This window comes from Zootoca vivipara, chromosome 5, assembly GCF_963506605.1.
Source record: "Zootoca vivipara chromosome 5, rZooViv1.1, whole genome shotgun sequence".
NCBI lineage: Eukaryota > Metazoa > Chordata > Lepidosauria > Squamata > Lacertidae > Zootoca > Zootoca vivipara.
This window is the reverse complement of record NC_083280.1, coordinates 97,408,531-97,541,002: the sequence shown is the minus strand read 5'-3', so window position 1 is coordinate 97,541,002 and position 132,472 is coordinate 97,408,531. Positions and strand designations below refer to the sequence as shown.

General features: G+C 44.6%; 3 protein-coding genes across 9 annotated transcripts in view; all 3 read left to right on the top strand.

Annotated features, from left to right (window-relative positions):
- SAMM50 (SAMM50 sorting and assembly machinery component) overlaps nucleotides 1-14,222 on the top strand; it is a 20,594-nt gene extending 6,372 nt beyond the window's left edge. For all 3 annotated transcript variants that reach the window (XM_035138241.2, XM_060275188.1, XM_035138240.2), the window contains exons 5-15: nucleotides 573-679; nucleotides 1,781-1,911; nucleotides 4,066-4,153; nucleotides 4,861-4,989; nucleotides 7,250-7,321; nucleotides 7,565-7,651; nucleotides 9,021-9,091; nucleotides 9,465-9,532; nucleotides 10,885-11,031; nucleotides 11,268-11,409; nucleotides 13,960-14,222. In XM_035138241.2, the coding sequence (XP_034994132.1) occupies nucleotides 573-679; nucleotides 1,781-1,911; nucleotides 4,066-4,153; nucleotides 4,861-4,989; nucleotides 7,250-7,321; nucleotides 7,565-7,651; nucleotides 9,021-9,091; nucleotides 9,465-9,532; nucleotides 10,885-11,031; nucleotides 11,268-11,409; nucleotides 13,960-14,005 (1,088 nt within the window). In that variant the 3' untranslated portion in view covers nucleotides 14,006-14,222. The remainder of the gene's footprint in view (nucleotides 1-572; nucleotides 680-1,780; nucleotides 1,912-4,065; nucleotides 4,154-4,860; nucleotides 4,990-7,249; nucleotides 7,322-7,564; nucleotides 7,652-9,020; nucleotides 9,092-9,464; nucleotides 9,533-10,884; nucleotides 11,032-11,267; nucleotides 11,410-13,959) is intronic.
- Nucleotides 14,223-17,170: 2,948 nt separating this feature from the next.
- On the top strand, nucleotides 17,171-63,136 carry PARVB (parvin beta). 3 transcript variants are annotated; one of them, XM_035137882.2, is made up of 13 exons: nucleotides 17,171-17,597; nucleotides 38,753-38,842; nucleotides 41,927-41,997; nucleotides 44,215-44,317; nucleotides 45,716-45,856; nucleotides 46,969-47,084; nucleotides 49,634-49,692; nucleotides 51,254-51,273; nucleotides 51,867-51,928; nucleotides 53,228-53,296; nucleotides 54,865-54,966; nucleotides 58,757-58,829; nucleotides 61,119-63,136. In XM_035137882.2, the coding sequence occupies exons 1-13, from the start codon at nucleotides 17,483-17,485 to the stop codon at nucleotides 61,193-61,195; spliced, it is 1,098 nt and encodes a 365-aa protein (XP_034993773.1). In that variant the 5' UTR covers nucleotides 17,171-17,482; the 3' UTR covers nucleotides 61,196-63,136. The 3 variants fall into 3 exon arrangements, with proteins under 3 accessions (XP_034993773.1, XP_060131170.1, XP_034993774.1); XM_060275187.1 differs by lacking the exon at nucleotides 17,171-17,597 and adding an exon at nucleotides 17,715-17,998; XM_035137883.2 differs by lacking the exon at nucleotides 17,171-17,597 and adding an exon at nucleotides 30,421-31,203.
- Nucleotides 63,137-81,795: 18,659 nt separating this feature from the next.
- On the top strand, nucleotides 81,796-112,647 carry PARVG (parvin gamma). 3 transcript variants are annotated; one of them, XM_035138574.2, is made up of 14 exons: nucleotides 81,796-82,259; nucleotides 82,543-82,586; nucleotides 87,047-87,171; nucleotides 88,104-88,168; nucleotides 91,087-91,189; nucleotides 93,728-93,868; nucleotides 95,994-96,109; nucleotides 99,829-99,884; nucleotides 100,845-100,867; nucleotides 102,395-102,456; nucleotides 103,699-103,767; nucleotides 105,505-105,606; nucleotides 107,494-107,566; nucleotides 107,809-112,647. In XM_035138574.2, exons 3-14 carry the CDS (start codon nucleotides 87,096-87,098, stop codon nucleotides 107,886-107,888), a joined length of 966 nt encoding a protein of 321 aa, XP_034994465.1. In that variant the 5' UTR covers nucleotides 81,796-82,259; nucleotides 82,543-82,586; nucleotides 87,047-87,095; the 3' UTR covers nucleotides 107,889-112,647. The 3 variants fall into 3 exon arrangements, with proteins under 3 accessions (XP_034994465.1, XP_034994464.1, XP_034994466.1); XM_035138573.2 differs by having other exon boundaries at nucleotides 82,540-82,586; XM_035138575.2 differs by lacking the exon at nucleotides 87,047-87,171 and having other exon boundaries at nucleotides 81,797-82,259; nucleotides 82,540-82,586.
- Nucleotides 112,648-132,472: the final 19,825 nt, after the last annotated feature.

Genomic DNA, 132,472 nt, shown 5'->3' with positions numbered 1-132,472 from the left:
CAACACTATTTGTACATTACGAAAACGATCAGAGATCCCCCCCCCAGGCTTTCCCAGCTGTTTTGTATTGCTTTAGTTTTGTTTTCAATGTATCAGCTAGTTTGTTTGTTTTTAACTGTTCTGTTGCTGTTTTTTATTATTATACATCACCTTGGGATGACTGTGTAGAGGGTGATTAATAAATTAATTATGATAATAAAAATAAAGGAAATGTTGTAAGAGGCTAGAGGGAAGTATGGTAAGGCACACAGATATCTCTGCTCCTGTCCTGATCTGTGAGGTTTGTGCTTAAATCTTCAATTCCACTGTTAAGTGTTCATAGTTTGAACCAAACAACGTTTAGTATTATAGAAAGACAAATGCATGGGATGAATCTATTTGGGGTATTAGCTTCTGTGAAGGTTTTTTTCTGAGTGGTGTACTTAACTGTGAGAACTTAATTTAGATATTACATATGTTATTTAAAGTGTTTTAGGAAGCTATTTAAGAAACAGTGTATTTTAATAATTACAAATGTCAAACTGGATTTAAAACAATGTTTTCTTTACTAATGTGTCTGTCTGTGTATTTAGGAGATGATGCCCTTCCAAATGGTTTAGATGTAACATTTGAAGTAACAGAACTGAGAAGATTAACTGGAAGTTATAATACTATGGTTGGCAATAATGAAGGGAGCATGGTATGACCTGCTTAACAACCTCCTGCAATCTAAGTTGTGGTGATATGATATATGCTAGTTTATCATAAGTGATCCAAATTAATTTTGGTAAAACAGACTCCCCTTTCCAATCATAAATACATTTATTTGGAATGAGAGTTCCATTAAAATAAATGAGATGTGTATGTGTTCATTTTTTCCTGCTTATTCTACAGTTGTCCTAAAAATCTCTGATCTCTTGACTATTGTGTAGAAATATGCTTAAATAATTGCAATATTTTATTCCAAGATGAAAACACCATTTTTTTCAGTTGAGTGCTTACTATTTTATAATCTCATCTTGTTGTGAGATTCAATGAAGGGAGGTTTCAGTTGAAATCAGAAGCTTGTAGTCAGGAAATTTACACGTTTACAAAAACTGATGCTTCTGCAAATTTAGAACATGATTGACAGCTCTGTGTGAAAATTACAAAAAATGCTTTAGGGTTCCAATTTGAGAAACTTGCAATGATTTATGTGTTTTCTCATCTTTCATACATCTGACAGCAATATGAGCACTGGTACTTTACCTATGGTGTATAATATATTTTTCTGGGTTTTTATGGAGAAGCTAGAGATAATGAAAAAAGGGATATTTTAACTACTTGAAAACTGCAAAGTTTCCATGAAGGTTTGGGGAAATATGGATTAGTAAGTCTAATATTAACTGGGTTTTAAAATTCATGCTTTTTAAAATGTCAGAAATAGCAATGGGCTGTTAGTCACAGCTTCTGCAAGGGAGCTGGCCGAAGGTGAGTTCCTCCCCACCCCCAGCTTCTCTCCATTGCAGCTCTGTAGGCTGTGCTTTCTGTGACTGTGGTACTATTTCACTTTCCATGCCCCCAAATGGCTTCTGGGACATTGAGGGGGATGGATAGACCAAGATGGCACTTGGAATCTGCTCAGTGCCAGAGCCCAGGTGGGGTATCATAGTGATAAAAAAACATTTAAAGGGGGGCACAGACCAGGTATCCTTTGCCACCGGAAACATTTGTGTGCAGCAAAAAACTACAGAAAAAAGTTAAGTGCACAAGTGTCTTGACAAAGTTGTACATCCTTCAGTGCTTATTTTGGCTCTTGCAGGTACTCGGACTCAAACTCCCGAATATATTTGGACGTGCCGAGAAGGTGACATTTCAGTTCTCCTATGGCACAAAGGAAACGTCATATGGCCTCTCTTTCTTCAAACCACAGCCTGGTCACTTCGAAAGAAAGTAAGATACTTTCAGAATGTAGTAATGTTTCGTTCCTATGTACATCAATTTAGAAAAACCCTAGATCACTCAAAAACCCTAGACCATTTATTGAAAATGTATTGTAAGTGGTGTGCAACAAAGGAAAATAAAATCACCAGTATACCCCCTCCCATTTTTTTAAAAAAATATGAACTGCTTAAGGTAAAGGTAAAGGACTCCTGACATTTAAGTCCAATCGCAGACGACTCTGGGGTTGCGGCGCTCATCTTGCTTTACTGGCCGAGGGAGCCAACGTTTGTCTGTAGACAGTTTTTCCGGATCATGTGGCCAGCATGACTAAGCCGCTTCTGGCGAAACCAGAGCAGCGCACAGAAATGCCGTTTACCTTCCTACCTATTTATCTACTTACACTTTGATGTGCTTTTGAACTGCTAGGTTGGCTGGAGCTGGGACTGAGCAACGGGAGCTCACCCCGTCGCGGGCATTCGAACCGCCAACCTTCTGATCGGCAAGCCCTAGGCTCTGTGGTTTAGACCACAGTGCCACCCACATCCCTCTGCTGAAGATAGTGACCCCAATACTCAATGCATTCACTCTCATTTGCAGTTGGTCACACTGAGAGTGGTTGATAACAGCTTTCACTGTTATGACTTTTAGCAAATATTATAAGGCAAGTGTCAACAGATAGGGCCATACCCAGTGCTTCAGCTCTGCTTGTACAGTGGACTTAGTGTGAACAACAGAGCTTCTTCTCCTGTCTTCTCCACCCACTCAGCCCTGTGTACCCTAACTCTGGAGACTTGGGGGATCTGGAACAAATGTTGGGGTATGCGTGTTGTGGCTGGAGAGGAAACAGAAGTTCCACATTGGATACAACCCAATGTCTTGCACTTCGAGAATCTATGCTTCCTTAGTTCCAACAAAAAAGGTCTTAAGGCAGTTTACATGGTAGAATTTACTCCTCTAAGTTTTCATTCTCTCCTATGCTTTTCTTTGAATGGGACATTTCTTGACTGCTGTACCTTACCAGGCAGATGGACATCAGACGTTGCTGGTTCTCTGACCTCCCAGCTGCCATTGCTGTTGAAGTCATGTATAAAGTCCTTCTTCTCCCTTCTATCTGCTACTGTTGCCTTGCCACGCTTTCAGCAGCCGGGAAAACTCCCCTCTAGCGATGTGTTCCTGGGCACCGGGCCTCAGTAGAACATGTTAATGCCCAAATTGGATATGGCTTTTTGGAGTTATTCCCATGGGTAGAAAGTCAGTTTCACAACTTTATTATTATCATTATTAAAAATATCCAGCTTTCGGAGATTTTTTTGAGCAAACATTTTGGGTGACACATAACTATATTATTTTACATATTTTTTTACAGGGCAGGTGATTCCTCACACCATGTGTGCAAAGTATTACATTGGAACTAATTCTGCATTGATTCGGTTATATTTCTATGTTTTTCCAACACTGGTGAACTTTGGAGAAAGTGAGCAAGATACCTTGCTGTTTAGCTTCTATCTCTTGTTTCAGCTAATGCTAAGTCAAATACAGTATCATTCGGCCAATAACGCAAGATGAGCGCCGCATCCCCAGAGTCGGTCACAACTGGACCTAATGGTCAGGGGTCCCTTTATTATGAGAATTATCTTTCATTTTCTGTAACCAACTTATTAATTGGTTTTTAAGCTATTAAAGGATTTTGTACAGTAATATTGTAAGCAATTCTTCTGTGGTTTAGCTATTTAGATCTAACTTAAGGGCTCCAGTTCTAGCTTGAGGGCATAGCTGATGCTAGTCTCCTGTCCTGCTAGTGGTGAACCACCATTCTGCTAGTATTTCATCTCTGCCTTCCTGGCTCATTTAGTAAGAGACAGAGCGTGTCTGTGAGGCATATGGTGAAATAGGATTGTTGACCTTATAGCACAGAAGGTTAGTTTGGAGGTCCAGGAACTGGAACCACGAGTGCAATCTTAACATATTTCCTTCAGTAGTAAGGATTTTACAATGACGAATGTGGCAGAGCCATACAGCCTTGTCCTGCTTGCCAAGTAAAGGGTTCTTTTTATCCGCTGTAGCTAAAGTTAAGCAGTGCCATAGGTGTGATCTTATGAAACACTTGTTCTTCAGCTCCTTTCTTGGTTGTAGTAATCCTAAATCTCAATGTTCTGTTTCTAGCTTTTCTCTCAATCTGTATAAAGTAACTGGACAATTTCCTTGGAGTTCTCTTCGTGAAACTGATAGAGGAATATCAACAGAATTCAATGTAGGTAAAATAGCACCACTTGTTTATGGTTTGGCTGGAGAGAGAGAAATCCACAAATCTGGTTATCTGCAGTGACAGCGCCTCTCTGTCTGGCAGCTGCCCCTCACTCACACCAAGTTTTCGCTCTCAAGTTTTTTGAAGATTGCAGAGAACTCAGGAGGAGGAAAAATAACCTTTCCTTTCTCTCTCATGTTCTTGCTTCTTCTTCTTCATTGCTAAAATTGGGGTGGGGAGCAGAAGGCAATAGAGGCAGCATTTTCCAAATGAAGCAGATGCAGCCGCTGATACTTTTCCTGCTCTGTTGTCGCTCCAGTGCTGCTTCCTGGAACTGGCAAATCCTTGCATGGATTTCAACATCCCAGCATCTCCTTTCTGTGAGAATTCACTGAGTTAGCTGGTGCCTGCTGCTTGCCTCGGCTCTAGTCCAGCGGAGAGCCTAGCAACTCCCTTGAAAGGAGCTAACAGCCCATCACCTTCCGCACAAAAAGTCAGCTCACCCAGCTAGCACCTGCCCTCAAGAGAGACTCAGGTGAACCTGGGAGGAGACTTGTCAAAACAAAGAACCTTAGCAGTCTGAATTGGCTATTCTCAGACTGACTGCAGTGCCAGTAAACCCAGTGCTCCTGCTGATAAAGATGAACGTGAAAGATGCTGAAAATATGGAAATGTTTTCTCGTTCATAATTAAATAAATGGTTTCTTTTCCAGTTCCCCATATGGAAGACCAACCACACGCTAAAATGGGAGGGTGTCTGGAGGGAGCTCGGCTGTCTTGCAAGAACAGCATCATTTTCTGTCCGAGAAGAAAGTGGACATTCACTCAAGTCGTCTGTGTCTGTAAGTTTTTGCTGTTTGGAATATGAATTTTTGAAGTATGACAAATGCTGACGAACAGTACCACATTAATTAAGCCAAATGCAGTAGTGCTGAAATAATGGCTCATTATGACACCCATTGTCCATTCTTGCCCAAGAGCAATAGAGATTCAAGTCTACTAAGCTCTATAAGGATATGAGGAAAGCTGATTTTTGTACTGAATGATATACCGTGTTTCCCCCTTTTTAAGACACCGTCTTATAACTTTTTTTACTCAAAAAAACAGACGGTGTCTTATTTTCAGGGGATGCCTTGTACCTTAAGGCCTCCTCGGAAGGGCCAGGCCACTGGCTCGGGGTGCTGCTGGGCGCTCTGCGCGGCACCGAGGTGGCAGGCTGCTGGCTCGGCGCTCTGCCCAGCGCTGCTGGGCGCTCCAGGCGCTCGGCGCTGCAGACTGGCGGTTCCGGCGGCGGGGGGCAGGCCTCGGGCAGCTCTCCCCCCAAAAGAAGAGGCCAGGCGCTGCAAGGCGCTCCGAGCGCTTGGCGCTTCGGAGCGCTCCGCTATGCAGCCGCCGCTTCCGACGGCGGGGGGCAGGCCTCGGGCAGCTCTCCCCCCCAAAGAAGAGGCCAGGCGCTGCAGGGCGCTCCGAGCGCTCGGCGCTTCGGAGTGCTCCGCTCTGCAGCCGCCGGTTCCGGCGGCGGGGCGGCAGGCCTCGGGCAGCTCCTCCCCCCAAAAAAAGAAGAGGCCAGGCGCTGCAGGGCGCTCCGAGCACTCGGCGCTTCGGAGCGCTCTGCTCTGCAGCCGCTGGTTCCGGCGGCGGGGCGGCAGGCCTCGGGCAGCTCCTCCCCCCCCCCAAAAGAAGAGGCCAGGCGCTGCAGGGCGCTCCGAGCGCTCGGCGCTTCGGAGCGCTCCGCTCTGCAGCCGCCGGTTACAGCGGCGGGGCGGCAGGCCTCATGCAGCTCCCCCCCCCCCGCAAAAGAAGAAGCCAGGTGCTGCAGGGCGCTCCGAGCGCTCGCTGCTTCGGAGCGCTCCGCTCTGCAGCCGCCGGTTCCGGTGGCGGGGCAGCAGGCCTCGGGCAGCCCAAAAAAAAGAAAAGAAGAGGCCAGGTGCTGCAGGGCGCTCCATGCGTTCACTGCAGCAACAGCAGCCGGTTCCAGGCCCCTTTGGCTGGCTGGGGCGCTCGGCGGTCTCGCATGGAGGTATGTCTTATTTTCGGGGGGTGTCTTAGATTTCACTAATGCTAAAAAATGCTGCCATGGCTTACTTTCTGACTACGTCTTAAAAAAGGGGAAACACGGTATATATACAGTATATATATTTCAGATTTCAGCATCTTTATCCATTTATTCATTTATATATACTTTTATATTTATAATTATCTACTTTCATTATTGTTATAAGGTTTCACAACATACCTAACATTTTCAGTTCCTTGTAAGGGTACATTTCCCAACATGAAGACAGACACAACTTTCTAAATAGCAGTTGGTTTTTCACATGCAATGGGAACCTGGCTTTGCTGTATGTCTTGCATAGTTACCAGTAATAGCTGAGGTGGCAGTTGTATATTTATTCACGATAAGAGCTGCAAGGTTCAATTGATCTAACTGATTAATCAATCAATCAATCAGAATGTTTACTTGACTAAAAATATGCCATTGCTAATTAGTCAGGTAATTAAAGATGGGGAGCATCATCTTAAGGGAGGTTTCGCTCCATTCTCTCACATGGGAGAGAACTGAATATTGTAAGAGTTGTCTTTTCTTCCACATATCAGTAACGCCCCTCTCTCTTTACTTGCTGAGACAGCTAACGTTGCAGTGGCTGGTAGTATTGCTGTGATCCAGCAAACTGCAGGTGGAAGAACAGATATCTCCTTTGCAGTTTCACATGTATATTCACACACAGTTGCTTGTGCACAGTCAGATAACTGGCAGTTGTCACAAGGAATGTAGCCACTCTTGAGTAAGGAATTGGATCTTGGCCATAGTTTACACATAATGTAGTAGCTTCATGTTGAAATGCTCAGTGTATGCTTAGTCTACAAAACTACTCAATAAAATTCAGAATTGAGGATGAAACAAGAATAGTTTTATTGCTAGATAAATTTGATTATGCAGTATCACAACGTGTTAAGAGTTTAGTAGAATGTTTGCCCAAACGAGTAGTGGTGAATAATTTTTTCCTCCATCTCTAATAAGATTCTATGCAATTCAGGAAAAAAAGAATGTCACAGCTCACTGTTCCTATCTTATAATATTTCATATGTGTTTGTTTATAGCACGCTATGGTAATTGATTCTCGTAACTCTACAATCTTGCCGAGACGAGGTGCTTTGCTGAAAATAAACCAGGTATTATCAGGTTCTAGAAAATAGCTGTGGGTGGGTGTTTTATAGTTGCCATATGTATGCAAAATATGGCACTGTTGGTTGAAGTCCTGTATACTTCAGCTCCCTGCATGATTGAGCTGGCCTTCAAATCAGTATTTGGTTTCATATATAGTACCAGCAAAATATTAAAACAACAAGTGGTTTGTGTGGAAATGTGTTTTTGTATTTATATCTCTGTCTTCAAAAGAGTCTCTGGTATTTTAGGAGTTGGCTGGCTATACCGGTGGTGATGTGAGTTTTCTGAAAGAGGACTTTGAACTTCAGTTTAATAAGAAGCTCTTGTGGGATTCAGTAAGTACTTGGTGCAGTTGGGAGTAAACAATTCATATCATAGTACCTTTAAAAAAACCCCAAATAAAATAAAAGTATCTTTTTTAAAGTTACAAATTGTTTTCAGTGCAGCATTTAGCAGTTCAGCTTGGAATCAGTTCAGCTTGCATATTAGAATATATGTGTGCATTTTTCTAACGGGGAAAATGTGGGTGTGATGATTGTCATGTAAGTTTCGAGACTTGGGGGAGTTTCAGAAGCAGTTAGTGTTGTGGTGGGGAGGTTTCTGGTTCTAAGAAGCCAGTTTGAATGTGTGTGTGTGTGAGAGAGAGAGAGAGAGAGAGAGAAGAGAGAGAGAATGACATAACCCTTTGATCAACTTTAGGCAACTCTTGGCTCCTGACCATAATTTGTAGTAGATAAGTGCAATCTAGAGAAATCCATCTATTTGTGCCCTTTTGATTTTTTAAAAGTGCAATACTCTAGCCTTTCTTTTAAAAGGCTTCACAATATGAAAGTGGCTCGAGTTGGAGCTGGGTTCTGTGGAGCCATGCTGTCATTTAGACCGCCCCGGACAGCCTCTCAGTTTGTTCTGAATGTATTGAAACTTATTTTCCACTGGAAATGCTAATACTGTATGAAAAAGGGGCAACATAACAAAAACTATTATTCTGGAAGTAATTGATGTTGCCTCAGAAAGTATCAGTACAGTACTCAGTACAGAAATGTATATGTGTCTATAGTAAGAGTGTGTGTGTGTGTGTGTGTGTGTGTGTGTGTATTTAAAAGTTTGTTATATAATAAATACATCACACACTGTTCATATTAAATAAATCTTACTACCAAATCTTTTTGCACACATGTATATAATTCTATGCACATAATCAATAATCAATTCTGACAATATGTTCTTATCACATGGAAATGCTGTTATTTGTCAGTATCCTTTTTTTTTAAAAAAAACACAAATTAAATCAATGTGAGCCATTTTACTCCTAACATTTCCCCCTTTTCTTTTCCATACTGCAGTTGAACCAACTCTGTGGGTTTATTTCCAAACTTTTAGCTAGCTATTTTTTAACAGTAGGTGGTAGATTGTTCTTCCATGTTGGGGCTACTAACATGCAGGCAGCAGCTATTAAGTTCCATACCAATTCTTTGTTTTATTTAGTCATCTAAATAACAAAATGGAACTGCTAAAGGGTCCAAAATTACAACATAATGGGTTATTAGTGTGATTAATCTAGTTACTACTTTTAGGGTTTCATTACTAATGAGCGAGACTCCCAAACATGCCTCATACCTGCATTTGAGGAATCCACATCTCCAACATTTATCTGTCCATCTGTCATATATTTTACTCCAACTATGACTGCCTGTCTCTTTAAAGGTTTTATCAGCTTCTCTTTGGGGTGGAATGTTGGTTCCTATTGGAGACAAACCATCAAGTATTGCTGATAGGTAAGTCATTTCACTTGCTTTCCTCTGGGTTTGCCTATTATCTGTCTGGCATATCATATAAATTGAAATGATGCATCTCTTGCATCAAGAAATTGATTTTAATGGTACTTATTTGCATGGCTTCCAAACCAAGCTACCTGGCAGTTTGCTTTAATGGCAACATTTCCTGCATCTCAGAAAAGTTTAGCAAAGTTTAGCCAAACTAGGTGCGACAGTGGCACCTCTGTATGCTTAGACAGGAATATGCCCTGATCCTATTGAAAGGGTGGATCTGGAGGTGAGGAGGTGATGAAGTACAGCTCCTTCTGCCTGCTGTAACACAGCCTTGTCGCCTGCCACTTCACATGTAGTAATGGTTCTCTTTTCCTTATAGATTTTATCTTGGCGGACCAACAAGTGTGCGTGGATTCAGTATGTACAGCATTGGACCACAGAGTGAAGGTTTGAGACATTTTTAGTAGGCTGCATCATTGTCAATACTTTTACCAGGACCCAGATAATGGGCTGAGAATACCTGATGATGATGATAGGTGGTTGGTCTACCTGATTAGACGGTTTGAGCATATTACACTGATCCTGGCCCGACTCCACTGGCTGCCAGTTAGTTTCCAGGCCCACTTCAGAGTGCTGGTTTTGACCCATAAAACCAGGGGTCCCCAGACTTACCGCGTGGCGGGCCGGAGGGCAGGGGAGTGCGCGCCCGTGCGCATGCGCACACGCACACGGTCGGAAAAAAATCGTCGAAAATCGCTTGTGCGCATGCGTATGGGCCTCCCCCGACCCGGAAGTGCATCGGACATGACCTCTTCTGGGTCGGGAGAGGCCCATACGCATGCGCACAAAGGATTTTCGGCGATTTTTTGCCGATTTTGAAGATCGTAGCCGCGCTGCGTGCCATAAGAGCGGGCGGCGGCAGCGGGCGGCGGGGGTTGTCGCGGGCCGGATTGGGAGGCCAATTGGGCCGCATCCGGCCCGGGGGCCGTAGTTTGGGGCCCCCTGCATAAAACCTTAAGCAGCTCAGGACCGCAAGACTTCAAGGGCTGCCTCTCTCCACTTGAACCCTGCAATCATCACCTGAGGCCCTTCTTCATGTGCCTCCTCTGTGAGAGGTCCGGAGGGTAGCAACATGGGAATGGGCCTTTTCTGCGGTGGCTCCCCATTTGTGGAATGCTCTCCCTAAGGAGGATCACCTGGCACCTTCATTACATGTCTTTAGGTGCCAGGCAAAAACATTCCTCTTCAACCAGACCTTGGGCTGTTTAATATTCTATGGCAGAGGTTCCCAAACTTATCTGACCTACCACCCCCTTTTCAGAAAAAAAACTACTCAGCGCCCCCTGGAAATCTACCTTCTTTAAGTGAACAAACAGAAAGATGCATTGACAAAATTGCGTTCTTTATGTATCTGTATTTCTACCTATGTCCTACAACATAGTAAAGAAAGATGTTGTTGTAATTAAGCAGGCAAGCTTCCTACCTAGGCCTGGGTGAAGCTGAAAAGGGTTCACCCAAGCCCTGGAAATCCCTACGCTTCCAGCTTGATCCCCAGATCCAGGGGAGGCGTTGTTGCCATCCCACAATATTGTTCTGAAAGTTGTTCTGTGATCAGTTGCCCGTAGGCGGGACCTTCAATAAAGTTTTACAGTGTGTAGTGCTTCTATGGACAATTATGGCATAAAAGTTGATTTAGCCTAAAGTGACGGAGGATACCTCTTTCTGAATTTTAAACCGAATAGTGTTCTTGGGATTGTTGATGTAGCGAATATTTTGTGCTATGTTACTCTTCTTTCTAGGGGATTACCTGGGAGGTGAAGCTTACTGGGCTGGAGGTCTGCATTTGTACACTCCTCTCCCTTTTCGGCCGGGCCGGGGAGGATTCGGAGATCTATTCAGAACACACTTCTTTCTCAATGCTGGCAACCTCTGCAATCTTAATTATGGTAAGAAGCAAATACAGTGGAGCGCCCCCCCCCCTTTTAAGGCATTTTAACTCTGCAAAATACTGGTTTCTGCTGGAAACTCTACACAGTCTGTACCTAGTAGGACTGAATTACGTTTTTGAAATGGAGTGTTTTAAAATAGTTTACTGCCTTGTACCTGGAGCAGAACTTGGGCTACTGCCCATGAAAACATTTGGTTATTGTCTCATTCCCACTGGCTTCCTTTCCATTCCCAGGTGAAGGTCCTAAGGCTCATCTTCGTAAACTAGCAGAGTGCATCCGGTGGTCTTACGGTGCTGGAATAGTTCTCAGACTTGGAAACATTGCTCGATTAGAACTCAATTATTGTATCCCAATGGGAGTACAAAGTGGGGACAGGTACGTTTGGTTATTCTAAATTACCTTTCCACCTAATATATATATATATATGTTAAAAAATATAAATAAGCTATTTTACAGCTTCAAAACTGTAAAATCCACTATATGATCCTCTCTAATTGTGTACCAACATAAAAGAGCTGATAGCATATCCTCTGTTCAAGGCCCAGTCACCTGCAAAAGTATAAGATGAAAAAAAAATTAAAGAGCTAAAAAAAACCCTAGTGAGTCTCTCCCCCCCCCCCGCCAAGTCATCTAAAACTAGGCAGTTTTGTTGCTCAATTACTTCCCTGGAGAGAATGTCACAGAAAAAGTCTTTCTCCTTAAACTTTCTGCAGAATCAGGATTCAGAACATGACTTCATCTACTTATCATAAAGAGGGTACACAGACTGATACGGGGAAAACAGCCATGAAAGGCTTTATAGGTGCATTAGAAAGAGCACTTTGAGTCACACTCATACTAACATCCAGTACAGCTGAGCAACAGTTGGTTTGGTCTTCTTCCTGTACCCTCTCTCAACCTGGTTGTATGCTAATGATGTTAGGGACAGTCTCATGGAACACACTGTTGCCGTTTAGTCGTGTCCGACTCTTCGTGACACTCCTATCTTCCACTGCCTCCCGCAGTTTGGTCAAACTCATGTTCGTAGCTTCGAGAACACTGTCCAACCATCTCGTCCTCTGTCGTCCCCTTCTCCTAGTGCCCTCAATCTTTCCCAACATCAGGGTCTTTCCCAGGGAGTCTTCTCTTCTCATGAGGTGGCCAAAGTATTGGAGCCTCAGCTTCACGATCTGTCCTTCCAGGGAGCACTCGGGGCTGATTTCCTTCAGAATGGATAGGTTTGATCTTCTTGCACACTAGAGTAACTTAATTTACAAGAGAACCAAGACATGAAAGAGCTTCATGTTCCTTGTTCTCTAAGAAGGGGTGCAGTTAATATATGAGATGTACACCCTTGTGCAAATTAATTGAAACAAACGATGTAGTTTATTGTACAAAACTCACATATACATGTACAAAACTCACATTAGTAATGGATATGACCTCTGCTATTTTTAAGCAGCATTTGAACACGGTTTGCCATGGAGTCTACTAGTTTTGAACAGTCACTGTTGATTTTCGGATCCCTTGAATCAGCGCCTGAATGAGCTTCTCCATAGTCGGAGAGTCTACAGCATGGAGGCGTCTTTTGCCTATAGCCCACAAATTCTCAATGGGATTTATGTCCGGGAAATTCCCTGGCCAATCAAATACCTGCATTTGCTGCTCTGTCATGAATTTCTTCACCACTTTTGATGTGTGACAGGGGGCTAGGCAATATCCCAGCCCCGTCAGGATACCTCTTTTCCAGCTCTGGAATAACTCTTTTTCGTAGAACCTCAATATCAGGCATAGGCAACCTCGGCCCGCCAGATGTTTTGGGACTACAGTTCCCATCATCCCTCACCACTGGTCCTGTTAGCTAGGGATCATGGGAGTTGTAGTCCCAAAACATCTGGAGGGCCGAGGTTGCCTATGCCTGCTCAATATATTGTGGCATGTGCATCATTCCTTCTATTGGCTGCAGGCTTCCAACACCATAATGATCAACTGACTTTTGGTGTTTGTTTTGAGTACAGGATTACAAGTAAGATAGAAAACATGATAAAAAAAATTCCTTCAGTAGCACCTTAAAGACCGACTAAGTTTTTATTTTGGTATGAGCTTTCGTGTGCATGCACACTTCTTCAGATACACATGAAACAGAAGAGTCAGACCCTTATGTATATGCAGAGGGTGGGGGTGATGGGAATGGGTGATGGGCTGATGGGAGTGGTAAACCTGTAGATATACATAAGGGTCTGGTGGATTCTGTTTCAGTGTATCTGACAAAGTGCGCATGCACACGAAAGCTCATACCAAAATAAAAACTTAGTTGGTCTTTAAGGTGCTACTGAAAGATTTTTTTTATTTTGTTTCGACTTAGACCAACACGGCTACCTACCTGTAAATAGAAAACATGCTTTATTTCAATTAATTTGCACACGGGTGTAACTGATTAAAAAGCTCTCTTGGCCATAGCTACCACCTGGGAATCCAGGAGAATTTGTAGACAGCAAATTTCTTCTCAGAAAGTGTGCATTTTTTTTATCAAGGACGCACAGTTTCGTTGGATTCAGCTTCCAAGTTGAAGCACAGTTTCAGAAACAGAACTACCAATGTGAATTTAGGTGAAAACAAAAAAATCCAATCTGGTCTCATCAGCATATTTTAGTAGGCTCCTATCTAATTGTCAAGCTTAATGGAGAAGAAAACTTCAGCATGCGCATATGCATGTTTGTTCAGAAGCAAATTAAATTGTTTTAAGTGGGGCTTACTCACAGGTAAGTGTGCATGGGATCACAGCTGAAATCTATGATCTTTAATGAGTGACATAAAGCCAGGAAGTGAGACAAATATTATGCTAAAGGTCAGCAAAATGTAAAGCATTATCTCAAGCTAAAATTGCATTTAAAATGCTTATTACAGTACATTGCATATCATACTAATTATTTTTTGTTTTTCCAGAATATGTGATGGAGTTCAGTTTGGAGCTGGAATAAGATTCTTGTAATGTCGCAGTCATTTCATAATAGCACTGGGCCAAAATGAGCTCCTGAGTTCAAGAGTGGCACAAAGATGTTCCAGAGGATTTTACCGAAATATAATTATGTATGAAGGGTTTACTTCAATAGAGAAACTTGCTTTGAAAAGTCCCATAATTTATGGTGTGATGCATTCTTGATTTCTTCAAAAGAAAAAGATTAAAATCTGGACTTGGAAAACAGCAACCTGTAACTCAGTTTGAGGTCTCACTTTTGCCAAGGGAGACACAAATAAAACTTGCATTTGGTATAGCTGAAGGTGTTAGGGCAGGCCAGTTAACTCGTCCTTTGAGAAGAATGAGTGGAGGAGCCACATCTCTGCTGTGCATGTGCCAGGAGGGGCATAATGTACAGGTAGTATTACTGTACTTGGGTTTGCATCTGTGATCCTACCTGGAAAAAAGCTCCATTGAAACATTGAATATGTTGATATGTTTAGATTTAAGGAGTAAAGAGGAAAGAACAACATTATCCAGGAATGTTATAAAGCAGGGGTCAGCAAACTTTTTCAGCAGGGGGCCGGTCCACTGTCCCTCAGACCTTGTGGAGGGCCGGACTATATTTTTTTTTTAAAAAAAATGAACGAATTCCTATGCCCCACAAATAACCCAGAGATGCATTTTAAATAAAAGGACACACTCTACTCATGTAAAAACACCAGGCAGGCCCCACAAATAACCCAGAGATGCATTTTAAATAAAAGGACACACTCTACTCATGTAAAAACATGCTGATTCCCGACCGTCTGCAGGCCGGATTTAGAAAGCAATTGGGCCGCATCCGGCCCCCGGGCCTTAGTTTGGGAGTCCCTGTTATAAAGAGATAAAAATCCAAAATCTAAAGAGTGCAATGATTATATCGAACTGAAAAAAAATAAGGAAATTGTGGTGTGGCGGAGGGAAGTCGGGTGTGGTGGTGGGAAGGGATTGGGGGGCAGGAAGGATTTATGTTTGTGTCAATTAACAGTGTATTTTTGTGTGCTTTTGTATGGGCGGGGTGTACGTTTCTTTTCCTCTTTCTTTTTGTATTAAAAAACCCCTCAAAAATTAAAAAAGGGAAAACAAGAAAGTGAGGGTTAGGGTTGGCTCACACATGCATCTAATATCACATGATGCCACACAGTTGAATGTATGAATGGGCTCTATCAAAAAGCACGGTGTCTGAGGCAGCATGAAAAGTTCTGCCCATGGTTATTTTTTTTTTGGACTGCTATTCACAAATGTGAAGAAAATGCTGGAGGCTGTTTTGAGGTACAAGTTAAACATGTTTGGGGTTTGGTATCCATATTGAAAGGGCTTGCTTTGCAGATGTGCGAGCAGAGACGGTTTTTCAGGGCGTATCAAAACATTTCTTGAGGGAAAGGCAACTGTTTAGATGACTAACGGAGCTTCTTCCTGTTCTGCTATTTTAGATCCCGACTTTGCTGCTCAGCAGTCCCTCTTCCATTAAAGAGGAACTAAATGCTTGGTGTCTCACTCATCTTCACTTGACACAAGCCCTACACTTTCTACGGTGTGGGTGACTTGCAAAGAAAAGCAACAGCTAAGCCCAGCCAGGGCTGCTCTTCCCCATGACCACTGCTTTCAATTACAGGAGCGCCTTTGACTCTAAAGGCAGGGAAAGCTCCTCAGTGCATCGTGTCTCATCTTTATTCAATCGCAAATGCGCTCTTAAGCTTTTAATTATACCATCCAGTTATATAGTAAGAACATGCTGGATTTGCCTTATGATCCATCTAGTCCAACATCCTGGTCTCACAGGATTTGTATTCATCCAATAATGACACACAGTATGCGCATTCTTTAATTTTAGAAATAATTGTATAATTCCAGTTTATTAATTTCAGTTTACTGTGACTTTTCTTCTGTTCATCACCGTCATTTATTTTCTGTTAAGATGATCCTGAGGCCTGGGCAGTGTGTCCCATTCAAACAGCCCAGAATGGCTAACCCATGGTACTAGCAGTGATGGCGACTGGGAAGGAGAATCTTCTAAGCTTGATCAGGAAGGAAGCCGTGCAAGGAAGGCAATACGCAGGTTTCCTCTTTGCAAGGTGGCCACTGGTATTGGAGTCACAAGCAGGATACTTGGCATTAGGAGGTGGAGAGAAATGCATTGCTCGCCACTGATGATGTAACAGCTGCTGTCTGATAGGTGCCCACTGGCGCACATGCAACTGCGTTCCACACAAAACACTAAATCACATTTCCCCTACCAGCTTGGGAATGAGCCTCATTTTCCTAGCAATAAGACTCTGGCGATATCCCACTCACTTCCTTGTCGTAAGAAATTTGGATATCTACATTTGTTGCATTCTAACGGATGAGCTAGAAAGCCCCCCCAAACTGAGAAGATATTTTCCTTGTTCTGTTCACTTTAGCTACAGCTTTGGCAAAGGCAAGAAGCACTATGTTGATAAGCATGCAGCTTCGTGACGATCATAGAGTTGGAAGGGAACCCAAGGGTCATCTAGTCCAACCCCCTCCAATGCAGGAACCACCACTAACCCTGGCCCAGATAAGAGACCAGACAACCTTAGAAGACATCTGAAGGCAGCCCTGAATAGGGAATTTTAAAAAAATGTTTTATTGTGTTTTTATATTTGTTGGAAGCCGCCCAGAGTGCCTGGGGCATCCCAGTCCGCTTGGGGAGGGGGTGACGACGACGACAACAACAACAACAACAACAGTATGTCCCTATTTTCACCGGCGAAATCCTGCTTGCCTCCTTAATAGTTTTGCCACTGCGGAAGAAGAATTAAACATGTGCGTGCAAGGACAGTCCAGCATTACTTTTGTACGGCACTCGCTCAGTCTCTGAACTCTTCCCCCTTCTTCTCATGGCAGAATGGCACTCGGCACATGCCCAGAAGAACCACCGACCTGGGTTCACTTTTCTTTTCTTTTTAAAGGAGGCGGTGGCCCTTCTCGAGCAAGACACTCCCCCCCCCCCAGGTTATTCTTTGTTAAGGCGCTTGTTTCCCCTCGAAGCAAAGCCGCCGTGGCCGCGCCTTTGCTCCAGGCTATTGAGCCGAAGGTGCCCGCGAAAGCGCAGCCTCCTTTCGGCTCGCCCCCTCCTGCAGCCGGACCCGCCCCCTCGGCCTCCCACGCCATCGGCGGGCGCTGCGCGGAGCGGCCGGCGAGCGGCTCTCTGGGCGCAGACCCCGAGTCCGTCCCGAGCGGGGATGCGCCCTGGCGCGCGCGCGCCCTGCCTCCCGTCACGTTGCGCTTCGCCGCGCCGGTGCGCCCCAGCCAGGGCGGGCTGCGTGTCTCTCGGCTGCCGGCGCCGCTGCGGGCCTCTCGGCGACCCCCCCCCCCCTCCGCGGCTCGCCCCGTCGCAGCCAGCAGGTCGCCCCCGGGGCGCTTCCCGCCCGCCAGGAGCCCACGGGCAGGAAAGCCTCGCGCCCGCCTCGCGCCCGCCTCGCCGCCTCCGTCCCGGGCGCGCCCATGTCCTCGACGCCGCTGCGCTCGCCCCCCCTGCGGCCGCACAGGATGAAGAAGGACGAGTCCTTCCTGGGCAAGCTCGGCGGGACGCTGGCCAGGAAGAAGAAAGCCCGAGAGGGTGAGCGGGGCGCCGGGGAGAGGAGGGCGCGCGGCGGAGGGGGCAGAGCCGGGAGGGCCCGGGGGACAAGGAGGAGGAAGACGAGGCGGGTTTCCGTGTGGGGTGGCCGGGGGACTCGCGCCGCCCTCCCTCGTGGCTGCCCTAGAGGAATCCTCTCCTCCTCCAGCAAGCGGGCAGATAGGATCGCAGCTCGGAATGCAAAGCTCCTGGCCCACCCCGCCTCCGCTTTCTGATTATTTCCAGTTGTCTGGGAACTTTCCTCGCGGCGCTGCTCGGTTTCTCGTGGAGGTCGAATCCTGGGACAGTGAAGCGGGAAGAAGGGGGCCGAGGAGAAGTTTCCCAGGACTTGTAAGATGAGCGAGGCTTCCGTGTGGGTGATGCGCTGGCTAGAATTGCGCCAGGTGACTGTGCCAGCTAGCGCAACGGGCTACACTTTGGGAGAGCAGCTCAGATCTCACTTCCACTGCGAACGGGGAGATCTCTTTGTAAACCCCTGTCTCTTCTTGCCTCAGCTCAATTGCCCCTCTGCAGTTTGGGAATAATGATGCCGTTCTACCACACACGGTTGTTGTAAAGGTGATCAAGAAATGATATCTTTGGTGATTTGCGAGGAGTGAGACAGGTCCCATGTCTTGGATAGCTGCACTGCAGGCAGAAATGGCAGGGGAAGCTTTTCCTGCCATGCTATTATAGAATCGTAGAGTTGGAAGGGACCCCCTAGGGTCATCTAGTCCAACCCCCTGCAATGCCGGAATCTCAACACGTGGTCGCCCGCCCAATGAAAAACTTTTTTTTAATTGTTGCTGCTAAAGGCACAGATGGAAGCACATTGGGGAAAAGGAATGTGGCAACTTGGTGCTTCAAATATAGGTCATGATTAGTGTAGAGAGACAACTTAGGCCTATGCAAGAGGTTAGCAGACACACACATATGGTGTGAGGGCCTGGAATAAAAAGGGGGGAGGGTTCCTACCCTCTCTTTAGAGAGAAGGGAAGCATTGAACAAGCCATTCTTTGAAATCCTTACATAAGTATATTAGAATCCTTTGACTAATTTCACATTGTAGCCGAGACATATTTAAATGGGTGTATTTCTTAACCACCCCAGCAACAAATCGGAACAAGAGCAAAAGGAATAAAGATGAATTTAAAAAACAAAAACAAATCGGAACAAGGGCTCAATAAACAGCAAATGTGATTTAACCTCTGCACAAACTTTGTGCAAACAAATGGGGATGGATGCTCGACAAACCGCTTGTCTGAAGGAGTCCTTGCTGGAGGAGGATGTGGCGTTGCACAACTACAGCTCTCCTCACTGAGAGGCCACAGATTTCCTATCCCTGAGATAAATTTCTTTGCATCTTACTACCACCTGACAAGGGGGTTTAAGCGCAGGTGGAAAAGTTTCTTGTCAAAAAGATACCCTTGAGCTAAACCCAACTCCACAAAATTGCTCTACTCTGTCTTGAAATGTGCTTCCCTGCACACCAAAAACTGGATGCTAATTCACCATTGTATAGGCTAGTGGTATTTTCTGTTCCCCCGCTCCAGGTTATTTATATGCAACATTTTTCACAAGTAAATCTGGTCTCCAAGCAGTTCATGTGGAATGGGGGGGGTGGCTTATGTCTCCAAATCCTATTCATGTTTATGTGGAAGTTCAGTGTGAAGAAACAGGGGGCATTGGGTGTCTTTTGGGGCACATTCATACGGGGCAATTGTGATGCCAACAGATCTGATAAGTGTCTTGCAGACAGAAGGTCGCAGGTTCAGTCCTTGGTGTAGACTACTGGGATAGATTCCTGCCTGAAACCCTGGAGGACTCCTCTTGGTCAGTGGGTAGACCGTCCTGAGTTAGAAGGAGCAACTTACTTTGTTGGAAGCTGCCCAGAGTGGCTGAGGCAACCCATTCAGATAGGTAGGGAACAAAATATTAATAAATTTCCAAGTCATAAGTTGAGTTTGTTGTTGTGAAAGTTACGCAGGGTTTAGAAAAAATGTTGCAATGAACTCATGAGAACTAAGCTGCAGTCAACTGGCAGGAAATCCAGCAATCACTTCCTTCAGTTGTGTCTGTTTTGATTTCTAAGCTGATCAAAAATGTTCTTGGCTTTGATGTATAAAAGATTGGGGAAATGTTACCAGCATTCTTGTGAATGGCTATTAAAACAACTCATTTCAAATGAACTTAACAGTGGAGCACTTGGGTCCTATTTAAATGTAATGCCTTGTAAGAAAACTCATCTGTTTCCTGGATTTCCTTGCCTACACCTGCAGTGTTGGCGTGCCAGCCAGCGTGTGCCAGGGGAGCATGGCACCAGCATGTGACCTTTGCAAGTAGAACAGTTGAACTTTAAGCATGGAACCAGTTTCGTGGCATGCACCAAAGGCTGCCCAAGATGGCATCTGAATTAGGATATTTACTTGGAAAAATTCTGCAGAATTTCCAGGGACTTGTTTAAGATTGCAGCTTGACGGCATAGCTGCCAAGTTTTCCCTTTTCTCGCGAGGAAGCCTATTCAGCATAAGGGAAAATCCCTGTAAAAAAGGGATAACTTGGCAGCTATGCTTGACGGAGCCTGACCTTAAACATGTTCTCTTGGAAATTAAGTCCCACCGAGTACAGGTGGACTTACTCCATTGTAAGCATGCTGAGAACTGTAGTTTTCATTGCCTCGTTAGGATAGTTCTTAATTTCAAGAAGATAAATACAAGCGCATAGCTTCCAAATGTGGATCAAAGGAAGTTGCTTCCCTTCCCCCTCCCTTTCCTGCCGGACTTCCTAGCTTGCCACATTTCCTTTCATTATTAACATTTTAAAATGCAAAGGTTTGCAGCTGTTTTCTCTAGATCATCTGTTCCCAAGCTGTAAAATGATGTGCATGGAGCTGGGGCTTAATTTGATCCAGTGCTTGCCAGCCAAGGTTATCGGCCATTAATCTGTTGCTCAGTTTCCCATACAGACCAATGCTGGTGAGTCAGTTTGGCCTTTGTGCCCTTTCTGATGCCATTGGCCAAGGGTCAGCAAACTTTTTCAGCAGGGGGCCAGTCCACTGTCCCTCAGACCTTGTGGGGAGGCTGGACTATATTTTGAAGGGGAAAAAATGAATGAATTCCTATGCCCCACAAATAACCCAGAGATGCATTTTAAATAAAAGCACACATTCAACTCATATAAAAACACGCTGGTTCCCGGACCGTCGGCGGGCCAGATTTAGAAGGCGATTGGGCTGGATTCGGCCCCCGAGCCTTAGTTTGCCTACCCATGTGCCTAGGCCATAGAATGGTTCCAGCTGTGGCGCTGTGGGTTAAACCACAGAGTCTAGGGCTTGCTGATCAGAAGGTCAGCGGTTCGAATCCCTGCAACGGGGTGAGCTCCCGTTGCTCGGTCCCGGCTCCTGCCAACCTAGCAGTTCAAAAGCACGTCAAAGTGCAAGTAGATAAATAGGAACCGCTACAGCGGGAAGGTAAACGGCATTTCTGTGCACTGCTCTGGTTCGCCAGAAGCAGCTTTGTCATGCTGGCCACATGACCCGGATACTGTCTACGGACAAACGCCGGCTCCCTTGGCCTATAGAGCGAGATGAGCGCCGCAACCCCAGAGTCGGACATGACTGGACCTGATGGTCAGGGTATGAATGCAGTGGGCCTCATACACAGTTGCAGAGGAATTTTGGGTCCTCAGTGGGAAGACGGCAAATTGACCAGAGCAGTCAATTGCGTGTGGATGCACACAAGATTCTTTAACGTTTGTTTCTCATGACCTCCTGACTCAGGCTTGCGGGATCTACTTTGTGTTTCATTTGATCCACCAGTAAGAGCCAGGTGTGGAAGATAAACACTCCGAATTAAAGAGCTGGGTGTGTTTGAGCAGCTGCTGAGCAGAGGGCTTTGCTTTTAGTGCCAGGATGGAGCTGGGTCCACAGTCCTTCTGCCCACAAATCAGTTCCTTGACTTTTCTTTGTTTCAGCTGATTAATTTCCACTTGGGATTCATTTTCTTGTTGCCATTGTCAAACAATTGGAAGCCAGAAATATTTGCCTATTTACTATACGGAGATCCCGATCTATGGCCTGCCCACTCTTGCACAAACTGTTCTCCCATATATTACTCTGGTGTCTATGCACATGCTTTTAAAATTATTGTGCCATGACCATCCCAGTATCGGTGGAACTCCTTTGCCCGCCCCCTCTTGTCTTCATAGAAGATCTTCCCTGATCTTTCCCTTCCAGAGAGACCCAAGGCAGGCAATTCACACTTTACGTTGCCTACCTTAAATGTGTCAGCCAGACCTCTTGCTTGTAGAGTAAAGGTTTGTGTGAAACAGTCTAATTTGAAAGCTGAATGGAGCAACAGGTGAATGTTGCATTGTTTATGTGAAGGTCCTTCTTCGGTTGTAAAAGTTTGCCTTGTAACCAAGCACGCACAATCCATAATGCTGGATCCTGCTTCCTGTGAATTTATTGCTGCACTCAGCAACCACCAAATGCGTTGGATTCTGCTGAGTTTGGCTGTTGTTTTGCCAGGTTGTGTTATGAGCAAAGCTTTTTGGCTGGAGGAATCTTCTCCGCTGAATTGAGGCCACTTTTTAATTAGCTAGGAACAAAGTGGGCTGCCTTAGTAAGCGGCACTGTGCTTTTTTCCCTCTTTTCTTTTGATAGAAGTAGCTTTACCAACGAGGCTGAATTTGAGTTTAGGCCAGGGGTCAGCAAACTTTTTCAGCAGGGGGCCGGTCCACTCTCTTTCAGACCATGTGGTGGGCCGGACTATATTTTGAAAAAAATATATGAACGAATTCCTATGCCCTACAAATAACCCAGAGATGCATTTTAAATAAAAGGACACATTCTACGCATGTAAAAACACCAGGCAGGCCCCACAAATAACCCAGAGATGCATTTTAAATAAAATGGCATATTCTACTCATGTAAAAACATGCTTATTCCTGGGCCGTCCGCGGGCCGGATTTAGAAGGCAATTGGGCGGCATCCGGCCCCCGGGCCTTAGTTTGGGGACCCCTGGTTTAGGCTGTTGAAGTTGTTAAGCGGGCATTGTAGCACTTGGATGCTGCTGCTGTTGCTACATTTCTATCCCACCTTTCTTCCAAGGAGCTCAAGGGGACGCCCATAGCTTATGTTCTCTTCATTTTATCTTCACAACAGCCTGTGAGATAGGATAGAGTGATGGAGACAATGTCTGGTGCGATGTCACCCATTGGACTTCATGGCTGAGTGGGGAGTTGAGTCCTGGTCTCTCAGGTCCTGGTTCAGCACTAACCGCTATACCTGAGATTGAGAACTGTGGGGTCAAATGAAAACCAATAACAACCCCCCCCCCCGCCTCCCAGAAACACTTTTAAAAGGCCATAAAAGGTCTGGTTAGAAAGAAACATTTTTGCCCGGTGCAGCAAGATCAAGGACCAGCGATGTTGGGAGTTGTACTCCAACAGCTTCTGGAGGGCCACAGCTTCCACATCTCTGATGCCAAGTAAAAAGTGCTTTTGAATATGCAGAGTCCCTGCGACATTGCCCCCCCCCACCTGACATGGCACAGCCTGACGTGGCACAGCAGAGGCCACGTTTGACCAGACCTGATGAGAGATACCTGGCCATGGAGAAATGGCATGTAGAGAGTTTACAAAGGGGGTTGTTTTTAATGAGTATTGATGAACCATGGACAGTATTTAGTTTGAAATACATCACTGAGGCACCTTCCATTTACAGACTTAGCAAAATTGCTTGAGCTTCTCAGCATTGCAAGCTTTTGTGTATGCATAGCAGATAGAATGCTAGACTTGGACCGGGAGACCTTGATTCAGATCCTTGATTAATAAGGAAATGTATATGGTGACCTTGGGCCATTACCAAATTTCTACCATATTTACCTCGTTGGCTGCTGTGGGGATAAATTGGAATAACCCGGGATATTACCCGGGATAATCCCCAACCATTAATGACAAAATTAGCAGGGGTAGTTTAAGCTGTATATCGAGAGTTTCTTTCCATTGGACACAAATATGTGCTTTATTTTAAGGGTGTGTGTGTGTGTGTGTATGAGAAAGGAAGCATTTTGTCTCTGGTTTCACTGAGATAATTTTCTCCCTTTCTTTTTCTTTTAACCACATAGCGGAAAATTCCACAGAAGTTCCTTGGCTATAAAACACACACACACACACACACACACACACACACACACACACACACAATATGTTAAACTTTCACTATACTAAAGTATGTATGCTGTGGGAGAAGGCTAATACAGTAGTTAAAATGCATCTTGAAATTTCATTGTCCTCTATCTTAATGCAACATTGGGGATTGGGGTTAGAAAGGTTCAAATGTGGGTTCAAATGTGGGCACGCAGTTAGGAGAAAGTAGGGAAAAGGGAATTGGGGTGCTTGCTTCTGCTCATTTTGCAAGTTACAATTTGAAGAGTTAAACTATGAAACCCAAAGCATAGAAATAGACTTTCAGAAGCTCAGAGAGAAACTTTCAGAAGCTGGCTTGGGCAGAGTCTTTCTGTGGCTTCCCCTGGTTATAGTAGAATAGTGGAGAATTACCGGTAGTAAATACAGTGGTACCTCGATTTATGAACACAATTGGTTCCGGAAGTCTGTTCATAAACTGAAGCGTTCATAAACTGAAGCGAACTTTCCCATTGAAAGTAATGGAAAATGAATTAATCCGTTCCAGATAGGTCCGCGGCGTTCATAAACCGAAAATTCGTAAACCGAGGTGTTCGTAAACCGAGGTTCCACTGTATTCCGCAGAGACTGAACCTGGGAGCTATCCTGACTGGCAGGGGAAGAGGAGTGCGGGGGAGTGCATCGCCCCTGGCAGAGCGATCCCGGTGGGGTGCCATCGCAGCTGAACGACGTGCCACACCCCCAGGACACGCGCCACGCCCCTGCGGGCGGCGCACCATGCCCCTGGGATACACGCCAGCCCAAGCCCCGCCTTCTCTCCGGCCCCCGGTGCCGGAGCATGAAGCTCTGCCACTGGTTATCCTATGTCACATTGCTAAAAACCCAATTCAGTAGAATTGGAGGAAGCCATTGTAATGCATGTTTACTCATAATTAAGTCTCATTGTGTTCAGTGGGGCTTCTTCCCAGGAAGTGTGTTTAGGGCTGCACCCATCAAGTGATGGTTTGCTCCACATCAGGGTAAAGGTAAAGGGACCCCTGACCATTAGGTCCAGTCGTGACCGACTCTGGGGTTGCAGCGCTCATCTCGCATTATTGGCCGAGGGAGCCGGCATACAGCTTCCAGGTCATGTGGCCAGCATGACAAAGCCGCTTCTGGCAAACCAGAGCAGCACATGGAAACGCTGTTTACCTTCCCGCTGTAGCGGTTCCTATTTATCTACTTGCATTTTGAGGTGCTTTCGAACTGCTAGGTTGGCAGGAACTGGGACCGAGCAACGGGAGCTCACCCCGTCCCGGGGATTCGAACCGCCGACCTTCTGATCAGCAAGCCACCCGCGTCCCCCACATCAGGATAGGGAGCTTTTACACCCCCTCAAGCGTAGGGAAAGGGGAATTGGGATGCTGTGAGCTCAAGGCTTGCTTCTGCTCATTTGTTTCTGAGTTGTGTGTACTTCTTCCTGGCTCTTCTGTTGGGATACAACTTTCACCCTTTTGCTAAGCCCTCAACTTCATCATCTGTTCACTTTGTCTGGAAATAATGTCTAAGCTTCACTGGGAAGACAGTTGCTGTTCTGCCTGAAATCATTTTCAAACTGCTCTGCTGCATTTGGAGAATGTACTGCAGTGATAATTTGCTTGAAAACTCTCCTGCCAGGAAAGGAACTTGGAAAGGGTAAGAAAGTAACAGGAGGTGTGTGTGTGTGTGTGTGTGTGTGTGTGTGTGTGTGTGTGTGTGTCTCCAGAACTGTGAAAGAAGATTGTACAGCTCTCTTATTTTATCCCAGGCTCTGTGAGGCATATTTTCTATATAAGTCCATTAAATTCCTAATAATGCCATTCAGGGATCTTGAGGAAAGAGTGCCAAAATTGAATAGCCTGGTCTACTAACTAGGGGAGCCTGTGCTTTACTGGTCTTTCCCTGGTCTTAGCTGTAAAGCTGTGCCTTCCCAGGTACCTACCATAGCATAGCAAAGCCCATGGCACAATGCCATTGCTTTCTTTTCCAGCTGCTGTATCCTGGTGAGCATCTGTGGTGGCCAAACCATGGTTCAGCAAGGCTGTTGGATTTGGACCTAATGCCAAGGCATTGCTAGAAAACAAGCCATGGCTCATAAGCCAACAGCAAACCATGGCTTAACATATGTGCAAGCCAGGCCATTATTGCCTAACTTGCCAGGCCTAGCTGGTTGCAGCTTGCTGGGAACAAATGCACATAAACAGGAGAAGGGTGGAGCATGTTGTTTTATCATCTTCTGCCTAGCCTTCCTGCACAGTCACTTCTGTTCCCCAAACTGTGCCTATCCTTCAAATTCTTAACAATTACCCAAGAGCTTGCAAATAATCCATTGCAGTTGGACTTCTGCAAACTGAAGCAGGGGTGGAATCAAGCTTTTGTCCTTTCTCCCTGACCTCGGATTGACCATCTTTTTCAGCAGTGAGTTCTGTGGTCTTGTAATGATTGATTTCTCCTCCTCCCTTTTTGCTTGGGAAGACTTTTAAGCCGTTGCAATGTAGATTAGGTGTTCCTTTGCATCACATCTAGACAAAGATGTTCCGTTGGAAACATGAGGCTTTTCCAGGTTGAATGGGAACTCTTCAGTTCTTTTCTGTTGCTGATATGCTGCTTGATGCTGGGTCGGCTGCTGTTGCTGAACTGGGGAACTTGATCAAAACAGCTTATTCATAAGAGCCACTAGCTATAATCCTTGGGGAGAACTAATCCTAACATATGCCCAGCTTGTTGGGAATATAAAGGAATTGGGAGCTGAGGTTGCTTATTGCATTCCAGATACAGAGTTAATTTGATAAAACCGGGCTGAATGTTCTTTGGGTTGTTGGCTGGTGTCATGGAGGAGCAGTTTGCTCATCATTAAAGGCACACCCACACCCTGGTGTGTTTTGGAGGTTAAAAGGGGAAAATGAAAGTGGGCAAAGTGATATGATCACTTTGTGGATTTTTGATTTGTGGTACAGTAGTTTGTTCACAAATGGAATTCAACTCTTCATACTTCAGTCACGAGCCAATGGATTTATAAGTCTGAACGATGATAATTGTTACCACCAACGTCCGTGGCAGTTTACAGAGTGACACCGCCAAATGAAAGGGCTCTGCCCTGAGGAGCTTACAAACCAGTAGATTTTGCCTGAGGGTTAGGCAAAGGGGGAAATAAAGCAGCACAGGTAATAAGGGATGGATATGAGAAAGTGCTGTTGTATCAATCTAAGCCTTATTTCAGGTGGTGGATAGGGATTAAGATGGTCATGCCAAGGGCCTCATGGGAAAAGAGGGGTTTGAAGAAGGGGGGGGGACATGCTACTGCCAGAATGGTGCCCTCCAGCTACTGTTGGACTCCAACTCTCAGCCATTGCAGGCAACATGGCCAGCAATGTTAGGATAACAATGTGTCAACATTTGGAGGGCACCAGGCTGAGTGCCATGATGTAGCCGTTCCTCCCCCCCCCCCCCGCAGATATTTATTAAAGTTTTCACAATCCAATAAAAATAGTTTCTAGAACAAATAGAATAAAAAAAGAAATAGAGGAGAGATAGAACAAGAAAAGAAAGGAGGAGGAGAAAGGAACAGAGAAATAAGAAACATAAAAATAACACCAGTAATAATAGTAATCATCATGCGAAAGGCTGGACTGGATGAATCCCAAGCCGGAAATAAGATTGCCGGAAGGAATATCAACAACCTCAGATATGCAGATGACACAATCTTGATGGCAGAAAGTGAGGAGGAATTAAAGAACCTTTTAATGAGGGTGAAAGAGGAGAGCGCAAAATATGGTCTGAAGCTCAACATCAAAAAAACCAAGATCATGGCCACTGGTCCCATCACCTCCTGGCAAATAGAAGGGGAAGAAATGGAGGCAATGAGAGATTTTATTTTCCTGGGCTCCTTGATCACTGCAGATGGTGACAGCAGTCACGAAATTAAAAGATGCCTGCTTCTTGGGAGAAAAGCAATGACAAACCTAGACAGCATCTTAAAAAGCAGAGACATCACCTTGCCGACAAAGGTCCGTATAGTTAAAGCTATGATGTATGGAAGTGAGAGCTGGACCATAAAGAAGGCTGATCACCGAAGAATGGATGCTTTTGAATTATGGTGGTGGAGGAGATTCTTGAGAGTCCCATGGACTGCAAGAAGATCAAACCTATCCATTCTGAAGGAAATCAGCCCTGAGTGCTCACTGGAAGGACAGATCCTGAAGCTGAGGCTCCAATACTTTGGCCACCTCATGAGAAGAGAAGACTCCCTGGAAAAGACCCTGATGTTGGGAACGATTGAGGGCACTAGGAGGATGAGATGGTGACAGAGGATGAGATGGTTGGACAGTGTTCTCAAAGCTCTGAACATGAGTTTGACCAAACTGCGGGAGGCAGTGCAAGACAGGAGTGCCTGGCGTGCTCTGGTCCATGGGGTCACGAAGAGTCAGACACAACTAAACGACTAAACAATAATAGTAATAATCATAATAAAACACAAAATTATATGTATATAGCCCTCTGTCATCGTTATGCCTTGACCTTCAATCCACATACAAATAAGTGAGTCTTCCCAGTGGATGTAGCTCTTCCTGGAGAGAGTAGCGGTTCTTGGAGGAAGCTCCATATCATTCACTCCAGGATCTCAAAGCGCTTTGGAAACAATGGCCAGCCAATTTGGACAGACAAAAAGGTACAAAGAAGCACAGAAACTGCACTGGCTGTCGCTCATGTACCCAAATTGCAAAGTCTCTCCAGGATGGAGGTGGGACCTGTTTCCATTCTACAAATGGAGAAAAAATGGGGCAAAGGTTGTCAGTCGATTGGATTTACTGTTTGTAAAAATCTCAATCCTTCTGGTTACCTGCAAGGAGTAAAAATCTCCAGGTGACCAGAGTGGGAAGCTTTTGAAACGGGAGATGAGCTGGTCATGTCTGCCAGAAATGACTGACACATGCCAGCAGGTGGGCTGGAAGAGAACCCAACAGAGGGCTGGTTAGTTTGAGGGACCTCTTTGCAAGACTGTCTTTGACACGGCCAGGAAGGTCCAAGAGGGCTGCCACTATCCTTTATGCTCTCCTAAAAGCCGGGCAGTGAACCATTGTGGCTTCACTTAGGCGGAAGATACTGTGTCTTCTGTCCCATAATTAGCTGCTCTATTCAACATCATCATGACAGCTGCTGTTTTCCAATACTGTGAGGTTCAGACCTTGGATCAGAAATAACTGCAGCTAAAATTAAATAGCAGTTATCATCCGGCTTCTTTTTCCAAGCAGCCAGACTACTGATTGCCATTAAGAAGAAACTCGATTGTTAGGATTTAGAAAGTGGCTGCAGCGAACTTCAAGGTGCTGCTGGCTATGAACTTAGGGGTTTTTTGTCTGCTGTAGACAGGGAAATTGCAACTCGTTTATCCAAGAGTATTTTGTAAGGTGTGATTAAAAAGGGGGAAGGGGTTAAAAGCAAATTTTAAACATAGAATGGTAGCGTTGGAAGGGACCCTGAGCATCAGCTAGTCCAACCCCCTGCAATGCAGGAATAGGCAGCCATCCCATCTGGGGATTGAACCTGCAACCTTGGGGTTATCAGCAGCACACTGTAGCCAACTGAGCTGTCCAGTCTCTTCACATGCTCTCATATTAACGATGCCTGAGGGGTAATTCCTATGTAGCCGTCCCTGTGGATTCTTGCTGAGCTGTTATGTTAACATAGAGAGGAAGGAACCATAACTATTGCCCCATGACTGTCATTCCTTTATCCATCTGTTATTGGAGCCTGGTGAGGTGGTGATGGCAAACAATTTTATTATCTATTCATTTTTAAAATAAAAAATATTGCCCTTCAATGGAAATATTTCCAGGGCAGCGTACAATGTTAAAACTATTTAAAATTGATCTCCAAGAGACAATTGCTGGTGTCATCAACATGTCAACCTCCAGATGTTGTTGGACTCCAAGTCCTATGACTTCAGACCATGGACCAGGCTGGCCGGGGCGGAGGGAAGGAGCCGGCTCAGTTCCTAAGGGGTCCCACAAAATTCTGTGTGACAGAATAAGTAGGCTGTAAACTTGAACTTGGTCTAGAGCAGGGGTCCCCAGACTACGGCCTGTGGGCCAGATGCGGCCCAATTGGCCTCCCAATCCGGCCCGCGACGACCCCCGCCGCCCGCTGCCGCCGCCCGCTCTTACGGCGCGCAGCGCGGCAGCGCAGTTCCAGATCGGGGGAAATCGCCGAAAATTGTTTGTGCGCATGCATATGGGCCTCTCCCGACCCAGAAGAGGTCATTTCTGGTGCACTTCCGGGTCAGGGGAGGCCCAAACGCATGCGCACAAACGATTTTCAGTGATTTTTCCGACCTGGAAGCGCGCCACCGCTCCAGTAAGTGTGTGTGCGCATGTGCACGGGCGCACACTCCCCCGCCCTCCGGCCCGCCGCGCGATTGGTGCGGCGGGCACCGGCCCACAGCCGGGTAAGTCTGGGGAGCCCTGGTCTAGAGGGTGCTGAACCTCCTCCTTCCACTGGGGAACACCTGGGGCAGAGAGTAGGTTGGTGCCCTTGAGTGGTGTAATAGTTAGAGGGATGGACTAGAACCTGGCAGACCAGGGTTCAAATCCCCACATGGCCCCAAACCCTAAAATGTATACTTTTTATTTTTGTTTTTAGTCTTTGTATATCGTATTGGTTTATTGCTTTGGCCGATGGCTGACACAAATAAAGATTCATTCATTCATTCCCCACCTTGGGGGCCACCGTCCCTCAGCCTAACCTACCTCACAGGGTTGTTGCCGGGATTGAAGGAGAAGGGGTGGACTTTGTACACCACCTTGAGCTCCTCGGAGAAAAAAAGTGAGAGATAAATGCAGTGAATGAATCAATGAATAAAAAGTTGGTTTCTCCTACAGCAAATGGTTGAAATCTCAGTGCATGTGGGTGGGGTGTAAAGGGGTTGCTGTGTCTGGGGAATGGAGGGACTCTTGTAGTAAAGGCACACCCTCCTCTCAGTTTTTTGTGCCCGGAAATCCCACGGAGGTGAAAGTGTGATGTGGGGCAGTTGCAGAGGCGCTCCTGCACCCCAGAGGTCTTTGCAATGCTCAGAGCCAGGCTCTCCACATGACTTACCAGGCGGGCTCACAAACCGGCAGCAAGAGGAGAAGGGCCTCCTTCCTCTGTTCAGGCTCGGAGCAAGTGGCGGAGGATTTGGCTGTGGCGCTGGCAGCCTGTTGAGTTTCTCTCTGCCATGCCATGTGCTTTTTCCACCCCTCACAACGGCTGCTGCCCAACCGTCTCCTCCCATGTCACTGCGACCAAATTAACCCAGGGCTTGCAGGTCAGTTCCTGTGTCCATCTGCCTCCCTCCCTTTTAAATAGTTGGGACTGTCCAAGGCTGGTCTGGAAGCAATACGTAGCCTTGCATCCCAAGGGGCTGGAATGGCAGGCCTGCTTTGTAAAAAACGCAAGAAAACGGGAGGTAGGAAAATGTGTGACTCTCCACTAACACCCCCCCCCCAAAAAAAACCTTTAAGAACTACCTGCATGGAAGAGGACTATTTCCTGGCGGTGAGCTTAGGTTTTCCGTCCCAGAGCAAGTGGTAATGTGATGAGGTTTGGGAGTTTTCTTCACTTGCCAAGCTTAGTGTTTAGTTCAGAAATAGAGCACAGCTCAGCAGTCTTGGCAAGTGGGATTTAAAAATAAAAAATAAAATTAAGGACAGGGCATATTCTTTCTCTTTCTCTCTCCCCCCCCACACCTGCCAGCTCTTTGTTGAATTGCAGAATGGGGAGGATTATTGTGCACGATTTATTTTTAGTTCCACATTTTAGTTCCTCTGCCAGCTTCAGAGTCCATGGGGGTGTTTGGGAAATGCAGGACAGGATCTGTCCCAGAGATCACAAATAATTGAAGGGAAAGAGAAACCAGGACCATTGGTTTCAACAACAGAAAATGAGCTTGCTGAGAACGGCTGTATCAAAATGTGCTGTATTATGAGCCTGGGAGCATGCTTTGCGGTGGCGCGGTGGCGCTAGGTTGGCTCTGTCTGCACAACAACAACACTTCAGGTTAACTAGAGTTGTGTGTGCGAGTCTGTCCAAGTGCAGAGATATCACTGGTGTTGGACCAGTTTAAATATGAAACACGCATCGTCATGGTGTGATGATCACGTTTGCAGCAGTTGTCCCCCCCCAATAATATTTATTGATTTTCTAACATCACAAATTACAAAAATTCACAAAAAAAAGGAATTAAAACATGAAAAAGAAAAACACATCAGTTCTAACATTTTAATTAACATTGTAGACTTCCTCGATTCCCCTGGCACTGGGTCTGTTTTTAACTCCAAATTTAGCAATTTTCATTTATTATCTTAAATCATTTAACACATTTTTCATTATCTCACAACTATTTCTATTCTTAAAAGCATCGACTATCTTCCACCCATAATTTATCTTAATCCAAATCTAAATTTATTTTCCCATCCTACTATCCTCTCTTTCTCCCCTTAGCCTCAAATTTATACCCAATTTTTTCCATACATTCAAATATTATTTCTTTTATCATAATAACATTTAAACACTTAAATCTAATTCAGCCCCCCCCCCCTGGACTCCCCTGGATGAATCAGCCAGTTCCATAGGTCGTTCCAGTTTTGGGCCATCTTGATCAGTCAGAAAATAACATCCATTGTTACTCCTCACCCCATTCCTACTCTTTCACCACCTATCCACCACTCTCCCTTCTTCGTCCCCTGCTGCCTCCCCAATTTCCTAGCTGTTGCACAATACCATGCAACTACATTTCCACTTTCCAGCCATGTCTCAATTTTGATACCCCTTAACAGGGTGGATAAAAATCAATGATTTTTTAAAAAAATATATTAAAAAATCGGATTTTTTTTATTTAAATCGATTTTTTTGATTTAAATCGGATTTTTTTAAATAAAATGCTTTTTGAGGAAAATATATTTCCATCCAAAGGTTATTCCATCATGAAATAAAGTTGAGAATTAATTGAGTTGAGAAAAAGACCTTAATCCTATTGTTCTACAAACCTATGAATACAGAAACAACCCCTTTACTGGTTCCATGCCAGGATGCAGTTTTACTGACCAGTGCCATAAAATCATAGTTAGTTGGCGATTTTGCTTCTGTTCCTTTAGCAAAAATATGCTGTAGAAACAAGGAGCTTCATTTCATTCAGAACCCCCAATTGCAAACTTCATCTGGCAAGCCATTTCAAGGTTCAGTGGATTTTTAAAGGCCCACATGCAAAGTGCAGGATTGGCTTTGTGGTCTGTGCCTCATTCTTGAGGAATCCAGATATGCTTCATATCCTGCCATAATTTGGAATGAGCTCACATTTGAGTAGGAAACCTGCTGTTAAATCATTGTACGCTTATCCCCTGGAGCCCAAACGTTGCGTGTCTGTTATAAGAATTATAATTCTCATCCATTCAGCATGTGGGCCAATGGAGGTGTTCCATTATTGTTGGAGATGTTCTCTGCTCCCGAGTAACCCAACAGCAGGAAAAAGAGGGTGCATTTGCTCACTGACCCCCTCCAGTGTCCAGAATTTGGGAGAGGAAGGTTAGAGCTGAGTGGATGTTTGAACATAGAAACGGAAACACACAATTGTAGACTTGGAAGAGACTCCCGAGGGTCATTTAGTTCAACACACTGCAATGCACCAATCTCAACATCCAATTTGAAACCATACCTTTGTAAATGTGCTGGCAGTTTTATTGCTGCACCACTCAGAGGAGTAGGTAGTTCTTTACTTTTAAAATTTTAAAGCAACGAGCTTGCCGGACTCATACCTGGCTGTGTGCCTCATTATATGGGCCAACTAAAGTCTCTCTTGTTTCCCCATTTAAATCTCCTTATTCAGCTTGTGCTATTTAGGGCAGCAAATAATGCCTTTGGTGTGAAGTACAAATCACTGTGAGCACTTGACAGCTAATGTTCTCTCTCCCCTTCCCACTCTGCCGAGGATCCTAGGAGACTTTTGCCTTCTTCACTCAGAGTTAGAAAGCGTGGAGGTTACGGGTGCAACAACCGAATGTCTGGGCACACTTTTTATAACAAGAATACAAAGCTTAAAATGAAAGAACTTAAGCCAAAACCTTATGTTCATTTTTCACACAGTCTGGTCCTTCCCCAGCCCACCCCCCCCCTAATATTCTTAAGAGGGACTCTTCTCCAGTCTTCAGAGAGTAGCTGGAAGTGTGGAGGCAGAAAAAGGTCCTCCTTTCCTTCCCCTCTGCAGTTTTAATCTGAAAACTGTGCCCAGAGCTCAGAAACGTCTTGCGCTAATGAAATTCCCTGTCGCAAAATGCGCCTAGAACAGTGATGGGCAACCTTTTGAGCTTGGAGTGTCAAACTTCGCCAAAAAAACGAGCATAACTTGGGTGGTGTGTCACTTCGAGAAAAGAACCATAATTTCGCGATATTCATAGTTTAAATAACAAAAATGTATAATTGTAATATATAACTGTTTTTAATAAACCCAAAACTAATTATTTAACCAAACCAAAAAACCCTTATTTATGTCAGGAGTATGGGCAGGAGTCAGGCTCTGGGGGCTGTAGTGCTTTGCAGGACTGGGGCCTGCCTCAGCTTGTGCTGGAGAAGCAAGGCGTGGCCACACAGGTGAAGACCTCAGCTTGTGCTGGAGAGGCAAGGATTAGTCACCCAGGTGAGGCCACTTGAGATCTCACTGCACCTGGTGGCAGGAGCTGGGAGGGATAAAAGCCCAGCATTTCCCTTCAGCTCTTTGCCACAGCAACGCTTTCCCTGCCTGGTTGCATCTGGCCTCTTGATCCTTGCTCCGTGGACCCTTGCCTTGCCGATGCCTTGATTCTTGCTCCGTGGACCCTTGCCTTGCTGACATCTTGATCCTTGCTCCTTGGACCCTTGCCTTGCCGACGCATTGATTCTTGCTCCGTGGACCCTTGCCTTGCCGACGCCTGAATCCTCGACCCTTGGACCTTCGCCTTGCTCCTTGTTCCTTGAGCCTTCGCCTTGCTCCTTGTTCCTTGGACCCTTGCCGACGCCTGGATCCTCGACCCTTGGACCCTTGCTTTGCCTTCGCCTTGCTCCTCGACCCTTGGACCTTCGCCTTGCTTCTTGTTCCTTGAGCTTTCGCCTTGCTTCTTGCTCCTTGGACCTTCGTCTCTGCCTTGCTCCTTGACCCTGCGACTGCCTGCTACTGGACCCTCAGCCCTGCACCTGTTCCTGCTTCTGCACCTCCATCTTGCCTCTGGTCCTGACGCCTGCCAACCGGACCGTGACAATTTATCACAAAGTGCCCAGAGTTGTTGAGCTTTTTGGGGAGAGATGCTGACCAAAGTTTTGGAGGTTTTTTTGGGGTGTGTGTGCAAAAGCTGCTTTGCTTTTTTGGGGGGGTGCCCAAAAGCTGCTGCGCTTTTTTGGGGGGGGGGAGAGAACAGAAATAAATGAAAAATAATACATTCGCTGGAACTAACACGCAGCACCGGCATAATCTGCCAAAGTGCCAAAAAAACCCAAAACAGAACGGGTTAAAAAACGAACGCTGTTACACCCAATCATAGTCTCCCAAACGCCAGAAAAAAACAGCACAGAAAGGGTTAAAAAACCAATCTCTGGCTACCAGCAACAACAACAACAAAAAGGATCTGGAGAACAAATGGAGGGGGGAAACAATGGGCCGATGGGGCGCGTGCCAGCAGTGAGGGCTCTGCGTGTCACGTCTGACACACGCGGCATAGGTTCGCCATCACTGGCCTAGAACAATGGGAGTTTTGAACACTGTCTTCACTTCAGCCTGAAGGTCTATAGAACTTGTAAGCATTTTTTAAGTATGGAAAGTGGGGTTTTCATAATCGCTCTCACTCTGCCCTTCTGCTAAATATCTTTCTTTTAAAAGGCACTTTCAGGTGAGCATGTGGAACAGTCCACCCACTGCACTGATCCAGAATGCATGAGAAAGAATGGCTTGTTTGAAGGGGCTGCCATGCTGAAAAATCAACCTGCAGGTGGAAAGCAGGCCTCCCAGGGAGAAGGAGGTGATTTGTGACGTGGGACACTTTAAAATTACCCAGCTCCTTATCACCTCCTGCACACAGATCTCATGCAGATGTATAAGATACAATAGAAACAGTTAAAAGTAACATAGAAAACTGAGCAATTTCCCTACTTCCATGTGTTTTGAGGTGTATAGTTCTGTGGCAAATGATATTGTACACTATACACACAGATATATATATATACACACCCTTACTCCCTGGTGAGACTCAAGGTGGCTTACCGATGAAAACAAAATAAAAAAATTCCTTCAGTAGCACCTTAAAGACCAACTAAGTTTTTATTTTGGTATGAGCTTTCGTGTGCATGCACACTTCTTCAGATACACTGAAATAGGAGTCCCCAGGCGCTTATGTAGAGAAGGGGTGGGGATGGGGTGGGGTGGGGGTATCACTCAGAAGGGTGGTGGAAGTGGGTGATTGACTGACTGATAGCTGTTGATGACCGAAAACGACTGCAAATGGTTTTGCATGAAAAAGCAAGGTTGGAGATGGCTGAAGATCGCTTTATCATGTATAATGAGATAAGAATCCAATGTCTCTGTTCAAACCAGGTCCCTCCATGGTTTTGAGCTTGGTGATAAGTTGTAATTCAGCAACTTCTCTTTCCAGTCTATTTCTGAAATTCTTTTGTAGTAAGACAGCTACTTTGAGATCTTGTATAGAATGTCCTGGGAGATTGAAATAGACTGGAAAGAGAAGTTGCTGAATTGCAGTCGTTTTCGGTCATCAACAGCTATCAGTCAATCACCCACTTCCACCACCCTTCTGAGTGATCCCCCCTCCCCATCCCCACCCCTCCCCACCCCTTCTCTACATAAGCGCCTGGGGACTCCTATTTCAGTGTATCTGAAGAAGTGTGCATGCACACGAAAGCTCATACCAAAATAAATACTTAGTTGTTCTTTAAGGTGCTACTGAAGGAATTTTTTTATTTTACTTCGACCCAGACCAACACGGCTACCTACCTGTAACCAATAAAAACAAGAACTGCTCAAAACATAGCAAAAACACACTTTCTTGTATGTTTTAATTGCCTTACTACAGAACTAGATGTGATGACACCAGGGTGGATTTGATTTAAATCAAACTGATTTAAATCACGATTTAAATCACTAGTCAGTAAGGCTTGATTTAAATCATAGTTTTCTACATAAAGACTAATTCTTGCTGTTATAACTTCAATATGCAAGTAGATGAAGATTTTTAGAATAACAACTTTTCATATTAGTTTTTTATCCCCAGTTTAATAGGTTAATCATTCATATTTGGACAACTTTACTGTTGTACTTAGGAAGGAGAAAAATAATCATTACCTTAATAATAACAATTTAAATAGATTTATTCAACTGAAACAATAACATTACAGCACATGTTATTTGCTTAAACAAACATCCATGTTTGTTAACTAATTTGGCTAAACAAAAACAATATATATATTTTAAGAAACTTAGACTGTCAGCCCAGCCTACACATGAAAAACTTAAATACTGTCCACTCCAAACAATCAGAAAAATACTGTTTCTATTCTATTCACTGAACTTCTTGAAACTTAGCACTGAAGGGGTTGATTCTGTATTCATAGGTTTGTAGAACAATAGGATTAAGGTCTTTTTCTCAACTCTGTTCATGTTATAACATTTTTGCTGTGAAGAAGAGGCATGTGATCTCTGTTGAGTCAAATTCAGTTTTGAGAACTGCAAAAGTAAACCATGCGTCTGTGATAATATCTTGTAGGCAGAGAAACTGCCCAATAATCTTACAAAAACCTCTGGAAGAGCATGACATTGTGAATGGATTAATGGAATTTATTTACCCCAAAAATTAAACATATACAACATTATTCTACATAATTAAAAAACTAATCTTTATTTCATGGTGGAATAACCTTTGGATGGTAATATATTTTCCTCAAAAAGCATTTTATTTTAAAAAATCCGATTTAAATAAAAAAAATCGATTAAAATCAAAAAAATCATTGATTTTTATCTACCCTGGATGACACATAGTTGTCACTAACAATGGCAAACTACTTTTATTGGTTTGTTTGTACCCTGCCCAGGGGTGCCAACTTGAATAGAATATTGTGGGGACCAAGGTAAGCTCTGCCCTGCATCACATGATGCAGTGCACACACTATCAAATATTTTATTGTGGGGGCCAAAGCCCCCATGGCCCTTAGGAAGTGGCTCCTGTGAGCCCACCCATCTGTAATAATTGCAAGTGGCTATGAAACCATGTGCTGTGATGTCCTCAAGTTTTTCCCTATCTTAGTTCCAGGTGGAATCTAGATACATATAAAAATATTTTTTTTAAAAAAAGCATTTTAAAAAAATACATTTTCCATAAGGCTCACCATTGCCATCTAGTGTCTCATTGTATATTGCAGTTAAAACACACTTAAAATGTTTTATTTGCAGCTGTACAACTGAGTCTTATGTGGTAGGTAAGTCAACTTGGTGTTTACTAAAGAACTGCTAAATTGCACGTACTCGTCACCTCGCTCAAAAGGAGCTTCATTTGCCCTGACTACCTTGTGTGTTGTGACATCATCTCTCCAGTGCGTCATCTGATGGCTCCGGGTCATGTGAGGGGGAATAGTCTCTGGCTGTGTACACACCAGACACTTAAAGCACATTCCCAGCACCCCCAAATCCCATGAATTGTAGTTTGTTAAGGATACTGGGAATGGCAGCTCTGTGTGTGTGGGGGGGGGGTACACTACAGTTCCCAGGGTTCTTTGCAGGTGGGGGGATGTGCTTTAAATGCCTTGTGTTTACACAGCCACAAAAGAGAGAGTGTGTGTGTTTGTGTGAGCAGGGGAGCTATTCACTAAAGCAATTGCATTCCAGTGCAAAAATGAACTCAAGGAATGTTTGGCTCTACTCTGGATAAAAGTGAAGCAAATGGACAAACTGTGCATTTACTAATGTCTGTTGGGTTTCCCCTTTTTTCCAGTGACTGACCTGCAAGAAGAGGGTAAAAATGCCATCAATGCGCCGATGTCCCCTGCTGTCCCGGATCTGCACCCGGAAGATACTTTACTCGGTACAGTATAAAAATGCTACTTGTGGATTAAGAGATCTAAACAAAAGAGCTTCAGTTACTGTGAGGGGGAGAACAGAGGGATCAGGGGCTTGACATCATCCATCTGGAAGAGTCCCAGTGAAGGGCTGGAGTTTTGTGGTGCAGCCTCCCTGTCTTTTCCATCATCTGGGGTGGAGTCCCAGCATGCAGTTATTTCCCTCATTTTAAAATTCAGCACTGCATGGCAGTGAGAAAGCACTGCATTTCCACAATCAACATTCTTGACTGGGACGGGAGTGCTAGCATTGCAACCAGGAAAGCTAATGTAATGTCTGAACGCTGCCTGAGAATCAGGGGCCCTGACAATACCATGGAGTGACGGGAACAGGAGGAGAGAGAAAAACTATTGTCTGGGGAGGTCACTTCCTGGTTCACGCTGGAGAAACTCTTTTTAAATGTTTCCCAAAAGGAGCAGAGTGACGCCGATGGAGAAATCCAGGATTTCAATCTGGCTGGGATTGGGCAACTGTGTGCTCATCCCACTCGCTCTCAAAACACTACCGTAGTAGTGGCAAAAGAGCAACACGCCTTTTCTTTGCACCCCGGTTCCTATTTAATGTAAAGCGATTTAAAAAATAAAAGCGCGTAGCACTGCCTGCTAATGCAAACTCCAAACCAAATGCAAACGGGGCAGTTACTGCAGAAGAGTTGACTTACGACACCCCTGCAGTGTTGTGCCCCCTGAGTGTGTTACACCTCTGCATTGTTATTCATGACTCTTATCTCCCATTTTTGGGGAGAAGCATCTACAACCACCCTTTCAGTTTAAGTTTTCCCTGGCCCAGCTGAACAGTCCATCACTATTGTGAATTGTGATAAGTTAGGTTGCTTCTTTTGCATGCTGGATGTTGTACTGTTGTTTTGTTGCGCATTAACTTGGTGTTAATTTAATTAGTGTGGTGGCATATGCAGTAAGCACTTTACATAGATAGATAAATCAATAAATGCTGCATGGTTAGTTGGCACACCTCTGTTGCAGGCTGGAGGGCTGTGCCAAGAGACAGTCGCTTTCAGCCCTAAGATGCAGTTCAGTGTTGTTGTTTTTTTCAGGTGAGAGATGGGGTTTCTTATATTGCCTCCCAGGCCAGACCAAATACAGTAACCAGTTGCTTGACATAGCCTTGTGCTCCAGTGACTTACAGACTGATTGCACTTTTAAATGTTCAGAAAAAGTGCACATGACATTCCAAGATAGAGTAGGAAATCTTGTCTCTGGTGCGAACTCCCTGTCCCCCAGATAACACACGCATGTCAGGAAAACACTGCAACATTTTGCTGCAGGGCCCACTCATATACAGTCATACCTTGGGTTACGAACGCTGTGGGTTGCGCGTTTTCAGGTTGCGGACTGCGCTGAACCCGGAAATACCAGAACGGGTTACTTCCGGGTTTCGGCTCTCGTGCATGTGCAGAAGCGCGAAATGATGTCACACGCAGAAGTGCTGAATCGCATCACGTGTGTGCTCAGATGCGGCGCTTCAGGCTGCGAACGCTGCAGGTTGCAAATGTGCCTCCTGCACGGATCACGTTCGCAACCCAAGGTAGGACTGTAACTCTGAATAGATTCAGCAGCGTAAGGATATCAACCAAATGAGTCTGCTAGAACAATGCCTTGTGCCCTCTTCTTTTTTAAAAAAGAAAGAGATACGCATTTATGGACCTCTCTGGGAAGCATATTCTATGATACAGCAAATATTTCTTGCTCATCCCCACAGACCGTTGCAAAACATGGATAAGTATACATTTAATTAACATAAGAACAGAGTTAAAATACACACCCGGGAATTACACTTACTTTGAGTTTAATCAAATTAATGAGTCACCTTTATAGTCCACTGCCATTTGATTCAAAGTACTTGCTCGGATTTCCTGGCAAGAAAAAGAAAACACATTTTAGCAAAAGCAAGGCTTAAGCGTTGAAGGAAGCCTTCCTTGTGCGAACCCCACCCAGGTTTGGGAATGGTATGTGCCCCTTGGCTTCTGCATTTTGCTATATCTGCACTGCAGAGTGGGGAAGGGGAGGCCCCTTGGCACCCTGTTTCAGCATCCAGCTGCAGCCCTCAATCCTCAGCCATGGGGCAACACCAGGCTTATTGTGTGACAGCCTCTGAATTGGAGCCACTGTGTCCAGGGGTATGTTTATTAGCCATGGTATTGAGAGGGTGCCTTCAGGCAGATTTACTCTCACCCTTTTTTCTTTTTCTTTTTCGTCTCCTCCTCCTCCTCCTCCTCCTTTCTTCTTTTGCCTCTTCTTCTTTTTTAAAAAAGAAACAAAAATCTTAGTAACCCACTCCACAAGACTTTTGTGAGGACAACCAAATACAGTGGTACTGTGGTTCTCGAACTTAACCTGTCCTGGGAGTCCGTTCGACTCCCGAAATGGTTCAAAAACCAAGGCATGGCTTCCGATTGGCTGCAGGAGCTTCCTGCACTCAAGCGGAAGCTGTGTCGGATGTTCGGCTTCCGAAAAATGTTTGCAAACCGGAACACTCACTTCCAGGTTGGCAGCATTCGGGAGCCAATTTGTTCAGCAGCTAAGCCGCTCGGGAACCAAGGTTTGACTGTACAGAAAATAAAACATGCTTTGTGAGTTTATTATAGGACTCCCAAGTCCACTGACACGGTAAGTTTTCCATTGGAGCAGAGTGGCAGTCCTCACTCTCTGCCATCTTAAGACAACAAAGGAAAGGCTGGATGATGAAAAAGGGAACTGATCACCCACTTGCCACTCTGAGGAGCTGTGCCTTGAGGACTAGAAGGGTCAGGTCACTGTGTTGCAGGCCGTGTGATCGAAAGGCCTGTTCACAAAAGGGTGTGGCCAGTTTAACTTTGAGGAAACTAGCCCTGTGTGATCTCGCACCCTTAGCCATGCCACGTCCCCCGTGATGGCTTGATCCTGCTTCTAACTTTGTACCATGACTGGGTTCTTCCGCTCATGAATCAGGCCGCATCTGGCTTTTGAGAACTCGTCTCCAAGGCAGTGTGCTTGTCTGTGTGTGTGTCCCCTGATGGCTCTAACTCTGCGCTTCTCTTCCAAACTGGCAGAGGAGAATGAAGAACGCACCATGATTGATCCCAACTCAAAGGAGGAAGCCAAATTTAAAGAACTCATCAAGGTAAGGGCTTCATTGATTAGTAGCTTTGCCTTTCTTTGCTGCAAGAACACACACACTTTTCCAAATTGGAGTGGGAAACTGGCTGGATTTGCAGCTGCTGCTGCCTGCCTGGAGGTGGTAGAAAGGACGGTACCCTTTCCGATTCAATGCAGGCTGGGAAATCACATTTTTAATGTGTCCCCCCCCCCCCATTACAAAACAAAACTGCACAGGCAGGAAAGTCACAGCATTTCTGTGAATCATTCTCTGTGACTTTGGTTCCACAGAAGGAGTCACCATCAAGTTGGAGATAAAAGTGTGTCCTGAGTAATAATAATAATAATAATAATTTATTATTTATACCCCGCCCATCTGGCTGGGTTTCCCCAGCCACTCTGGGCGGCTTCCAACAGAAAAATAAAACACAATAATCTATTAAACATTAAAAGCTGCCTTCAGATGTCTTCTAAAAGTCTGGTAGTTGTTTTCCTTTTTGACATCTGTTGGGAGGGCGTTCCACAGGGCAGGCGCCACCACCGAGAAGGCCCTCTGCCTAGTTCCCTGCAACTTGGCTTCTCGCAACGAGGGAACCGCCAGAAGGCCCTCGGTGCTGGACCTCAGTGTCCGGGCAGAATGATGGAAGTGGAGACACTCCTTCAGGTATACTGGACCGAGGCCATTTAGGGCTTTAAAGGTCAGCACCAACACTTTGAATTGTGCTCGGAAACGTACTGGAGTAATGAAGCTATTGATATCTGGTGGTGACCTCTTCTAAAGCAAAGTCCCAGAAAATGCAGCTTAAGTCTTGTCACCCGAGGAAGCATGTGGGTGGTAGATTCAGAGCTGCAGGCACTGTGCGTGTTTGGAAATGATTAAAACATTAACTGTCATAGCTTTGGGCAAGACCAACTGTAGAATCAAGTGCAGAACAGAAAGAGAATTATCTTCTTACTGGGCTAAAGGAAGATCTCCCTGGGGTTATCAGTCATAGCTGACTTGCAAGTTTCCCCATAACTTGGAAGGTAGCTCAGATGGAATAATATGATCATTTTTAATTAAATAGCTTAGACTAGTTTGAACGATCTGGTGGCAGTCAATGGAATGCATCTTGAATTAAGTTCTGTAGTGCACAATGGCTTTGCAAATCGTTTTGGATCTTCCAATGTATGTTGGTTTTAAAATTATGCACACCCCCGTAATTTACAGAACTTCAGGACTGGAAAATCACCTTGCCTGAAAAATCTTCTCTCTTTGCAGAGCCATAACTTAGCCACACATAAGCTTTCTTTTGTTTACATCTGTTAATCCACAAGTAGCATTTATATACTGTACCGAGTAAAGTAAATTCCCAGTTTGTCCATTTGCTTGGCTGATACTGATATTTTTAGTTGGTTCTCTAGGGTATAGGTCAGGGATGAGGAACTAGATCTAGTTGGTGAGCCAGATTGCTATCTCCCCACCTTTTGTGGGCTAAGTTCTGACTGGTGGGTGGAGCTAACCTGTCAATCAATTGATGTCACAGTCGAAACAAAATAAAAAAAAATTCCTTCCAGCAGCACCTTAGAGACCAACTAAGTTTGTCATAGGTATGAGCTTTCGTGTGCATGCACACTTCTTCAGATACACTGAAGCAGACACTTATATATAGTCAGATGGTGGGGGGGGGAGGTATTACTCAGAAGGGTGGAGGGAGTGGGTGATTGACAGACTCATAGCTGTTGATGACCGTTAACGACTGCAAATGGTCTACAGGAAAAAGTGGCAGTCCTCACTCTCTGCCATTCTGAGTAATACCTCCCCCCCCCATCTGACTATGTATAAGCGCCTGAGGACTTCTGCTTCAGTGTATCTGAAGAAGTGTGCATGCACACGAAAGCTCATACCAATGACAAACTTAGTTGATCTCTAAGGTGCTTCTGGAAGGATTTTTTTTTATTTTGTTTCGACTACGTCAGACCAACATGGCTACCTACATGTAACTTGATGTCACAGTGACATCAGACAATCCTTATTTGCCTGCATGGGGCTTACAAGTGTTTTGCAAAGTGCTATTTTTGTGAGATGCAGCTGAAGAATTTAAATCTAATACAGGAAAGCTGGCACCATAATAGATTTCTTAGTTTCCCAGAAAAGTCTGCTTGACTTGAGGTTTTCTCACCCCAACCCCTTAAAAGGATAGAAACTAAATAATGTATTAGGACCAACCAAGTAATCTATACTTTTTCTTTATTGTCCCAGGTTTTAATTGACTGGATAAATGATGTCCTGGTTGAAGAAAGAATCATTGTCAAGCAGCTTGAGGAGGATGTCTATGACGGGCAGGTGCTACAGAAGCTCTTGGGTGAGCTGCTGCTGCTGTAGACAGGGGGCAGTGGACAGAGTGCTGGAGCTGGACCGAGGGGAATCTGGGTTTGAATCACCACTCAGCCATGTTGGTCGCTGAGGAAAAGCAGGCTTTGCTAAAACAAAAGGGCTGTGTTTTGGACTTCAGACTAATGAAAAGGAGGCAACCGTACACTTTTGCTTCCATTTTTGATTGACCGTAGTTCACTATTACAGTATATCCATAGTTTCAACTGGTCAATCTTCAGTATGTTTTCTGAGATAAGCCAGTTGTGCAAACCATGGTTTGAGGTTAACCATGGTTTGTCAAACCGAACCAAGATTTGGCAAGCTTTGATTAATCAAAAAGTGGAAGCACAAGACTCTAAATTTAGTCTCTCCTTGTGGCCATGCCAGGTGAGGAGAGAGATGGTTCTCATAATGCTAAACTGTGGCTTAGCGTTATGTCCAAAGTGGCCCAGTGAGTATCGCTTTAGATCCAGTCAAGTCATTGTCTGCGCTTGCACAGTCAACCATGAACATAGCCCATTTCCTCTCTTTGCATTAGCTAGCAGGGAAACAAGACAGGAAGTTGCAGTTAACTATTCCTTGGTTAATGTCTTTGAATCAAGCCAGTGCATGAAGCCACAGTTTACGATTCTTGGCTTCTTTGAAAGCCTTTAACCATCATTCCCAGTTTACACATAATGGGAAGCTTGACTCTCATGAAAGGGGTGAGCAAAGGGGGCTTCCAGGTGCAGATCCTGGTTTATGAAGCCAGGATTTGAGTGGTGTGAGCCAGATGAATGAGACCGCCTTAGTTTTGGGTCTGTGGTAGCCTGACCCCTGAGGTCCATGATTGATTACTGTAATATGCTTTATGTGGCGCTGCCCTTGTATCTGGTCAGGAAGCTTAACCGTTGGGCAGGAGCCCAAACCCCTTAAGAACTGTCTGATCCCTTGCGCTCCACCCTGATCACTGAGATCCTCTGGTGGGTCACTCCTGGTGGTTCCCCCCATCCCTGGGGTTTAGTTGGCCTCCGCTGGCGGCCAACCCTTTAGTATTGCAGGCCCTGCCCTGTGGAACTCCCTAGCACTGGGCATTTGGCAGAAGCTACCCCTCCCTTCTTTCAGACATGTTTTGGAAACCATCTTTGTTTATAGACAGGCCTTTGAATAATTTTTCTCTTTTTAACCAATCAGATTTTAGTGGATACTTTTGCTGATTTTATTCTTATTGAAATGTAAGTGTGGCTTATAACCACCTTAAAATATAAATAAATTTCAATTTTAAAAAGCTGGTGGGTTTGTATCTGGCCAAGTGAGGAACTGGCTGCAGGGGGGGGGGTCCATGTTCCCCATCCCTTTTGCACTACCTGAAGAATCTCGTTTCTGCTTGTCTGTTTTCCCAACCCAGAGAAACTAGCTGGCCGTAAGCTGAACGTGGCCGAAGTGACGCAGTCAGAAATAGGCCAGAAACAAAAGCTGCAGACTGTCCTGGAAGCTGTCCACGATTTACTGCGACCCCATGGCTGGGCTATCAAGTGGAATGTTGACTGTAAGAAGCTTGTCTGGGTTGGGTTCGTTGTGGGGCAGAGTTGCTCCACTGCCAGGCCCCTTTTGTTTGCATTCAGAGAGCAAGACCAGGGAAGATCTTTGCTTGAGACCCTGGAGAGCTGCTGCCAGTCAAAGTAGACAGTACTGGGCAGGTAGACGCACATCTGCGTAAGGCAGGCTGGTGTGTTCACAGAATTCCCCCCTGCCCTGGCATTGGGCAGGTTAGCAAAGGCAAAACAGTATTCTGCAACTCGTGTCAATGATGCAAAATGGCTTGATTTGTGCCATTTAGTTCATTTTGCATGATTTCTGCCACTCGTGGGGAGGAGCAAGTTGCCATACAGGACCCTGAGGCCCCACACACTGACCACTCAAAGCTCTTATTGAGACACCATTCTGAGGTCAGTTTTCATCTGCTGTTCCCCGTATGTTCCAGCATATTTTTGTACCCCTGACTACGAACTTGCTTTTTTCAATTCCTCGAGTGGTTTAGCAGTCAGTCCCTCTTGAGAATTGTAGCTCGGAGAGGGGAATAGGCACCCTTGAAAAACTACAGGTCCCATAACTCTTCGGGGGAAGCCATGAATGTTTAAAGTGGTCCCATGGCGCTTTCAGTATATGGTTTGAATATGACCTGAGAGAGACCTGGTGATGCAGGCAAAAGGAATCGGGGAAGAATAAAGATCATAGAATCATAGAATCATAGAGTTGGAAGAGACCACAAGGGCCATCCAGTCCAACCCCCTGCCAAGCAGGAAACACCATCAAAGCATTCTTGACATATGCCTGTCAAGCCTCTGCTTAAAGACCTCCAAAGAAGGAGACTCCACCACACTCCTTGGTAGCAAATTCCACTGCCGAACAGCTCTTACTGTCGATGCCCCCAGCTAACTTGCAGTTGCCATTGGTGTGGGGGGGGGTTAGAGTGGAAAAGATGTGCAGCTCTGAAGAAGAGGCTCTGCAGAAGACTTAGCGGAGAGGCAAGGTACTTGGGGCCCCCTGGAGGCAGAGGATCAACCCCAGATCACCGATCCAAAACTTACCCGGAAAATGTTTTTCCTTAACTGCCTTTTAAAATTTGCGTGTCTCAATATATCTGTGTTTCCCTTCAAGCGATCCACGGCAAGAACCTGGTGTCCATTCTCCACCTGCTGGTAGCTCTGGCGATGCATTTCAGGGCTCCCATCCGACTTCCTGAACATGTTTCTGTGCAAGTGGTTGTTGTAAGGGTAAGGGCATGCTGAATCCTTATGTATGTATTTCCTACAAATGTTATCCTGTTTTCTGAAAGTTGGTTACACTTTAAAGTGCTCTCTCTCACACACATACCACCTCAGATGTCTGGACTCCATAGCCGAATAACAGTACTCGGGGGTGGGATCAAGCTGCAGAACTGGCCTAGACCTAATTTGGGAGGTTTGCAAATAATAACGTCTAGAAAGCTGATGAACGTTTTAATCAGGTTTTACTCTGTTGCTGTTTTAACTTTTGTGAAAGTCTTAAATGGTTCTTAATTCTTATTGATAATTTTATTGCTATATCTTTTTTGCAAATTGCTTTGAGGCGTTGGGGTTTGTTTTAAGAGTCAAGCGATAATCAGTCAGTGAAATAATAATACAATAAACAATTGCTCTGAGAAGAAATGGGGAAGCGTAGGCAGTCGTGGTTTAGCTTTATTGGCCACATGTTCTCCTGCCATCAGATTAGGAGTGGCTAACCTGTGGCCTTCTAGACAGTTATAGAATCATAGAGTTGAAAGGGATCCAGAGGGTCATCTAGTCCAACCCCCTCCAGTGCAGGAATCTTGACACATGACAGTCTCCCATCCAATTTGAAACCATACCAGACCCAGCTTCGTTTCACAAATGTGCTAGCCGTTTTATTGCTGTACCACTAGGAGGGTGTTGGGCTCCAACTGCCAGATGCCACATTCAGTGTGGCTCAGAGTTCAGGGATAATGGGAGTTGTAGTCCAGCAACTCCTAGCACTCCCCATTAAAACCACCCCTGCCTTAGGCATACCTGAGATTTGCTGGTCTGTCTGTTCTGGCACATGGAGCCAGATGTCAGGGCATTAGGGCACTTTTCAAGGGTCAACAAGTCACATAGAACAGGTATTCATAGTTTCCTCTCTAGTTGGAATCATTTTAAATATAAATAATTACTTGATTTAATTGTTAACAAATTGCTGTCAGTTCTAACTGCTTGTTTCTATACATTCCGGGGCTTGTAATTTGGCTGCCAGCCTTTTTTTAAGAGATACCTCTTTACAAGATTGACTTATGAAATGTGTTGTCCCAGTGGAAATATTGTACACACAACCCACTCCCAGCTGGGGAAAGGGATCTGATCCCTTAGATCAGGCACCCCCAAACTCGGCCCTCCAGATGTTTTGGGACTATGATTCCCATCATCCCTGACCATTGGTCCTGTTAGCTAGGGATGATGGGAGTTGTAGTCCCAAAAACATCTGGAGGGCCGAGTTTGGGGGTGCCTGCCTTAGATACAGAGGGCTTTTTGGATTCCAGAAATCTGGGAGCAAAGTGGCTCTTCTGATTCTGCAGGAATCAAGGAAGAGAAAAGCAAGGGTTGGGTTGCCCCTAAATCATCGCTGCATGGAAGCACTCCTGTTTTTCTTGCCTGTGGCTGTTAAGAGCTGCATACATTTCATAATTGAGGAAGGTCTGTGCTATGTTTGGATTTTTTTTAACTTCTGTATTGGTAACAGCTGTAGCTGTAATATGCTAAACAAACCGTTTGCCGACGGTGGTTGTTTTCTGTGACTTGATGTTACTTCTTAGGGGTTGTGGGAGAAGAAAACAATTTGCCATAAACGGCACCGGTCGATAGATTGATGGTGTAACTTTGCAAAGTCCCCAAGGGTGCAGGGCAATTTCCTCGCATCTATAAACCCTCCACAGAATGTGAGAGATTAATACATCTCCCTGGCTTCAGAGGCCTGTCTTTCATTTAAAGCTGTGGTCACTTGGGAGTGGGGCGAAATTGTTTTGCTGAAGGCAAAGGAGAGTGCGGCTGCCTTCTGGCCTTTGGATTTTCAAAGATGCCTCTGCTTGATTATCTCCATTTGTTGGAGGAGGGAAAAAGAAGAGACTCCTGTCAGGAGAAACAACATACGGTAGTTTAAACAGGGCGTCAATCTCCTTGTTGCTTTTGAAAGTACAGTATTTAAGAAAGGCACCCCTAGGTGGCACAACTTTTAGGTTAAGTGGGGATTTCAGAGCCTGCATGAATGCTTTCTCTTGCTCAAGAGAAGCAAAAGAACACATATTTTAGAATGCTTTTGTATGGTCATTCGCCATGGGCCAATACAGATTCTGACAGAGAAGAAGAGCTTACAAAGGACTTTGCCTTCAATTGGAACACTACTTTTATCTTTTTCTTTCTCCTCTGGAATCATCAGCTAATAATTAGGGCTGTCATCTTGTTAAGGAACTCCTGTTTGTTTTAACCAACTGTTTGTTTCAGTTGTATGTAGTCACTTTGAAGAAAAAAGGGTGTGTTTTTTTTTAAAAAAGATAATGCATGTCTGCGGTGTGCCTCTTCCGCTTGTGAGAGAAGACGGCCTTTTCAGAGACGGGTGACTGCCACCCATAGCTTTCATTTCTACTTTAAATTAAAAAATAACGGGCACTGAGGTGCTGTTAATTGCTTTTACATGACCGACGCCTGATTTTGTGATGGGGGCAAGCAGCCTTTTCAGTCACAATTTAGGCAGAATTTAGTGTTGTGCCACAAACATTCTCCTTTCTGTCTTCCAGAAGCGGGAAGGTCTTCTCCAGACAGCCCAGGTCACAGAAGAACTCACCACCACCACCGAGTAAGCCCTTCTCCTACCCTTCGCTCATGGGGAGTGCTCAGAAAGTTCTCGCCTGGGATCATCTGGGACAGCCATTGTGCCCACTAAATAGTTATCTGGACCTTTGTAGACCTTTGTAGTAGGTAAAGGTAAAGGGACCCCTGACCATTAGGTCCAGTCGTGACCGACTCTGGGGTTGCGCGCTCATCTCGCATTATTGGCCGAGGGAGCCGGCGTATAGCTTCCAGGTCATGTGGCCAGCATGACAAAGCCGCTTCTGGCAAACCAGAGCAGCACACGGAAACGCCGTTTACCTTCCCGCTATAGCGGTTCCTATTTATCTACTTGCATTTTGACGTGCTTTTGAACTGCTAGGTTGGCAGGAGCTGGGACCAAGCAACGGGAGCTCACCCCGTCACAGGGATTTGAACCGCCGACCTTCTGATCAGCAAGCCCTAGGCTCAGTGGTTTAACCCACAGCGCCACCTGGGTCCCTATTGTAGTATGTACTCCAGTGGTTTTCTGCCTTGAAGGAACTCGTGCGTGCTGCAGACGTTTCTGCGGACATATTCTAGGGTCTTCCCTTGGTTCAGGTGGGGCATCAGACAGACCTGTTGGGCCTCTGTTGCCTTCTATGAACGGAAAATAAAAGCTAAGATACATCTAGTGGCCCTCCTGCTGATCTACGTTGCGTCATAGTGGTGGGCAACCTGTCTCGGGACTGGGGGCACTTGCCCAGAATTATATATCGTCATTCATTGAGTAGCACCAGGAAGACAGACAGTGAAGTGAAGGAGAATTATTCAGGCATCAGAATTTAGGAGAAGGCAGAACTTGATGCCTGAAGGATACAATCCAGCTTTGGATGCTTTGATTCAGGCAGCAATACGTCTTGGGCCAGCACTGACTTCCCCCCCGGGGGGCACAGGGCCTTGGAATTCCCATAATTCATCCTCAGGGCCGGTGCGTCCATTTAGGCCAACTAGGCAGTTGCCTAGGGCGCGAAAATGGAGGGGACGCTGGCCAGCCTGCCCCGCAAATACCCTGCGCCACCGCCGCCCTCCCACGGCGCACACTCGCACTCCTCCTGCCTATGGAGGGGACGTTGTGAGCTCCTCAGTGGCTGTAGCGAGCGAGTGGCGACAGCGCCCGTAGCTGAAGCCTTCAGCTATGGGTGCTGCTGCTGCCACCGCCGCTCGCTCGCTCGCTGCACTTTTGGCTTGCGCTCCTCCCGCCTATGGAGGGGACGCAGCGGCGTCAGCAGCGCTGTGCGTGTGTCATGATGCATGTGCCCGGGGGCGCGCCAGAAGGTGATTTTGCCTAGGGCGCATAAAGCCCTAGCACCGGCCTTGGTCATCCTCCTTGGAGCTCAGATTTTAGTATAATGGTAGTGGTATATAAGAAAATTGTTCTCTGGCCTTATGGGGTAATAATTTTGCCTTTCATAAAAGATTGTGTAGCAAGATTGATCTTGGTCTGGGGTGGGGTGGGGAGATACCTGGGTTTTCTTATTCAGTTGTGGGCTCTTAGGAACCCATTATTAATGCACTAACTAAGCATTTTCTAAAACTCTGATTTGCAGGATGATGATGGGTCGATTTGGTAAGTACAAGATTTTAACTCGGAATATAAACCCATAATAATGATCCGTGTGCAAGTTTCGAAAAGCAGTAAAATACAGTTGCATTTCAAATGCTGTCTCTTGTTTAGTTTGTCTCACCATTTAGGAGTTGCCCTAAATCATGTTTTTGTCCAAGGTGGCACATTAAAACAATTCTCTCGTTCTCCTTTTGCTCTGTCTTCTTGCATCCCATTTTCTCAGAAGGCTATTTACGCTTGCACTCTGTGCTTATTTTCATTCATTCATTCATTTCATTTACAGTATATCCCAACTTTCCTCCACAAAGCTCAAGGTAGCATACATACTTCTCATTTCATCCTCACAACAACTTGATGAGGAAAGTTAGGCTGTGAGTTTCATGGTTGACTGGTGAATTGAACCTTGGCCTGCCACACCCTAGTCTGATCCACTAACCACCACATGACACTGGCTTTCCTCTTGCTCAGTGAGTCCATTACAAGGGTTCCTAAAAAAAGGACGGAATAAAAGTAGTCATCATGCATATCTTGCTTCTGTGAATTTTCACTAAAGTGTTTATTGATTTGTTAAAACCTTGTTCTCTTTCTCAAACCAGAACGAGATGCTTTTGATACCCTCTTTGACCACGCTCCAGATAAACTAAGTGTCGTAAAAAAGGTAACATGCCATTTGTTAATAATAATAATAATAATAATAATAATAATAATAATATTTTATTTATACCCCACCCTCCCTGACCAGAACCGGGCTCAGGGCGGCTAAATCCAATAAAATTACAATAAAACGTAAAAGAAAAAAACAGTTAATTAAAATACGGGTTAAAATACATACAATTTAAATTTAATGGGCCAGTGGGCATTTCCCCCCACTCTCTTCAGATGTCTTGCTTTCACCAGGATTCGTCTAAGGACACGAAGGAGCAATGGCTTTTTAGGTGCTGGGCGATTATTGCAGGATGCCTGCTCCTCACGATTACGACTTTTTTTGCAGCCTCCACACGAAGTTGCTGGCACAAAATTTCCAGCCTTTATTTGCCCTCTATTTACTGTTTCTGGCAAAGATCTTTTGTCACGTTACTGAGAATGGGTGTTTTTCCTGGGATGAAAAACTTTAAAATGACCAGCAGCCTGGATGAAGCAAAAAGTGAAGTGCCTCTACCTCAGCCTTTGCTGAACTCCACTTCTCCTTCCTTTCTACACTTTGACCCCTGAAGAGTCAAACCACGACAGGGAAACCTATTTGGGTCTGAGGGCCACCTCTGGGCAGCCTTCTGGCAGCCACTTGCCAAGGGCGGCTGGGCCAAAGGAAGGGGTGGGTGGAGCAGCAAATGCAACGTTTACATTTTGTGCAGTAGGCAAGTTTCTACACCCACTCACTCACTCACTCACTCGCCCCTCCATCCTCACAAGCAAGAGGCATTCATCAAAGGACAGCCAGGCAAAAACCCTCAAGAGCCAGGCTGCAGAGGCGTGTAAGAAAGTTTTGCCTTAGGCGGTTTGTAGAGTCCTGAGGATTTACATTCTTCCTCCCTCCCTGTTGCTTGTTGGTGAGTCTGTCGATTGAGGAGCTTTCTTGTGCTGAAAAATGTTTCAAAGCAAGCCTCCTTGGAAGGTCCAAGTTGTCTTTCATCAGATGCTTCCAGAGCACATTTCCCCAGGGGAGCAGCTTTGCTGGAGGATGCCGCTTGCGTGGGCAAAAGACACTTCATGGGAATCAGTCCACGTTCCATTGAATTCCAAATATAATAAACCTGCCAAAGTTTCCTTCTCCATAAGCACAAGGTTTACAAATGGGTGGTTTTGTACTGTGAAAGTGTTTACGTTCCTTCTTAGAAGTGTCAAATGAATAGCGGTGCGGTCCTAGGCACGCCAGTAGATGGGCTTAGGGTTGCAGCCTTGATCTGCATATCGCTGGTTCATTAATTTCCTTACCTGCTGTGTTCTTTTTCCTTTTCAGTCCCTGATCACTTTTGTGAACAAGCACCTAAATAAACTTAATCTGGAAGTGACAGAATTAGAAACCCAGGTAAGAGGCGTTCCTCAGTCCCAGCGTTGACAGTCAAACCATGCGTTCAGATATTTTTGAACATCTTCCTTTTTAAAATCAAGAAATGAATCAAAGTATCTGCAGGAGGCTGTAAATGTTATTAGATGACTGGGGTTTAAGCATGTAAACTTTTCCTCCAAGACTGTTTTTGCTGATAAAAAACTTCTCTCTCTAAGCTGCTTTCCCACTCAAATATCTGAGCCTGAATACAGGACCAGTTTAAGCTACATCTCTGCCGTAGGTAAATATTACATCCCCTTGTCTTTCTCCCCTGGAGAGTTTTCCCCAATTTCAACCCAATTTCCCTGTTATATGTAGCTGAACGGGGCAAAGGGGAAGGACTGAAGTTACATAAAATATCCCCATCTTTGTTCTTGAGGCAACATGGTCTGGAGAGAAAATGATCCCCCCTCCTTTCTGAGTTTTCAACTCCTTTCCCTTTTCCATGGAAGCAAATGGAAAGGTAGCTCCATTTACTTCTATGGAGGGCCTGTAAGGGGGCCACAAATGTCTCCACATCTCCCACCCCTTTATTCCAAGGGTCTAAGGTGGCCCCTCAGCACCTAGACCAGGCATCCCTAAACTGCGGCCCTCCAGATGTTTTGGCCTACAACTCCCATGATCCCTAGCTAACAGAACCAGTGGTCAGGGATGATGGGAATTGTAGTCTCAAAACATCTGGAGGGCCAAAGTTTGGGGTTGCCTGACGTAAAGGGACACAGGTTAGCTACCCAGGTCCAGACGAAGGCAGAAGTAATGTAAGCGCTTAAATATTAGCAACAGTAGTGAAACTCAGCTTCCTGTCGTGCTCCCCCTGTTCTTTTTGGCTTGTCAAAATATGCAAGCAGGTGGTAGAAAGGGTATGCGCAGTTGAGACGCGGCAAACAGAAAAACCTTAAACTGAAAATGAGAGGCAAGTACAAGACCAATGAGTTCAATCTTATTGGTCTCAGGATTTCTTGGTAAAAGGGGTCTGTAAACTTTTATTTGCACTGTAGCAAATAAACTCACCTTGTCCATTTTAGTTGCTGGACACCATCGCAGTCTTGCCCGAAATGTATTTATCCTAATAACAGGCAAGCCAAGTTCCTATTTAACCTGTTGTGTTCTGCATCTCTTGCTGCGGCACGAGGAATTAAATACGGCTGCCTTGGAAGGACAACAGTTGAATATAAAGTTGGCATTTGATAGATTGGTCCGTCCCCCCCCCCATAGCTGTCAAGTTTTCCCTTTTCTCGCGAGGAAGCCTATTCAGCATAAGGGAATTTCCCTGGAAAAAAGGGAGAACTTGACAGCTATGGTCCACCCCCCCCCTTGCACACTTGGAAACACCCTTTCTTGTTTCACTCGCTCTTCTTTTGCATTTTTCTTCACCTCCATCCTCTGTGGGGTAATAATAAATCAGTAAAATCCCTGCAAACACCAATTGATGCCAGCAATTCCGACCAGAGCTGATGTGCCCAGGAGATATTGATTATTGATTCAGCTGATAGTTTGCAGGCAGCACTCGATTGATTTCTCTTGGGGTCACTCATGTTTCTCTTCAGTTTGCAGATGGCGTCTACCTGGTGTTGCTGATGGGTCTCCTCGAGGACTATTTTGTTCCGCTCCACCATTTCTATTTAACACCTGAAAGTTTTGATCAGAAGGTGGGTAGGAATCCCAGCCAGGCAACTTTGGTTTGCTGCATTCATATTTTTTTAATAAAAAAATCTATTAATTTTCCAATTAAAACACAATTATATCACATCCATTATTTCAAATTATACAAATACATATCAATTAAACCGAATGTTATGCCAAATCATAAATTTTTTTTGAGTTCCCATGCTTCAAAATTTGGGGATTGCTGATAACTGTCCACACTGCCGTCTTTATTCTAATGTCCAAATCTTCACTCAAAATCCGTAATAATCCCGATCTTTCCCAACAGTCCCTCTATGTTTTCTTTCTTTCATTCAATTTTTCCACAGCTGCTGAGATAAGCATCAAATGAGATTTAACACATATTCATTCTCCTGTGTGAATGGTTTGCCGCATTCAAATGAGCCTTCCATCTTCATATTTGCCACTAAAGCCAGAGTGAAACCAGCAGGTTCTCATAATGGCGGCAGAGAAGCTGCATGGTTAGCATTTTATAATTCTGTTAAAGGCTCTGAGAAGCTTAGCCATGAATCTTACCTGGAAAACCAATTAATCCAGCAGCTACTGTGCAGCCCGCAGCTTCACAATGATGTATTAGCTGCAGGGGTGTATGAGAGAAATCTAAAGATAAAATGGCCTGCAAATATAATTTGAAGAGAAAGTAAAGTCTCTCGAGTCACCCTTATCTCACAGACTGTGCTCCAATAGAGCAGCTGGATCTGTGTGCACAGGGCACTTGAAAAGGCCATGATCCTGCTGATCCTTTGGGAGGGACAATGGGCAAGTGAAGGGGACAGAATCCGCTCTCTCACACAAATGGCTGGTGGGGGGAATCTTGGCTGCTCCTCCTCTCCTTGGATGTGACTGAAAAATCTCATGGGCAGTGCCTGTTGATCCATCTTGCCCCCCCCCCATCTTCCACGAGGACGTATCTCCTAACTGAAGAGGAGGAGAAAGCCCCCTCACATGCACACAGTGGGCGTTCTCCGTTTATTTTATTTTTCTTTTGAGGATTTATAAAACCGTTCCTAAGAAATGAAGGTGGTGTGCAACAGCAATGCTAAACAACCAACTTGCATAGTAAAAGTAAATCGATACATTGCAATCTAAAAAGCAGAATTCAAAAGCCTCCAATCACACAGTGTACACTATAAAACAGCCGAGTCACTCTTTAGTGTACAGAGAGAAGCTCTCATTGGTCACCTTAAAGCAAAATTCTGGGCACTTGTCTGAATTCTATTTATTCAAGTGCTGGGGAAAGCTTTGCAATTCTGTTGCTGATAGCAAAGAAGTATGCCCTTTTAAAATAGGTCGAGGGAGGTGTTATTTGGGTTGTTGTTTTTATTTTGATTATGTACTTTGTGGTTTTATATTCTGATTTTCCCCTGTGAACAACCCTGAGACCTGCAGGTATAGGGTAGTGGTATTATTATTATTATTATTATTATTATTATTATTATTATTATTATTATTATTATTAAATTTATATGCCACCCCATACCATAAAAATATAAAACCGCAAAATACATAATCAAAATAAAAACAACAACAACCCAATAACCCCTCCAAAAAACCCTGCATTTTAAAAGGGTATAGGATAACCCTAACCTTGATACAGTAATAGGGTATTATAATAATAATAGTGAAGTCTGTAGCTCAATGAATTCTATGTGCGCCGGAACTGCTGAACCAACCTTGCATTATAAAAATATCGAAATTCCACTATAACATGTATGAATGAGTATTAATTCATAGGCTGGCTTGCATAGGAGACCTTGGAGCCCCTGACGGGAAGCTGTATGTGTGCCAAGGAAGGATAGAGCCTCAGTTCGTACTCAGTTTGTACCACTGTATTCTGCTCTGGTCAGACCTCACCTGGAGTACTGTGTCCAGTTCTGGGCACCACAGTTCAAGAAGGATCCTGACAAGCTGGAACGTGTCCAGAAGAGGGCAACCAAAATGGTCAAAGGCCTGGAAACGATGCCTTATGAGGAACGGCTTAGGGAGCTGGGCATGTTTAGCCTGGAGAAGAGAAGGTTAAGGGGTGATATGATAGCCATGTTCAAATATATCAAAGGATGTCATATGGAGGAGGGAGAAAGATTGTTTTCTGCTGCTCCAGAGAAGCGGACACGGAGCAATGGATTCAAGCTACAAGAAAGAAGATTCCACCTAAACATTAGGAAGAACTTCCTAACAGTAAGAGCTGTTTGGCAGTGGAATTTGCTGCCAAGAAGTGTGGTGGAGTCTCCTCCTTTGGAGGTCTTTAAGCAGAGGCTTGACAGGCATATGTCAAGAATGCTTTGATGGAGTTTCCTGCTTGGCACGGGATTGGACTGGATGGCCCTTGTGGTCTCTTCCAACTCTATGATTCTATGATTCTATTTTGTGTTGGTTTATTTAGAGGACTTGTACGTTGATTTGCCCACAGTGTTCCAGGCGCCTCTCAGTCAAGTAACATGTCCAACCATAAAATTTGGCCGAGGGAGCCGGCGTATAGCTTCCAGGTCATGTGGCAAACCAGAGCAGCGCACAGAAACACCTTTTACCTTCCCACCGGAGCGATACATATTTATCTACTTGCACTTTTTTGGGGGGTGCTTTCAAACTGCTTGGTTGGCAGGAGCAGGGACCGGGCAACGGGAGCTCGTCGCGGGGATTCGAACCGCCGACCTTCTGATCGGCAAACCCTAGACTCACTGGTTTAGACCACAGCGCCACCCACTGTGAGTAGTTTTAATTAAAACCCTTCCTCCTGTGTGTGGCCCTTGCAAGAATTGGTCCTTTCAAGGTAGATGGCAGCAAGGAAGCGAGCTCTTTTTATCTACCGTAACTGCAGAAAGAGACCCCCCACCCACTGCGGTGCATTTGCACAAAACAAAATGTTCCTCCAAAGCTTGCCTTATAGACAACCTACTCCAGTCTTTAATCAAAGAGAATATTCTTCCCATTCCCATTCGCTGCACTTTGATCCATATATCATGAATGAAGCCTGTTTTCATCAGAATGACGCTGATGTGTCATTTACAGCCCGGTTCATATATGATCTCCTTGCACGGGCCAGTTAATTACCAATAACAGTTATTGTGGCTCCCGTCACTTCTGACAGCTGAACTCGATGTACCAGTCATAGAATCATAGAATTGCAGAGTTGGAATGGACCATGAGGGTCATCTAGTCCAACCCCCTGCAATGCAGGAATTGTTTGTCCAATGTGGGGCTCGAACCCACAACCCTTCATGTGACATTTCCTGGATTTTAGCACTTCCAGTTGTTGCGGGGATGAGGGGGGATGTGTTTAATGCTGCCGCACAGATATTGAAAGTCTCTGTTTTTGGAAAGCTAGCATTTCAGGGAGAGTGTTCCTCTCTGATGTCCAAGGGTTCATATATGCAGGGTTTTTGCTTCATTTTTTCTTTTTTTTACATGAAGTATTCACACATACATGTGATGCCAACAGCACCTTCAGCAGGGACTCAGCCGCATGAAATTTCTGTGCTTAGAATTCAATTCCAGGCCTGACAATGTCTGTGGCTGAAATGAATGAGCTTCCACCGGGCATATTACATTGATCCGTGGGGTCACCTGAACAAGTCCTAAAGGGTTTAAGCAATGTGATTTTTCTTGAAAAAAGATGATACATTAACCACGTAGACTGACTTAAGAATCCTGGGGAACACGCATCCAGGGGTACGCTAAGCAATATGAGGGGGGAAACGGGGGGATGAGGGGGTCTTTTCATCCCACTATGAAAATTTAAGAACTTTTTTTTTGTGTGGCTGGTTTGTTTTGCAGGTTCACAATGTTTCCTTTGCTTTTGAACTGATGCAGGACGGAGGGCTGAAGAAGCCCAAAGCTCGACCAGAAGGTATCGTGCGCAGGCCTGAGTTTCACTGAAACAAGCACATGCTCAACTGGGCATGCATGTTGGCAAGCATGGGAGGGATTTAAATTGTTGGTTCTCCCAACTGCAGCAGCATCTCTAGCCATGTCCACGTGGGCTGTTTTTCTACAGCTTTCTCCTAGGCTTCATTCTCAAGATGGTTAACAGCCATAAAGTGTAGTCTAAGGCTGAATTTCCATGGCCATGTTTTCCAGGCAGTGTCACTAGCAGAGACTGGTCTATCAGGGCAAATGAGCTTCTGTCCCACCCATCTCATCCTGCTCCCAAAGAGCCCCCATCTCCCTGTATTCATGCTAACAACCAGCTTAGAGGAGGGCACAATTGATTGTCTTCCTGCTCCTTAGTCTCACTGTTGCTCTTGTAGAACTCAGCAGAGATGAGGAAGGTGAGAAAGCTGGAGTTAGTGGGCTCCGCCTCTCGTTGGCTCTGTCTCCATCTATCGTTGGCTTCCTTGCCTTCCACCCACCAGGCAAAATAGCCACCGACCACCACTGAGTGAGCCCCATGGAACTCAGAGGAGCCACCTTGGACCAGATATTGCAGGGGCCTTGCCCAGCACCATGCAGCTTCAATGGCCGTGTCTCCTCTTCTCTCGCCTGCCTTGGATGGGCTCCTGCGCTCGGCTCAGCAGTTCGGCCTCCTCCAACCCCTGAATATTGGGGGAGCTGAGTCCCCTGCTGAGGAATATTGAGGGGGCTGGCGGCACTTCCGCCCTCTAGAGTTGGCACACCTGAACTCAGTGGAATTTACAGTGGTACCTTGGTTCTCAAACTTAATCCGTTCCGGAAGTCTGCTCCAAAACCAAAGCATTCCAAAACCAAGGCAGCAATGCAAAACAGATTAATCCATTCCAGGCTTTTAAAAATAACCCCAAAACAGCAATTTAACATGAATTTTACTCTCTAATGAGACCATTGATCCATAAAATGAAAGCAATAAACAATGTAAAAGGTAAAGGACCACTGACAGTTAAGTCCAGTCGCAAACGACTCTCGGGTTTCAGTGCTCATCTCAATTTACTGGCCGAGGGAGCCGACGTTTGTCCACAGACAGTTTTTCCGGGTCATGTGGCCAGCATGACTAAGCCACTTCTGGCGAAACCAGAGTAGCACACGGAAACGCTGTTTACCTTCCCGCTGGAGCGGTACCTATTTATCTATTTGCACTTTGATGTGCTTTCGAACTGCTAGCTTGGCAGGAGCTGGGACAGAGCAATGGGAGGTCACCCCGTTGCAGGGATTCGAATCGCTGACCTTCCGATCAGCAAGCCCAAGAGGCTCCGTGGTTTAGACCACAGTGCTTATAAAACAAAACAATAGCCAACAGCTGCATTGGACTTTTGGCTTCCGAAAAATGTTTGAAAACCGGAACACTTACTTCTGGGTTTTTGGCGTTTGGGAACCAAGGCGTTGTGAGAATCAAGGCGTTTGAGAACCAGGGTACCACTGTACTTCTGAGTAAATACGTCCAGGATTGCACTGTTAATCTTGTATCAAATGTCATTTGATGCCATAACATTTAATGTGTTTTTAATCTTCTGCTTAGTCATGATTTGTGGGCAATGCGGAGGTTTAGTGTGCTGGCTAAGACAACTTTCTGTCCCTCATGCAAAGATAATGAAAGCTGAGTGAATGAGCTGTGGTTGGGAAGGGTTCCTGTGCTATGGCCCACAAAAGGACTTGTTTACAAAATCCCCTCATTAGGAGGGAAAGCATGGACCAGCACTTTCTCCTGTTTGCCTACAGATGCTCATCGGCCTCCAAGATTGCCCAAATAATCCATCCCCTACAAATTTGGAAATCCCCCCCCCCAAATAGTTTCCAGAAGCATTGTAAATACTTTTCTGTTTGGAGCAGGCTTGTGTAGGTACAGGTTTAAAATATGAAGCTGCCTTAAATTTTCAGGCGGTTGGTCCAACAGTTTAGCAGCTTTATTACAAGAATAATATATTCTGTAACGTTCTAAAATTTGACTATTTTCTCAAATGTGCTTATGTGTTTAAACTTCCCAGTGAGTCTCTGGAAAAGGCATTTCAGTTCAGTGTTCAAATAAAATTCATTTGCCATTCCTAAGAGAGTTGTTTTAACGGGAGTTTTTATTGTTGTTGTTGACGTTTCTCATAATTTTGTATAAAGGGAATTGCACGGGGGCATTTTGGTTTTAAAAAAAAGCTTGTTTAGCAGAAGACCATTTTTAATTTCGTAAAAGTCAAGCTCTTAACCTAAAAATCTCTCTCTCTTTTTAATCCCTCAGATGTTGTCAACTTGGACCTGAAATCTACCCTAAGAGTTTTGTACAACCTGTTTACAAAATACAAGAATGTTGAATGACTTGGAGACCTCCCGAGACTCTAATCTCCGCAGCATCTTTTTAGCGTGGAGAGGAGGAAAGAGACCTTCCCTTTTTCTTCCTTCTGTGCCATTTGCTGTGCTCCCTGGTGCATGATGGTGCCTCTTCTTTTATTAGCATTATCTGCCTGTAACTCTTCTATGCTTTGAACCCACTTTGAAATGTAGCTTTAATTCCTTGAACTACCCACAGTGTGCCTGTTGCTTCTAGAAGGCTCCCATGTGTTGCATTCAACACAAACACCTTCTTCCATTAGTGTAGATTGCAGTTAGGATGAATTCTGGTGATGAGAAGATTTGAAGTGGTTGATGAAGGAGTGCTAGGGTGCCTTTTATCCAGGTAATGGGCTTCTGGGTCCTTCTCTCTATTTCAACTCTCCAGTGAACCCACTAGGAGGCTTTAGGCTGGCCACTCTCAGGGTCCACATATGCAATAAAGAGATAATCGTAATCATACTTACAGGGTCATTGTAAGTAAACACTGAGATCATGAATGGGAAGCACCTTGAAGACTTCCAAGTGCTATAGGAATGCTAACCAGTAAGTAGCTGCATTTTCCTGTCTCCAGGATATACTGTTGACGCATATAAAAAGGTATGGGTGAAACCGATGTTGGTTGGAGTGTGGAATTTAATTCATTTTCAAATGTGTGCAGCTATGAGGTAGGAAGTAGCCGTAATCTGTTTGTGAAAGGACCATTCTCTCCTTCCAACTTCCAAACTTTCAGAGGGGTGCGTGCATCTCCTCTGCTCCCTCCTTTACACCCCGATTTCAGACATACGTACCCCAACCTACAGCGGGTGGCACTGTGGGTTAAACCACAGAGCCTAGGGCTTGCCGATCAGAAGGTCAGCGGTTCGAATCCCCGCGACGGGGTGAGCTCCCATTGCTTGGTCGCAGCTCCTGCCAACCTAGCAGTTCGAAAGCACGTCAAACTGCAAGTAGATAAATAGGTACCGCTCCGGCGGGAAGGTAAACGGCATTTCCATGCACTGCTCTGGTTCGCCAGAAGCAGCTTAGTCATGCTGGCCACATGACCCGGAAGCTTTCCCGCGGCTCCCACGGCCAATAATGCGAGATGAGTGCCGCAACCCCCAGAGTCGGTCATGACTGGACCTAATGGTCAGGGGTCCCTTTACCTTACCGCAACCCTATTCATTAAGCCACTGTACAGCTTAATTCATAATACGATCTCTTTTCAATTATATTTTGTTATTTTGAGATTGTGCCCTGGAACTCTTCTATGTAACTTTTGGAGTCCTTGTCTACCTTTCTGTCTTACCCTCCTACCATTCAGTATTATTGCCACTAAATACACTGTGAATCTCAGATGGAATGGCTGCCTGGAGTTTTTGGTGTGCTTTGGTTATATCCAATGAAATGCCGATCATGCATTGATGATGGGCGAATGTGTCGAAAACAAACCTCCCTACTTTGCTGGTTTTCAAACAGGGTTTTGGAAGCTCATGAGAGGGTCTTCAGTGATGGATGAGATTCCCTGAAAAGCAGGTTGCATACCATTTAACTGCTCAAATCTTCTGGGGATGGTTTGGGGGTGTTTTCTAGGGTGCACTTTCAATAAGCTCAGTAGGCTGACTGATGCCTTGGGTAAACTGGCTGCACTAAAATACAACCTGGAATCTTTTCAGGAGTGTTTATTTGCTTTGAGAATATTCAGATATTGGAACATGGACTGTACATTTTTCAGAAATAAGTTGTTCCCTGAGGTAAACTGCTTGAAAATTGCTGTCAGAGAGCAGTCTCCCCCAACTTGATGCCTTCTGGATTTTTCTAGACTGCAATTCCTGTCTGTCCCAGGCACTGTGGACCCTGGTCAAGGAAGTAGGAGGATGCATTCCAAAAACATATGGAGGGCACCAGGATGGGGGAAGACCCACACAGAGCATTGTGGGGCTGAATGAGGTGCTGTCAAAAGCTTCATACAGCGGTACCTCGGTTTATGAACACAATTGGTTCCAGAAGTCTGTTCATAAACTGTGAAGCGTTCATAAACTGAAGCGAACTTTCCCATTGAAAGTAATGAATTAATCCGTTCCAGATGGGTCTGCGGAGTACTCAACCTGAAGCGTACTTAACCCGAAGCATGGGTGTAATTGGTTCCGGAAGTCTGTTCATAAACTGAAGCGAACTTTCCCATTGAAACAAAATAAAAAAATTCCTTCAGTAGCACCTTAAAGACCAACTAAGTTTTTATTTTGGTATGAGCTTTCGTGTGCATGCACACTTCTTCAGATACCATGCACACGAAAGCTCATACCAAATGCACACGAAAGCTACTGAAGGAATTTTTTTATTTTGCTTCGACTCAGACCAACACGGCTACCTACCTGTAACTTTCCCATTGAAAGTAATGGAAAGTGAATTAATCCGTTCCAGATGGGTCTGCGGCGTTCGTAAACCGAAAATTTGTAAACCGAGGTGTTCATAAACCGAGGTTCCACTGTACAATACTTAAGCTAATACAGTGTTTCTGAATATAATGATTTGTTCTATGGCAATTGTATTATGCAAACAATCTCTGTGCTTGCTCCATACATAATTGGCGTGAATTTCAAGCCCTCTTGTTTTCTGGATGATAGAAAAACACTTTGTTTCCCTTCACATGCTGTGGGGAGCTTATTTCATTCGGTTTCCTTCTCCAGCTGGTATTTTGTCATTTTTTTTTTAAAAAAAGCAAGCTAGATAACATTTCTGCAGAGCTTGGAGCCCCCTTGGAACAACTGGTGGGTTTCATCACAGTGCCCAACAATATTAAGGAGAGCTTAGTATAGTTAAATGTACAAAGAGGATTATGCTGGCATGTTAATTTGGATGAAGGCTCCTTGAGGGACATGACTATTAACAGGGGGTGGGATTATTGGATTGAAGCTGTTACTAAACATGTAAATGGTGAGGATTACAGAGACCTTTCCTGCCAAATCCTTGCCTTTAGGCTCTCTTTTCCTTAACCTCACGAATGTAAAGGACAGGCTGATGAGTGCGCCAGGAAAAGCGGGGTTGGAGTCTGACTTGGGAGAAGGTGGCATGACTTCCGGCAGGAGGCAAGGGTCAAGGCAGGGGGAAGCTTCGGAGATGGAGGGTGGAGCACAGGATGGGTCGGAAGAAGAGGAGAAAGAGGCAGGTCAGGCAAGGGAAAGGGAGCAGGGGGCCGGGGCTTCCCCACCCTCTCCTGTACCACTGTCTCCCAGAACCAGGAGGGGATTGAAATGGGATGAGCATAGGAAGTTGTCACACGGGAGTAGTCTTCCGCTGTGTGTGTGCAGGTACATACCAAAGCGATGGAGAGAGAGAGTGGTCCCCTGTTCCTGCAGTTGTTCCATTGAGCGTGGACCTGGGAATAGCTGCCCAGACACTAGATGGGTGTGTGTGGGTCTTCAGAACCGTAGAAACGACTGTGTCAGCTTGGCAATAAAGAGGTAACCATCTGCCGTGTGCATTCCTTTGGCTGGGAAGCACCCTTGACAGCTAGGTTCCTAGGACCTCTTGCTGTCCTTCAGCAAGGCTTTAAATCCCAGCCAAAAGAATACTTTTCTGTTTTCAAGCCGCTTTGGGAATTCAACATTTCTGCCCATTGCAGCAACACAGCAGCACACTCCCATTCCTGAAGGGCTCAGGCTTCATGGGCCCTACCTTCTGCCCTATGCAACACCTGGGAAGGGGAATAGGCCATTGCCAGGTACCCAGTTCCCACCCAACCCACTTATTTAAATGGCTACATTTTTCATCTTGCAGCTCGATCGTATTTTTCGAGCTGACTTGTTTTCGAACGAAGCTTTTCACAGAATGTTGAAACATTTGAAAAGAAGTGTGGGAATCCGCTGCCTGGCCCATTTCGAAACTGATGGAAAGCCAATGCTGTGAGTGATGTGAAGCTTCTGACGCTGGGACTCAGTCTGGCTGCCCTGTGTTAAAGGGCAAAGGACCAGGCCTCTATCTCAACACAGGGAAATAATAATCTCTGCTTTCTGCACCACCATCTGTGGTACTAAAGTGAGGCCTGAAGGATTTTCTTTTTGAATAAACACACACACCCTAACTAAACTCAAGTGTTTTCCTGGATGTTAAAGCCTGGGTGTTAGTCTAGGTACTAAACTTCAGGAAGACAGAATGAAATAGTGAATGTATTGTGCAATGAGTATTGTGAACCTGAACAAAGACTGCCAAGTCAATAAGCAGGTTTGTACTTTTTCTGAATTTTCTCTCTCGCTTTCTCCGCACATACATATACACATTTCCTTTACTCTGTACCAAACAAGCTGCTGTCCACCCAAGTATGTATGAGTATGAAGGTCACGTCTTGGAACTGAGCCAGAAGCCCCTGTATTTGGCTCATCAGAGGCCCCTTTTATGTCTTGTGAAAGCACAATTTAATGTCAAGTCCATGGGTGACCAATACGATTGTTCCATGCATATGACATTTTTTCTTCACCCAAAATCTCATAGTGTACATCAATTGTTGAAGGGGGGGGGGTACAGCAACCAAACCAGCCCTGTTAGATGGCTTGTATGGGTAAATCTCTGAAAATTCAGCCGAGCCTTTATTTGAACTTTTGAAGAAAAGAAGTACAGTATACGTGAAAGAACCAGGATGTTATAAATTTCTTATCCATTTAGTTTCAGATAATTTGTTTCAAAGTTGTTGCTGGTTTTCACAGTCATACTGTCTAGTTGCTGCCAGTCTCAGGAGTCTTCCATGTCTGAGGGACCTGGAGGGACCTCGAGCCATTTCCAGGGCCTTGCAGGGAAACCTCTCACATCTTTCTGTCTCCTTGATAGCTCCTTGAACGTGTCCAGAGGAGGGCAACCAAAATGGTCAAAGGCCTGGAATCGATGCCTTATGAGGAACAGCTTAGGGAGCTGGGCATGTTTAGGCTGGAGAAGAGAAGGTTAAGGGGTGATATGATAGCCATGTTCAAATATATAAAAGGATGTCATATAGAGGAGGGTGAAAGGTTGTTTTCTGCTGCTCCAGAGAAGCGGACACGGAGCAATGGATTCAAACTACAAGAAAGAAGATTCCACCTAAGCATTAGGAAGAACTTCCTGACAGTAAGAGCTGTTCGGCAGTGGAATTTGCTACCAAGGAGTGTGGTGGAGTCTCCTTCTTTGGAGGTCTTTAAGCAGAGGCTTGACAGCCATCTGTCAGGAATGCTTTGATGGTGTTTCCTGCTTGGCAGGGGGTTGGACTGGATGGCCCTTGTGGTCTCTTCCAACTCTATGATTCTATGATTCATATTTGAGGGCAAAGTTGCCACCCCAGAACCTTCAAATATACCCAGTATTGATTTTTTACCCACCCTTTAGCTGCTTGTTCTACCACCAACTGCCTGAACAATCATATGCTAAATTATTGTACCTGACAGGATTACAGGCATATGTCAAGAATGCTTTGATGGTGTTTCCTGCTTGGCAGGGGGTTGGACTGGATGGCCCTTGTGGTCTCTTCCAACTCTATGATTCTATGATTCTAGGGATCATAGGCCGAAATGCAAACGGCTGTGCAAAAAGTCTCTTCTTGGTAGCTTCTCTCAGGCAGCTTAATCACCTCAGTGGATCCTTTTTTGTCTGTCCTTTGGCTACTCTCCTGGGACAAAAAGCATTCGACGGGTCCTATCCTGAGCCTGATATGGGGCTCAATTGGTGTCAGTGTGACGAATATAGGACTCCTTTGAGTTATTTATGACTCAATTAGGAGCCACTAAAAACCGCCCGGCACGCTTTCTCTAGCGCCTCTGCTCCGTAGACCCGGGCTGGCAGTAAAACATACAGCAGAGCCTTCTTCTTCTTCTCACACACAGCGGAAACTTGTATAGCCGTTGGATAAAAAGCCTCTTAAGAACACACAGAGTCCAAGGTGTTCTAATAACTACTGAAGTTTATTTTAGAGAGAAAACAACAAACAACCTGGTGAGCTCGCAGACATCTTGCGACCGTCTCCCAGGCAAAAACGAAACCAACTGTTACACAAAGAAAAACTTCCAGTACATTCTGTAACATGATATCTTCCTCAGTGGTCAGGTGGACAGTACACAGTTAACTCTTTGGTTACTTGTTACTCCTCACACCCCCTCTCACCTGAACACTGGGGATAGCGGGTATCCAAACTTACCCCAAAACCAACCCTTCACAGAATTCCCCATGCCGTTGGAAACTCAAGGGTTTTGTGAACCCATCTGCTAGGTTCTCTTGGCTTGGACAATACCTCAACTTTACCAAGCCTGCCTGTATGCTCTGACATACGTTTGGGAAGCGGATGTCTAAGTGTTTGGTTCTGGCCTTGAACTGTCCAGACTCCGCCAGTCTCAAAGATGGTTGATTGTCGCCCCAAACAGTGATGGGCTGGCTACAATCACCCCAGATTTCCTGGACCAAACATCTGTAGTACTCCAACTCAGTGCATGTCGCAGACAACGCACAGAATTCGGCTTCCGTGGAAGACATGGCTATTAGGCTTTGCCTGCGCGACCGCCAACCAATCAGGGCATTTCCAAACTTGACTACCAAACCACTCACTGACTTCCTGTCGTCCTGATTGGCCCAATCAGCATCTGCAAAACAAGTGAGTTGTGGCTCACCTTGCGCTGACATCTCCAAACAATACTCTTTGGTCTCCTGCAAATACCTAAGTACTCTCTTAATGCCATTCCAAGCATGCACGCTAGGTTTCGATGCTTCTCTACTGAGCAAATTGACTGCAAAAGCAATATCTGGTCTGCTCCATTGTGACAAATACAACAGACTCCCTAGCGCTGACTGAAACACTTCAGGACTCTCAAACGCTACTTTGTCCTTCACTTGTGACTCTTTCACAAAGTTTGTCTCCATGGGTGTTATGACCCCTTTACAGTCAGACATTCTGAACTTCTCAAGCAAATGTTCAATCTTGCCTTTCTGACTGAGCAAAAAACTTCCATCCTCAGTTCTGTCTATCTGCACACCTAGATAAACATTCACTGCACCTAGATTCTTGAGTTTGAACCTCTTGCCTAGCTCTTTTGCAAACTTTTGCACTTGCATCTGGCTCTTTGCTAAGCAGATCAGGTCATCTACATAGACAAGCAACAGTTCGTGCTGTTCTCCTTCACCTCTGAGATACAGACAACTGTCAGCTAGACTCTTCCTGAAACCTAGGCTCTTCAAAACAGAATCAAGACATGAATTCCAATTTTTAGCGGATTGCTTCAGACCGTAGATCGACTTGTGCAGCTTCCACACCTGACCTGGCACGTCACTCTCAAACCCTGGAGGAGGCAACATGTACAACTCCTCCTGGAGGTCAGAGTTCAAATAAGCGGTGTCCACATCAAAGTGGTTGACCACTAGGCCTCTCTGCGCTGCAGTCGCTAAAAGCATTCTGAAAGATTCACACCTCGAAGTGGGACTAAAGACATCTGTGTAGTGGATTCCTTTCTTCTGAGTAAAACCTCTAGCCACTAATCTAGCCTTGTACTGAGGCTCTCCAGTCACTGTGGGTTTCAGCCTGTAGACCCACCTACAACTGACTGCTTTCTTGCCTTCTGGCAGCTATACACACCAAGAGATTGCATGGAGTTCAACTCTTTCTCCATTGCAACTTTCCACTTACTAGCTTCCTCTACTGACAACTGTTGCACCTCTTCAAAGCTTTCAGGTTCATACACTGACAGCTGAAAACCTTTCAGGTGGTTTACCTTTCGTGGTGCGTTTTGAACGCCTTGGTCCCACATCTTCCCCCTCTAAATCCGAACTGCTTGTCTCTGACTGTGGCTCTCTCGGACTAGCAGCACTGTCAAGAGACTTACTACGCTTTGCAGCCCCCTCTGGGCTTGCTTTGGGTGAAGTGGGTGACCTACCACGTTTGCTATACTTCCCAGGCTTGACCTGGGGTGAAGTCGGTGCGCTTCTGACTACTTGCTTCACTTCCCTAGGAGCTACACCACTTGGACCAGCTGCCTGACCTGGATCTGGTCCTGCAGCACCTGGAACTCCAGCATCAGCCACCTGAGTTTCCTCTTCCTGGTCAAAACCTGAAGACCAGTCAAGAAGAACTTCGGGGTTAGCATGAATGCGTCTCCAGCCCTCTTGTTCACAGAACGTAGCACTCCTGCTAATGTGAATGCGGGTTTGGTCCCCCTCTGCTGGTACAAACCTCCAAGCCTTTGAGTTTGGTTCGTAACCACAGAAGATCATTTTCCTGGATCTTGATCCTCCCTTTCTGCGCTTCTGCTTTGGAATTAGAACCCAAGCCTCACACCCAAAAGTTCTGAAATAGTGCACCTTCGGAACTTTGCCATGCAACATGTAGTAGGGTGTGTTTTCCACAACTGAATTAAAAGCGCGGTTTGAACAATAATTCACAAATTTATAAGCCTCCCCCCAAAACTTCTGGGGTAATCCTGCATCAAACAACGTTGCCTCTACCAGTTCAGACAGCGTTCTAAATTTTCTTTCAGCCAAACCATTTTCCTGGGGACTAAAAGGGGCGGTCTTCCTGTGCCTAATTCCCTTGCTGCGGAAGAACCCTTGTAGTTCTGCACTCAAAAACTCCCCCGCCCTGTCACTCTGAAAACACTGGACAGTGACGGAGAACTGCAGTTCTACTTCGGCTACCCACTCTTTTATCACTCTGGCAGCCTCCCCTTTCTCTTTCAGTGTTATGACCCAAGAAAAATGGCTGAAATCATCCAGAAGACACAAAACATATTTTGAAGCACCTAAACTTGACGTAGACATAGGCCCAGAAATACCCAAGTGCACTAACTGAAATGGTTTTGTGCTCTTCCTTTCAGACCTAGGATAAGAGCATCTCTTCGTCTTCGCTTTCGCACATGCGCGGCACTGCAGGTGTTTATGGCATGCCTTGAACCTGCAACCTTTGACAAAATCAGGGGCTTTTTCCACATAAGGAAAAGACATGTGACAAAATCTTCTATGCCAAGCATGAATACAATCCTTATGGATAGCGCCCTCTGTGCCCTTAGGGGTATTAGCGCTTTTAGCCTGAGCATCACCAGTGTTACTTCCACCTGCTTGCCCCCTCCCATCTAGGACAAACAGACCATCAGACCCAACAGTAACGCTTACCAGCTCAGCCCCATCTCTGGCAATTTTGCAAACACCATTGGCAAAACTTATTTCAAAACCCTCACGCAATAAGCAAGACACACTTAAGAGACCATGTTCCATGCCTGGTACAACATAAACATCAAGGTTAGTGTTTAAGCATTGCATATAAAAAACACCCTTGCTTTTAATTGTTCCAGAAGAACCATCAGCAAGATGCAGGCTTTTTTCATCTTCAAGTGGCCTGCAGTTCAGGATCTGTCCTGAAGGCGGTACAAGATGATGGGTGCTGCCTGAGTCGATAATAAAAGTGAAACTGTCCTGTCCTTTGTTTCTAACCGTTGCTAAGGCAGCAGAAAGATGTTGGCTGACAGGCTTATCTGTAGTCTTCCCACGCCGTCTGCCTTGGCGCTGCTGGCTGGTCCCACGACCACGTCCGCTGGGTTGCCTGGCACCTGGCTGAGTGACCTTGGCTGCTTCCGGAGCTGGGCAGAATCTCGCTACGTGCCCCGGCTCCTGGCACCGAAAACAAAGCCTTGTTGCGCACACACTCACAGTGGATTCCTCAGTGCTTTCTCCTGCACCCCCACTGGCTTCTCTGCGCCCACGGCCCCCCTTCTCAGCCGATTCTTTCTGGTGTCGCAGTTCCTCATCCGCCAAACGACCAGAAACGTAAGCAAGCGTAAGCTCATCTTCAGGCATTGCCTCAAACGTTAGGCACAAATGCTCATAGACGTTTCCCAGACTAGACAGCAAGATATAAACTTTTTCCTTCTCTTTGAACACAAGCTCATGCCGCTGCAGCTTATGGAATGCATCAATCACATTGCCAATGTGCTCCTTACTGGGTTGCCCTGGTCTCAGTCTCAACTCAAAGAGATGCCTCATAGCATGCAGCTTAGCTCCAGCTGTTTTTCTCTGATGGACCCTTTCCAGACTGTCCCAGGCTTGCTTAGCATTTTCAGCATTTTGCACATAGGGCAATTGCGTAGCATCACAGCTCATGGCAATGGCACATAGAGCCTTATTGTCTTTCCTGGTTTCTGCCGCAAACCTCTGCGCTTCAGCTGCTGAATTATCAGCGGCAGGGGTTGGAGGATTTGACACACAAGTCCACAAATCCTTTCCTAGCAACCACATTTTTGCCCTTTCTCTCCACTCTGCATAGTTGTCGCCATTCAACCTCTGGAACGGCACGACAAATGACTCCTGGAGCTGCTCCGCCATCTTGTCTACCCCCGGGCTCCGTGTCCAGCACTGTACTGTACTCACTCAGAATAGCTGACGTTGCTCCTCCGGGTAGACTGCGGATCCCAGCCTCCAGTCCAGGGTCTTTCTGCTAGCGAGTGCCGACTGCAAAATAACAGGTTTCTCCCAGCTAGCTCTTTCTCCAAGGCTTTTACAGCTGCAATCACCTTTTATTGCTTTGGTGATTGATTAGGTTCAGGACCTCTTATCTCCCAGAACCTGTCATCCATAACCTGTGACGAATATAGGACTCCTTTGAGTTATTTATGACTCAATTAGGAGCCACTAAAAACCGCCCGGCACGCTTTCTCTAGCGCCTCTGCTCCGTAGACCCGGGCTGGCAGTAAAACATACAGCAGAGCCTTCTTCTTCTTCTCACACACAGCGGAAACTTGTATAGCCGTTGGATAAAAAGTCTCTTAAGAACACACAGAGTCCAAGGTGTTCTAATAACTACTGAAGTTTATTTTAGAGAGAAAACAACAAACAACCTGGTGAGCTCGCAGACATCTTGCGACCGTCTCCCAGGCAAAAACGAAACCAACTGTTACACAAAGAAAAACTTCCAGTACATTCTGTAACATGATATCTTCCTCAGTGGTCAGGTGGACAGTACACAGTTAACTCTTTGGTTACTTGTTACTCCTCACAGTCAGCCCCTTCTGTCACAAGCTTGGGAGTAACCTTGGATGCCTCCCTTTCCATGGAGGCACAGGTTGCGTGCACAGCCAAGGTGGCATTTTTCCTTTTTTTTTTTAAAAAAAGAAAATTTTATTTATTACACATAGGTAAAACAGAGAATGATACATATACATACATTCATACCATTCATCATACAAGACATGCAAGGCTTAGACAAAGAATACAAGACATACACAAAAAATCAATTACCTACATTGACATGCCTTACCTACACACATTACATTCCTACCTATAAGACTTTATTACTATTATTATATTCAAATTTCTTATCAAAGTTCGAAAATCCAATAGAACAGTTTTAAGGAAAGTTCGATAGGAGGAGAAAAGAGCAGTAGACAGGCTGGACAGCCACTGAAGCTTCACCTGAGATATCTTTTTGGTATTAATAGAAAAGGTTTATAAAAGTATCCCAGGAAAGGGAAATACAAGAAAAGGTTAAAGAACAAAAAAGAAAGAGAGAGAAGAGGAAAGAGAAAAAAGGCAGAAAGAAAGGAAAGAGGAGAGAAAAGAGAAAAAGGAGAGAAAAGGTCGTGAGAAAAGTAGGAAAGAAGAACAAAGAATAAAAAGAAAAAGGAGAAAGGAAAGGCAATTCAGACTGATTCAACAGTCATCTCTCAACTAAATACATTTCATCTTCTAGCACTTCCACCGCGCTATACACAGGAGTTTACACTTCAATATTTCTTATACTGTCCTCTAGTTACCACACATAGTCTCATTAACCTTCGTACTTGATCCCGATCCCATACCCCAAGTCGTTAACATCTTATCACAAGTACTATAAGGAAAAAAAAGAAAAAAACTAAACACTCTAAACTTCTTATAAACAATCCTGTATAGTTAGTCTAAACACAGCCATGTTCTGTTCCCCACTCCCATATTCCTTAAATAATCATTGAGGCACTCCCACTGTTTTCTGATCTTGTCTTTAGATTTATTCCGTATCAAATCTGTTAACTTTGCTAGTTCTAGGTATTCACAAAGTTTGTCGACCCATTCACTTCTTGTTGGTGTTCTTGGTTCCTTCCAGGTTTTTGCAATAAGCGTCCTTGCCGCTGTTGTTGCGTATAGATATATATCTACCTTATCTCGGGGAATATCTCTGTTTAGAATACCTAATAGATATGCTTCCGCTTTTTTCCCATATGAGGTTTTAATTAATTTTTGGGTTTCTCGGTGGATCATCTCCCAAAATAATTTAATTTTAGGGCATGACCACCACATATGGAACATCGTTCCAACGGCCTGCTGACATTTCCAACATTTGTTGTTGTTGTTTTTATTTATTTTTCCTATTTTGGCCGGGGTCATGTACCACCTATAATGTATTTTCATGAAATTCTCTTTCAATGTATAACAAGCTGTAAAGTTGATTTGCTTTTCCCAGAATTCTTTCCACCTTTCATATTCTATAGGGTATCCTAGATCTTGCTCCCATTTTACAATACAGTGGAACCTCGGTTTATGAACACCTCGGTTTATGAATTTTCGGTTTATGAACGCCGTGGACCCATCTGGAACGGATTAATTCACTTTCCATTACTTTTAATGGGAAAGTTCGCTTCAGTTTATGAACGCTTCAGTTTATGAACAGACTTCTGGAACCAATTACACCCATGTTTCAGTTTATGAATGCTTCAGTTTAAGTACTTCGCGGACCCGTCTGGAACGGATTAATCCACTTTGCATTACTTTCAATGGAAAAGTTCGCTTCAGTTTATGAACGGTTACTCCACGGACCGTCTGGAACGGATTAATCCACTTTCCATTACTTTCAATGGGAAAGTTCGCTTCAGTTTATGAACGCTTCAGTTTATGAACAGACTTCCGGAACCAATTGTGTTCATAAACCGAGGTACCACTGTATATTTATTTTTTACTCCCTGCTCCCTTTCCTGTTCATTTAACAATCTATACATTTTCGAGAGGATTTTTTCTTTACTTTTAAGGATTTCTTTCTCAAATCTCGTTTTTGTTTCTCCAAATCCCCTAGTTCTAGAATCTTTTTCAAACGTTGCTTTCAGCTGGAAGTATTCAAGCCATGCTATTCCTTTTGTTTTAAGTTCTTCATATCCTTTAAGCTTAATATCTCCGTTTACTATCTCAGTGATTTCTCTGTAAGTGGGCCAGATTTCTTTCTTATAGCATCTTAGTGTGGCATTGGCTTCCACTGGTGAGGCCCACCAGGGGGTTCTGTCTATGATTTTTTCTTTTGTTCTATTCCACACCTCCCATAGGGCCCTTCTTATAATGTGATTTTGGAATTCTTTGTTTTTCTTTCCTTTATCATATAACAAATACCCATGCCACCCAAAGATTTTGTTTACGCCCTCTAGCTCCAAGATATCAGATTTTTCTAACGTCAACCAATCTTTTATCCAGGTCTAGCAGGCTGCCTCGTAATATTTTGTCAAATCCGGTAGAGCAAATCCTCCAGTTTCTCTTGAGTTTGTTAGTATCTCCGATTTCATCCTCGCCTTTCTCCCCTGCCAGATGAAATTCGTCAGGTCTTTTTGCCACTCTTTTAGATATTTATTCCCAATTATAATCGGGATGTTTTGGAATAAAAATAAAACTTTCGGTAGAATTACCATTTTGCTCATGGATACTCTGCCCCAAATAGATAGATTCATATGTTTCCATTTTGTCATTTTTTTCCTCACCTCTTTCCATGTCTCAATATAATTATCTTTTAATAAATTTGTATTTTTGTTTGTTATCTGAATGCCTAAATATTTAACTTTGTTTTCTATTTTTATCCCAGTTATCTTTTCCAATTTCTCTATATCTTTTCCTCTCATGTTTTTTGTTAACATTTTCGATTTGTCTTTATTTAATCTAAAGCCCGACACTTTACCAAATCTCTCCATCTCATTTAACCCTTCCACAATTCCTTCCTCCGGGTTCTCAGTCATTATAATCAAATCGTCAGCAAAGGCTTTGGCTTTAAAACAATAAGTTCCCAACTTTATTCCTTTTATTGTTCTGTTCTTCCTGATTGCCACCAAGAGGGTCTCCAAAATTGTGATAAACAATAGGGGAGACAAGGGGCAGCCCTGTCTTGTGCCTCTCCCTATACTAAATTCTTCTGTAATTTCGTTGTTTATAATCAGTTTTGCCCTCTGATCTCTGTAAATTGCTTTAATTCCATTTAAAAATTTGGGACCCAGTTCTAACTTTTCACAGGTTCTTATCATAAAATTCCATGATACGCAATCAAACGCCTTTTCCGCGTCTACTAGTAACATTGCTGTTTCTAGGCTAGGGTTTAAATCCAAATATTCTATCAGATCTATAATGACCCTGGTGTTATCTTTTATCTGTCTCCCGGGGAGGAAACCCGCTTGGTCCTTTTCAATTATTCTGTTTAATACCTTTTTTAGTCGGTTTGCTAATATCCCAGTAAATATTTTATAGTCTATATTGAGTAAGGATATCGGTCTATAGTTCTTAATTAATTTCAAATTCGAGTCTCCTTTGGGTATCAATGTTATCAAAGCCTCCTGCCAGGACCTCGGTATTGTACCTTTTTCTAAGATTTCGTTCATTATTTCTTTTAATCTCGGGATTACCAGGTCTTCTAGTACCTTGTAGTATTTTACCGAAATCCCGTCGGGTCCCGGCGACTTTCCTTCTACCATTTTCTTTATAATTTGTTTAATTTCCTCCTCTTGTATTTCTGCATTTAAATATTGATATTCCACTGCATTTATTTCTGGTAATTTATTTTGGGTCAGATAGTTCTGGGTTTCTGTCTCATCTTTTCCTTCCTCTTTGTAAAGCCTCTTATAGTAGTTTATAAAACTTTCCTTAATTTGTTGTGAATCCGTTATTTCTTTGTCTTCAACCTCTATTTTGTTAATTATCTTATCCTTTTCTTTTTCTTTAACTAGCCACGCAAGCATTCTCCCAGGCTTGTTGGCCTGTTCGAAATACCTTTGTTTTGTCCACAATATTTTATTTTGGACTTCTTTACTTATTATTTCTGTGAGGTGGTTTTGCAATCTCTTGATATGTTGTCTTAATTCATCATTCCCAGGGTCTTTTATTAAGTCTTTTTCTTTCTCTCTTATTTGTTTGTTCATTTCCATTATATTTTTCTCTTTCTCTTTTTTTACCCTTTTCATTTGTTGAATACTAAAACCTCTCATATAGGCTTTACTTGCCTCCCAGATTATCTTCTTATCTGTATCCTGTTTTTCATTTATTTCAAAAAATTCTTTTAATATTTCTTTTGCTTTCATTACCCTCTGCTCATCCCTCCAAATCTCGTCATTTAATCTCCACCTTCCTCTTGTCTTTCGTCCGAAATCCAGTTGAATTGATACCGGATTGTGGTCTGAAATAGATCTATTTTGTATCTGCTTTTTCTAGATTTAACATTAATTTTTTTGTTATCCATATTGAGTCTATTCTTCCCCCAGATTTCTTTGCATCAGAATAATGTGTAATATCTATTGCCGTAGGATTTTTGGTTCTCCAGGTGTCATATAGTTCGAAATCTTCGACAAGTTGAAAAAAGGAAAGAGGCAACCTGCCCGAATTATTATTTCTATCTTTTGGCGTTTTATCTAAATCCATGGAGGTTACCCCGTTCATGTCTCCCATCAATATCATGTTCTCCCCCATGTAGTCCCACATCATTTCTTCAAGATTTTTATAGAATTCATCTTTTCTATTATTTGGGGCATAGATCCCTATTACAACCACATTTCCCATCTTTGTACAAATTTCTACTCCTATTATTCTACCTTCTTCATCATTAAATAGCATCCGCAGTCTTAGGGTTGGGTTGATATATAATACCACCCCTCTCTTTTTTTCCCTGCCCGCTGCCACAAATTCTATCCCCAGTCTATTATTTTGTAATACTCTTACATGGTTTTTACATATATGCGTTTCTTGCAAACACACAATATCCCACTTTTTCTTCTTCAGCAGATGTTCTATTTTGTTTCTTTTAAATTTCCCATTCATCCCGTTCACATTCCACGATATACACTTCATCATTGTACAGTACCTTTATTATGTTAATAAAATCTAATTCTAGCGTAGTGTTCTTCAACTTCGGGTACCCCCTGCAGATTTCAAAGGGCAGATCAGAAAGCCACAAATAAACAAACAAACAGACAGACAGACCAACCGATAAACAAGAAACAAGGGTAAAAGGCCAAGCAAGAATGAGAGTCAGTCAAAACAACTTGACCTAAAAAAGGAAACAAGGCAAAACAAAGACTAGGTAAAAAAATAAAAATAAAAAAAAAGAAGGGGAAAGAAAGGGAGAAGGGGAAAAAACAAAACAAGACAGGCGAAACAAAACAGACCGAACCATACAAAACAAGACAAAGACAAAACAAACACACCAAAAAGTTGGGTATGGCACAGGGTGTCTGGAACCGGAGAGGTGTTTCAACACCTCCTAGAGTCTGGTTTTCAGTTTTATTTATCTGCTACTTGAGGATATCGATTGTCGTTCTTATTCCGGTTGCTTTTCTCCACCGAGTTCTTCCAGTATTTTCTCCAAAAGCTCTTCGTATCTTCTACTGATTTAAAGTAGCGTCTCCTTTCTTTATAGGTGAACGATAGTCCTTCCGGGAATTCCCATTTAAACAATATCTTCTTATTCCTCAGTGCCGTTGTTATGAATTTATATTTGTCCCTTTTCTTCAATATACGTGGTGGCATTTTTCCATCTCCGCCGCATTAAGCAGTTGGTCCCCTGCCTTTCTCAACCTGACCTGGCCACAGTGATCCATGCGATGGTCACCTCTAGGCTTGATTATTGTAACTCGCTCTATGCAGGGCTGCCCTTGAAACTGACCCAGAAACTCCAGCGGGTGCAGAATGCCGCAACGAGACTCCTTACGGCAGGCATGTCAAACCTGCGGCCCTCCAGATGTTTTGGCCTACAACTCCCATGATCCCTAGCTAGCAGGACCAGTGGTTGGGGAAAATGGGAATTGTAGTCCCAAACATCTGGAGGGCCGCAGGTTTGACATGCCTGCCTTACGGGGTCCCAGCCGCAGGATCACATTCATCCAGTGCTTTACCAGCTGCACTGGCTCCCGGTGGAGTACAGCAGTGGTCTTCAGCCCCCGGGCCACGGACCGGTAGCGGTCCGTGGATCAATTGGTACCGGGCCGCCTAAGGATCATTAAATACAATTAAATTAAAATTATTAAATCAAAACAATCTAAATAAAATATAAACAATAAACGCCCCCCCCCCTCAGCGGGCCACAGTAAAATTATCAAACGTTGACTGGTCCGCGGTGATAAAAAGGTTGGGGAGCACTGGAGTACAGGATCAGGTTTAAGGTGTTGGTTTTGACCTTTAAAGCCTTATGCGGCTTAGGACCCTCGTACCTACGGGACCGCCTCTCCTGGTATGCCCCGCAGAGGACCTTAAGGTCCACAAACAATAATACTCTGGAGATCCCGAGCCATAAGGTGGCTAGATTGGCCTCTCCCAGGGCCAGGGCCTTTTCAGTATTGGTGGAACGCTCTGTCTCAGGAGACTAGGGCCCTGCGGGATTTGTCATCTTTTCGTAGGGCCTGCAAGACAAAGCTGTTCCGCTTGGCCTTTGGACTGATGCAGTCTGACTCCGGGGTTACCCTCCCCTAAGGTTTTATCTTATAATGGTTTTATCTTACTTGTAGATTTCTAATTTTAAAAATGAATTTTAATATTGTATTAATCTGCATTTTAATTGAATTGTTTCTTTTATACTTGTGTTGATATTTTTGCTGTTAGCCGCCCTGAGCCCGGTCTTGAGCCCGGTATAAATAAAATTATTATTATTATTATTATTATTATTATTATTATTATTAGGGGATGTCACATTATGGTTAAAAATACAATTTCAATATTTGCAGTGGTGAATTTAGCCTGCACCAAATATTTAAGGCAACCTCTAGCAAGATGTAGTGAGACACTACCAGAAAGTACAGTGGAAACAGTTGTGGTATAATTTCTTTCTTCTTTTTCACTTTTAAAAATTGAATTCTTTCAAACATAATAATGCACATATACATAATAAAATGTACATAATACATAATAAAATACATAATAAAATAGGGACCCAGGTGGCGCTGTGGGTTAAACCACAGAGTCTAGGGCTTGCCGATCAGAAGGTTGGCGGTTCGAATCCCTGTGACGGGGTGAGCTCCCGTTGCTTGGTCCCAGCTCCTGCCAACCTAGCAGTTTGAAAGCACGTCAAAGTGCAAGTACATAAACATCGGGAAGGTAAACGACGTTTCCGTGTGCTGCTCTGGTTCACTAGAAGTGGCTTTGTTATGCTGGCCACATGACCCGGAAACTGTACGCCGGCTCCCTCGGCCAATAATGCGAGATGAGCGCGCAACCCCAAAGTCGGTCACGACTGGACCTAATGGTCAGGGGTCCCTTTACCTTTACCTTTACCTAATAGCCCACCCTAACCTAAACCTAGTGTTTAAGCAGTACATACAAAATAACAACCAATTATCATAAGTTCTTATCCCAGGCAAGGAACAAGATACCCACAACCTAAGAAGCGCACAACTTGCTGTGCTTTTCCAAAGGACACCAAAATCATTTCTCACCACCTGGTCCCCTGTCAGCAGGTGGTGTGATGGGGGGGGGGGTGAAGGCAGGTCCCAGAGCGCTGACCAGAGTGAAGCAGCTGCACCTGCTATCTATTCTATGCTACCTGTGGATCCCAATGTAATTCTATGCTGCAGTCACTTTGCTTGCCCTCCTCTGCTGCCCCCTAGCCAGGTAAGTTTCCAAGGGGTGAGGCAGGTGACCTAGGGCCCCGGCTAAGGGCGGTATATAAATTCAATGGTATATAAATTCAATGCTAGCACAACCATTCAGTGTGGGAGACCCTCGATGCATCTAACATTGCTGTTCTGCTTGCGCAGGAGACAGAAGTGCCGACTGGGGCCCCAGACTGTGGGTGCCCACCCAGCTCACGCTCGCCACACTGCAATGTCATGACATTGAGGCACGATGTGACATCATGGTGGTGCAGCATGGGGCGCATGAGCACTCCGGCATCAACTAGGTGGGGGCCTGGGCGGCAGGGCCTCTGTTGGGGCCGCTGGGGCCGCATCAGACCCCAACAGAGGCCCCATGGTGGAGGCGCAGGCCCTGGCTCAGTCACGCCCATGGTGCTGGAGTGCCAGAGGTAAGGCGGCAGCTGAGGACACGTGGCAGCAGGAGGGCGGAGGCTGGGCACCCACAGCAAAACTTTTTTGGGTGCACGAGCCCCTGGGGGCCCCTGGAGTTGGCGCCCCTGGAAGGAGATTACTGCTGGCACAGCAGAACATGCCCCTCCTCTACCCTCTGGAGCAGATTTTTTGGGTGTGTGTGTGTGTGAGTGCCTGGAGGCGGTTGGAGGATGGATGGTGGCTAACAGATTGAGGTTGAATCCTGACAAGACAGAAGTACTGTTCGTGGGGGACAGGAGGTGGGCAGGTGTGGAGGATTCCCTGGTTCTGAATGGGGTAACTGTGCCCCTGAAGGACCAGGTGCGCAGCCTGGGAGTCATTTTAGGACTCACAGCTGTCCATGGAGGTGCAGGTCAATTCTGTGTCCAGGGCAGCTTTCTATCAGCTCCATCTGGTACGCAGGCTGAGACCCTACCTGCCTGTAGACTGTCTAGCAAGAGTGGTGCATGCTCTAGTTATCTCCCGCTTGGACTACTGCAATGCACTCTACGTGGGGCTACCCTTGAAGGTGACTTGGAAACTACAACTAATCCAGAATGCGGCAGCTAGACTGGTGACTGGGAGTGGCCACCGAGACCACATAACACCGGTCTTGAAAGATCTACATTGGCTCCCAGTACGTTTCCGAGCACAATTCAAAGTGTTGGTGCTGACCCTTAAAGCCCTAAATGGCCTCGGTCCAGTATACCTGAAGGAGCGTCCCCACCTCCCTCATTCTGCCCGGACACTGAGGTCCAGCACTGAGGGCCTTCTGGCGGTTCCCTCATTGCGAGAAGCCAAGTTGCAGGGAACTAGGCAGAGGGCCTTCTCGGTGGTGGCGCCTGCCCTGTGGAACGCCCTCCCAACAGATGTCAAAGAGGAAAACAACTACCAGACTTTTAGAAGACATCTGAAGGCAGCCCTGTTCAGGGAGGCTTTTAATGTTTAATAGATTATTGTGTTTTATTTTTCTGTTGGAAGCTGCCCAATATTATTATTATTATTATTATTATTATTAGGTAGAGAAGGAGAAGGGAAAAGCCTGTTGCACAAGCAGAATTTTGCTCACACAGCATTAGATACAATGCTGTGCCTACAGGAGACCAAACATTCTTTTTTAAATATGTCAATTGCACACACCAGCATTATTGACCCCATTGTAACGTGCATGTTTAATCCAGATCCACTCAATTTTTTGTTTGGGCCACATGAAGCAATTATAACGTTTCTGAATAGTAGGAATGTTCATCCGCCAATATTCCCATAGCTGAAAATGGTATCTTTTTGTCTATGCATCTCCTGCCCCCCCTCTCCTCCCCCCCCCACCTGCTGCAACAACACATTGTTGACAGTTCACTGTTGTTTTCTGTTTGTTGCATTCATATATTCCATTCTAGTCTGCCCTTTGCTTTCTTCTGAAATGGGGGTGTGTTGGCAAAATGACAGTAGCACTCTTTTAAAAAGGAAGAGCTTTGTTTCATCTCACATTAGCTCTGGCTGAATTTACAGAAAGTGTTTTTAGTTATTGCAGAATATGTACTTGGTACTTATAAGCACTTATTCTAAAAAGAAGAAGCAGCCTCACAATTGTTCTCAAAAGCTAACTAGAGACAGCAGTTTCCAGGGATTGAGTCAGATAGTTGCTTAGGTTGCGCTAATGTGTGAGGAATGGTGGTTTTGTTTTTGAAATGTCACCTATATAGGAAGGATGTACACCAACTTCCTCTCCCTGGTTGCGCGACACACAAAGGCAGCATTCTGAAAGCAAAACTGATCCACTGAGGTCGAAACAGATTGCCTGCCTCAACACAGCTCTCCAAAGATCTTGCTTTGGAAATTAGGTTGGTGCTTCAAAAGATTTCCTTGAGTCTCTTCCTGTGTTCCTGTATAAATGCAGCCTCCTTGCCGTCGAATGTTGCTGCAAATTTATTTTGGGGACAGAACAAAACAAGGAAGTTGCTTTCAGCTGGTTTGCTCCTTTGACGCATCATGTCTGAAAAAAGTTGCTATGATTTGGATACTGGAGGAGTTTTTAATATTTTCCCCCTAAAATGTCCATGGAGCACCCCCCCCCTTTGGGACAATTTCTGAGTCTTTTGTCTCTCTTTGCTTTTTCCTTAGCAGAAAAGAAAAGAGGGAGTCCACATTCCTCAGTGGAATCTGCAAAAGTAAGTGGTTTTGATCTATTTCTCTGGGGTTTGTAGTTAATAAAGCACTAACTCAGAAACTCCTACCGAACACTAGGGAAAATGATAACAGTTAGAACTACGGGAAACAGCCTTTGCTATAGAATTCATCAGTTTTCTGATTTCAGTAATGAAAGTGCAGCTCAGAGTGTCATATTCTGCAAATGCCATTGGCTATACAAAATGTGACTGACTGAAAATATTCTGCAAATTCCACCCCCCCCCCCAAAAAAAGAAGAAGTGATGTTATGGATGGCATCTGCTCTTGTTTTGTGTCAAAGGGACGGCTCTCTCTTTCTAGGTTCTTACACAGCCTTTTTGTTGATGATGAACTATAGATATCTCTTTATTTGTTTTATTTCCCAATTTGAATCCTCAGAGTAGCATATGTGTGATTCTCCCACTTTATCTTCACAGCCCTGTGAGGCTGGGTTGAGAGAGAATGAATGGTGATTTGAACTCAGGTGTCTCCAGTCTAAATCTACCCACTGTACTTCACTGCCTCTCCAGTTGTTCATAGAATCATAGAGTTGGAAGAGACCACAAGGGCCATCCAGTCCAACCCCCTGCCAAGCAGGAAACACCATCAAAGCATTCTTGACATATGGCTGTCAAGCCTCTGCTTAAAGACCTCCAAAGAAGGAGACTCCACCACACTTCTTGGCAGCAAATTCCACTGTCAAACAGCTCTTACTGTCAGGAAGTTCTTCCTAATGTTTAGGTGGAATCTTCTTTCTTGTAGTTTGAATCCATTGCTCCGTGTCTGCTTCTCTGGAGCAGCAGAAAACAACCTTTCACCCTCCTCCATATGGCATCCTTTAATATATTTGAACATGGTTATCATATCACCCCTTAACCTTCTCTTCTCCAGGCTAAACATACCCAGCTCCCTAAGCCGTTCCTCGTAAGGCAGGGGTGTCAAACTCAAATTCATCGGGGGCCGCATCAGCAGTTTGGTCACCCTCAAAGGGCCGGTTGTATCTGTAGGACTATGTGTCCACTCTTTATTATCATAAATTATTGTCACTGCATTCAATTATTACTGTTTTTTGTAATAATGTAAGTAATAACTAGCTCTGAAAGCAGAAGCATAGTCAGAATAATGGCAAGTAGATATTCAAATGTACAATTATTGTACAATCTATTGAAAAATGATTTTTGGTAACTGCACTGGGTGGTGGAGGCTCGCTAGGGTTTCATGCAGGAGCTTTGCATAGCTACTGGTACCTGGAGATGCTGGGGTCCTTCTGCATGCAGGACAGATGTTCTGCCAGTGAGCCACCACCCTTCACCAAAGGGACTGGCTGAGGTTGACTCACTGGAGCTGCTCTCCTGGTTCCAGGGTTTAAGGGCCAGAAGTATAAAGCAGCATCCTGGTATGTTTCTGAGGAGAGGGAGAGGGAGGGGAGGGGAGGGAGGAAGGAAGGAAGGAAGGAAGGAAGGAAGAAAAGAGGGAGTGGGAGGGAGAGAGGAAGGAAAGAGGTGAGAGAAAGAAGAGTAGGAAAGAAGGAATAAAGAAGGAAAGAAAAAGAAAGAGGGAGAGAAGACAGAGATAAAGAAGGAAGGAAGGAGAAGGAAAGAAAGAATAAGAACGAGAGAGAGGAAGAAAGAAAGGAAAGGGGGGGTTGCCGCCTTGATTCAGCGCCAGAAAGGAGCGTGAAGGGACCCAGGGGCAAAAAGTGTTTCCCGTGCAGTGTGAGGCAGCAGGTGTCCGTTTTAGGAGAAGTGTGTAAAGCCTCAGAGTTGCACGTTCGTGAGGCTGAGCCGCTGCTGAGCTCACGTTCATGAGGCTGAGCTGCGGCAGGAGGAGGAGGAGGTGAGGCAAGAGGAGGAGGAGGAGGAGGCTTGCCGGGTCGGTGCCCGGCAGCGCCGTGCAGAGAGTCCCGAGCCTTTGGGACGCAGCAGTGCTCTGTAGCACTTTGAATCCTCCTCCTCTTCCACGCGGCGCTGCTGGGTGCTTTGTCTGTGCTTCAGCAGCAGCAGCAGCCGTTTCCAGGCGCCGAGCCGTGGCAGGAGGAGGAGGATTCAAAGTGTTACAGAGCACTGCTGCGTCCCAGAGGCTCGGGACTCTCCGTGCGGCGGTGCCGGGCGCTGACCCGGCAAGCTGCCTCCTCCTTCTCCTGCTGTGGCTCGGGGCGATCCACGCAGTGCTGCTCCGGCCGCCTTTCTACCCCCCTGGCCCCAGCTGTTTGTCGGCGCTTTGTCGGCGCGGCGCTTCAGCAGCAAGGTCCCGCTGCTGGGTCCCGCTGGCTGGGGCGCTCGGCGGGCCACATGACGAGGTCTGGCGGGCCGGATTTGGCCCCCGGGCCTTGTGTTTGACACCCGTGTCGTAAGGCATCGTTTCCAGGCCTTTGACCATTTTGGTTGCCCTCCTCTGGACACGTTCCAGCTTGTCAGTATCCTTCTTGAACTGTGGTGCCCAGAACTGGACACAGTACTCCAGGTGAGGTCTGACCAGAGCAGAATACAGTGGTACTATTACTTCCCTTGATCTAGATTCTATACTCCTATTGATGCAGCCCAGAATTGCATCGGCTTTTTTAGCTGCTGCATCACACTGTTGACTCGTGTCAAGTTTGTGGTCTACCAAGACTCCTAGGTCCTTTGCACATGTACTGCTCTCAAGCCAGGTGTCTCCCATCCTGTATTTGTGCCTTTCATTTTTTTTTTTTGCCCAAGTGTAGTACTTTACATTTCTCCTTGTTAAAATTCATCTTGTTTAAAATTCAACTTGTTACTCTAGTTGTTAAGGATCCACCATCAGGGTAGTTTAAAAATGTCATGAAGCCACACCTGTCTGCCAGGTCCAGCACAGCTGAAAAGAACAGTTTGTAAAGTATCCGACTGTGGGAGGGGGGAGAAAGTTTTTCGAACTGGCTACAGAAGATTGCTGAGAAGCAAGCATTGCTTTCTCTTCACCTGCTCAGCCTGGGCATTTCTAAAGGGTGGTTCTTACAAAGTTCACAGTAAGTCTTCAGTACTTATCTAAAAAAAAAAAGAATGGCCTTGTAAAAATGCTGCCCTGTAACTTCCCACTACTTAGGTTAGGGGAAGTGTGAAATACTTAGAACCTTACAGAGGAAACATCTCAAACTGAGCTTCCTGTGCTCAGATCACACATCTGGGCAGTCTGCAAAAAGCCAATTACTGTGTGGTTGAAAGGCAGCAACTGCTCTGCACATTCCTATTTAGGTTTTCGTGAGTGACAGGGATGGGTTTGGTTCTCATGTTAATGCAGACCTACCTAATTTGCACTTCCCAAAACAATGCATGAGCCAAAACAGAACTAGCCATTGAAATCCACTCTTCTCTGAATTTTTGCTGCCACTCTCCAACAAAAAAAATATGTACAGAAGTGTGCATTAGGGGAAAGTGTGCCTAAATGCACACATTAGCAAAAATAGCCTATGAAAATATTAGAGAAAATTACTTGCATTTTTTAAAAAAGGATAAAAAATAATTCCTTCCAGCAGCACCTTAAAGACCAACTAAGTTTTTATTTTGGTATGAGCTTTCGTGTGCATGCACACTTCTTCAGATCCTTTTAAAAAGGATGTTTGCAAACTGATGAGGAAATGTCCAAACTAGAGTTTCTAAAAATGGGAAACCAAGGGAAGCTGACCGCTCCATCCATCTCTGCTACTGATATGCCAGCACCTTCCCATCCAGCTGCAGTGTTGAAAGAAGGCGTCCTAGATTTCTTTGTGTTCGCTGAGCTCTGAACTGGGAGCCTTGAGCTCTGGATTCAGAGTTTAGACAGCAGCTCATTCTCTATATTTCCTCTTAGGACTTCTTTTTATGAGCATTTTTATATTGAGTTAAATCAAAACTGGAGGTTCCAAAAGGTGGCTGGTATTAATATCAAAAGGTTAAGAGAAAGTCGTCGTGTGGGTTGCAGCATTATTGTAAAAAAAGAGAGAGAAAAGTAGATTTCATGTCTCCCCCTCCCACATCTCCCTGTCCTATTTATATTAGCTTTCATCAGGCATTTCAGGGTTTAATTTATACCAGATGGTCAATTTCCTCGTTCCTCCCAATTATTTTCTTATTGTCAAGTCCATTTTTAAAGTCTTTGCTTTCGCCAGGATTTATGCTTGTTTTGGTTTGTGAGCCTGGTGTGAAAGCCTTTCATCAATTTTGCAGTGCTGCCCCCCTCCCCCCTGCTGATTTGAATCCCTGAATAGTCAACGGTTATTCCCAGTAGAGCCCCATTTTACTGGAGCTAAATGTTTCGAAAGACACCTTGGGGTCTGGAGTCTTATGTCATCAAAGTAAGGTCCCATCAACCCATTTGCTTCAGTTACATAGATATTATTGCCACCGCTTTAGAATTGCTCTTTTCTGTACCTGTGGAAGTAGAGCCTATGACCAAACTGCTCCAAGGTGGATGCTCTCACCTGGGAACGGCTTGCTCACCTGTATCTTTCTGCCATGGTTTCTAGGGGAAGTAAGCCCAGACTTCCTGTTTGCAAGGGGAAGGAAAACAAAGCAATGGAGCCAAGCTTCCTCAAAGCTTTCCCAGAGTTTCAAGTCAATCCATTCTCAGAAGAGGAGGACATTGTGCAAGGTATGTTGTTAAGAGGCGCCATAGAAAGTGTGACCAAATGTACAAAAGAGATTCATTACTTCAATATTATTTCTAGACTTAATCCAGTCTGTTGTAGGATAGGTTTGTGTCTCCACCACCACTTGCCATTTCCAGTTTAGGAAATGCAAATGTAATTGATAGATTCTCAGTTAGGTTAATTTATCACAGCGTTAAGTCAAACAAATGTGGCATCATTTTTATTATGTTCTTTCCTTTAACGAATTATTTTAGGAAGTGCCTCCTTTATCACCCTTCAAAAAAGATTATGTCACTTTGTATTCCCTTAATTTGTTGTTTAGTCGTTTAGTCGTGTCCGACTCTTCATGACCCCATGGACCAGAGCACGCCAGGCACTCCTGTCTTCCACTGCCTCCCGCATTTTGGTCAAACTCATGTTCGTAGCTTCGAGAACACTGTCCAACCATCTCGTCCTCTGTCGTCCCCTTCTCCTAGTGCCCTCCATCGTTCCCAACATCAGGGTCTTTTCCAGGGAGTCTTCTCTTCTCATGAGGTGGCCAAAGTATTGGAGCCTCAGCTTCAGGATCTGTCCTTCCAGTGAGCACTCAGGGCTGATTTCCTTCAGAATGCTTAAGTTTGATCTTCTTGCAGTCCATGGGACTCTCAAGAGTCTCCTCCAGCACCATAATTCAAAAGCATCAATTCTTCGGCGATCAGCCTTCTTTATAGTCCAGCTCTCACTTCCATACATCACTATTCCCTTAATTATAATTTCAAATTTGTGATATTAACAATTTGCCTTCTGCTGTGCTGGGATTCCTTCACAAGTCCAAATGATTAGACTTTTTTTGCTTGAATTGGCAATTTGGTGATGAAATGGCGACGGTTGTTTTCAGGGCCTGGGTGAGTTAGCCTGTATAATTGTAACTGCTGTTTGTTTATATCTCTTTCAGGAGAAAAGAGGAAATACATTAAGCCAGCTTCTCGAAATGACCCTAAACTAGAAGCTCTACAAACAGTAATGCACTTTCTCCTTATTTTATTTAGCTTATGGTTTTTTAACAACTGCATTTTCAAAGATAAAATTCCAAGTTGACAAACAGTATGCTTGAGGAATATTTTGTTGGGCAGGCTAGGCCTTCTTAACTGAACTCATTTGGGGGCTGGGGTTGGCAATAGGGCTCCATCGGCCCTATACATTTTAAACAGCCATGGCTTCCCCCAAGGAAGCCTGGGAAAGGAGGTTTGCTAAGGGTGCCGAGAGTTGTTGGAGAGCCCCATTTCCTTCACAGAACTCTTCAAGACAGACCTATGGGGTTGTTAAAAATGTTCATGAATAGCCTTAGCTGGTCATTTTAATGATGATGATGATGATGATAATAATAATAATAATAATAATAATAATAATAATAATAATAATAATAATAATATATTATTATTATTATTTATACCCCACCCATCTGGCCGGGTTCCCCCAGCCACTCTGGGCGGCTTCCAACAAAACATTAAAATACAGAAATCAAACATTAAAAGCTTCCCTAAACAGGGCTGCCTTGAGATGCCTTCTAAAGGTCTGGTAGTTGTTGTTCTCTTTGACCTCTGGTGGGAGGGCATTCCACAGGGTGGGTGCCACTACCGAGAAGGCCCTCTGCCTGGTTCCCTGTAACTTGGCTTCTCGTAGCGAGGGAACCGCCAGAAGACCCTCGGCGCTGGACCTCAGTGTCCGGGCAGAACGATGGGGGTGGAGACGCTCCTTCAGGTATACTGGACCGAGGCCGTTTAGGGCTTTAAAGGTCAGCACCAACACTTTGAATTGTGCTCGGAAACGTACTGGGAGCCAATGATTGTTCTGTACCACTTTCAATGGTTCATAAAGTTTTCATATTGCTGTATGCCACTCTGATATTTTATGAGAGAACAGTATAGAAATACTTTCCTAGATGAATAGACCATCTCTCTCTCATTCCCCAAGCAAATGTGGAGGGCAGGTGGGAAGAATCACTTGCTAGGAAAACTATGGGCTCCTGGGCAGAAAATGATGCTTGGGAACCATGGGACCTGTCAGGGCCGACCCACACATTAAACAAGGTGAGGCGACCGTCTCAGGCAGCAGAATCCACAGGGGCAACAGATCCCAATGTAGATCTTTATTGTCCCCCTTGTTCTTGATGCAGATGTTCACTCACCCCTTCTTCCTTGGTGGGGATGGGGGGGCATCATTTTGTAGTACATCTCAAGGACCAAAATGTCTTGGGATGGTCCTGGGAGCTGTATTTATTTATTTGATTTAGGAGGCAGGAGACACGACAGATCCCAAATTCCCTGACAGGAAATGACACCCCTGTCGCTTGCAAGCCTCATCTTTGCATGTAACCATCTTTGCTTTCTTAAAAATAAGGGTTCTTTCTTTCTTTCTTTCTTTCTTTCTTTCTTTCTTTCTTTCTTTCTTTCTTTCTTTCTTTCTTTCTTTCTTTCTTTCTTTCTTTCTGGAAGAGAGGACTGGCAGCCCAGAGCTGTTTCAACCATTTTTTAAGCTTTCATGAAAACACTCGAGGATTATTAAAGTATTCTGCAGAAGAGCTTGAGACACCCCCCACCCCCTTGGGTGTCAAAGCCAGCTGAGAGGAAACTGCTTATTACTACTTCAGACTGCCGGTAGCTTAGTTCTCCCACATACAGAAAATATCTCCACCTCCAAAACTAAAGAAGATGCTAGCTTAGCCCTTTTACTGACGTGTCCATTTTCAGCATGCAGAGACTCCTCGTCTCTCTGAGAGAGGATATATTGTTTTATTATAATCCCACACCTCGTTTAGAGGAGCATTCAACAATGTGAGCTTCATTCTCTGCCACTGGTTTTTCTGGCTAAGTATGGACTAGACTAGGCCTTGCTCTCTGCAAGATGCTGGTGCGACGGTTCAGCAATTCAGGGATAATATGCCAGCTCACTTGGTACAACATGAGACTCTTAATGCCAGGGTCGTGGGTTTGAGCCCCATGTTGGACCAAAAGATTCCTTCATTGCAGGGGGTTGGACTAGATGACTCTTGTGGTGCCTTCCAACTCTATGATTTTATGAACTTTTTTTGTTAAAAATATATACTGGAATGAATTAAAATGTTAAAATATGTATTTTATTTCTTCACTTCAGATACTTACCGTATATGCTGCTTAATATTCATAATTCATAAGCAGTGTACAAAAACTCTTGTCAAGTGCTCTGTGCATGAAATTTAATTAGAAACACACATATATGCTAAATTTAGGGCTCTTCCATTTTCATACCTGCCAAGTTGCTGTCAGAGAAATAAGGGACCGGGCCGGAAATAGCAGACCGGAAGTAGCGCTGCCGCCATTTTGGAACTGGGCGGAGCATGCTCAGAAGTGACTTTTTTTTTTTAATACTTCTGTGGCAGGGGAGGACCCATGTGGGTGGGTAGGAAGGAGGTGGAAAAGGTGTTTATGTATGTACCGTTTTTTTTTTTTGTATTTTGTAAAATTAATAAAAAGTATGTTTAAAAAAAAGAAAAAGAAGTGACTTTTGATGCTGCTTTGCCCAGTTCCAAAATGGCTGCCGCGCCAGAAGTCGCACTGCAGCCATTTTGGAACTGGGCAGAGCAGCATCAAAAGTTGCTTCTGAGTATGCTCCGCCCAGTTCCAAAATGGCCACCGCGCCAGAATAAACCGGGAAAAAACAAAAAAAACACCCTGTTTTTTCAGCTAGGAACAGCTGGAAAAACGGGGATTTCCCAGGGAAAACGGGAGACTTGGCAGCTATGTCCATTTTACTTTTACATTACAGTAACCACCAATTACAGAATTAGGATACTTTGGCACAGATTGTTGAAGTAAATCTGATTTCTATCTTTTTTTAAAAAAAGAAGAAGTGAGAAAATACCCAAATGCTGTTATTTAAGTCAACATTTCCCCCCACAGTTCTTTATGGATTGGATTAACACAACTCTGAAGCATGAACACATTCTGGTGAAAAGCCTTGAACAAGACATGTATGATGGATTAGTACTTCACCATCTCATAGGTAAGCCTTTTTTGTTTTAAATGTGGGTATTTGGAAGTACCTGTATTGTGGAATAAATCCCACTACAGAGTGACTTCCTATAATTAATATTTATTACCAGTTCTTTTTCTTAGCTTACATGCAGATCAACCAGATACAGAGGCGTCCTTCCCATAGGGGCTAGTGGTGCGTTGCGCCAGGGTGCCGGGCCTTTGAGAGGCGCCCCAGTATTGGCGGAGTGCAACGAGCCACTAAACCCTATGGCTCCTCCTCATCCTCCGCCTCCTCTCCGCCGGCCGCGGGGATCCCCTCAGCCGTTGCTCTCTCCAAGCCGGTGCCGGGCGTAGTGTGGGTGGGTAAGTGCCCCAAAGCAACAGCGGCTCTGCCCCGCAAACAGTGGCCTGAGGAAGTGCCGGTGGCTAGCATGGGGGGCGAGGAGCCCGAGGCAGACTTCGAGAGCACCCCCTGAGACAGATCCCCGGGCTCGGTTGCTGGGGGCACGTATGGTGAGCAGCCTGCGCGTAGAGCCCGAGCGCGGGGAGTGCTGCGCGGGGAGCCCTGAAGCGCGGCCGCTTCGGCGTGCTTTCCTCGATGGTGACCCCGCCAAGCGGCTGCTGCTTGTCACGCCAGGTGCAGGGGGCCAGTTGGCTCTGGCCGACTGGCTGGCTCTGGCACCCGGCAGTGGCCGCTCTGGCAAGGGGGTCTTCCTGCTGCGCCTCGCACCCGGGCCGCTGTGCTCCCCGCCAGCTCCTGGGCACCTGCTCTATGGGCACCTGTCCTCCCGCCTCTTGCTCCAAGATGGCCGGCCATGTCTCCAAGCCGGCGCCGGGCGTAGCAAGGACGGGTAAGCGTGCCAGAGAGGCGGCTGAAACGGGGAAGGAGGGAGGGTATTTGGGGAGCCGCCGCAGTGGGGAGATGCCGGCCACCCCCTACCACGACCCATCTTGGTGTTCAAGGGAGCAATGCACGGCGTGGGGTGGGGGTTGGGGGCGCCAGAGGGATCCTTGCACCACGGTGCCAGATAAGCTTAAAACGGCCCTGACTAGATAACTGAAATATTCTGAAGCCAGAATGACATTTTTCTCCTCCCACACACCCTCTGAAAATTTAGTTTTCGATGTATTGGCCTTCTTGAAATTTTCTATGTATTTGCTTTCTTACACTAAGTTGTGGCAGGAACAAATTGCATCATTGAAACACTTGCACAGAATCAAGATCACCCTATGCAGGAAGATTTCATTGAAATAGCATGCATGCACGCATAATGGTAGCATGATGTTCTTGTGTGAGCATCATGAGGAGATATTGTGGGAGCCTGACAGGAAGGGAGCAGCAAAAGAAAATAATTTTGAAGAATATAGAACAAGCATCCCCAAACTTTGGCCCTCCAGATTTTTTGGACTACAATTCCCATCTTCCCCAACCACTGGTCCTGTTAGCTAGGGATAATGGGAGTTGTAGGCCAAAACATCTGGAGGGCCGCAGTTTGGGGATGCCTGATATAGAATTAAGAGAGGAAGGCCTTGCCAATGGCAGGATTTTATGCAGAAGGGGAAAAGCAGAGACAAAGACTAACCCTCGAAAAGGATAAAACATACCGTAAGCACTAGGCTTCAGTGACTGGTAATTCATACGGCTTCGTGGTTCCTGCCACGAGTCCTTTATTTGCTGTTACCTTTTCTTTGTGTGTGTTTAGAGTTAGGGTAGGGGAGAAATGTGGCTAATTTGCACTTCTTGAACCAAACAACAGCTATCTTTCAACATTCAAACTGCTCCAAATTATGCAGTACAGTATACAAATGTGTGCATACATATACAGTGGTGCCTCGCTAGACAAAATTAATTCGTTCCATGGGTCTTTTCTTATAGCGAAAAATTCGCCTAGCGATTTATTTATTTTTGCCCATAGGAACGCATTAATTGAATTTCAATGCATTCCTATGGGAAACCGCAATTCGCTAGACGAATTTTTCGTAAAAGGCATTCGTCTAGCGAGGCAAGCTCCGCTCGAAAAATCCTTTCGTTAAGCGGAAATTTCGTTAAGCAGGGCATTCGTTAAGCGAGGCACTACTGTATTAGTGAAAATAACTTGCAAAATGCATTGTTGGATAAATTGCTTGAAAAAATTGTGTAGATTTGGCAAAAATGCATCTAAAAATAAGTATTTGGATAAATGTGGAATCATAGAAATCGAACAGTATTTACAATCCAGACCCCTGAGTGTTCTATAAGATACACAAGGGGATCTTTTGTCAATGACCTTTCACTTTCATTTCAATGGTTGCCCTGAATGCCCTAAGCCTAAGTGAACGAAGGACACACAGCTATTAGCTGTTAGGCTTTTCTACAGCTTTTCAGGCACAAAATGGCTCTGGAAGAGGCTCAGACCAGTTAAAATTCAGTATACAATGCTGGAGGTAGGTGTTGTGTGTGAATTAAAATAAGACACTTTTGTGCCAGGGCTTCTTGGAGGAATTGTAATACCCTGCAATAAATTGCTGAATCAGAAGTCAGACTATATTCTCCATCTTTCTTTCTTGTCTCCTTTTCAACTCCTAGAGAAACTTGGATCCCTCAGTCTGGAAGTAGAGAAAATTGCATTGACAGAGAAGAAGCAAAGGCTCAAACTCGACATTATCCTGAAGTCTGTGAACCAGTGTTTACAGCTAGAAGAAAGCAAACTGAAATGGAGTGTAGACTGTATGTACAAATGCAAAACACAAACCAGATACTGAATAATAATGTATCTCCTTCCTTTTTCTTATCTTGGAAATCTAGTGGTATAAAGGAAAAAGATCCTCTAGACTGGAAGTAAAAAAAACCAAACACCCCAGACAAAAGTTGTAACTCCTGACAAACTAGGTCTCTTATAACATTTGCAGTAGAAACACAAATCCACCCACAAAAATATGTCAGCATGAAAGTAATATTTTATATAAAAACCAGTCACCAGCACCCTAGTCTCCCAAGAAACAAACCACCCAGGTATGGACTATACCAGTGATGGGCAACCTTTTGAGCCTGGTGTGTCAAAATTCGCCAAAAAACCGAGCGTAACTTGGGTGGTGTGTCACTTCGAGGAACAAACCAAAATTTTGTGATATTGATAGTTTAAATAACAAAAATGTATACTTGTTCCCCTTTAAAAAAAGGAAAAAGGGGAGGAAAAAATTATTAAAGTTTTTTAAAAAAATTATTTTCTTTTTTTAAAAAAAAATTAAAGGGAAAAAAAATAAGGCAAAACCCAGAGGTCTTTCCCAGTCTGGGCTCAGGCCTTCCTCTAGTGGGTCTGCCGCTGGGGAGGTGGGCTCGGGTTGGGCCTGTGCCGGGGCTTCCTTTTTCCTCCTCCGGCCTCCGGAGTGCCTCGAGGCTGTCCGTCAGGTTCGTGGGATGGGGGTGGGGTCCGGCAGCTCCCCAGTTGATGCACTGGTGGCCCCCAGTGTCTGGGCGGTGGCGGTTTCTGTGGCTCAGGAGCCCGTCCAGCAGCTCCTGCAGCGCTGGTCACTTTCAGGAGCTCCACGGCTCTGTGCCAACCACCATCTTGCCTCGCCGGAAGTCCACAAGGCCCCCAGAGATGCGTCGCCTGCAGCATTCCGCCACCGGCCGGAAGTGAGGTCTCGGCATGCGGCCGCGTGTCACCGAAATTGGCTATGCGTGTCAGTGCTGACACGCGTGTCATAGGTTCACCATCACTGGACTATAGAGATAAAAACAGCATTGGTTCTTAATTGCTGGAGTCCCCAGGTGCTAAATGCAAGTTTAGCCCTGCAGCAGATATTTCCTCCCAGATACATAAATGAGTGGAGAGCATTAATTCCTGTGGAGGAAAATTACTGCTGCACTTGGAGACAAGATGGAGTGTGGGTGGAAAATGACTTCCCATCTCTGCCTCTCCGTAGCCTGGCGCTTGCTGATAAAGGGTGCATTTTATACTCCCTCAAGGGTCTCCAGACACACACTTCTGTCATAAGGATGACCATTTTGCTAACTAAAACAACAAGAGTTCCATTGGCGAGGGATTCTGAGGAATAGAGACTCAGGGCCAGCCTAAGGGTGCATTTGTTTAGGACATCTTGGCCCACTGGGCTATAAAGCCCCGTCCTCACTCCCACCCTGGCGCCAGCAGGAGCTGCATCTCCCCACAGCTTTCAAAAGAGTACCATTGTACCGAAATCTGCTAGCATTTAAACTAAGGTTACCAGATTTTTTTCAATGAATCGGGGACACTCTTCAACTTCAGTGGATTTTGTATGGGGACTGATTTGTAAATCCAAGGGGCGTCTGGTAACCTTAATTTAAACCATTTCCGGATACAGTTTATTTATACAGTATTTCCAAATACAGCGGTACCTCGGGTTATGAACACAATTGGTTCCAGAAGTCTGTTCATAAACTGAAGCGTTCATAAACTGAAGCGAACTTCCCCATTGAAAGTACAATGGTGCCTCGCTTAACGAATGCCCTGCTTAACGAAATTTTCGCTTAACGAAAGGTTTTTTCTAGCGGAGGTTGCCTTGCTAGACGAATTCGTTTTCGTCTAGCGAATCGCGGTTTCCCATAGGAATGCATTGAAATTCAATTAATGCGTTCCTATGGGCAAAAAAAAAAATTCAAAAAAAAATTCAATGCATTCCTATGGGATTCGCTAGACGAATTTTTTCGTTATAAGAAAAGACCTGTGGAACGAATTAAATTCGTCTAGCGAGGCCCCACTGGATGTAATGGAAAGTGAATTAATCCGTTCCAGATGGGTCCGCGGCGTTCGTAAACCGAAAATTCGTAAACCAAGGTATTAATTGGTTTGCACTTCATGCTCTTATTTTAGCCATCTTCAGGAAGGACTTGCTGTCCACGTTGCATCTTCTGGTGGCCATCGCTGGCCACTTTCAACCAGAGCTCGCCATACCGCCAAACGTTAAGGTGGATGTTATAAACGTAGAGGTAACTGAACATTTTTTTGCTTTCTTTCTGCTCTCTGCTGAGCTTTTCAAGGTTGTCTTTGCACCCTGAGGCAAGCATGTTGCAATTAGAAAAACTGCTTTTGATGGTTGTGGCTGCAGGGACAGGAGCTGAGCATAGCCCCAGTTCTCATCCACACACCGACCTCAGAGAAGTGCTGTGGAGTAGGGATGGGGGGGGAGGGATTTGGAGAGAGCACTTTCACTTTCACTGTGGCAACCATGTCGCCATCCTGCAGCATATTGTTAAGAGTGCCGCCACCACCACCATTTGGTGAAGAAGGAGTGGGACCAGGATTGGTTTCGTAGGTCCACACTTCTCTTTCTCACTTGCCCAGCCAGATGGGCAGGGTATAAATAATAAATTACAGTGGTACCTCTACTTACGAATAACTCTACTTACGAATGTTTCTACTTACGAATGGAGCTCCGTCCGCCATCTTGGATGCAGTTTAGATAGGATTTTTTCTACTTACGATTTTTAGATAGGGTTGCTTCAACTTACGAATTTTTTCTCCCAATGCATTCCTATGGGATTCGACTTACAATTTTTTTCGACTTACGAATGTGCGTTCGGAACACATTAAATTCGTAAATAGAGGTACCACTGTATTGTTATTATAGAATCAGCAGCCCACATGACAGGCTGCAAGGCAGTGGGCAGTGCCTGGAAGACCCTGTTGTGTCATGGACCCTAGTACAAGGTGGGTCACAAACAAATATACTCTCAGGGCTGTTTCTAGAACTCTGATTCCTATTAGGAATATTAAAAACATGAATGCAAGATGTCAAATTCAAATAGTGGAAACAAAATGTCCGATTCAAATCCTCAAATCCTTAATGTGAATTTTTATAACAAAATTCTTATTTATTTATTTACATATAAAACACAAACATTTACATTTACACAATACACATACAGTGGTACCTTGGTTTATGAACACAATTGGTTCTGGAAGTCTGTTCATAAACTGAAGCGTTCATAAACTGAAGCGAACTTTCCCATTGAAAGTAATGGAAAGTGAATTAATCTGTTCCAGATGGGTCCGCGGCGTTCGTAAACCGAAAATTTGTAAACCGAGGTGTTCATAAACCGAGGTACACAACACAGTACCTTATTTTCATAACATAAAACATACCTACATTACTCTGCCTGTATATAATACCACCTATACTATACATATCAACATATCAACATACCTACACACCTACCCCACATGGACACCCACCAAGTGACTTGACTTCCAGCCATTCTTGTTACGCTACTTTATTTTTCCAACTAGCTTAAACGCATTTCATTATTTCTTTAATCTCTTCTTCTATCTTGACTTTACTCTCCTTTCACTCTAATCATTTTCTGGATTCACTCAATATCTGTCAGAAATTCTACTTTTTCCACATATATTTTGATGTATTCCTTAAAGATAGCCCACTCCTTATTCACTTTTTGTACCATATCTCCTCTTATCCTCCCTGTTAGTTTGGCAACATGGAAGTATTCCATCATTTTCAGATAGCCAGTCTGTTTTAGTTGGGATGCTGCTGCTTTTCCAATTTTTGGCAATCAATAACCTTGCCGCAGTAGTCACATACATAAATATTGGTCTGACCGTTCTTTTTATTTCCTCTGACAGGATACCTAGGAGAAAGGATTCTGGTTTTTTTCCAAATGGAAATCTAAACATATTTTTTCAATTCATTATAGATATTTTCCAGAATCCCACTATCTCTTTGCACTCCCACCACATGTGTAGAAAGGTTCTTGCCCCTTTGTTGCATCTCCAACAGACATCACTAAATTTTTTATACATTTTTGCCAGTCAGGTACCATCTGTATTGCATTTTCATTACATTCTCTCTTAAATTATAGCATGCTGTAAATTTGATATCTCTTTTCCACAGCCTTTCCCATTGGTTCATCATAATATATTATATTTTATAACAAAATTCAATTACATTGGACTTTGCAGCTGTTAGGTGCTAAGTCTTTTAAGCCAACTGAAGCCCTATTTATTAACCCAGACTTTGGGCTATATCTGTATTCCTGCACTTTATAAATAGTTGTTTGACTGTGTTTGTGCTCTCCCCTTTTAACTGTGCTCTATTGTTTACTGGTTGTATGGCTTCGTTGTGTTTGATTGATATAGTATCTGCTTTAGAATTATTTTATAATGAAAAGCAACTAACAAAAAGAAATGGATAATATTATGATTCTCTTGACATTTTATTATTAGATGTGAATATTATAAGCCAGGCATCCCAAAACTTCGGCCCTCCAGATGTTTTGGACAACAATTCCCATCTTCCCTGACCACTGGTCCTGTTAGCTAGGGATCATGGGAGTTGTAGGCCAAAACAGCTGGAGGGCTGCAGTTTGGGGATGCCTGTTATAAGCTGTTGACTCTAAAGCAGCACTACATACTAAATACTATTACTTTTATGCCATATCTGTTAAATGTTAAATACCATTGCATACCAGTAATTGAATCAAATTAAATTAAATTAAATTAAATTAAACATTACATGCTGACTATAAAATATTGTCAAATGTTCACTGTCAAATAACTAATTCTGAAATCAAATGCCATGTCTCAAAAGAAATATCACTGGAATTGAAGTTGAGATAGTTGATGTTTGTATAAGGTACATTTACATTGCAATGTAGCTGAAGCAAAATTCTAAGTATGTTGGTATTTGGCCAATTAATAATAATAATAATAATAATAATAATAATAATAATAATATATCAAATATTCACTGCATGCATATATAGTAAATATACTGAGAAAATATGTATGCAATGAGTAATTAACATCAAAATTTGCACTAATTCATCATTTTATCACACTGTTAATAAGCTCATGTGTAATGTTAAGCTAAAGCATGGCTCTGAGCTTAATGTGTTGTCCAAGCCCAAGCTCAGGGTTTCGCTGTCTCCAGACAAACTTTGCCCTATGCTTTGTCTGGATTGCATGCTAAGCCAAACCATAACTTAGCTCAGTGGAGTACTGCAGCAGAATGAATGGGGAGGAGCAAATTGGCTGTGATTTCCTACGTGTGAATGAGGACTATTTACTACCTACTTACTTACTTACTTAATCCAACCTTTTCCCCAGACAGGGACTCAAAGTGGCTTACAGATAAAAGAGAAACAGTTACAAACATTTTTTTCCAAACCATTAAAAAGCAATTAAGCACTAACTTGTATAAATACTCAGAGAAACCATATGTCCTATAGGAATTCTATCGGTAGAAAACGCGTGAAGTTGCATTGCCAAAGTATGCAGAGCAGGGAGAGTATTGGGCAGAGCTATATGAGCAGAAAGAAACCCAAGATTCTCAATCCCATGTTTGCTGATGCCATTCTAAGGGGTGTGTTTAGTGTGTGTGTGTGTTTGTGTTTGTGCTTGCAGTGGCAGGAGCGAGGTCCCCAGCCACTGCTCCCACTTTATTAATTTTAGTTATTTGACCCCAGAATGTGTAGATTTTGCCTAAGATTTTGGTATAATTAAAGATGCAATCCTATACCTGGTTACCTGGGAGTAACCTGGCCAGTCTTCCTTCTGTGTAAAAATGCCCAAGATTTCACTATAAAGAATCTTGCACAACACATGCCTGAGGTATATTGTTCCCCTTTCCTTCTTTTTTTTTGCAGTTAGTAGATGATACCTTCTTTTTGCATCCTTTCTTTCTATTTCATAGTATACCGTCAACGGATTTAAGACAGAAGATGCAGTTGAGTACATCACCGGGAGCAGGTAAAAGACAAAAAGTGGCTTGAACTCTGAATGGAGAAGTACAAAGATGGAAATTACATTTGTCTCTACTTACGTGCCAGTTTTGTTGTGCAAATAAAAGTCAACAAAGAGTTAGAAAAAGTATTGCATTTGGTACTGATTTTTGTAAATCCCATAGAGTTCTTTATTTAGGTGGCTTTGGAAATTCATCCCTTATTTGCTGGATCCTCGACTCCTGGTTCCTTCTGCGCTCAGACCGCCTTGTGTTCTAATGCCATGACACCAGGCTACAGAGGCCATATTGCCTCTTTCCGCCTTGCTTCAAACATCAGAAATGTCGCTTGCCTTCTAAGGCTTTGTCCTTACCAATTTCTTTTATAATCTGTTATGTTAGACGATTTCTAATATGAGAAACTACGCTTAAAAGATAAACCTTTATTGACTTTTGAGCCAGAGGCTCAGGTCACAGCTACATTTTATATTTCAGTCTCTTATTTCATAGTGACAAATTCTAGAAAGGCAGGCATGTGAATCTGTTGCCACACAAATAACAGGTTGGAATGCTGTGCAATATTATGTCCAAGTAAATACATGTAGACTTCTGCCATATGAGGCTTGTCGCAGCCCAGAAATTAACTACAGTGGTACCTCGACTTACGAAGGCGATCCGTTTCGCGGCGCTCTTCGTAAGTCGAAACCTTCGGTTGTCGAAGAGTTCATTTTGTGCATGCACGAAGCGCAATTTTGCACTTCTGCGCATGCGCAGACTGCGCACGCCGCTTATGCGCAGGCGCAGACCATGCGTGGGCCAAAAAGACTTCCGGGTTTGCCGACTTCGTAAGTCGAAACCTTCGTAAGTCGAGGCATTTGGATGTCGAGGTACCACTGTATTCAACCTGAGACACTGTGGGCTGCAACCTACTACTTCAGATGCCTACTTGCTTGTTTTCTAACTCATTTTTCCTTTTGTTGGGTATTTAGGGAACCTGACGAACGTTCTTCACGTAAGTTACGGAACTCAGGACTTATTCCGGTGTGTCTCCACCATGATCTGTTTTGAAAAGCTCTGTGGCAGTTAATGTTCCCTGCAAAAAGCTTCCTATCTTCATCATCAATGACAATCTCCTGATGCTCTTTCTTAAATATGAAGAACTACCATTGTTTTACTAAACTTCTACACATAGCAGCAGAAAATAATTCTTCTGAGGTTAGGTATGAGCTGGAAAGTCACATGGGGCTGTTGAGACTTATAACGTTATAATTGTAACTGTGCCCATGCAATTCAGATGAGATCGAATAAATTGCCCACGTACTCTTATACTGCCTGCTATAATGTGATAGCCGAAGAGAACTCATTCAACCTTTATTAAGGAAACTACCTACCTAGCTGCTCATAGGAAATACCTTATTATTATTGGGATGCGGGTGGCGCTGTGGGTAAAACCACAGAGCCTAGGGCTTGCTGATCAGAAGGTCGGCGGTTCGAATCCCTGCGACAGGGTGAGCTCTCGTTGCTTGGTCCTATCTCCTGCCAACCTAGCAGTTCAAAAGGATGTCAAAGTGCAAGTAGATAAATAGGTGGGAAGGTAAAACGGCGTTTCCGTGCGTTACTCTGGTTCGCCAGAAGCGGCTCTGTCATGCTGGCCACATGACCTGGAAGCTGTATGCCAGCTCCCTCGACCAATAATGCGAGATGAGCGCCGCAACCCCAGAGTCGGTCACAACTGGACCTAATGGTCAGGGGTCCCTTTACTTTTACCTTTACCTAACTACCTAGTTGCTCATACCGCCCTCCCAAGGCGTGCACTCGTGCTCCTCCTGCCTATGGAGGGGACGCCAAGAGCTCCCCAGTGGCAGCGGCCGCAGCGAGCGAGCAGCGGTGGTAGTGGCGGCAAGCTCCCGCAGCTGAAGCCTTCAGCTATGGGCACTGCTGCCTATGCTAGCTCGCTGCAGCCGCCGCCGCTGAGGAGCTCAAAGCGTCCCCTCCACAGGCAGGAGGGCGCCGAGCTCCCCTCTTGGCCCGCGCTCCTCCTGCCAATGGAGGGGACGCAGGGGCATCAGCGGCGTGCGTGCGTCATGACGCATGTGCGCCCGGGGGGGGGGGGGCGCCAGAAGGTGTTTGCTTAGGGTGCAAAAAGCCCTAGCACTGTGCCTGTTTATCGAATAAACGTAGAGAAAGACAGGTTGCTGTCTCAAGGAATTTCCAGTCTAAGGGTGTGAACCTAAGTAGTTAAAAGTCAATCTCATTGAGATCAAAACAGCTTTCTCCCAGAGAAATGGGTATAGGAGTGCGACCCACATTACTGTAGTATAGAATGACTGCATTAGGAGGAAAAGGCAATAAAGAGAGGCAATAATATACCCCCAAGCCCACAAAGCAGCCATATACAGAGCACTCCACCTCCATCCTCCTTTCTTATTGGGCTAAGATATGGGTTATTATGACCTGCATTGCAAAACATAATACAGAAGAACTCTCATGCGGTGAAATGTATTGAAAATAATCATTTTGGTACTGTCCTTTCCTGTAGAAGCTGAAATCTTTGATGAATTAATGACATATGCTCCAGAGAAAGTGGATGCAGTGAAAGAGGTAAAACAAACATCCCTCAGGTTTTTGTTTTGTTCCCCCCCCCCCGACAATTTATAATGTGATATATAACCAAGAAACAGTGATTTTATGCCATTCTCTGTTCCTTTTTTAAAAAAATGATTTTTATTGATTTTACAAAATAAAACATAAAAAACACATATCAAATTCTTTCCACCCTCTTCCACCCCCCCACGAGCCCCCTCCTGCCACGAGAAGGTCCTGTGCCAGGCGAATAGTCGAAGGTGGTCCATTTTATAGTTGGGTTTATCCCCCTCCCCCTCCTCCCTCCCCCAGAGTCCACTTCTGCCACCAGTGGGCCCCGGGTTACGAGGCAGGACAGAGGAGAGTGTCCACCCAACTATCTATCCATACATATCTACTATGGAAAAGAAGAAGAAGAAAAAAGACAAAAAAACCCATCCCTCCCTCCCACACACCAAAAAAGAAAAATAATCCCCTCCCCCCAAAAAGAAAAAACTAAAGAAAAGGGAAAAAAACAAAGAAAAAGAATATATATATATATATATATATATATATATATATATATATATATATATATATATATATATAATATCTGTTCATTCTTCATAAACATTTTTGTATAGGCTTCCCCTACCTCCCCCCTTCCAGATTTACATTTTAGAATCTCAGTTAAACAGTTTTCTACTCATATTCCCCATTCTATTTCCAAACTTCCCAATCTTATTTTAACATACTAACCATTTTTCCCTGATAAATTCTCTTTTAATGTTATTTCATCCCCCCACCCCACCCCCGGGACCCATCCTGCCACTATGAGTCCCTAGAGGCAAGGGAGGGTCCGAAATAACTCTTTTTCCAATTGAGTTCCCTCCCCCCATCCCCCCTCCCCAGGAACCCCCCCCCTGCCACCGGGAGTCCCCAGAAAGCAAGGGAAAGCAGGAGGGGTAAAGAGCCCAATCGTCCCTTCTATTATTCATCCCTCAAAAAAAATAATTTCCTAATATTCTTAATTAATTATTACACCTTACTTCCCACCAAATTAACATTCCTTTCCTCCGTTGCCACAATTTCTTTCCAAGTACCTCCGTACATCTAACTCCTTTTTGCCTTCCCAATTTTTAATTTTTCCATTTATTCTCGGTTTTTCCTCCCCCTCCCCCGCTCCCAGCCAGTCCCTTCCATCCCAGCAAGGTCCAAAGTCCGCAATCCAGTTTTTCCATCCTTTTTATCCATCCTGATAAACATTCTCTGTTCCTTTAGGTATTTTTGAAGTTTGTCAACAGACATGTTGGGAAGTTAGGACTAAGTGTGAAAGACATTGACTCTCAGGTAATAATATCCTACTCATGATCCTATGTTGCGTTTAATTTATGAAGTGCTTTATGGTGTTTGTCCTGACATCAACCCTTGGAGGCATATCACTAAGCATTTCCCTTTACAGATGGGAAACACAGGTTGGGGCTGCAGCTTGATGAAGGCCACATAATAAGTCAGTGTGGAGCACATGAACACTATGTAGCTGCATCCTTCATGGGCAGGACTGTTGGAACCAGGGATGAAGAGCCCGCTGGCTTGGCCCCAGCTGGAGTGTCTCCCTTCTCAGCCTTGCTGCTATGGAGATCCATCAGTCACCCTCCTCCGATGTGCGTCCGCGACTCAAGCTGCTGTGCAACTACGCATTTATTCTACATAAATCAGGACAAAGAAAAACATGGCCTCTCTCCTTGTTGTTCTTCTCGAAGAGAGAGAAAACAAAAGCAATACAGAGCAGAACTTCCGCTCACAGGATTCCAGCAATCTGTGCGGGAATGTAAACAGATATGTGACATATAACAATCCCACATACCTGCAGCAAAGGGTAGAATGGAATTCCTAACAAGGACTACTTCAAATGATGGGAAATCAAGTTTAAACACCTTCCTCACGTGGTTAAAAAAAAAATCCATAGAGAGTAAGCATGCTAAGTGAGGGCTTCCTTGATTTCCTTCTTCATTTCAATATCTCAGGTGCTTCCAGGAAGCCCATTTTTAAAATTTATGTATGCCATTATTATTCCTTCCAGGGGGAGCTCTGGCTAGGCACATAGTTTCCTTCTCCTATTTTACCATTTCCACGAGCCAGAGAAGTAGATAGTGACGGAAAGGGTCACTGAGTGAGCTTTGTGGCTGAATGGGGATTTGAATCTGGACCTCCCTGATCCTAGTCTAACCACTACACCACATTGATACACATCTAAGTTTTTTTTTTGAGTGCATGCATAGAAATTAAATGTATTAATTAGATGTACATGTGTATCAAACATTCATATTCATCGGACTCGGGATTTGCTACAGCTTCCCACCAAATGTACATCTGGTGGCAAACCCAGGTTCGCTATGGCCTAACATGTGCCGTGGCCCAGCATCTGCAGCCAAGGTGGGACTTGAATTTTTTCTTGCCAGATGCAAGCCCACCTTTCTGTTCTCTGCTAACACACATTAGTACCCTGGAAAGTGAAGCGATGCAAAAGTTTCCCATATATCCCACCTACAAAGAATTTTTAATTCTTGTCATAAGATCCTTATCTGGATGTTGTCTTTTGTCAAAATAATAAGCAACTTTAAAACTTGATCTATAACAACAACAAATCCGTTTATTGTGAGGACCATGCCTGCACACAAATATCAACACAACAATAATTAAAAATATTAAAATTCATCGCATACTTGATCTATATAGTTGACATGATTCTTTCATTCAAGTGGCACTGGAATCTAGTCAGAGATAAATGACTTACTTGTCACACTGTAACCTATGAACTTGGACCTAAAGTGCTGATATTTGGATTTAGACTGTAAGATACAGGTGTGGGTGATATATAACATACAGTATAGTATTGTAGCACTTCAAGAAGTTTTTGCGTGACTGTTTTTGGCTGCTGCACACAGAAGCTTTGGGGAGCCAATATGAAGAAGCTTCTGTCCAGCAGAAAAGTTCTTTATGTATTGGAGGTCTTGTGGATTACAAAAATGTCCCTGCGATCATTTTAATAACCTTTAATGTAATGCCTCGTTCATTTCCCCCCAGTTTGCAGATGGGGTTATTTTACTCTTGCTAATTGGGCAGCTTCAGGGCTATTTCCTGAATCTGGGAGATTTCTTCCTGAAACCAAGTTCCCCTGCAGAAATGGTAAGTTATTCTTTATGCACCCAATTGTGGGCACAGGACATTTGGAAGCCCCTAAACCCAGGTGGCGCTGTGGTTAAACCACTGAGCCTAGGGCTTGCTGATCAGAAGGTCGGCGGTTCGAATCCCTGTGACGGGGTGAGCTCCCGTTGCTTGGTCCCAGCTCCTGCCAACCTAGCAGTTCGAAAGCACGTCAAAATGCAAGTAGATAAATAGGAACCGCTACAGTGGGAAGGTAAACGGCGTTTCCATGTGCTGCTCTGGTTTGCCAGAAGCGGCTTTGTCATGCTGGCCACATAACCTGGAAGCTGTACGGCGGCTCCCTCGGCCAATAATGCGAGATGAGCGCGCAACCCCAGAGTCGGTCACGACTGGACCTAATGGTCAGGGGTCCCTTTACCTTTAAACTGTAATACCGTAGGTGGGACACACACATAATTTCCCCACATTATTTTTCAAGCGTCTTAGGTGCCCTATGCAAAGGGAATAAACTGGCCTGTAGCAGATCCCACTGCTGTGTCACCAAAGTGAAGCGGATCCCACCTCTCTGGCTACCAACTGTGGCAGAACCCACCCACTTACCGTATATCTTACATGTAACCTCAACAGGTTATCTTTGTGGTTTTTGTGTGAGAGTAAACTTAGATCCTTGGAGACGCAAGCAGAAGTTGAGCAAATAAGACGTATTAATTTTACAGAATGAAGTTAATAAAACAAAGGATGTGTCAGGAAATCATGTTCTTTCAGGAAACAGTTAACTTATTCATAATTATACTTAATCCAGTGGATGATACAGGCTTCTCAAAAAGGTAATAAATGTACAGCTTCTTTTAAATGTCAGCTGCTTTAATTCAGTTATTACTCCTCAGTTAGATGTTACAGGTTTCTAGACTAGATGGTAAATGCTCAGTTTATTTCCACTTATTTCACTTCAGTTCCTAAACTTAGTTGTTGTGAAGGTGTTACAGCTGAATACTTTAGTTCTTAAACAAGGAGGTGGTACTTTCTGTCCATTTCCCAGCCTTTGATCAGTCATACTCCTGAGATACCTCTGGCAGTATAAGAGACCCAGGGGATCCCCATGCACCCCTTTTGCCTGGTTTGGGAGTCTTCTCTTTCTGGAAGATCTCTCCCCTCCTGACTGCAAGGAGACCCAAGGAGACTTTTTATCCTCACAGCTTCTCCTCCTCCTGCCTCAAACTCAGCCCTCCGGTTAACTCCTGTCTGAATGCTCTCCTAAGACACTCTGCACCGTCTTCCTATCTAAGCTCAGAGACTCCTTTCTCTAGCTGTAGATATTTTCCCCATGGTGGATGTTACACACGCAGACCAGGACCAGCTCTCTTTCTCTCCCTCCTGCTCTCTCTGAAACCATCTCCCTCTCTGAATCCTCTCTCAAAAACGGCTCCTCCTTTTATTCTCCCTCCCAAAGTGCTGGCTCCACCCACCTCTCTCTGTCTGTCTGTCTGTCTGTCTGTCTGTCTGTCTGTCTGTCTGCCAATCAGAGAAAGGCTCCAGCCCTCTGGTGGAATTCTGAGGCACTGCATCACCAGACTCTGGTCTGGCTCAGCTGTCCATCACACAACCCTCTTGGGATGGTGTGCATTTTGGCATTCACCCGACTTTGCCATGTCCTCTTACGTTTCAGTTTAATAATCACTTGTGAACGGCACAAATTCATACATTATGGATTCCATATTCAAAAGTTGAAGTAGAATTGCATTAGTTGGGTTGTTTTATTTCACTCAATAATATAAATGGATAAATGTAACAAAATGTACCAATATTCAAAAGTTTGATGGATGCTTATTACTTAATATGGTGTTGTTTTCCATTGGCGATAATTTTTCCAGAATTGCTACCACCTTTTCTTTTGTTGATCCTTCTCAGGTACACAATGTAAGCCTTGCAGTAGACTTGCTAATGCACGGAGGCCTTCTGGATGTACCTATCAATCCTGAAGGTTAGTCATTGTACAAGAAGGGCTGCGTTTTCACTTCATGTTTCCACATCACCTTAGGGGCAGTCACCTCTGTTCCTGAGCTTTGGGTTTGCGGTAGCTGTCTTGGTTCCCCCATTCCATTCCAGGGAATGGAAATTCATTTGTTAAATGTTAAATGAGCTCATGTTAAATGAGCTGTTCCTCTTTAGCTCAAGCATGTATAATTTACTCATTCTACTTTTGTCTGCCTTATGTTTTCCCAGATCTCGTGAACCGAGATATGAAGACCACGTTGCTAGTCTTGTACTGCCTGTTTTCCAAATACAAGACCAAAGGGGCATAAAGAACTCAAATCAAAAGGTCTATGCCATATTGGCTAGTGAATAGTCTAATTTTCAGTGCCAATAATTGTTTGATGCTTTGCATCTACATACAACTGATACATATTATATGCATAGATGAGAATATGTTTCAGTAACCTAAACTTGGTGGGTGTTGACATTTACTGGTAATTCTTAAGGTTTTAAGAGGGTCAGCAGGAAATGGCAGGTAAGCCATTTTTTTTTATATGTAAATCCAGCACTGGTCATGCTGGCCACATGACCTGGAAAGCTGTGGACAAACGCTGGCTCCCTTGGCCTGAAGTGAGATTAGCGCCATGATCCATAGTCGCCTTTGACCTGACATAACCATCCAGGGGTCCTTTACCTTTTTACCTTTGAGATGGACCAATGGCCTCACTTGGTATAAGGCAGCTCACCGTGTTCCAGTATTGTGAATATTTGTGTGGCAAACAAAGAGTTAGAAAAAGCTCTTATTTTACAGCCAGTTTGATTTCCTTTAGTCTATGCATTTGACCTTTAATCAGATTCACTGTCGGTGCCTTAATGGAAAATCTAGGCACCCTGAGCCTCTTTGATTGCTGACATTTAGAGCTGAGGATTTGTTGTGTCTAGAGCTCGATCAGACAGTTGAGAAGGGCTGCTTAGATGGCAGCACTGATTTTGAAGCCCTTGGGTTCAATCTTCCAAAGAGGTAACCATGCAAAAATGATATAGGAAAAGTATTAAATAAAATAATATGTCTTAGGTTTATTGCCAAGCATTTTCCTGTTTCAATTTTTAGTCTTAAAACAGCCATTTCAGTGGAATATGCATACTGTATTTTTCTGTGTATAAAATGTCCCCATATATATAAGATGCCCCCTCTTTTTTGGGACTCCAAATACCGGTAGAGAAAATGGGAGGAGATTGCCCCTGTGTATAAGATGACCCCCACTTTTTAGCATTAATTTTAAATAAAAAACCTAGTCTTATACATGGGGAAAATATGGTATATTCATTCATTCATTCATTCATTCATTCATTCATTCTTTCCTGGCAAATCTTCACCTTTTAAAAACTGTGTTTGGTGCCATTGTTTCCTTTGGCTGCTTCTTCTTTCTCTTTGCTGAATGGATCATCCTTGCCCATCAGGCATCACTTACTGAACATTTTACAGAAAAAAAATATTAAATGAAATTTACATTTTTTGCAAGGAAAAACTGCATTTTGACATTCTCTGGCAGTAGAGATGCTGTTTGTATTTGAAGAACATTGCCAGCTGAGCAGAACAAACTTGGAAATGAAACATTTGTTCCTGGGATAGCCAAAAACGTCTTTGCAAGCCCCTTCAACATCGGGAAGGCTCCCTCATGTGCCTCACACCATATAGTAGGCATCCATCAATGTCTACTCTTGGCATAGCCATCTAGGAGAACATGGGCAGCATAAGGAGGTGGGGGGAGACAGAAAAGGCTTGAATGGCACAGTAGGGTGGGTTGTCTCCCCTTTTACTCTGAAGCAACTTGCAAGCCAACAAGCATCTCAAGAGTGTATTTCCTTCCTGCATATGACCTGCCAATGCAATTCTGGGCTGCATCAATAGGAGTATAGCATCTAGATCAAGGGAAGTAATAGTACCACTGTATTCCGTTCTGGTCAGACCTCACCTGGAATACTGTGTCCAGTTCTGGGCACCACAGTTCAAGAAGGATACTGATAAGCTGGAACGTGTCCAGAGGAGGGCAACCAAAATGGTCAAAGGCCTGGAAACGATGCCTTATGAGGAACGGCTTAGGGAGCTGGGCATGTTTAGGCTGGAGAAGAGAAGGTTAAGGGGTGATATGATAGCCATGTTCAAATATATAAAAGGATGTCATATAGAGGAGGGAGAAAGGTTGTTTTCTGCTGCTCCAGAGAAGCAGACACGGAGCAATGGATTCAAACTACAAGAAAGAAGATTCCACCTAAACATTAGGAAGAACTTCCTGACAGTAAGAGCTGTTCGACAGTGGAATTTGCTGCCAAGGAGTGTGGTGGAGTCTCCTTCTTTGGAGGTCTTTAAGTGGAGGCTTGACAGCCATATGTCAGGAATGCTGTGATGGTGTTTCCTGCTTGGCAGGGGGTTGGACTGGATGGCCCTTGTGGTCTCTTCCAACTCTGTGATTCTATGATTGGGGTGGAGACGTTAGGTATACAGGACCGAATCTGTATACTGGACCGAGGCCATTTAGGGCTTTAAAGGTCAGTCCCAACACTTTGGATTGTGCTTGGAAACGTACTGGGAGCCAATGTAGGTCTTTCAGGACCGGTGTTATATGGTCTCGGCGGCCGCTCAGAGTTAACATGGGGTTGGCAGCCTCTTGTGGGCTCCTTCTGCCCCAAAGAAAGGAACACACAACGAACACTGAGCGTTTCCCCTCTTTTATTCTGAAGCAATTTGCAAGCCACCATCACACACACACACACACACACACACACACACACACACACACACACACACACACACAGCGCACAAGTGAAGCACTGCAGGGCAGACTGAGCTAAAGAAATACGGGGATAAAGAAATGGAGCTAAAGAAGCTTCTCTTAACAGCTCTGTGCGCCTCCAGGAAAGTTCCTTGCCATTGTGCCATGGCTCCAAGCGAAGCATCATCTGGGCACACCAACAGAGGGGAGAGGGAGTCAGGGAGACACAATCACACCCACACTCCACACACAAGCAGTGCAGTTTTAACAAGGGACCGGCTGCAGCTGACAGTGTCGGCTGGGTCAATGAAAAACCAAGTGCTTTTTGCTGGCTGGTGGCTGCTGCTTCACAAAAACAAACACACCAGACACATGTGCACCCACAAGCAGTACACACGCAGCCCAGCCTGGCACCTTTAATCAAGAGCCTGGAGGGAAGAAGTCCCCGCTTGCAGGCTGGATGGCTGGTGAGACAGAGATATAACTGGTTCTCAAAGCTCTGCTGGGCGATTTTTGAATCAGTGATTTGTAGCTTGGGACCCTCGTACCTACGGGACCGCCTCTCCTGGTATGCCCCGCGGAGGACCTTAAGGTCCACAAACAACAACATTCTGTAGATCCCGAGCCATAAGGTGGCTAGATTGGCCTCTACTGGGGCCAGGGCCTTTTCAGTATTGGCCCCAACTTGGTGGAACGCTCTTTCACAGGAGACCAGGGCCCTGCGGGATTTGTCATCTTTCCGCAGGGCCTGCAAGACAGAGCTGTTCCGCCTGGCCTTTGGGCTGGACTTAGTCTGACCCCTGTGTTTTCCTCCCTCATGGCTTGGATTCATGGACTACTTAAAATGAGGCTGCATTTTAAATTTTAATATTGTATTTTAATCTGTATTTTAATTAATTGTTTTTTATGTTTTATTGTAATTTTATTGGTGTGAGCCACCCTGAGCCCAATTTTGACTGGGGAGGGCGGGGTATAAATAAAATTTTATTATTATTATTATTTATTTATTTATTTATTTCTTGTTGCTGCAGGAGGTAGGGAAGAGCTGACTGAGGTGGAGTTAGCAAGCGCTGCACACACAGGAAGAGGTTTTCTGGTTTTTCCAAAATTGTGATTTTTTAATACCACACACACGATACGCGATAAATTGCAAAGTCATTTTGTAAAAAACAGTTATCACGATTTGATCTAAAACCCGCTATCAGACGATATATTGATTTATAACACAGCCCTACTGTCAGTATCTGACTGCTTGTTTGGCAGGCAAGCTGTTGTTGTTGTTTAGTCATTTAGTCGTGTCCGACTCTTCGTGACCCCATGGACCAGAGCACGCCAGGCACTCCTGTCTTCCACTGCCTCCCGCAGTTTGGTCAGACTCATGTTTGTAGCTTCGAGAACATTGTCCAACCATCTCGTCCTCTGTCGTCCCCTTCTCCTTGTGCCCTCCATCTTTCCCAACATCAGGGTCTTTTCCATGGAGTCTTCTCTTCTCATGAGGTGGCCAAAGTATTGGAGCCTCAGCTTCAGGATCTGTCCTCCCAGTGAGCACTCAGGGCTGATTTCCTTCAGAATGCTTAAGTTTGATCTTCTTGCAGTCGATGGGACTCTCAAGACTCTCCTCCAGCACCATAATTCAAAAGCATCAATTCTTTGGCGATCAGCCTTCTTTATGGTCCAGCTCTCACTTCCAAACATCACTACTGGGGAAACCATAGCTTTAACTATATGGACCTTTGTCGGCAAGGTGATGTCTCTGCTTTTTAAGATGCTGTCTAGGTTTGTCATTGCTTTTCTCCCAAGAAGCAGGCGTCTTTTAATTTCGTGACTGCTGTCACCATCTGCAGTGATCAAGGAGCCCAAGAAAGTAAAATCTCTCACTGCCTCCATCTCTTCCCCTTCTATTTGCCAGGAGGTGATGGGACCAGTGGCCATGATCTTCAATCAGAGCCATACCGTATGGGGACAAAAATGTGGCATTTCTGCCAGTTAGTTACAGGGTGGTATTCTTAAGCAGCTTCCTGTGCACATGGGAGCTGGTATTTTGCCTACTTCCAACTACAGCATTTTGACCATGAACACAGTAGAGAGCAGATGCATTAAAAATGAAATGATTACGGCATGGCTTGCATTTTGTAAAAGGGTATATGTTCCTGGCTGCCACTGGATTGTGTCTTAAAACATTTTCAGATTTTATTTTCCTGGTTGTCACAGCAAATCCACTTGAGAAAAGGGTATAAATTGTTTGCTTGTATGTCAATAATAATAATAATAATAATAATAATAATAATAATAATAATAACAACAATAATTTTAAAAAGATCTCCAGAATAATCTACCGAAAGGAATTAGGCTGCCTGCTTTAGTTTACTGACATTTCTAACGAGATTGCTGAGTATGTGTATTCTGATAAATCTATTGACTCCTACTATTCTTCCAAGATTGCTAAAATTAGGAGAACAGAACAGGCGAACAGCACACTAGGAGTTTAGGCTCCAGCTCTGACTGATCACTTCCATTTCACACTGAACAGACGCTGCAACAGGTTTTGCTTGACTGCAGCTGGGAAAAGAACAGAGTGCCCTGGCAAGTTTATTCGCTAAATCTAGCATGCATCAAGTTACTAAAAATACTTCAGCAAAAGCAAAATGTGGGGGGAAACAACAACAAAAGGCAGTGATAACCTTTAAGCATTATGACAAAAGTTAAGTTGAACTGTATGAAATGTACTGTTGGCAGATTTTCTCTTTTTGAGAAGCAGCAGTGAATGCAACAAGGGCATTTTATTATGTTTGATTAATTCTAATTTTAATAATAAAAATATGGAATTAAAAAACTTTAAGCTCAAGGAAATTTTACAGTAGGGAAATTGTCCTTTGTTCTCAGGGTTGCATCAGAGAGACCTGGTATTTTCCCAATATGCATTAAGCGGAAGACCTTCCAACTGCTCTAAACATTCAACAATAGCATATTTGGTGTTCTTGGGATGAAATCTACTTGCCTAACTGCAAGGACACACTTGGCAAGATAAGCAATCCCTTCTATTCAGCAACACTTATGAATAATGATGAACTCAAAATTGGATTTGGCCAGCTGATATTTCAAGGCCACAAGGGCATTGGTTTAAAAATGCATTAGTTTAGACTACATGTGACATCTTGATTTGAGGTTGCTTGTAAGAAGCAGGAGCCAAAAAATGTTAACAGTCAGTGCAGGGCACCACTGGCCAGTCAAGGAAAGGATGTTGATGTTACTGCTCAGTGGCAGCAGACATTTATTCTTGCTGTGCCACTTCCCCGGCTGGCTGCAAGTGCAGGCTTTTCTTTATGCTACAGGATATTTGTATACAGAATAGACACCCATGGCAGAGACCCATTCATCTGGCTGGAAAAGCTTGTCAAGACAGAAATGTCTTCAGTTGTTTCTGGAAAGTGCAGATATTGAGCGTAGCTTGAGAGGAATGCTCTTCCACCAGGCAAGCTGCCACGCTGTTATTGTGGAGCAGGGTTCTGAGACCTTTGGTTCTTGCAGGAAGTGCTATCCCGCAGACCACAGTGACCTGAGTATATCTGGTAACATGGTCCTGAGCTGTGTCTTCTGTGTTAGTTCCAAGACCTTGAACTTGACCTGAGAGCAGATCCAGTGCAAATCCTGAAAGCAAGGTGCTACATGTTGGTAGCAGTTTGCCCCCAGAAGCAGCCCTGCTGCTGCATTCTGTCGGCATCCCGGGGTCAGAAGTCCAGCTGGCTAGCCCCCAGCTGGATCATCTCCCTCTCAGCCTTCACGCGGCCAAAGTACAATCCACATTACCTCATAGATTCCCAGAATGCTGCAGCAGCCAACAACAGTCCTACTCTGGTGTAAAGCCTTGGATCCGTGCCCATAGCTGGCAAGTACCCCGTTTTCCCTGGGAAACCCCCGTTTTTACTTACCTTTTCCCGGTGGTCCCCCGTATCACTTTGTCTCCCGTTTTTCTCCGTTATTTTCTCCTGCCGGCGGCCATTTTTTTTCTTTCCGATTTGCCCTTCTATGGGCACCAAAAATGGCCACCACCAGCTTCAAAAGTTGCATCTACGCATGTCTGGAAGTGCATAGAAGCGACTTCTGGTGTCGGCGGCAGCTATTTTTGGTGCCCATAGATGGGCGGAGCGACACCGGAAGTTGCGTTGATGCACTTCCTGACATGCGTACAAGCGACTTTCAAAGCCGGCGCCGGCCATTTTTCGTGCCCATAGAAGGGCAAAGCGACACCAGAAGTTACGTTGATGCAACTTCCGGTGTCACATGGCTGCCAGTCCCGGATTCTGCAGTCCGGGACTTGGAAGGTAAGTCTGTGCCCTTAACCTGGATGTTGGCATCTGGGGGTTGGAAGTCCAGCTGGCTAGCCCCAGCTGGATCGTCTCCCTCTCAGCCTTCACGCTGCAGAGATTCATTGACCTCTGGCTCCGACGTAAATCAGCGACTCAAGCTTGCTGCCTTGAGCACACTATACGTAGCAGAGCAAACTGCACAACGGAAGAGGCTGAGGCTGTGGATACGTACTAAAACTACGGATTCATTTTACATAAATCAGAACAAAGAAACATGTCTCTCCTTGCCGTCGTCTTGGAGAGAGACTCAAAAACAAAAAGCAATACACAGAGCGGAAGTTCTGCTCACAGGACCCAGCAGCCTGTGCTGGAATGTAAACAGATCTGTGACACGCAACAATCCCATGTCTGCAACAAAAGGTGGAATGGAATCTCCAACACATTCTGCACCAGCTGCAGCCTCCGGACCAACCTCAAGGGTAGCCCCACATAGCATGCATTGCAGTACTCCAACCATGAAGTTACCAATGCATGGAGAGGGTGGTTAGCATACCTGCCAAGTTCCGGCCTGAGAAATAAGGGACTGGACCGGAAGTAGCGCTGGCGCAATTTTGGAACTGGGCGGAGCATGCTCAGAAGCGACTTTTGATGCTGCTCTGCCCTGTTCCAAAATGGCCGCCGCACCAGAAATCGCGCTGCAGCCATTTTGGAACTGGGCAAAGCAGCATCAAAAGTCGCTTCTGATCATGCTCCGCCCAGTTCCGAAATGGCCGCCGCGCCAGAATAAACCGGGGAAAAACAAAAAAAATCGTTTTTTTCGGCTGGGGACAGCTGGAAAAACGGGGGTTTCCCGGGGAATACGGGAGACTTGGCAGCTATGGTGGTTAGGCTATCCTGATCCAGGAGCGGCTGTAGCTGTCTTACCAATCACAGTTGGTAAAAGGCACCCCTAGCCCCTGTGGGCCCCTGTGGACCTCTGGTGGCATAGCTGGACCTAGGAGCAACCCCAAACTCTGCAGGGAGAGAGCAGCTGTATCCAGGGCTGGCAACTGGAGCCAAGAATCACTCATCTTCAGAGCACCCATCTTGCCAGGATTTAGACTGAGTTTATTCGTTCTCATCCAGCCCGCACCAGTTCGTCCAGGGCCTTCCCAGCCATCCCTGATTCACATGTTACAGAGAAATAAAGTTGAATAACCCCAGCATACTGATGATCCCTTCCTTCCAAGCTATTGTCCACTCCCAATGGCTACATGGAGGTGTTAAATCCTTGCACAATTAGAACTCTGCAGTGCTAGGCATGGACGGACCTGTCAGTTTGGGTTCTCTCCGTTTCTCATTTTCCCAATCTTGATTTCAGTTCTCTACATTTCTGCAGCAATTCTCTTAAAAAAGAAATCCTTGTCAAAATCGGCCAGTATGTATTTTTGTGTGAATTTCTTGCAGTGAACACATTTTTGTACTGTATGCAATTTTGACTAATGCAACACATTTTTACAAGCAAACTATCCTAATGGGATGCATTTTTCTATGTTGTTTTCACTAATATATTCACTATTATGCATCCCTTGCCCCAACATATGCAATTTTTTTGGGGGGGGGGAGGACTGCATCACAAAATTGAAGTGTGAATTTTGAAACCTCCCTGTGTTTCAATTATCATATCATTTCAGGTGCAAATTTAAGGTGCAAATTGAACCGAATCTCCACCCTCCATTCTCACACAACGACACTGAATGCCTGAATAGGGCTATAATCTCCTTTTGCTCAGTACCTTGACAGCTGAGAATCCAAAGCCAAGCCTCGTAAGAACTTCCTTGGTTCCATGCACATTTGTCTATGGGGGAGTGTGACTGAGTTGTGTTGGACCTGCTTGCCCATAAAATGTTACACTCAGCCCACCATTCTGTGACACTTTTTTGTGTCAGAGGAATATGCAACAAACTTTTTCTTAAAGATCTGAGTTTTAGAAGTTATCTTAGAACTACAGCTGGACTGTACAGAAAAGTTAGTATCTGGCTAAATTCTGCCTGAGAATACAAATCTTTCTTTGTTCTGGAAATGCATGTTCATGTTCATTCAACTGTATAGTTCAAAGACATATATAATCTCAGTAATCCTTAAAACAATCATCTAACAAAAAAACCAGCATTGCCAACATATTGTAGCTGAGGTGGGGGTTTGAGGCTGAGAGAATGTGGCTTACCTAGAGTAGATTGGGGAAACTACTTAGAGTAGATTGGGGAAACTGTGGACCAGGCACCCCCAAACTTCGGCCCTCCAGATGTTTTGGACTACAATTCCCATCATCCCTGACCACTGGTCCTCTTAGCTAGGGATCATGGGAGTTGTAAGCCAAAACATCTGGAGGGACGCAGTTTGGGGATGCCTGCTGTGGACCCTCCAGATGTTACAGAACTGCAACACCTGGAGAGAAAGAGGGGTTCTCCACTCCTGAGCTAAAGGGATCACTGCTGAGGTGAGATTTGATCCAGGGATTTTCCTGGCACACGGTTCAAATGCTACAGTAACTCTCCTCTCCTAAATACCATATATTACAGTAAGTAGACCCGTTGCTCGGTCCCAGCTCCTGCCAACCTAGCCATTTGAAAGCATGCCAAAGTGCAAGTAGATAAATAGGTACCACTCCGGCGGGAAGGTAAACGGCATTTCTGTGTGCTGCTCTGGTTCGCAATGCCTCACTTGAAGGCATCAAAAACCTACTGAAGCTAAACAGATTCTGAGTTGCGTCAGTGCCTGGGAGGAGGCTCTCAAGGATCCATCTGCTCCAGGAAACACACATGGAATAGAAATGTAATAGACACATAGCTGTCAAGTTTTCCCTTTTCTCGCAAGGAAGCCTATTTAGCATAAGGGAATTTCCCTTAAAAAAAGGGAGAACTTGACAGCTATGGTAATAGATAACATTGGTTTGAAAGCCATGACCTACTGGTTGTCCCAGTGGCGGAGCTTCATGCTCCGGCATCAGGGGGCGGAGAGCAGGCGGGGGCGTGGCTGGCGCATGTCCCGGGGGCGTGGCATGCCACCCGCAGGGGCGTGGCAGGTGTCCTGGGGGCATGGTGCCCAGCGCTGGCGGGGGTTCAACCGCGATGGCACCCCACTTGGATCGCACTGCTGGGGGCGGTGCACTCCCCCCCCACCCCTCTTCCTCCGCCAGTGGGTTGCCCATCTCCAAAGCACCCTGAAGTTTATCCAGGGTTGCATGAGAACTCACATTCAATCTATGCCATTCAATCTGTCTGAGGGCAAAATCTGCCAAAAGTCTTTTTTTAAGCTGTGCATCTCATGTAGGAGGTTTGGGTGACAATGGATGTAAAATGCTACAAGCATCTTTGGGCATATCTTACATAACAGACTTTAGCAAAATAAAAAAAAAATTCCTTCAGTAGCACCTTAAAGACCAACTAAGTTTTTATTTTGGTATTAGCTTTCGCGTGCATGCACACTTCATCAGATACACTTGAAACAGAAGAGTCAGACCCTTATGTATATACAGAGGGTGGTGGGAATGGGTGATGGGCTGATGGGGGTGGTAAACCTGTAGATGGCTGTTAACGACTGCTGATGACTGCAATTGGTCCTGCGCGGAAAAAGCAAGGGCTGAGGCGCTAAAGAAAGCTTGATCATGCATAATGAGATAAGAATCCAATGTCTTTGTTCATCCCAGTTGGCTCCATGGTTTTGAGTTCCAATTCAGCAACTTCTCTTTCCAGTCTGTTCCTGAAATTTTTCTGTAATAAAACAGCTGCTTTGAGATCTTGTATAGAATGTCCTGGGAGATTGAAGTGTTCTCCTACTGGTTTCTCTGTCTTGTGGTTCCTGATGTCAGATTTATGTCCATTTATCCTTTGGCGTAGGGTTTGGCCTGTTTGTCCAATATAGAGAGCTGAAGGGCACTCTTGGCATTTGATGGCATACCCAATGTTAGAAGATGAGCAATTAAATAGTCCTGAGATGGTATGTTTGATGTTGTTGGGGCCAGTAATGGTGTTGTCCGTGTGTATGTGGCAGCAAAGTTGGCATCTGGGTTTATTGCAGGCTCTGGTACCAGTGTCCATGTTAAGTCTGGTGGTTGTATTATTGTGGGTGAGGAGTTGTTTAAGATTGGGTGGCTGTCTGTAGTTGGTCTTTAAGGTGCTACTGAATGAATTTATTTATTTTTGCTTCGACTCAGACCAACATGGCTACCTACCTGTAACTATAACAGACTTTACATTCACTTGGGAATTTGGGAATAGTAGTATACAAAATGAGCTCAAGATAACTGATTTCTCAGCGCTCCCACCAAAATTAAGTTCTTTGGAGGAAGGCATCACAGTTAAACTCTTATAGCACCAATGTGAGGTTTGCCATGTAGCTATAACTTTGCTTTTTTCATCTAGGACAATGTTAGTGCAAAAGGAAATGGCAACGGAGTCTAGAAGCAGGCTTATCAATATGCACCTTTTCTGGTCACTAGGTGGTACTATAGAACAGTTTTGTTTTGCTCTGGAGCTATAAAAGGTGCCCGACTCGGTGCTAAGCTCTTATAAGCCTGCTTCTTTGTTCCTTGCTGTGTTCCTGTTATCCAGACATGCTGAGACTAATAAAGGAACCAACTGGGAAAGCCGTTCTCAGTGAGCATGCCAAATTAACCAAGGGGAAGGCAAGGTGCTTAAAAGGGTGGGAGGCAGAGCTGGTGTCAAGATGAAAAACAAGGTGTGTAATCCTTCCTGGAGTAGAGCCTCTTCTCCTGCCAGCCTATCACAGTCACATGTAGAGGAGAATTCTTCACAAACATCAGGCTTTAATCTGAGTTTAGACTGCAGCTTCCATCATCTCAGTCCGTGGTCATGCTGGTTGGGAAGGATGGACATTCCAGCCCAATAAACATATGCTAGAGCAACTCAGTGCCCACCTGTGGTTTTGGACTACAATTCCCATCGCCACCACCAGCTTGTACTGGCTGTTCAAAAGTGCTGGAGATCACCAGGCTGGCAAAGGCCATGGGTTTCCCACCCCTGGTCTACTCTGAGAGGTCGAAATTGAGCTTTCCTTAGCTATGTTACCAAAAATCCCCTCTCCCTCTTAAAAAAAAGGGAAAGACTTGGCATTTCTAGGGTTTGAACCTGGGACCTTCTGTGTGCAAAGCATATGTTCCATCAGTCGCTGTCATTCCCATTCTCTCCTGATCCCTGTCTCTGGTAAACCACTGTTCCTCTTTTGGAGATGCTTTTAAATCTTTTTGTTAGTGTGTGGTGAATTAGAGGTCACTTTCCCCAGCTTTCTGCTCTGCCGCCATCCTGGTTAAATGGTGGTAAATTTAATAGAATTGAAAGCTGTTTTGTAATACCGCAACCAGATCCATTGTGTTCTCTGATATTCTTAAAAAGCTGTTTTATAAATACAAAGACATGCCTGTCTTTTCAGCTGTTGAATGTTGCAGACCTTCTTCCTAAAAGTTGCAGATTCCCAGCTCCCTCTCACAACAGCGATAATATTCTAACGTACTTGTCCGACAGAAGCACCCAGCCATCTCTTGCAACAGAGTCTGCTAAGTACCTTCCCCCAGTGTGATTACAATGGCTGGGACTGAGCCCAGTTCATAGGCAGAGCCATGACTACAGTTGAAAAAGCATTTCTGCCTGCTGGGGGTTCCATGTGGTGCAGCCTCCCAGGGAGCTCCTTGTATGGAGAGAAAACTCGAGAACAGCCTATGATCTAGCCAGTACTACATGCAATTGAGGGACATCATTCAGATTCTTTAGCTGTGACTCCTGCATTGCAGGGGGCTGGACTAGAGGGCTCGTGGGGCCCTCCCCAAGTTCCAGCTCTACAATCAGATGGCAAACTAGCTTGTATACTAAATGTGGCCATGCATTTAGTGTGTTTTGTTTCTGCTTTAAAAACAAGGAGGCTATTAGGACCAGAGCCTTTTGAATTATGGTGCTGGAGGAGACTCTTGAGAGTCCCATGGACTGCTAGAAGATCAAACCTATCCATTCTTAAGGAAATCAGCCCTGAGTGCTCCCTGGAAGGACAGATCGTGAAGCTGAGGCTCCAAAACTTTGGCCACCTCATGAGAAGAGAAGAATCCTTGGAAAAGACCCTGATGTTGGGAAAGATTGAGGGCACTAGGAGAAGGGGACGACAGAGGACAAGATGGTTGGACAGTGTTCTCGAAGCTACGAACATGAGTTTGACCAAACTACGGGAGGCAGTGCAAGACAGGAGTGCCTGGCGTGCTCTGGTCCATGGGGTCACGAAGAGTCGGACACGACTAAACGACTAAACAACAACAAAGGACCAGAGCCATGGTGTGTAGTTTCTTGTTCACCCATGTGATTTCCTCCCGGTATTGCTCTGTTGTTCTTTCTTGTATTTGATTCTTCTTTTCTAGAGCTTCCACTCTGGAAGTGAGATCGTTGATAGGTAGCTGCATGGGGGCCATTGTGCTTTCCACTGCGGCCTTCACAGCAGTTTCCATTATTCTTGACATCCTCTCTTCCATTTCCCTCAAGTGTCATGTCGTTGTTGGGTGATTGTCGTTTTGAGGGGATGTTGTGGTCTCAGCGCTGTTTACCATCTCCATGGTCAGGTAAAGAAAGGTAAAGGGACCCCTGACCATTAGGTCCAGTCGTGACCGACTCTGGGGTTGCGTGCTCATCTCACATTATTGGCCGAGGGAGCCGGCGTTTGTCCGCAGACAGCTTCCGGGTCATGTGGCCAGCATGACAAAGCTGCTTCTGGCGAACCAGAGCAGTGCATTGAAACGCCGTTTACCTTCCCACTGGAGCGATACCTATTTATCTACTTGCATTTTGACGTGCTTTCGAACTGCTAGGTTGGCAGGAGCTGGGACCAAGCAACAGGAGCTCACCCCGTTACAGAGATTCGAACCGCTGACCTTCTGATCAGCAAGCCCTAGGCTCAGTGGTTTTGGTTTCGGGTCTGCTTGGCATCCTCTTGGAGTGGCGAGAACCATGGTGTGTAGTTGAAGGGTCATCTCTGCCCACCAAAAGAAAGGTCCCAGTGAAGGCATTCCCCTTGAGGCTGCCCTTTGCTCTCTTGCCATTGATGTCCATGGAAGCCTGTTTTTCAGAGGGAGCAACACTTCAGGAGCGAGGAGGAGATTTTAACTGGCACCGTGGCTGGGGAAGAGGATGCACACCACAGTTCAGGTCCTAGTTGCTTTTCTTTTCCAGGGGAAAAGAAGGAACACATATTCACACGTCATCTAGTTTGACCCTGAGGATTAACATACACTACTGCTGCAATACAGAGATATGAAAATGTGGAAGTATTTTTTGGCAGCTGCCATGTTACTATGGCAACACATGAGCTGGTCTTTAGTGGGAAGGCCTAGAGGGGAAGAGAGCACAACTTCCAAGCTGGCTTGATTTCTGGCATGACCACATTGAGAAACTAAGTACTTCTGCCAGCCTACTGATGTCCCTCCTGCAAGTGTTGGATTTAACCCCCTGGAGAGAATCATTGCATCGTGGACCTTGTTGGATAAGTTTTGTACTAATGTAACTGTATTGACTTCAGTTCTTGATCTTCCTCCAGCCCTGCTTTATAGACAAGTGCATTCAAGACATTTTTTTTATGTTGAAGCCAAGATGAGAAAGGTTCAAAACTAGCACTAAATATGTTTATTAGGGCAGATTCTTTATTTGTTACCGGCATATTTTCCTCCACCCTTCTTAATGTCACAACAATTCTAGGAGATAGGACGTTAAACTGAGGGGCAGACTTGTCCAAAGCCACTTCTTATCTTCAAAGGCAAATCTTGTTTGTATGGTCACATTAGTCTTTACCAAAGTAAATGTTTCAAATGGAGTGGACATCCCTAAATACTCCAGGAGTCTGGGTAGTCTTGAGTGATAATGGTTTCCTGAATATTTGCTCACCTAATATTCGCTGCCTTCATCGGCTGTTTTATTTGGATTTCACTTGCTGGTCTTACTGTTTTATCTGGTTTCTTTGGGTGGTAGTCAATTAAGTTTTACTCAGACCCATTAAAATTAATGAACACACCTAAGTTAGGTATAAAACAATTAAACACCACCTTTTTATATTGTTCTCTGCTTTTTAGACTACAATCCTAAATAAATTTCCTGTGGATACAATGCGGATGGATTTCTGAGTAAACATGCTCCTCAAGTACAGTTTCTGTATTCTATGGTTTTTAAATTTACATTTTGTCATGGTGGGGCCTGCCAAGATGCAAAAGGCACCACATAAATGCTGTAACCTAAATATTTCAGGCTACAGGCACCTTCCGTAACTCAGTTCTTTGCAGGAAACACTGATGTAATTAATGGCCCCATTCAGATGAAGTGTAGAAACCCCTGTGGTCCTCCAGACATGGTTGGATGAGATTTCTGATAAAATGTGAGGGGGAGGACTGTAAAAAAAGGGGGGAATCTGCCACTTTTTGTGTGTGATATAGGGTAGACCCTTTATTATTCTGGGGAGGCTACCAAGGCAAGGCTATATATTTGCAATGTTATAAAAGAAGTGACGTGACGGTGGTGGAAAGAATATGGAAAGCAAAGGGGAGAGAGGAGTGAAAGATTATGCCAACTCTTTATTCTTTCAACGGTTTATTCATTCAGTGGGGTGAAGTTTGTCAATGGATATTATTGAGAAGGATCAATGTATGGTATTGGGCATATTGAGTTTGAAATGTCAATGAAACATTTAAGCAGGCTATCAGGCTGGCAATGGGAGTTGTGGGATCAGGGGAGAAATAAAGTCCTGGTGAAGAAATAAGGGATGAATACATCATGAGTGGACAGATGGTATTAGAAAGCCAGGGGCATGGGTGGCGCTGTGGGTTAAACCACAGAGCCTAGGGCTTGCTGATCAGAAGGTCGGTGGTTCAAATCCCCGCAACGGGGTGAGCTCCCGTTGCTCAGTCCCAGCTCCTGCCAATCTAGCAGTTCGAAAGCATGTCAAAGTGCAAGTAGATAAATAGGTACCGCTACAGCGGGAAGGTAAACGGTGTTTCCATGTGCTGCTCTGGTTCGCCAGAAGCGGCTTAGTCATGCTGGCCACATGACCTGGAAGCTATACACCAGCTCCCTCGGCCAATAACACGAGATGAGCGCCGCAACCCAAGAGTCATCCATGACTGGACCTAATGGTCAGGGGTCCCTTTACCTTTTACATCATGAGTGGACAGATGGTATTAGAAAGCCTTGGGATTTGGTGATGTCACTTATTGACAGTATGGGACAAAGCAGAAGTCTCCATAAATCCATAGTGGATCCCTATGGAGAGAGGGAGATAGAAGGACCTCTGAGATCTTGGCCATTCACAGTACAGTCATACCTCGGTTTAAGTACGCTTTGGTTTGAGTATTTTCAGCTTAAGTACTCCACGGACCCGTCTGGAACGAATTAATCCACTTTCCATTACTTTCAATGGGAAAGTTCGCTTCAGGTTAAGTATGCTTCAGGTTAAGTACAGAATTCCAGAACCAATTACACTCATACTTTGGGTTAAGTAAGCTTCAGGTTGAGTACTCCGCGGACCCGTATGGAATGGATTAATCCACTTTCCATTACTTTCAATGGGAAAGTTCGCTTCAGGTTAAGTACGCTTCAGGTTAAGTACAGACTTCCAGAACCAATTGTGTACTTAAACCGAGGTACCACTGTATTTGCTTGGGACTCTTGGTGCTCACAGGCAAATGTTAACATTCACTAGATTTGGGAATTCTCTGTAGCATAGATATATATTTGTGTGTGGTTTTCCTGTTCAGTCAGATGAAAAAAATGTTTTTTTGACCTTCTGCTATGTGTATTAAATGCTAATTGACAATTCTCAAAATGACTCTCATACCCAGTGCACCATATTGAGCCCCTCCACACCTTTAAATAATTTTGTTGGTCCTCTCCGAATTCCCCCTGCCCTGCCAACATGACTTATTCAGCCTTTGACATCTGGTTGCCTCATCTTTATTCCATCTCACAATGACTTACTCGCTCATATTCTCAGGAACAAAAAGGCATCAGATTGATGTCTTGAGACTCCCTTTATAATGGAGAGATAAATGGACCTCCTAAATTACATTTTTGTATTGTCCAATGAGAAAAGCAAGAATTAACAGATAATGGCTTGAGGGATTTGCTGAGTACAGCTTTTCTTATCCTCTTATTTATATGCATGCACAATTCTAGATGGTGCTCTTGAGAGCTGTAGAATTGCTTATGGATGGGAGAGCAGACCGACAGGCTGAAGGGCAAGTAGGATTTGCACATGCAATGTGAAATCTTCAGCAGGAGAGACATTAAAATTTCCCTAATGAATTGTTCCCACCTGTCAAGCACCTGAGAAATACAAGTGATAAATTGCAGGTGTTGGTGGAGGAACAGTGGAGATAAATGGAATGTATTTACAGCAATAAAATTACCCCGTTGCCCCCAAATACTTTTTATTGGTGATGAAGAAGGTAATGCTTTATTTGGTCCAGTGTTGCGACTGAAAATTAGATGATGATTTCCCTGCTTTAATTTATTTACTAACATTATGTGAATTAACAACGTTTAGTGGGTGTCATGGACTGGTTGGACACAGGGGAATGGTGGGAGGAACCAGAGAGGCAACCACCAATCGAACAAGGCTCAGAGCCTGGGGAGTGGTGCTGGGACACTAAGAAGCGGAGGTGTTGGAAGCTGAAGGGGGAAGTGAGTGCTTTTGCTAATAAAGAGTTAACTCCAACTTGCGCAGTGTGATTTATTGCTGACTCGCTCCTGAATGTGGATGGCAAGTCAGAGCTTGCCCAGGAGATAGAGCAGCTTTCGGCAGAGTCGGTAACCAAACTCTTATGAATTTCCCAACTTGACGAAATGGTGAAATGCAGGTGAATTCATGTACTGTACTAGGCTACAATGAAAATGCATCGATAGGGAGATAGCTGTCAGGGTTGCCACAGAAGTGTGGTGATGTGCATTGAACTCACAGGGATGGATAAGGGAGCGGAGAAGTCCAGCTGAGTCCTCCCCTCTTGGAGAGGAGCAATGATTCAGTGCGGGCCAATGAAGACACATATCTGCCAGCTTGACTTTGGGCAGTGGCAGAATACAAGAGGAAGGAGGATGAAAGTGATCCAAAGTATACCTGAAGGAGCGTCTCCACCCCCATTGTTCAGCCCGGACACTGGGGTCCAGCACCGAGGGCCTTCTGGCGGTTCCCTCGTTGCAAGAAGCCAAGTTGCAGGGAACTAGGCAGAGGGCCTTCTCGGTGGTGGCGCCCGCCCTGTGGAACGCCCTCCCAACAGATGTCAAAGAGGAAAACAACTACCAGACTTTTAGAAGATATCTGAAGGCAGCCCTGTTCAGGGAGGCTTTTAATGTTTAATAGATTACTGTGTTTTATTTTTCTGTTGGAAGCCGCCCAGAGTGGCTGGGGAAACCCAGCCAGATGGGCGGGGTATAAATAATAATTTATTATTATTATTATTATTATTATTATTATTATTATTATTATTATCCTTATCCTTCTTCATATCAGAAGATAGGAACAGGCTCGCCATTCAGTTTTCTAATGTTCCAGATGGCTGTTAAGAAATACTGCAAAACTGATGTTAACTTGGTGCAGAATTGTGTGTGTGTGTGTGTGTGTGTGTGTGTGTGTGTGTGTGGTAATCCATAGAGAGCCCATACAATTAATTTCCCCTGGAAAGCATAGACAAAAATAAAGCTTGTTTGCCTTTCATGATTTAGGGGGATTGTCAATCATATTGTTGGCATCTACTCGGTTTGCAGTCCAGGGAAATTGCACCAGTATCAAAAGGCAAGTTTCTGCCGTACTTTGTAGCATTTCAGCCAGGGTTATCCCTGGCATGTTCTCAGAAGATGCCACCTCATGCGGAATTAAACTTACAGCGGTCATTAGGGTCTCAGTTCAGCTGGTATTTCTTTCCGCTTCTGTTCAATTGGCCGAAATAACTAGTTGGAAGGAGCCAGACTAGCCAAAAGAAACGCCACCAAACAGTGATGACCCCCCCCCCTCCCAGGGCTGCACGGCTGTCTAGAGGATCGCAGGAAGTGATGTATCTATTTAAATATTTATAGACCAACTGTTCATCTGCACGGGTACCAGGATAGCAAAAAGGACATAAGTAATGAAATGCACAATAAAATAAGAAAACACATCATTCAAAAGTAACAGATACAGCTAAAAACAAGAGAGCAGGTTAACCAACTTAAATTGCCTGGATAAAAAAATAAATAAAAAATAGGAACCCCAGTAATAACAGCATTGGCACGTGACACTTGTGGGGAAAGGGCATTGCACAATAGGGGACACCACAGAGAAGGCTCTATCTCACCTCACTGCATCGTGAGTTTTCTGTAACATTGGAACAGGGAGAAGAGCCTTCTCATATAATATCCGGTGCACTACAGTAACGTTGAGGCTGGGGTGCAAAGCAGCCAGACCCTGGATTGCGGCCTCTTCCACAAATTTGCCTTAGGCAAACCCTTCATCTGAAATATCGGGACAACACTGCCCTACTTTACAATTATTTAACGTGTATTTATTTATTGTCTCCTTTACAATTTAATTTATTTCATCTAGGGGTTTTAAATATCCCCGTGAGCAAATTTAGGCATAGATAATGAAACGCCTTTCAATTGCTTCTATATTTGGATTGTCAGAAGTGTGTGATTTAATAAGTAAGTAAGTAAATAAATAAATAAATAAATATCTGTAATGAGATAGAAACTCTTTGACAATGCTTTCTGCCACCTTGGCATGATTTTCTATTGGAGGGATTAATATCTTCTTTTGTTTTAATGATGATAACAATTTATGTGCATGGGCGTACCCAGCATGGGGCAGGGGGGGCAGCTGCCCCCCAGAAGCAGGGCAGCTGGAGAGGACAGGCAGGGACGCTGCCTGCTGTGCTCCGTCTCAGCCTGCTTGGCTGGGGGGCGTGGCTGGGGGCGTGGCTGGTGTGCCCCCCCCAGCTTTGATCCTGGGTATGCCCATGTTTATGTGGCTTATTGCCAAAGCCTTTGCTTCAATAAATTATAAGATTTAGCTGTCTTGCTTGATCTCTTAATCGCTAGCTGTTGTCCACTCAGCTTCTCTTGTGGTGTTTGAGCCAAGGCTGGTTTCTCCTCTTGCCTTATTCTTTATTTTTATTTTTCAGCACATTTTATTTCTTCAAAAGCTCTTCCAATAACTATTTTTAGCACCCTGGGTGGTAACCAGTTTACAACTGGAATCTTTGAATTATTTATCGTTCTTCACTTTGTAATCTAATCTTGTTGAGTTTCCCTTGTTTTAAATGTAAGACATAAGTGAAATGGGAGCATAGTGTACAAAACTAATAAATGGTTTCATCCTACTGTTTGATTTTCTTGATATTAAACTAGAAATCTATAATTAAATATGATTTACAAGGATAGGAGTTTATAGACTTTAATCTTGGTATGGTTCTTGGGTTTGTTTGTTTTAAAAAAACATCCTGCATAAGTTAAAATATTTTTAGATCTCTTCTTCTCTGAAAATGGCAAATATGAACATTAGGATCATGTGGTCACCCCCCCCCCCAATTACCTGTACTTTCAGTGCTGGCTCCAGGATTTGGGGAACTTTTGGGGAAGGTTCCCTTTCTGGACCCCCTTAACCTAGAAGGGTGGAGATATGAACATCAAGAATTCTCTTGCATTGCCTCTGTCTTTCGTAAGTGCTTTCTGCCAAGTCACAGTGGTATGGCTGCTTTGCCGTTGCAGGGTCCCAGGGCATGTAGATGTGGCGTACCAAATTGGGATAAGTTTGGAGAGTACATGAAAAGACAGTGCCCCACGATAAAATCCTGGGTTTATTTTTAGATTTCGTATTGAATAGCTTAGATTTATTTTAAGTTGAGAAAGTCGATAGATGATGAATTTCTACATATCGGATATTTAAGGATATATATTAGTTAAAATATGGGGAAGCAGCATTGTAATATAGTATTTGATGAACCTGAGAGAGACATGAGTGGAAGTCAAATAGGAGGGGAGGAGATAAAGGGAAATAATTAAAGGAGATTATAGGTGGAGTGTACTTGGAATATTATGATTATAATAATTTTGGGTTTGAATGACTCAAGAATTTTTGTCTGTATTTTCTTCTTCATTTTCTTTCTTTCCTTTCTTTCTTTTTTCTGCTTTGCTTTTACTCGTAATTCTTTTAGGGTTACGAGTATTACAATTTGAGTTGGATTTAAGTTGAATGTATGAATTTAATTTTCAAGTTACATTTTTATTGTTAATATTGTTAATATTTGTTTTCTTATTATATATGATTTTGTATGTTTTCATTATTATTTCAAGTGTGTGTATGTGTTTATGTGTGTGTTTATTTTAATTTGAATCTCAATAAAGTTTATTTTAAAAAAAGAAAAAAGATGTGGCGTACTCCAGTGACAGGTGGTTCCATGTTCACTGGAAAGGGGATAGTGGCATGGACTGCAGAGGAATGGTGGGAAGAACTAGTTGGGGAACCAGGGAAGAAGGCTCAGAGCCCGTGGAGTGCTGGTGGGACAACAATGTTTGGTCAGAGGGAAAAGAGGGGAAAGATTGGAAGCGGAGGTGTTGGAAGCTGAGCAGGTTGTAACAGGGCTTAGAGAGCTGGGAGAGTCTGTGGCAGAGAGAAGTCCAGGATCAGAGGCGGAAACCAAAGTGGGAAGAGGGAAGCCATAAGGAAGAGGTGAGTCAGGCTGGCGAAGAGTCACGGGTGTCTCCCCCTTCTGCTGTGACAAGTTCCCCTCCCCCTTCTTCCAGAACCAGGAGAGGGCTGAAATGGGTGGAGCAGCAACAGGTTGCAAGCAGGCATGGTCTCCAGTTGCTTGGGGAAAGCCCTGGAGAGGAGGGGACTTGACCGGCTGTGGTATCGGCAACTGGTTCACGGGGATGAGTTGCTGTGCTCATTAGACCTGACACTCAGCCAATGCAGCCAATGAAGCTAATGATGAGTTAACTCCAACTTGAATGGTGTGATTTACTGCCAGCTTACTCTTTGACAGGGAGGGTTGGGGCACAGACAATGTTAGGAGACCTTAAGGTTGGCTGCATAGCTGCCCACCTGAAGCTCTCCTGATCTCACCACGGCCATCCTGGGGAATGCAGTACCACTAGCTCAAGGAGGGCACTGGTGCTGTCCCTCCCCCCTCTCATGTGCCTCACCTCACCTCAGTGCCCCTAGCCCTTTATTTTGCCCCCTCCATCCTCCATCCACTGGGGGATTGTAGGGTCAATGGCGCTCTTCACAATGCAGTGAGATAGGAAGTGCATGCAAGAGCACATACTTTTTCATTGCAGTGAAAGAGAGAGATTCTGTATCTCATTGTATCTTTCGTCTCTGGGACGGCAGTTCTTTCATCTGACAATCCCGCTGTCTTCGCCAACTTGTTATAATGAGATCAGACATAACTGTCTTTTCAATCTTGTTTGAAACATAAAAGAAGTTGAAAAGAATTCTCTTATTGCCCTGGCTGGAATTGTCACTGCTCTAAGCTCTTCTGCTGCTTCTAATCTCATCTAAAAATCAGCTGATCTTTAAATTGGCAATGGCTGTCTCTTTTTCGTCTTTCCTTTTAACCCAGGGTTGCTTTCCATGGCAAACCTTTCCATCTGTTTTGTGAAGATTACATGGAGCTTTTGTCTTCCAGTGACATCACAGAAAAGCTTTCTGTGTTCAGATAAAACCTTTATTTGTCGCCAAAGCAAAAGCCTTTATTCTAACACCATTAGCAGGTTTTGCTTATATCTTCCCAAGTCAGTTGCTGGAGTCACACGATCATTTTTTAACATGGCATTTGTCACTCCACTGTGTTTTTAACTAATCATTTTTCATGCAGTGAGCATGTATGGATGTTTCCTCATATCTTCACAAATATATCTACCAAAAGTTACTAGTCTACAGATTGCTTTCACTAGGCTGCTTACTCATATTAATATGTCACTGATTTTCAAACTGTGGGACAGGCCTCTTTAGAGGGAGCAAGTAATCTGATGGTACAAAGTTCCAGAGATGGTGCTCTCTCTCTCTCTCTCTCTCCCTTCGTCTCCAACCAGTCAATACTTGGATAGATGGAATGGTAGACCCTCTCTGATACCCATTGGATTAGGAAGGTAAGGTAAAGGGACCCCTGACCATTAGGTCCAGTCGTGACCGACTCTGGGGTTGCGGCGCTCATCTCACGTTATTGGCCAAGGGAGCCGGCGTACAGCTTCCAGGTCATGTGGTCAGCATGACAAAGCTGCTTCTGGCGAACCAGAGCAGCACATGGAAACGCCGTTTACCTTCCCGCTGTAGGGGTTCCTATTTATCTACTTGCACTTTGACGTGCTTTCGAACTGCTAGGTTGGCAGGAGCTGGGACCGAGCAACAGGAGCTCACCCCATCACGGGGATTCGAACCGCCGACCTTCTGATCAGCAAGCCCTAGGCTCAGTGGTTTAACCCACAGCGCCACCTGGGTCCCCTTTGGAAGGTAACTGCATTCTAATTCCCACATGAGCCTCCCCTCTGTGAAAACTGTTAGCAAAACGTGCAGCTTGGAAGAATTAGATTGGAACAATCACTTACACTTTCTGGAGTTTATTCATGCAGGAACTATCTACATGATGCGTGAAGATGAGAGAGAGAGAGAAAGAGCAGGTGTCTCAACAAGTTGGGAGAGAACAAGAAACAAAATGGCTCAGCTTTTAAGGGGCTGCAAACATTTTAATGCATACCCTGTTTCTCCTAAAATAAAATAAGCCATAGCAGGATTTCTAAGCCTTTGCGCAATATAAGCCATACCTTGAAAATAAGACATAGTGATAGGTGCAGTTCTGGAGGGCCCCAAGGAAGAGGCAATGCTGGATGCGTAATTAAAAAATAAGACATCCCCTGAAAATAAGCCACTATGGTTTTGTTTTTTTTAGGAAAAATAAATATAAGACGGTGTCTTATTTTCGGAGAAATGCGGTATAGGAATATATATACAGACAGCAACCATTTTGCACAGGGGTTCTGTTCTTGGTTCCCACATGCACGCTAGTGGAGCACTCAGAATCCCACCCTGCACTTTTATGCCCCGTTCTACCCCTCATTATTCCCCACCCCTGTTCCACCCCCATTCTGCCCTCTTCTGGGTCCAAGTGGATCTGCACATCAGCAGTTGCACATCAATTGGGCATGTGCAAAATGGTTGCCGGCATTATATGCATGCCCATGAAACACCCTAAAGCAATTTAACCCATCAACAATACATATAGTGGATAGTGTATTAATAGAAAGAACCTTGGAGTTGGTTTATGTTACATTGCATGGTCATGTCACTCTCAGGGCTTGAGTCAGGCGCAGATCAGCAGCAAAAAAACAATAAATCACCCGAGGTCAGTGAAGTCAAATCTTTATTCCAGGAAACAACCACAGCTCAGGACTGGTGGTCTCAGAAACTCTACTTAGGAGGTCTTGGTGTGATCTGGCACAGTTGTGAAGACTGAAGGTCCCTTGCCTTCCCATCCCTGTCTAAGGCTCCTCCTCGCCTGGGTTTTCCCTACGCAGTCTCAAACTGTGTCTGTGCATGACTAATCTCTGTTCTGTTCTTTTCATTTCTCTGTGTGTTCTTGGAGACTGGGGGGGGGGGCGGACAGATGGGGAGGGGAGCTGGTTGCAGCAGGAGCGGGAGATTGGCTGGCTTCTTCAGCAGCCTGCCTCATCTCTGCCTCTTGGCCTCACTCTTCTCCAGCTTCAGCTTCTGCCTCGGAGTCTGCCCCAGCAGGGGCGTAGCCAGGATCAAAATTGGGGGGGAAGGGGCGGGGCCAAGGCACGGGGG

Excerpts from the sequence above, each read along its gene's own strand:
- PARVB (XM_035137882.2), top strand. The coding sequence starts at position 17,483 with ATGTCCTCGACGCCGCTGCGCTCGCCCCCCCTGCGGCCGCACAGGATG. Across the intron at positions 38,843-41,926 it reads CCCGGAAGATACTTTACTCG|AGGAGAATGAAGAACGCACC; the intron begins GTACAGTATAAA and ends CCAAACTGGCAG. Across the intron at positions 44,318-45,715 it reads GGTGCTACAGAAGCTCTTGG|AGAAACTAGCTGGCCGTAAG; the intron begins GTGAGCTGCTGC and ends TTCCCAACCCAG.
- PARVG (XM_035138574.2), top strand. The coding sequence starts at position 87,096 with ATGGAGCCAAGCTTCCTCAAAGCTTTCCCAGAGTTTCAAGTCAATCCA. Across the intron at positions 96,110-99,828 it reads TGGATGTTATAAACGTAGAG|TATACCGTCAACGGATTTAA; the intron begins GTAACTGAACAT and ends TCTATTTCATAG. Across the intron at positions 100,868-102,394 it reads ACCTGACGAACGTTCTTCAC|AAGCTGAAATCTTTGATGAA; the intron begins GTAAGTTACGGA and ends CCTTTCCTGTAG.